Raw genomic sequence first — 137,290 nt, forward strand, 5'->3', positions numbered from 1 at the left:
TTAAAAAGAAATTGTTATTTTAGTTTCCTTCATTCTATTTCTCCAGCCACTAATAGTTTAATTTCTACACAGATTTCTAATGCCCTATTTTTATTTATATTTTAAATATATTTTTATTGATTTCAGAGAGGAAGGGAGAGGGGGGAGAGAGAGAGATAGAAACAATAATGACGAGAGACAGTCATTTATTGACTGTCTCTGCATACCCCACACTGGGGATGGAGATCACAACCCAGGCATGTGCCCTGACAGGGAATTGAACCATGACCTACTGGTTCATGAGTCAATGCTCAACCACAAAGCCACTCTGGCTGGGTCCTAATTCCCTGTTTTTAAAGAAGTGTATAGCGAATGTGGAACCAGACTCTTCGAAAATGCTTATTGTTGGAAATAACAGTTCAAGGGCAAGCCAGAAAATATCTTTCAATCGATACCTCACATGGACAGCAGGTACCATACATTTTTGTCCATCAGATTATATTGAATGAAGATAGGTATTTAATAGTTGCCAAATATGAAATATTTTAACTAAGACTGTTTCAATCCTGTACACATATAAAATTATATGTACGCATGTATAAATAGAAAATAGAGCTAGTAAGAATATTGGAAATCATTGGGACCAAAATCTTTCAGTTTATGTTATAGATAAGGGCATCAAATCTCAGAGAGGTCAAATGATAAGCTGATTGCTTCCAGGGCTCATCAGGTGCAATTCTCCTTCCATGAACTTCTGTCATCTCTCTTATTATCATAATGTGAAACCTGTAGCTAAAATAGTTTTTTTTTTCCCCTCCACAAGTCTGATATTGTTATGCCTAAGATAATTAAAACAATATTGCTTTAGGTTCTGAATGCTATGCAACACCTTATGTCCACACATAGTACTGTTACCTCACAGTTGTTAAAGTTATTCAAATATTTATCTATATTGAATTGGAGGCTCAGATTAAGCAAAGAAAACAAGTTACGTAACAGTCACAACAACAATATGTGATATGATTTGTATAAAGAAAACCATATGTATAAATTCATGGATAAAGTTCCGTAAGTGTATCAGCAGTTGAAGTTGTTAACCATGATACTATGAAAAGAGAGGGAGAAAGGAGCAGGTGAAATGTTTTCTAAGAAGGCTTTCACTTGATTCTGCAAGTTTTCCATAATATTTGAGTTTTTGCAACCAATGTGAATAACTTTTGAATTGATGAACACCTAAAAGGCAAGACTTTAAATTATAAAAGGGAACACCGTATTAACTATGAGAAAAAATATTATCTTTATAAAAGGTCTTTGAACTTAATTATGAAAAAAGAAACAAAGACATCCATTATTTTCCCACTGAAAATATAGTCTGTTAGCAATTAACCAGCATAATAATAAGAGCTCAAAATTCAGTCCTAATGCTAGTTCGGTATTAAGTTATGACCGACAAACAATGGACTTGTTTGATATGAATTAATAAAAAATTTTCATGAGCTACTTCCTACATCAATCAACTATTCACCATAGTGAGTGTCTTAAAGAGATGAAGACATCCAAGATTTAATGCTGCTCAAAGTTCAGGCTCAGAAGTTTAACCTCCACTAATACTTGGCCCATGATACTCTGGGAAGCTACTTCTAAGCAGCCTTCTATCAACTTCTTACGTACTAGTGTCTCTTTATGTACACTAATCCTTTGTCAGCTTTGCTTATTAAAATGTGATTATATTAGTGAATTTCTTCTATTTAAATTTAACTTCATGGTTTCTTCATCCCTAAAATTAGAACATAAAGTTTGGGGTGATGAAAACACAAAACAATATACAGATTATGAATTATAGAATTGCACCCCTGAAAGCTATAATTTTTTTAAAAAAATATGTTTTTGTTGATTTCTAAGAGAGGAAGGGAGAGGGAGAGAGAAATAGAAACATCACTGAGGGAGAATCATCAGTTGGCTACCTCCTGCGTGCCCCCTACTGTTAAAGAGCCCAGGCATGTGCCTTAACCGGGAATCAAACTGTGACTTCATGGTTCATGGGTCATCACTCAACCACAGGACCACACTGGCCAGGTGAAATGTATAAATTTTATTAATCAATGGCATCCCAATACATTCAATTAAAAAAAATTGCCAAAACCGGTTTGGCTCAGTGAATAGAGCATCAGTCTGAGGACCGAAAAGTCCCAGGTTCCATTCTGGTCAAGGGCATGTACTTTGGTTGTGGGCACATCCCCAGTAGGGGGTGTGCAAGAGGCAGCTGATTGATGATTCTCTCTCATCGATGTTTCTAACTCTCTATCCTTCTCTCTTCCTCTCTGTAAAAAATCAATAAAATATATTAAAAAATTAAAGAACATAAATTAATTTAACTATTTACAGGTTTTTTTTTGTGTGCTTTGTATGATTTTGATAATATTTCTTGAAGAGGAATATTTATTCACTCCCTTCCTGAACTCCTCACATTGCCATAAAGGAACTTTCTGACTTAGAACAGTGTCAGAAAAAAACACTTCTAGTCTCTCTGCTTGGCCAAATCTCTCTTGGATAAAGGAGTAGCTTATTTCATTGGGGAGCTTTGTGAGAATCTGGTGTTCTTCAGTGTCAGGTTTCTCTACTGGATGAGATGATTGATGCTGAATTCCTTGTCCATGAGTGGCCCTGCCCCTTGTCTATTGTTCTTTTCAGGAAGCAGCCATTTAATGATTCTCTCTCATCGTTGATGTTTCTCTCTCTCTCTCTCTCTCATCGTTGATGTTTCTCTCTCTCTCTCTCTCTCTCTCTCTCTCTCTCTCTCTCTCTCTCTCTCTCTCTCTCTCCTCTCTCTCTCCCTCTCCAAAATCAATAAAAATATATTTTTAAAAACACACATATGTCTTCTTTTGAGCACCCTCTGCCTCAGCAAATGATATGACCTTCTCTCTCTTATTTCCCTCCATCTTCACCACCACCACCTTCATCTGCTATTGTCTCATAGTTGTTCTACCTGCATGTTCTTGAGTCTCTGTTCAATGAGCTCACCAAGTTCTACTCATGCTTTCCATGCCACCGATGGCATTCTATGCTCTTTCCACAGAGACAAAACTCCTAGCATTTCCTGTAAAAGGGCTCAGCCAACTTTTTTCTTCTAAGAGGATAGATAATCAATATTATAGGCCTTGTGGGCCATCCAGTCTCTGTTGCAGCTTTTCAACACTGTTATTGTAATGAAAAAGCAGCCATAGACAACGTGTAAACAAACATGCAGCTGTTTTCCAATAAAACTTCATACTGATTATACTGATAATATTCTTTCCCACCATAGGGCATTCACGCTATCTTTCTCTGTGCCTGGCTATTTGCCTGGTTAGCTCTTAATCTTTCTTCACATCTTGGCTCAAAGCCACTTACTTAAGGAAGTCCTCTGTGCCCTTCCACCTTAGCCTAGTCTCCCATAGCCTCGCACAGCTTCCTCCAGAGCACCAGTAACTATGACAATTCTTATCTTGCGATGATTTGAGTAAAACTAGTTTCCTCTGCCTCTTAACTACTAAACTGTAGTAAGGCAAGTATCTTTCTTTGTTTCCAGTGCCCAGCATATAGCTGGCATGCAGTATATTTTTGTTGACTAACTGAATAAGTGAATGAGTGCCTAGGTGAATTATTCCCCTCCCACCACCCCACATCACATTTTGACCTGTGCCTGTTTTTTCAAGTCCTCTTGAGAAATAATATAATTGATAAATAAATCAATATATATAATTGATTTTTTTTTTTACAGAGAGGAAGGGAAAGAGATAGAGAGTTAGAAACATTGATGAGAAACATTGATCAGCTGCCTGCTGCACATCCCCACTGGGGATGTGCCCACAACTAAGATACGTGCCCTTGACTGGAATCAAACCCTTTCAGTCCACAGGTGGACGCTCTATCCACTGAGCTAAACCAGTTTCAGCTCAAGTCTTCTCTTTATAACTTGTTTCTAGCACTGTTGCTATCTGCCTCTTCCCATATCAATCTCCCTTTTTTGTGTGCATTTGGATGACTTCCGATAACTCCTAGCTTACCTCTCTGTCCTTTGTACATGTCTATCTTTTCTGGTAAGTGTTCCTCTAGCTTTCCTTTGGTCCCCAAATGCTTGTGTCACAGATTTATCAAATCTCTCCAGCTAAAAACCTCTGGGAACACACTATTGCTTTTATTGACTTGCTGCATTGAGGGAGACCCTGCACTCTGGGGAACTAGTAAAACGGCATGAAAAGGGATTTACAAGATTTGAACTTACGTTTGGCAATTAGAAAGTGTTCAAAGAAGCAGGGCTTTTGCTCTGGGTTGGTTGCTACTGTCAGGAAGTGAGGCGAATTCATTGATTGGGCACCTGAATAATTTTCTAGGAGGTAGGGAAGAATGGAGTCCAGCTATACTTATAATTGGTAAAAAAAAAAAAAAAAAAAAAAAAAAAAAAAGGCAGTGGTTACTCTTATGAGCCAGATTAAGGTGATATTTGTGTGTGTGTGTTTAATTGTTTGGGCAACATTCTTGTTTTTTTTTATCTGTTAAGACATACTGACAGAATATTATTCTTTTGTCTTGATCTAAAAGAGTCACAGGGCCTTGTCTGGTTTTGTCATTGCTTGAAATTGTGTATCTTGGATAGGAGAATACAATGGTACAAGTGAGAGTGACAGGCCCATTCCTAGCAGCACCAAGTCAGTTCCTGGCTTTCAGAAGCTGCTGTTCCTTTTCTCAGAGAGCATCCTCCCAGGGAAGAGCGGGTGCACACCAAGGGTGTCCACACACACAAAGGCTCTCTGTGCCCAGTTCCGTGTCTGGGAGTCTGTGTCCAGGCCGGCCAACCTTGGCCAGCATGTAATAGAATTTCAAGAGTGAATACTTGTATTTATCTTTCTTTTTTTTCATTTTGTCCTAGTTGAAAAGTCACATTAACTTATGAAGTCAGATAAATAAAATTCCTCACTTATTGAAAAATGCATGGCATTCTTTGGCCCGTGCTCACCATTATAATCACAGATAAGAATTGGAAAGCACAACAACCTTCAATAATGTCCCTCAAATACACCCTCTAAAAAAACATCTCTTGGGGAATTTTGCCAAAATTCTCTATAGGTTATCAACTGAGAAGACAAACAACTAAATTTTGGGAAAGAGCCAATCCACCAGCATTAATTATTGGCTGTAGCCATTGCCCCTGAGGATGACATGTGAAATGGATTTATGAGGAGAAGCCAAATGTAGTGTGCAGCCTGGGGGCTGTGATAAGGAAGTGTCTGCATCCTGTAGGCAGCATTTGAGGTTTCAGGTTAATTCAAGACGGTTTGGTAATACAGGGTTGCTTTTATGGATCATAAACACCCGATTCACCCCACTCACTTTGGGATCAGTGAAGCACAAGTTATGGAGGTTCTGGAAGTCTCTGTTCTGTACCTATTTCTGGAAGAAGAGTTTTTATTCTATCTGAGGCTATGCAAAGGCAGCGATTGGTCATCAGGCCAAAGCTGACCAGAGTGAAATGCTAAACCATTCATTGATTGGACATACAACTTCTTGGTTGGGGCAAATGGTGTTGAATTTGAAGTAATTTGGTAAATTTCAAGTATCACACACATATTATAAATATGTATTAATAGCATTATTTATAATTTGATTGTATAAAGTAACCTACAGTTACGTAAATATAGAATTTGTGTAATTATATGGAAGAGGGAATATTGGAAATGTCATATTGAGGGGGAAATGCTCAGAAATACAGAAATAAAAGAATTTAAAATGAGACCTAATAAATATCCCACATCCTGAGCCTTCATACAACTTTTAATTATTTTACCGAGCAGGTTGCTTATCCCAATCCCCAAAATATGTTCTGTCACTTTCTTTTTCTTCACAAACATACTGACCTTGAATTTGACAAAGAATATTAGAATCAGTGGGAAGGACTACTTGACTCACCTACAACAAGCAAATCTGCAGCTAGTAACATTTGACCTCACTTGGTGAGGACCCCTTGTATGCGTGGTTAATGCTTCTATTGTGCCATAGATTCTCTACTTCTCTATTTTCCTGGGGGATCTCTTTCTTAATCTCTCTCTCTCTCTCTCTCTCTCTCTCTCTCTCTCTCTCTCTCTCTCTCTCTCACACACACACACACACACACACACACACACACACACACTTCACAAGGTGACCATTTTTATCTCTCTTGGTTTCAGTTTGTCAGAAAGCTGGTCAGGGCACAGTGGGGACAGCTTGTCTCTGCCCCATAATGTCTGGAACACTCACAGCCTGGGGACTGAAATCACCTGCAGGTTTGTTCATGCACATTTCCAGAGGCTGATGATGGCTGCAATGGAGATAGAGCTGGGTCTCTCAACTGAAACACTTTATGTGGTTTCTCCATATAATCTGGGCTTCTTCACCACATGGTGACTGTATTCCAAAGGGAAGCATCCTGAGAGAGAGAGCCAACTGGAAGTTTTTGATGCCCTGGACTTGGAAGTCCCAAAGCATCACTTCTGCCATATTCCATCTGGTTGGGCAGTCACAGGTCCCCTCTCAGACTCAGCTGTATCACTCTGCTTCCTGTTGACTCTACAGAGTGTCTACCTCAAGGAAATAGTGTTGACAAAAGTTCATTATTTAAAAAAATATCAGTATTTCCTTAAACCTCAAATGTCTCTTACGAAACAGTTCAGATAGTAAAGTACAAATTAATTAAACACCCTAATATTGGGTTTCCTTTTTGAAAATATGTACAAGACCAGAAAAATGAAGACCTGAATTTAATAATTCTTTAATAATTCTTTTAAAGGAGCATTGCAGATCTGTATACTCTGTGCTATTCTAGCCCAGCCTATCACCCTGAAGAACATTACTGCTTATACCCAATCAGAGAATTAGCTTGATTAGACTCAAACTGAGAACTGTGTCTTGCCTGTAGTGGGCAGCAGGTAGGCTCTCACTTCAGTGACCTTTGGATCATTCCATAGAATCATAGTTCAGAAATCAGCCAAAGACTTGGACAGAGTTTATACACAGAACTGGGTGTTTTTTCCTCTGGCTTTTTTTTTTTTTTTTTTTTTTTAATTTCCTTCTCAATCTCCAAACCCTCTGGTTGTCTCCCATTGTTTCTCTAGGAAATAGGTGGATGTTTAATTCTCACATCGATGTGGTGTTTTTTTCTCTCTCTCTCTCCCTATCCCTTCCTCTCTCTATCTCTAAAAGAAAATCAGTTTAAAAAGCATATCTTCAGGTGAGGATTAAAAGATAAACACAAATTAGTTTATTTTCCAAATAATTAAAATATATAGTATTTTATATACATTATATACACTATATATAAAAATACTGCATAGAAGTATATGGTAATCATAAAGTATGAAAGAAAGGGGATATTAAAAAAAAACTGCCATGAGGGACAAAGAAGAACATTGTGATAAAAATGTTTAATAAGAGTTAAAAAGTGGAAGGAAATTAGCCATTGAATGCTAAGAATGCAGAGGATTTTTTCCCCTTTTCTTAAGTGTTTCTTGTGTTTCCATATTTTCTAAAACCAGTTAATATTACTTTTAAATCATTTAAAAGTGTTAACAAAATTCTACCAAAAAAATAAGAGAAATAATTTTTTACTGGAGAGCAGTAGCAATTTAAAACAGTAAACCTATGACCTGAAAACCATAATCCTTATTATTTTAAGATGAGTAGTTAGTTTAACATGAAATACCAGTAGTCAGTTCAGCACCACAATAAAATAAATAATGATCCCATAGTGCCTCCATTGAAATGTTTCTATAAAATTCAAAAACATTCCAAATTATATCTCCAGTTATGGTCCTATTTCTATAATTTGCCACAACAATAACAACAGAAACAGGCTATCAAACCTATGTAGTTAATGAAGTCACCCACCTTTATTATAACTAACTCAAATAACATAACGTATCAGCATAAGAAGTTACAGATATTCGAATAAGAAAGAATAATTAAAATGAGAGGGTACTGCTTTCTTAAACCCTAAAACCCAAAAGTATTTTCCACTTTAACTAAAAATGTTTGTTAGGTAACAGAGATTCCTTCCAGGGTCTAAACCGAACCACAATTTTCCAGGCCAACAATTATCACGCTCTGCATCTTTACTCAAGAACAGCTAGGAAAGGTGCATGCATTTGGGAGAAAAAAATAAAGCAATGCATAGATGTGAGTCTCGTTACCCATGCTTGGCTTCTCATTCTTGCCAGTCTTAAGTGAGAGAAGAGTCATTTTTCAGGTCAAATGATCTTTCAGGTCATTTATCTCCATTGGGAAATCAAGGCTTAGATGTCTTTAGCTCATAATCGGGGGAAACCCCAGTTCACAGTTTTGAATCATTTCCTTAAAATTCCAGAGCTTCCGGACTCATTACACAGAAAACAACAATTCTTTATCTTCAACAAAACTCCATTCCAAAGCAGTAGTTTTTTGGGGAAAAACAAACAAACAAAAATTCAGGTGGAACTGATGTTTGGGCAAACAATAAAGAGGTCATCTGAATTTAAATGGTACATTTCCAGGAGCAAGCACACAGGCAAGCTGTCTCCTCCTCTTCCTGCTCTTCTGTCTGATACCGTGATGTGGATGAGACTCCTGCCTCCCAATCAGTAGACTCTAGCCACGAGCTTCTGTCCTCTGAATAAGGGTAGGGGCTCCTAGCCTCTGCATATCGAGGCAATTCTCTCATTTCACAGTGAGTACTTTCGTAGGATGAAACAGGATACATGTCAGCTCCATGACTATATCTGATCTGGGCACCAGTGAGTTGAGGTATAAGGGTTTGCATTTCGAAGGAAAGGCAAAACAGTTGAAGACAATTTTATCCTTATTGGAGACTTTTTTGGGCTCCCTACAGCATCTTTCTGAAATAGCTGGTGCTGACTCACTTGCTTGTGGGGGGCACACTTATTGTGGCCAAAATTTTATGCCACTTGCTTGAGAGATCTTAGATTAGCAGCGTTGCTTGGCAACACAACACCACCTTTCCCCTGGACTTTTTCACTTTGACTTACCTACATTTAAAATTTAAACTTTCAGAAAGAGCACAGATGGGTTTAAGATTTAGCATTTAATATTTGCAAGGAAAAACACACCCACTCAATTCCAATTTATTCTCCTAGCACAAAACATTCTAAGTTTTTTTGTGCTAAGCAGTTCTATTTATATCTCTGTGAAACATCCTTGCCATTTCGTTCTGTCTCCATCCCAGTTGTTCTCAACACTACCCACACTAAAAAAAAAAAAATCTCTCCCTATATGCATTTTTAAAGGTGCAGTAATCCAAGTAAGTCTCGGCCTAACACCAGAGCAGCATTGACCCAAGAGAGAGAGAGAGGAAGAAAGAAAAAGATGGAAGAAGGGAAGAAAGGCAGAAGGAAAGGGCAGGAGGAGATTTGAATTGGACCTACCATTCAAGAAATTTCTTTGCTATATGTGATAAACCCTATTTTCAGGGACTTATATACAGACAAAGTATCATTAAGATTCGAACACAAGTAATGTGAACACTTCTCCACAATATAGCATATCAACAATTTTTATAAAGAATTTAAAAGGAAGATATTTATCACAGTACTAAATAGAAGTTATTTAAAACATCCAAAATGAGGGAATGATTTCTAATGTTATTACTACATGTGATAGAGGTACACTGATATCCCATGTGAACAATTGATGTTGTGAATTATTTAAAAGCAAGTAAAGATGCTAACAGTATATTATATTGTTATTTGTAAAAATAGGTTTTAAAAATTGCATGTAGAGCATGGTCCCATTTTTTTGCAAATATAAAAGTGTGTGTGTGTGTGTGTGTGTGTGTGTGTGTGTAATAAAGGCGATAGGAGGACCAACATTTTTCTTTAAAATGGTCACAGATTATGGGTGATTTTTATTTTATTCCTTTTCTAATTTTTTCAGTAAATACATACTACTTTTATTATAAAGAAAATAAGCCAATTCAAGTTGCTTTTATACATGTTGTTCTGTAGACTAAATTGACTCTCAATTTCATACTGTGCTGATTACTAGCCTATAGCATATTCACCTCCAAACCCATCACCCCATACTTACTTTGAGGTGCTGAGGTTGCTGATAGGCAAATACTTATTGTTTTGTCCAGCTGGATTACTGTTAGATTCTACCAATAGGGGCACCACAAAAGACTGACAGGCAAAAGCAGGGGGAAGGAGCATGCTCTTTCTTTCTATTTGTTTGGTTCTGTGGGTGCCATCATCCCAGCCATGGCTGCCATGCTGTGGGCAACAGCAGTTTGTTTTACTCGCTAGCTGTTTTCAGCACTCCCTTTAGAGTACCAGCATGAAGCAGGCAGCATCCTCTCCCAGCTACTACCCCCATTTACAGAGTTACCCTTAACATGGCCAAGTTTGAGTGGGGACCAGAGCCAGGGAATGCTCTGCAGCAAGTCCAGGCTGCAGGTCAAGGTGTTCTTCCCCTTGCATACCCCCAGCTGCAGAGCCTAAGATCCTCCGTGTCTCTGACAGTGCATGATGTGGTCTCCACAGGCTCCAATAGGAGGGTCACAGTGCAGACCTCTGGGGAGCAAACCTATATTCTCCGTGGGGAAATTACTGTCAATTGTCCACATGGCACTTGAGTAGCTTCTAAGCACAGGCAGAGAGCACGCTGACTGGATTCTGGGAGCACATAGTAATACTTCTATGTGCAAAAATAAAAGTCCATAAAAACTACAGCCACCATAAAAAGGCGGGTTTCTGAGGATTCAGATCCTTCAGAAACAAAAATTCAGGTAAGTTCATCAGACATCCACAAATGGCCCACCTTCAGACTGGATATCCTTATATGAGCTGTATTAGGTGATGACCCTATTACAATGTAGACTTCATGTTTATCTCCAGGTAAAACTAACAAAATTTGAGGGGTAACTAACATCACCCAGAGATGGATAACATGACTTTCTGGAGATGGACACACTATTGGGACTCTGTATCTCCCTTTTTCCAGAGAGAGAGGAAAGCAAAGAACTATTATACAACTGCATCAAAAGGTATGCTCTTCTAGACAAGAGCATACCTTTTGCTTTATGGGAATTCAAAAATATGTACAGATGTATATAGATGCGGAGGAGTCAAAGGGTAGACTATATTAGTTTATTAAATTCAAAAATATGTACAAGCCCTGACCAGGTAACTCAATTGGTTAGAGCACCATTCTGATATGCCAAAGTTGGGGTTTAATCCACAGTCAGGGCACTACAAGAATCAACTAATGAATAAGTAGAAGAACAAATTGAGATGTTTGTGCTTTCTCTCTCTCTCTCTCTCTCTCTCTCTCAAATTAATCATAATAAAATGAAGGAGGAGGAGGAGGAGGTAGTCTAAATACTAGCAATCCAATCACTTAAAAACAATTCAGTTGTATTTCTGTTTGGCATCTAAATCTTTAAAATAAATAGTATTTTTAAGATAAACAGTCTTTGTTTGTGATGTCCACAATAGAAAAATCTGTAGAGAGGCCAAAATTGAGTAGTGATTGCCAGGGACTGGGAGAGAGGGAATAGGAAGTGACTGCTAATGAATACAGGTTTTTCTTTTTGGAGTGATAAAAATCTTCTAATATTAGATAGTGATACAATTCTGTAATTCTACCAAAAACCACTGGATCACAACTTTAAAAGGATAGATTTTAAAATTTGCAAATTTCCTCTCAAGTAATCTATTCCAAAAATTGTAATTAAAACCAAATAATGAAATAAGGAGATACATGTCTTCATTAATTTCTACTATAGGAAAATGGTACTTTTATCTTTTTAAAAAAATATATTTTATTGAAAGAGGATGGGAGAGAGATAGAAAGCTATTGATAGAAATGTCCATGAGAGAGAAACATCGACCAACTGCCTCTTGCACACCCCCCACCAGGGATGTGCCCGCAACCAACCTACATGCCCTTGACCAGAATTGAACATGGGACCTTTCAGTCCGCAGACCTACCTCTGAGCCAAACCGGTTTCAGCTGGTTCTTTTATCTTTGTCAATCAACCTAAAATAAATCTAGAGAACGACCTTATATATTTTGTGAGTAAATCACTATTGTGTGTGTGTGTGTGTGTGTGTGTGTGTGTGTGTGTGTTCATTTTCCCAAAGAGGCTCTCACTCAAAGGAAGCACTTTAATTTTTCATGGTATTGCTATTTGTTGATTCCTGAGACCTTACAAAGTATTTGTGATTATGGAACAAAGAGAGAGAGAGAGAGAGAGAGAGAGAGAGAGAGAGAGAGAGAGAGAGAGAGAGAGAGAGAGAGAGAGAGAGAGAGAGAGAGAGAATGAATTGCTAATATTATGAACATGTTGCCCAACTTATGTAAATGAATTTAACAATGAGAACTTGTTACTTTCTAACTCTCATAGAGCTGGAAATGTGTGATCAATTAAATATTCATTACCAGTGATTAGCCATTAGAGAATCTACATATTGAAAAAATGTATAAAATACTTTTATGACTAGTTTCAATATGTAAAAAGTAAGAGGTGTGTAGTCTGTTTTAAAAATTAATTTCTACAAATCCAAACCTATATTGCTGAAACAAACAGTATGATATGTGTGAGGTATTCATTCTATTCATCTTTTTATTCATTAAATATCTTCAATTAAGAACCTATGATGCCCCAAGCATTGTGTGAGGTGCTGAAAATTCCAGGATGAACATTTTCCTAGATCTTTGATTTAATTGGAGTACTGGTCATTTAAACAAAGAACTGTGATAAAATTTGATGAAATGGCCACAGTAAGAGGACATAAAAAGGCATAAAAACCTTTCAGCTCATTATAATTTCCCATTTTCATTACCCGTTAATATAATAAAGTACAATGATATATTTAAATGCTTTGATATGTTTGTATGCCTTTAGTCAACAAATAAAAAAGGTATTTTAATCCTGTTTTTTATCTTAATAAAAGTAGCTTATAAAATGGAGAGATTACAATGAATTTCCTGCTAATTTATAAAGATTGGTGTTTTAAAATGGAAAATAATGTATAAAATCATATGTATATGTTTCATATGATCAAAGAATCAGATATATTTAATAACATATTATACTCATAAGTGTCAAGTTATGTTATTGTCCTATTAAAAATTGGGTTTTTTTTTTAATGTTCTGTGGAATTATTTTTCTTTTTCCTCACTCTTATTTCTTTCTTTCTTTGGGGTCAGAATTATATTGTTAGAGCAAATAAGGCCTTCCTTTTTTTAAGATATAATATCAACAATAACAAAAAGGGAAAGAAAGTCAGAAACACAACATTAGCAAAATGCATATTTGACCAAATCTGGGAGCTCAAGCCGAACAGCACTTGGTAAATACTCTTTGGAGACAGTACGGCTCAAAGGTTGTGTTTGCTGTTGTGCTTGAAGTTTGCTTTGCATGGGATCTAAGACACCAGATGACCAGTAATCTCACTTGCCCTTTCTTTTTCTGCTCTCTGTGGGCTCTGTATGCAGCTCGCTTCCCCTGCAACCCGCCTGCCCCTGGCCATCGCCCAGCTCACTTGTTCTTCTGAAGATGTCTGGGATGGTTAGGATTCAGCAGGTCACACCTTGGCCTGTCAGGACCTGGCGCCTCCCATGCCCAGCATTCGTTCATCGCTTCATTTCCCCTCTAAAGGGTCTAGTGACAAGTCTGCCCTGTCAGACACACATTTCAGTGAGCCCAAGGCAGCCAGCAGTTTCCCATCTGGTTACCTGTCACAGCTCCTTAGGGTCTGGGAGTCTGAGACACTCATGGTTCTCAACCTCAGCAAGGGCCTTGCCAAGGAGGGTGAACTGTGAGATAGGCAACATCACCCCAGGGCTTTTAGATTTAATCTGCACAAGGTCAGCATTTACAGGCATCTGGTCAGGCACAGATTCATGACAAATATCCTAACGTTTGGTTTAGTTTAATTTTAAATCAGCCATCATTTCTTAAAGCTATGCAAGTTGAAGAAAACTGTACCTAGTACTTATTTTTAAAATTTTAACTTATCACATACACACATTACTAGTGTTGATCTTCACAACCACCTTGCAAGATCAAATGAGGAAAGAGGTGACATCCAAGGCAGTCAACGGCAGTGAGGGAATGCGGCTGAGGTTGGGAGGGAGTATTGGGTGGGAGCTTTCTGTCTTGATGGAGGTCTCGGGGATGTTAACTGGGCGGCTGTAAGAGTTCGGATGAATCATATGTGGTTGTCTTTTCTTGCTTCTTTCATTTTCTTTCGTTCTTTCTGCTGTCTCTTCTTCTTCCTTCTCTGTCTTTCTTCTTCCTTCCTCCTTCCTTATTCCTTCTTTCCTTCCTTCCTTCCTTCTTTCCTTCCTTCTTTCTTTCTTTCTTTCTTTCTTTCTTTCTTTCTTTCTTTCTTTCTTTCTTTCTTTCTTTCTTTATCTACCCTGTAACTAACTCTTTTAGTGGCTGCAAAAACTAATAAGATATTGTTGTTATTCTCCATGGGCTACCTGAGTTATGGGAGAGGCATAAAATTAGGCAGATGCTACATAAAATTAATACAATGACAGAGAAAACAAAAATTAGTATAGCCAATCAGATGAGCTCAGAGGGTATCCAAGAGCTCTATGTTCAAAGGAGGGGATGCCTGACTTGAAGCGCAAAGTAGCAAGAATTTGTCAGGAAAACAAAAACACTGACGCATTTGCCTTTTTTATACTTCCATAAAACCCTATGAGGTTCTCACTCAGATTACTGCCCCTCCTCAGACATTTCATTCCAGGTTTGGTAGAAACGAAGCAAAGTCAATTAGCAAATAATGGGCAGAAATAGGTCAAAGCAAACTCATTCTGTCTGACTCATATTTAGTGCTGTTTTCATGACGCAATATTATTTCCTTAGAAGGAGCTAATTTTGTTTCCAAGGAAGTATTGATAATGGAGAGTTAAATTATAGAGTGAGATATATTTTATCTAATTATCAGCTGAAGAACAAAAATACATTTAAGAATTTTGTCTTAAATACTCCAATTTTCTAATTCCTCCCAAATAAGCAGACAAAAATTTCCATTTATATATAAATTAAGCTTATTATGTGGTAAATATTTTGTGATTATTTATGTGAAACACAAGCTACCATTCAAACTTTGCTAAATAAAACTAGAGTTCAATTCACAGTTAAATTCCATATTGAAGAAGCTGGGCATGTTTTTTATTTTATTTTTCAGGAATCATCAGAGAACTTAAAAACATACCTACTCCAAAACAGCCAAAGAGAATGATTTAATGTTATTTTATTGAATAATTAGAGAAAGTGAAACCGGTAAAAGAACAGGAGTTCATTTCTCTTGTAGACTTCCCTGGAAAAACAATGGAGGGATATTAAAAAAGATCACTTAGAAAAATTTCACAATGGAAAACCACAAGACTAGTAAAGCCAGCTCTGCCAAGACTCGCTGTGTGACTCTGAATACTTCTCTTTACAAAGGTGAGCCCTCTGTTTTCTTTTGTGTGATGGAGATAATGGTCACTATTGTATTCCAATTTACAAGGTTTCAGTGGATTAATTAAATGATATATGGGAAATAATCTTGAAACAAAAACACTACGCATAAGGTACTAAAGAGAAGAAAGCTTATATTTATTATAAAAACTTGAATACAGGGTGGGGCAAAAGTAGGCTTAGAGTTGTTTGTATGGAAAACAATGCAATAATTAATAAATAAGAATAAACTCTGTCTCATATACTCACCACTATGAACCTATTTTGTTGTTGTTGTTGTTGTGTTGTCAATCCTCACCCAAGGATTTTTTCCCATTGGTTTTTATAGAGAATGGAAGGAAGGGAGGAAAATAGAGAGGGAGACAGTTTATTAGTTGCCTTCTGCACATGCCCTGACTGGCTTCAGATTGAATCTGCAGCCCAAGTACATGCCCTTGGCCAGAAATTGAACCTGAGACCCTCCTGGGCAAAGGCCAACACTAATTATTGACCAACACTCGCCAGGGCTGTAGATTCACTGTGTATTTTGTTGTGTATTAATACGTCAGCATAGATAGTGCTCTATGTGGGTAGATAAGTTAACTCTAATCTACATACTAGAATGGATTATTAGCATTATTAAAAGTATTTTAATTAGGGTAAATAGATGGCATTTGAAAGACCCTAATCGGTATTGTATGACTTCCAACAACAATGACTTCTAATATGGCCATCTCCATCTGTGATAGATCAGAAGAAACATTGGACATACTTTTTCCCATTGTAAAGATGATATCAGAACCTGGTGAGCCTTCCCTGCCCCCACACGTGTCCTTCCAAGCAGTACCCTAGTCCTAGGACTCCTGTTCTTGCCAATAGCCTCTGGGCAAAATAGAGGACTCACCTAATTTCAACAAAATGCTCAGAACTGTTGCCAAAGGGGCCTCCAGAAGGATAGAGAGCTAGAATTTCACCAGACTTAAGGAACAGGTAGTCTGAATGTTTTTATACCTTCTTGGTAATCAATCTGTTTATGCTGGCCTGTGTCTGCGGCTAGCTTTTGATGTCACACACCACTTGGTGTGATGGAGAAGAGACCTAGGGCTCACTGCTACCTCTGTAGGCAAAGGGGAGAGGAAGACAGGGATTAGAAACCAACCAAAAAGAGCCTAATAAACATGAAAGAACAAATTGGAGTAAGACACTACACCACAACTCTCTTTTTGAGTGCTATTTGGGATATCAATCCAAATTTTTTCTTTCAAATGTAGCAAACATCTACTATAAACTGCAGACTTATTGAGGAAATCATTACTCGGTGAGCCACCATATGAGTTTCCCCAATCTAAAGATTTTAAACACTTCATTTCTTGAAAACATTGCTTCGTCTAAGGAACTAATGTGATTCCATCTTTTTTTAATAATGAGAGTCATACAGCCCACTTTATCTCCCTTTTCATTTTGGTTTCCAGAAAACTCTAAGCACTATATTTGATTAAATGTTGCCTGGTCTGCTCCATATAGCCTTTATTTTAGTTTTCTTTTTCTTTTTTTAAATATATTTTTTATTGATTTCAGAGAAAAAGAGAGAGGGAGAGACAGAAATATTAATGATGAGAGAGAACCATTGATCAGCTGCGTCTGGCATGCCCCTTACTGGGGATTGAGCCTACAACCTGTGCATGTGCCCTTGACCAGAATGAACCCAGGACCTTTCAGTCCACAGGCCTATGCTTTATCCAATAGGCCTAGGGCTAGTTTTCTTTTTTTAAATGACTTTGATTTTTAAATTTTAATCAAATTGTTCTATATTTTAATTTTTGATTGATATTTAGAAAAAGGAAGGGAGAGGGAGAGAGAGAGAAACATTGATGTGAGAGAGATACATTCATTGGCTGTCCCCCCTCCAGAACCTCCCATCCCTTGCACTCATCCAGACTGGGATTCAAACCCTCCACCTTCCAGTGTATGAGATGACTTTCCAATCGAGTTATACCAGCCAGGGTTGCTCTATATGTTATTATGATGAATTTTTATTTCACTTTTTTCCTATCTTAAATCCTTTACATAACAAAGATTAGAATTACAAACTCATATGAGTCACTTTATCATACAATGGAATTCAAACCATGTGACTGTTAGAGGAGAATCTGAAACACTAAGAAAGATCACCTTTCTTTACAGCCTGTTTTCTTTTGTAAAATTCTTTATTGTTGAAAGTATTACATATTTCTCCTTTTTCTCCCATTTACCTCTTTCAGCCTGCTCCCACCTTCCAGCACAGACCCTCACCCCCTATTGTCTGTGCCCATTGATTTTGCTTATATGCATGCATACAAATCTTTTCTTTGATCTCTTAATACCCTCCTCCCTTCCTTTCCTGCCTTCCCTCTGAGGTTTGAAAATCATTCCATCTACAGCCTATTTTCATAGTTAACAACAGAATGCAGAGAAATTAGTGAACAATAGGAGCAACACTTCTGTAAGAGTAAAACATTTAATATAAAAATAACATTGTAACGAGATGTAAATTATGGAAAAATAGAAAGTTTGCACATTATCAATAAGGAATTTCATTAATAAACATCCGTAATAAATGGTTTTCTCAAACAATATAATTAATATTAAAGTTCTCATGATATATTTTTCAAAATGGCTTTAATAATATGTTGTAACACTAAACTTTCAAAAGTATGCCAAGCAAGTTTTTCAATCAATAAATGTTTAAATTAATAAAGTATTTTCCTGTTTCCACCATTTCCACCCTTCCTATCCCCAAACAAATGATAAATGCAGAATCAGGGGCAAGAAAGGATTTAATGCCATTTTGAAAGGTGGTCTCTTATCCTTTAGGTGCTGAAATCCTTCCTTGCAGACAGTCAGGACATGCTTTCAAAGTGGTTAAAGCCATTGACTGGTTACTGCTAACTTCTACCATCTGTAGTGAGAGGCCCAATTTGTTCCTTTAACATCTATTTCCTTGTTCCCAACATCGTTGAAGTTTAAAATTAGGATTCATTTTTAAATCTTCATATTTTAGTACTTCTCATCTCTCTCATTAGTCTAATTTGAGTTAATTAGAATCTGTAGTTAGTTCTGAATCTTTGTTATAGTAGAACAATGAAAAAGAGGGGTGCAGATGCAATTATGTTGTTTTATTGTCTGGAGGAGACAGAAAGTCAGTGGGGCTCCCCTGATTAGGTTAATATCAACCTGACTTCAAAATGCTCCAATGATACAAGTAGCAATAGCAGTCATTGCATGTCCCAAATCCCATCCCTCTTTCCCTTGCCCTACCCTCTACAATCCAATTAATTCAAAGGTGATGGAAGAAGAGAAATGCTCTACATGTCAAAATGGCAATGTCCATTACATGACTTACAGACTGAGCAGTGTGTGTGAGAATTTATGATGTTGCTTTTAAAATAAATTCCCTTTTTGTCCTGTTTTATTAAAATTGCCCTCAAATCATGTAGATAGAATATGTGCCTGAATAATCTCATTTAATGATCACAATGATTTGATAAACATGCAAAGCAATAAACATGAAGTATTATGGATCATCACCTCCAATTCCTTCATAACGTGGAAGCTATGGTGTGATTTGATACTCCAAAAGGAAATTTGTTTCTGATGCCAGCTTTTGTTATGAAGGTAAAACATTGCATTCTTCAAATCTTTGTGGTTTATTATGCTAAGTGAAGTAAGTCAGTCAGAGAAAAACAAAGAGCATATGATTTCACTCATATGGGTTTAAGAAGTACAAATTGGAGGTTACAAAATAGTTACAGGGATATAAAGTACAGTATAGGAAATATAGTCAATAATATTATAATAAGTATATATGGTGCCAAGTGGATCCTTGAAATATTGGGGGAAACACTTTGTAAAGTACATGACTATCTAAACACTATGCTATACAACTGAAACTAATATGAAATAATATTAAATGTAAACTGTAATTGAAAAATAAAATTTAATTTTTTTTTTAAATCTATGTGGTGAAGGCCTGGCCTTAATTTCAATGAACAAACATGCTATTTATAAAAGCATCAAAAGAGAGGCATCATATTCCTTATAATTAATTATACATACCATTTACTGTATTCAAGGGAACTTTAAGCCAATTCAATAGTTAAAATTAGTAACAGGAATATAATCAATAGAGAGATTCATTACTGTTTAACAATAGAATTTTTTTTAAAAGACAACATACAAACAATATTCAATATGTAGAAAGATCTTAAAACTCACTCCTTTGGAAAATTATAGTTGAAAATCACTAGGAGTCATTAAAACATGAATAAATGTAAAACAAATGAAAAACAGATTTTAAGGTACTAAGATCAGGTGGTAAGAAACAAAATAAATGTCAGCTACTTAAGAAATCTACATTGAATAAGAAATGACTAATACTCTTCCAAAAGGGATATTAAGGAATTATCCTAAAAATATTCTCCTTAGAGCCCTCTAGATTTATAAAAGCATTAGCTAAGTTGATTTTTCTTATGTTTAAATAAAACATATAGCATGAAAACAGTTTTTACCACTAACTAAGAATTTATTTTAATTGATTGCAATGTAAAATTGTTTCACAAAGGTGTTCTAATTTACAGGAATATTTTCAAGGGAGAACTTTTTTTCATAGGCTTACTGAAATAAGTTGTATCGGACTAACAATTATAATAAATAAGTTAAATTTTGGTAAACTACATTGCCATTAAGGTTTTGGCTCTTTTAAAACATATACATGGAATAGCAAAACATGATTAAATATATTTTTTTTATTCTGGTTGAATTTTAGAAATCAGAAATATGGTTGAAATTATTTCTTCGCATTATAATCTGTTCTTAGTCTGTAAGTGTTATATTTTATTTGAGTTGCAGTGTTTATGTCTGTGAGGCTGCCTCATGAGTTACCAGAGCTATAATTTTGCAAGGGGAAAAATGTGGTAATTCTGTGTTTTATACCAATCCAAGGAGGAAATTCAACTTCATTCTTTTTGGGACTATAAAACAAGAACAATACCTGCTTTAATTATCTCCTAGCATTACTATGAAAATACTGATAGAATATATGTGAAAGTTGGGAGAATAATAAAACCTTTGGCAAATGTCAGATGATGGCAGTTTCTTCCTGCACATCACTTAGGAAGATCAATGCACTCTACCTATATAATTTGAACAGGAAACAGTTTTCTGAGAATGCACTTTGTAATATTGCAATGTTGTATTTTGATGCAAACATACAGAGCTAGTTGGCTCATGCTGTCTTTGTACCACTTAGTAAGGAGGCACCTTCTCCAGACAAAAGCAGGCCCTTGCCAGGGCAAAGGCTTGGTGAGTGGAGTACACACTGAGTTTTTTATTTAGGAGCCCTGGTGTTGTCAGCAACCTTTATAACTGTACACTGGGAGCCAGCAACATCCTTTAATTTTAAAACACGGATTTTCATTAAAAATTTTAACCTAATATGGGCTGTGAACACTAACAATGGAAATGGCCTTACAAGTAACAGGAAACTTATACCTCATGTGGTTAGATTAGTGGTGGTTATATAAAATAGATTTGCTTAAAATATACATGTAGTAATAATTGATCATAGACTTCATTAACTGCAAAAATTAAGTTTTAATTGCAATTTACTATGCAGAACAGTGTTGTCCCATAGAAAACCTAATGTGAGCTGTGTATGTAATTTTAATTTTTTCTAATAATCATATTAAAGATGTTAAAGCAGGTGAATTTTTAAAATTCCAGAAATGTAATTTATTTAACCCAGTATATCCAAAATATTAATAATCCAACATGTAAACAATATAAAAATCATTATTTTTCTATTTTTTCTTTTTTTTTATATTGTCTTTGAAATCCAGTGTATATCTTACACTTCAAACAAGTCTCAATTCAGTGGTTTAATTTTCCTCAGAAATACTTCATCTGTATTTAGATTTTATAAAATTTATAATTGATAAAGTTGTTCTCAGTATATTTAACATCTTTTAACACTAAAATTTAAAAACTAATTCTTCAGTCATGCTGGCCATATTTTAAGTGCTTGGTGGCCACATGTAACCAGTGTTGGGCAGCATGGTTATATCAAATAGCTACTATAAAATTTTTAAGCATGTGTTTATTAAACATCAGATGTGCTTTTGGATATTTTAAAGGTATGGTACTTGAATATGTAACCAACTTTTAAAAAGAATATTCAAATAAAGAAGTAAATTATTAATTAAATTTTTAAAAGGTAATATTTTTACAAAACACAAAGGTTTATAAAAAAGATTTTATAAAGTACTGCATGTCTACTATGTTAGAATTTTGGTTTCCTCTTCTTGTTTATAACTTTGTTGATTGTAATGTTTTCTCATAAAATGACTTTTATATCTGCAATAGGCACATTCATACATTTCTGTTTAAAAATGAAAAATTCAAATGTCATTGCCTCTATTAAAAATAAAAAGTATCCTGGTATATGTGTCTTCCAACTTGATTAGAAGGTGTATATTTTTACTTTCCAGGAAAGAAAGGGCAAACTTGGTTCATTTCATTGTTAGTAAGAGTGTCCTTTCAATATAGAGGAAGGATCTGGAGAAAACCAGCTTTATATATTTTTTTTTTAAGTTGCAACTTAGAAAATAAAATTATGAACAACATTCTAAATATTCACATTCAACTGCTTATTTTCCTAGTCCCTGGAATGATACAAGAATTGCAAAGCACTATAAAGCATTAAAAAAACAAACCACCAAACCTGAACAATTTTTGCTGCAAGTTTATTGCACTATTATTTTATATTCTTTGGATCTCATTTGGAGAATGATCACTTTTTGGAGATAAGCTTTATTATCTTGATGGGGAGAAATGGAACAAACTTGTTCTAGGCTCACAAATTGTTCTCCCTCTCGTTGAAAATTACAGAGCGCTCATGTAATTTTCTTCAGAGAAAGCAGATGCCTTGTTACATTCTTGCTCCTGAGGTCCCTTGAATAGAGAAGCATTGTAATATTTATTTCAGCAGTGTAATTCATGCCTCTATAAATATGTGGAACTATCTAGTAACTCCGTGAAGAGGCAATGAATTGCAGCAACAAAGGAGTGTTCTATTCAGAGAATGATGTGCCAATAAGAAAAGCATGCAGCCTCCTCCCTTTAAAAGAAAATAGCTTTTACAAGACAAATCCCATGACAGGAAGTTCGTTAATGCACCTGACAACTTTTCACTGGCATTTTATCGTGTGTAATTCTGCTTGTTATAAGTCATACATCAGTTAGGGTATATAAAAACATTCTGTTTCACATATTTTTATTTTATTTTAATGGCAATAGTTATAATGGGGTTTGGGTTTCAGAATATAAAAAGGAAGCTTCCTCCTGATTTTCTTCCCAAGTTTACGAGCTAACTAAATCTTTTGCATTTAGGTATTCCTACCGGAAAATGTTTTTCATCAATGTGTAATTCCACAGTTAACCATATAAATGTGAGTATTCATTCATCTGTATCACAAAGAACATCTCTATTCATGTTTGAATTTAAAAATATTCTGGTGAAAGCATAATAATTCTTCATAACTCTTTATTTAAAAAATACAGCCAACCTTGTTTTTTTCTGAACACAAAGCTGTTGAGAGTTTTCACTATGTATTGTAAGGAAATATCTTCATATTTGTACTAACAGGCTAACTGCAGATCAGCTTTGCCTCTTTACAACTGTGTGTAATATTGGAATTTGTAGCCCCCAGATATAGTACAGGCAAAGATGGATAGCTGGAGAATATATTGGACATTTCTGGTACATTCTTCACACTTCTGTAGACTCTGGGTTTTGGCCTGCACATGCTAGGCTCATCTCTTTGTCAGCAGAATAATGAAAGTGAGAATATTGGGAGCTGGATCCAATGTGTGCTTCTTCCTCCCCATTTTCCTGCTTCCATTCCTATGAATGCACACAACTCCCATGGTGTCAGCTAAAGGCCATAACACATGCTGCCATGATGCATGCCATTGTGACCCCTCTGCTTCCCTCCTAAGTAAAGAGAAGCAGATTGGGAGATGTGTGCATTGTATGGATTCTCTGAGCCTGAATTATACCACAAGCATTGGTAATGCCTAGAAACTTGGTAGGAAATGCAAGTTTTTGGGTCACGTCCTGACCTATTAAGTTAGAAACTCTGGGATTCCAGAGCAGCAATTTGTGCCAAACAAATCCTGCAGGTGATTCTGTAGTGAAAGGCAATACAGAATTGCTCAGTCATATTGTCAAAGGTAGAACCAGCCTTAAAAGTATGTGCCCTGCCTAACTCCCCGCTCAGACCCACTTGCCCAAGACTGGACATATCTGTGAACATCAGCTTCCATTTGCATCTGTATCTAAGACTATTTGAATAATTATTGAAACAGAACTTCTCCAAGACCTACTGCAATTAGGTCTTGGAGAAGTTCAAGACCTAATTGCACGGATTAATAATTAGCACGGATTTTCATATTTTAATAAGAAAGAAATTATAATAAGTAATGAATATTTTTAACTATTTTTGTTTTTATTTTTAAATAATTTTCTATTTTTCAGTTACAGTTGACATACAATATTATATTAGTTTTAGGTATACAACATATTGATTAGACATATGACTTACAAAGTGATCACCCTATTTATTAACTATTATTTGACTTGGAGATCATATTGGAAATAATGACTTTCTGATTGGACTCAATTTGTTTCTGTTTCTAACAACATGCTCTTACAAATGGGAAAACCTGAATGTCTAAAAGTACAGTTGACCTTTGAACAACACAAGTTTGAACTGCAGGTCCACTTAAATGTGTGGATTTTTTCCCCAGTAAATATGTAGTGGGCCCTCCGTGTCTGTGGATGCAGAGGGCCGGCCCACTGTACGCACCATTCTGCGCCATTTTTTAAAAAGGACTTGAGCATCTGTAGACTTTTGTATTTGTAGGGGTCCTGGCACCAATCCCTTGTGGATACTGAGGGAGGGATGTTGGACATTTTGGGGAAGGAAAACGTTACGTGCGAATTTCCTAACCCCCATGTTGTTCAAGGGTCAACTGTACTCAACAAAATCTTTGTGGAGTCTGCTTAGTGCTTCTATTTGAGAAGTAAACAATCTCTTGTAGAACAACATTGATGTGCTAAACCATGTATGGTATCATAAAATGTGTTTAGAGCGTACCAGTAAAATGATAATGAGTTCTCTTGACATTTTTAAGGCATGCTAATATTCTAATACTGTTTTGTTTTATGAACATATAAGCTTTTAAACATATAAATGAACTATGGGAACCATCATAATTGCTTTACTATCTTCACCAAGATTTATTCTGCATCCCTCTACTCATAGCTTCTTTCCAAATCCACTTCTGCTAATATCTATGTATTTACATTTTATATGTTTTACATTGTTAAATATTGTGGCTCATCATATCCTTCAGCATATTTAGAGATCTAACAAACTGCATAATTTGGGGGGAAATATGAACCATCATCCCTCTCAAAGTTAATATTTCACAAATCACCACAGTACAATAGTTTGGCATGAGTATAAAGTTTTTAAAGGGGGCTGGCATTGAAACCATTTGATTATAACATGCAGTTTTAAGTACCCTGTATGGTAATATATTTTTAAAATCACCGATTGTGGCCAGCACTGGTTTGGCTCAGTGGATAGAGCGTCAGCCTGCGGACTGAAAGGTCCTGGGTTCAATTCCGGTCAAGGGCATGTACCTTGGTTGCGGGCACATCCTCAGTAGGGGGTGTGCAAGAGGCAGCTGATCGATGATTCTCTCTCATCGATGTTTCTAACTCTCTATCCCTCTCTCTTCTTCTCTGTGAAAAATCAATAAAATATCTTAAAAAAAATAAAAAATAAAAAATAAAATAAAATCACAGATTGTGGAAAGAAGCAAGTTATCAAGGGCGGTTATGCTGACCAGACTCAATTTCCCTGCACCTCCGGTATCCCACTGTTTCTGGGGAAATTTTGTATGAAGTACAGTGAAATTGATCACCCCTTGGGGACCAGCACTACCAGACATAATCCAGGTAAAACACATTTGTATGAGGCAGCCAAGTCTATGGTTTAGGACACTGATAATGGGATTCCTTTTGGTCTATAAATTGGTGAGCACCACCAGAGGGATTATGTAAATAAGCAAGGGTATGAAATGTAATGCAGAGGGTGTAACTCTAGCTCAGGCTGCAAAGCAAGAAACAGCATGTACCTGGCAGCACACTGGACTGAAGCTGGGTGTCTAAAAATGGAAGCAGATGCTTTTTATAGACATGTTCTAAGAGGACCTATGCTACATAGTTATGTTAAACAATCTCCTTACACTCCCAGGGCTACTGTGGGAGATTCTAAATCATTCTGGAGTTTGCTGTCCACAGCTCTCTTATAACAACCTTTCGGCTTCTGAATTTAGTGTGCTCTGTTCTTCATAACAATTAAAAAAAAAAAACACAAAAAAAACCCAAAAAAACAAAAACATCACTTACGTACCTAGTACATAAATGGATTTTTTTCTATCATCCCCAAAGATTATGATAAATGTTTATTCATGTAATGAATAGTTATTTACTAAATACATCTACTTTAGGCCATGTGCTATATTAGTTTCTGATAATATAATGTTAGCAAGACACAGTCCCATTATAACTGAGTGGATGTGACAAATTCATGGACACCCTAATGTGGTTGGAAGGCAGTAAGTGCTGTGAGAGCCCTAACAGTCTTAAGGAGTCTGGGAAAGTTTCTTAGAATAAAGTCATAGTAAGGCTAAGAGCTGAGATAGTAATTAACCAAGAGAAAGGGGAAAGACAAGAAAAAACAAGAAAGAGAGAGAAAGAGACAGAGACAAAGAGAAAGGAGGGAGAGAGGGAAGGAGGGAGGGAGGCATGCAGGAAGACATGCAGGGAGACAGGGAGGAAGAGAGGGAGAGAGGGAGGGAGAACTTTATAGTTAGAGCATTTTAATATTCTAGTTTTCAGAAGCAATAGAGCAAGTTATAGTTATGGAAATAAAGTAATATGATGAAACTTAATGTTTGGGACAGGGAAGTGATAGGTGAGTCTGGGAAGTAAGTACAATCCACACCATGGAGCACATCTAACACCCTATACTAAGGACCTTGAAGTTTAGAATCCAGCAGCAAAGAGGAGCCATTGACCAGATTTTAGCGGTGCAGTGACAACCAGAAAGGTTTATCTGGCTCTGTGGAGAGAGGACTAGAAGGGCCAAGACTGACAAGACACTTCGGAATGACCAATATGAGATAGCCCTGTTGGTCTGTATTTATTTCTAGTTTCTTTCTAGAGAGGAAATATTTTGCATGCTCATTCATTCAACTGTGATGGGGATTTTTTCATCAAGTAATTGCCATAGAAACACAACTTAGAGAACTATCTCATAATTATATGGCAGCAAATTACTAAAGTCTTAAGGTCTAATCCCTGCCTTGAAAACAAACTAATGTCTTCAACGTTGAAAGCATTTACCTAATCATGAGTTTTTTCTAATATGTTGCAATCTTTGACCTATTCCAGTATTTTATTGCCATTATAAATTATTCCACGTCAGAGGGCCTGGAATACTGTAGATGCTCAATAAGTATCTGATGACATGTTAATTGAAACAATTCCCTCTTGCATCACGTAGTATCGTATGAGTATAGAAAAATAGAATTATTTTTCTAACAAGTTTTTGGTATATTACTTATTTCTAACTTTGCCTTAAGGCTAAAATAGCTCTGCTCTGAAAACTCAGTCATATCAGTACTACACTCTCTCCAAGTATTCAAGAGGAGTTGGGATGGGGGGGGGGGGGCACAGTGGAGGATTCCAGAGAGTAAGTCTTTTAAAGAATAACTTTTATCTTAACTATGAACTTTAGCATCAAACTAATTTAACCCCAATCATTATATAAGGGCAAAGCACTTTGGACAGGGCCTATCCCAATGGAGGAGAAAGTTCTTCAACATTGAGTGACAATTCCTTGTTATCACACATTACTACAATTATGGACTCAGTCCTCAAAATGCACGGTTATTAATGGGATGCCTACTTGCAAAAATATCTACAGCTTTACTTCCACATGTCAAACATGTAAAAATCAAGAGGCTGTCTGAACCTTGGCTTGGAAACCAAGTTTGCTGCAGGGAAAGTGGAAGGCTGCCTAACTCCAATGGCTTTTAGAAATACACGCTGATCATTGGTAACTGTATCTGCAACCTGGTGTGGAGATGAGGATCTATTGATCTATTCACATTCTATTCAACAGAGAAAACTTCAGTCAGTTATCCCTGAAACACCTGCACACAACATTTATTTTTTTTAAGATAGGAAAAACCCTCGTTAATGTTTAATTTACTTTCTTTAGAGATGCCATTTGAGTCAGATTGTTATCATTCATGGCAAATAAGAACCCTAATGAGCACCTTCGGAGTATAAAGTGCACGTGGAATCGCACATGGCATAGGTTGGAAGACAGGCCCCTTAGTGTCAGCATTGCTTCCCAGTTGGCAGCACAGAGGCCTTGAGAGCGCAACTGCCTCCACCTGCCCAGGCTCACTTTGCTTTTGGAGGGGCTGGAAAGGGGACCCTAGACTCCCATGTCAAATCAGGGCTCTCTTCACTCAATACATTAATTTATGTTAACATTTTCCAAAATTGAGTGGTTAATCGGTAGGGAGCCACTGAAGAAAAAAAGTCAGTGGCAAGAAATAACTTTAAATTTTGATCACCTGGTAGAGTCATTAATCTCTATGAGGGGCATTTTAGTTTATTAGCCTGCTTTTTTGCTTTTCACTGACAGCAAATAGCTAAATTTTCACAAATGCATGTAAATTCTATACCTGATTTTATATTTCCTAGTAGGTACATATATTCAAATGAACCTCTTTTTTTAGGAAAGTTTTGAGGATATTTATTTATTTTCTGCTAAAAGCTTTATTGTTTCTATTTGGTCCAATGTATGGGAGAGGGCCCCAGAGTAGGTAAAGGAATAGCTAGTAGTTCAGGTAAGAGCCAGACACAGGGGGATGCATAGGGGCCCTCAAAAGCCTCTGGACTCTACAGGCTCCTAGTCAGCTTGAGGGGGAACCTTTCCAAGAGATACCCGCCCAGCCCAGCCTGGGGGCCGCCACCTGCGGGGGTGAGCCAGGTGTGGCCCATCTTCTTGATGAGTTTCCCCTCCCCACCCCGGAAGTGGTTCTCCAGGAGCCATATAGCTGAGGGTCCGCAGGTAGAACCAGGGCCTGCAGCTGCCCTGGTGTTCTGAGTTCTGCTCACTCATCTTGTGGGGTTGGAGGAGGCTTCAGAGGCCACCACGCTGGGTTTGCACCTTTAAGAGAAGCTCAGCGCCCTCGCAATTCTCCACCAACTCGCCCCCCAGAGCCACATCTTCCTGACAGACATGGGAGCCCAGAGAGGTAGGTGCTGGGGCCGCAGATGCAAGTGGGCAGGCGGTTGACCGCACCCTCCACCGGGTGGAATAATTCTGACGGTTTTGGGAGCTCATTGCTGTTCGGCAATGAGGAGTTCAGGTAGAAAAACACGGCGTGCTGGCTGGTCCCGGAGGTGGTTCTGAAGGTGGTGACTGGATGAGACGCAGGAGAGTGGCTTGAGGCTGGGAGAAAGGGCGTTCCGGGGTCTGTTTAGTCCAAACACTGTTGAAGCAAGAGACGGAGACCGCCGAGTGCACTCAATAATTCTTAAATAATCATTGACTAGCTTTCACAGTCTGGTAACTATGATATATTAACCCAAGTTGCCTAGTCAGTCATTTCCTGACCCAGAGAAGATATCTAAATTAGAGATGAATTATTTTTTCTCTCAAAGCCTCTTTCTTTTAGTAGGTTGACTTGGTTCAGAACAGGCTCAGGGAATATAATTTATGGTTTACAGTCTCCAAAATCATAGGGAAAGGCTATCCCAATGGATCTTAGAATATCATACAGGAGTCTGGGGCAAAGATATACCGTCAAGTATAAGGCTATATCCTGCACTACATCACTAAGAAGTACATCGGAGTAAACAGCTGCAAAGAGCTTGTAATTCTGAACTTGGGAGGGAATTATAATGAGAATCTGCTACACGGAGTGCTTTTGTGGTTTAACTGCTGGACACAATGGGTCATATTCCAACCATGACCATGAGAATGAGATTTGGAAAGATACCCAGAAAGAGCACGCTGCTGATGACAGAGCCCTGTCAGTCCTCCCAAAAAATGTGTTCTTTATCTGCGTCATGCTGCTTCTCTTTCAAGATTCTACTATTAGGATAGTCTATCCCTGTGACAATTAATTCTCAGAGATAATTACTTTTGGCAACTTTCCTTTTTTTAAATTTATTTATTTGTTTATTTTATTTTATTTTTTTAAATATATTTTATTGATTTATTCACAGAGAGGAAGAGAGAGGGATAGAGTTAGAAACATCGATGAGAGAGAATCATCGATCAGTTGCCTCTTGCACACCCCCTACTGGGGATGTGCCCGCAACCAGGTACATGCCCTTGCCCGGAATCGAACCCGGGACCTTTCAGTCCGCAGGCCGACGCTCTATCCACTGAGCCAAACCGGTCCCGGCATGGCAACTTTCCTTTTAAGAAAATACTTGAACTAATGTATGATGTGGTATGTTTTTATATAATATTTAATGTAGTATACAGCATATCTCACATATCTTAGAAGCATAATTGAAAGCTTTTTCAAATAACATTGACCCTTACTACATATACTTATGTATTATATTCTACTATATTTTATCCTACTGCATTTTAATTTTTAAAATTCTGGCTTCAACACACTTATGTTTTAGTTTGATAGTTAATTTGATTATTTGATTTATTGTTTGAAAAATATTACTTTAAACCATAGTAAAAATATTTTTTTTCCAAAAGCCATGTTAAAATAATTTATAAGCCTGATTAATGATTTTGTGTTTTATAAGTACCAGAAAGCTGTAGAACAGTTTTAAGAAAAGAGACAGAGTAATCCTTTGGTATTTTATTTCCTACTCAATTAACATTTAAATTAAGGGTAAAAACAATAATTACACACATGCCATTTTAATTAACTTCTCAACTATGAATAGCTAGATGGAAATTATTGTTAAATCTGATTTAAAGATTTTTCCATACAAAAACTTCAAAGTATCCAAGATTAGCAAATCCTCCCACCTTTTGTAGCTTTATTAAAATATTGACTTCCATAGTGTGTAAGTTTAACATGAATAAAAGACTCTCCATTATTCATAAACATCTCCCTAAATGTATTTTAGCTATCACCAAGTAATGCTGGCAACAGCTGAAACAGGTTTACAAAATACTAAGGGACATAAGATAAAGATCTGAGCAGTAACATAGAACAGAAGTAGGGTTATTCAAAGCACACTTTCCCCCAAACTCCAGCACACACAATAACTCTCTCTGTGAGTAGCAAGCTTCGGTGGGAGATCAAAGAACTAACACTTGAGACCATATCAAGAAATCTAGTCATTAAGGAGCCAAAAATGTAGATCAGAATCTTCTTTCAGATTAATTTAGGATAGGGAGCGGAAGAAAATGGGCAAAATATCTTCCCAGTGAAGTAAAGAAGAAAAAAGTAAAAGAAAAGAAAGTAGTAATCAAAGTGAACCCTTAAAATATGGGCACTCAAATTTTGCACCTATTCTGGCTACCTGTAGACTGTCTCACCCCCCAACAGAATGCTGATTATTTGTCCCACATTCCAGAAAGTTATAAAACTGTAGAAATTTTAAAGTATTAACTGAGAAACAAGGAAGGCCTGAAAACTGCTCATTAATCCGCTTAATTATCACTGCAGGGGGATTGGTTTAAATGGCAAACCATTCTTGAGTTCCCACTTGGCGCAAATAATGGTATTCAGTATTTTTATAGAGTTTGTAATTCCTAATGAATTTATTTTTTACTACTCCTTTAGCTTGCAAAATAATATAGTAAAACAAAATGAAGTCTAAGGCACTTTCCAGCTTTAACACCTTACACATTCAAACCTTTTGAAAGGATACATTCACTTGGTTAATTTATATATTTATATGAAAAAAATATATATATATAAAAGAAAGATTTTGTCAGTAGAGAACACAAACTGTGGCATTTCTGATAGATGGGACTACAAGATAGGTCTCACAGAGCTCTGAATGCTACCATCATCTTGATGAATAATTTCATATGTTACATAAAAGTCAAATGGCATTTAACTCCATGTAAATTTGTGGACAAAAAAAAAAACACACATGTCTTTCATCTGGGTCAAATGCAGCTTTCCCTGATTTAATATACTTTGTGAGGGTTTGTCTTTTAATTTCTTGCACAGTGAGTCAGCATTATCTGGTGCTGGTCAGGAATATAAACTAATTTTTGCACTTGCTGTTATATAATCCATAAACATAAAATCTAGAGCTCTCTCTCTTCCCATAGCATTCTCATAACCTTGCACCTCAGGTAACCCCAAAGGTCCTTAAATATGGCCTTTTGCAATAGGGCATACACCTGTGTATACAGCTGAGGTTGTGTTTGTATCTGGTTGCTGTGGTGGTACCCACAAGAGCATTTTTGTGGTAGGTGTTGCTGTTTGCACCAAAACTCTAATGCAGGCTTGAATTATTAACATCAGAACCTAGTCAACATAAGCGCTTTTTATGAGAATACATTGTTTTGTAAGTGAATAGTGTCTCCTAGAATTCTCTGACTCTGTGCCCTGATCCGTAAGTGTATTGTGACCACTAGAATTCTCTGACTCTGTGCCTTTTTCTTAGTGGAGATAATCTGACTTTGGTAAGAACTTGAGGGGGAAGAGGGTAGTTTGAGAAAGAGAACACACAGAAAAAAGTTTCTGGATGTACTTAATCATAATACTTTAAGTCTTAAATATGGTCATTTTCTGTTTTCTAATAATCATTTTGTGTATATTTACAAGACGGAAACATGAAAGATTAGAATTGTATTTCAAACGTAGCCTTTTAATGACTAGGGTATTTAATACAATACCCTAGTTCTGTGCTCGGCAAACTGCGGCTCGTGAGCCACATGCGGCTCTTTGGCCCCTTGAATGTGGCTCTTCCACAAAATACCATGGTCTGGGCGAGTCTATTTTGAAAAAGTGGCGTGAGAAGTTTAAGTTTTAAAAATTTGGCTCTCAAAAGAAATTTCAATCGTTGTCCTGTTGATATTTGGCTCTGTTGACTAATGAGTTTGCTGACCACTGCTCTAGTTTATCTAAAATATGTGAGTCTTAAACCAACCTTTCACCCATAAGTAGCTAGAAATATAGAGTATTGGCTGAGAGCCAGGGGATCTACGTCCCTGAAGGAAATACTTTTAATATACTGCATTATTCAGGCCTATAATCTCTTGAATTGTTATATAACATTTCACTGCACTACTTGAAAATGCTTCCAAACCACACAATGTCTTCAGCTTTTAAACCACAGAATGTCTTTAGCATTGCAAATAAGTTACTGTGCCAACATATTTCTGCCACCTTGTTGAGCCACACTATTAGATGAGTTCCTTTAACACACATTATTTTTTAAGACTCTGGATTCACTTGGTTGGGAACATTATACTTTTAATAACCTTTTAACACAAAAACCCAGGCTCTTATTTCCTACCTCCATTCAGTGGATCAACATGAATTTGGTCATTTACTACGAGCTACAGGACAAGGTGTAGTGCAGAAAGTAAAGACAATTAAGAAATGGTTTCAATCCTCAAGCTGCACAAAGTCTAGGATAGGAAACAGACAACATAATGACAATTATGACACAAGCTGATTAAGAGTAGAAGCAAGGCCAGTGTTAAGTGCTATAGCAATTAGAGGGGTTAGCAACTGACTGGTGGGTCCTAGAAAGACTTGAAAAGGTAAAATTGAAACTGCGAATCAAAGGCAACAGTTAGACTGTTCAGAGAAAGGGAATTAAGACTTTCATGGTAGAGAGTACAACAGTATTATAAAAACTTAAAGAGTAAAGTATGTTAAGACTATTGATTATTTCTATGGCAATGATGTTTTCGAACCTGAACTATCCTAGGAAGTGGATGGAGATAATGGGAAGGCAGGATGAGACCATAGTCTGTTGTACCTATTGTCAAACTAGAGGTTTGAACTTCATTCCATGAGGAATTAGAAGTCATTGAAGGCTTTTGTTACGTTTTAGCAGGAAACTGCATACATGATTATATGTGTTTTTTTTTTTAAATCATCCTAATTGCCAAATGCTATTTCCTGTTGGCTCCACCACTCTTTGCTTTGCATATCTTCTTCCTTGTGATTCTGGAGAACCTAGCAAACAAAGATCTCTACCGCCCCACCATGCGGTAGGGCATTGGGAACAGGTTTGCTTATCAAACTGGTCCAAGAGTAGACCCGGACAGGAAGAGAGCTTACCATGGGCATTGTGGGTGTGATAGGTGGGTAACACACATACTAGGAAAGAAGAGCATCATGCTTTTGTTTTTCCTATGGGATTTTTGGCCAAAAGCCTCACATACTCCGGTGACCCCTGCCCAAATTTGTCACTATGTGGATAGAATCTGTCTGAAGAAAGCCAATGGTATTAAAGACTGAGCTGAGAGATGGCAAGAAACATAATCCTGGTAGCATTACTTAAATCCATATATCTAGATATGTTTGAAGCCAACTCTTTTCTTCAGTTCTTTGATTCAGTAAAATCATTTTGTTTGTTTTATTAGCATAGTTTGAATTGAGTTTCTGTGTTTGTAGTTGAAATGTTCCCACAAATATAAGGAGTAAAAGACATTATAGTGGAAGCAGAGAGATACACTAAGGGGAATTGAAATTATCTAGATGAGTGATAATAAGGGCCTGAACTAAGACAGTGCAACTAAGGAAGAGAGGATATATCCAAATGTATGAAGCCCAAATGAACAAGTGACTTATTAGATTTGTAAGAGATGAAGGGGAGAAAGAATTAAGAGTGAAAAATGATATCTATAAAACACTCTCCATAATAATATCTAGGCTAGTGAAAGGGTGCACTCTTAACAACAACAACAACAAAATGAATGAATGCATGAATGAAGCAGGATATGTTTCATCTCTCCTTGGGGTTCCATCCAAGAAAATCTTTATGGTTTATTGCACCCTGCTGAATAGCCAATGTAAAGAAATAGGCTGTGTGTGCTTCTCCTCCCTGCTAGTCTAGGAGTCGGATTCCAAACTTGATGTAATTACCTAACGTAGCACTTGGTGTTCCTTCATCTAAAAGCTGAGCACTGTCAGATGTGATATGCAGCTAAGCCGAGTGCCCACAAAAGGATGAGAATGACTCACTGTGCTCTGCTTCTGTGCCTACCACTGCTTTGAATGGGATAGAAACTTAAACCATCATCTTTGAAGCTGGTCTTTGCGGGTTGCTCCAAACAGAGCAGTAATTCAATCTCCAATTCCCAGAGGTATAAGTGATAGTGGCTTCAGAGAGACGATGCCACAACTGTGCCAGAATGCAGCTAAAAAAGGACACCACTGCCTCTATTCAAGAGTCCAAGATTAATCTTGTGATCTTTTTCCCCAATATAATGAAAAATAAGCTAAGCAGGAGTTTAAAGTATATGTCAGTTCTTAAAAAGAAGTCAGGTTATGCAGCATCTAGTATAAGTTCATAACTTATAAAGAGCCCACTGAAATCTGCATGTAAAACACCAAGACGTCAATAGAGAGAATAAGCAGGAGAACCACTCAGGCAGAGACATGCACAATAAGCAGACTCAAGAAAACTTTGGCTTTGTGGGCAATTAAATCATTGTTTATTAAAAGTAAGCCAAAGTATTGTTTGATTATTCAAAACTGGAGACAGGAAATGAAAATGTTACAGCGAAATCATCACTTTGGAATTGAGTATCACTATTAATTTTTTATTTTTTTATTTTTTCTTTTCCTTTTTTTCATTATGGAAATTGAAAAACCATAGAACATCCTTACTCTTACTCAATATTCTTGTTCCTAGTGTTATGTCCTGAGGCTGTTATTCAGCAAAAGAAAAAGTCTGTGCAGATAATGTTCATTAAAGCATTCTTTGTAATACCATCAGTACTGGGGAAAAGTTTAACTGACCGATAATAGGGAATGCATACATGAAAATGCTGCAAAACTATATATAGGCATGATCATTGCAAGTTATAAAATAGTGTGAAAATATGGAAAATAACTTTTAAAATAGAGAAGCAGTACAAAAATCACATTATGTGAACAAAAGTATATATTTGCACAAAGAGTTGATTTAAAGAAAGCAGAAACAATGTAATGCATGTATTGAACCTTAATTTATGAATGATATTAAAAGGACAAAAGAAGAGCTACTTAAAAAAGAAGAGCTACTTATATATATATATAAAAGCCTAAGCAACCAAATGGCCAATCAGCTGGTCAAATGGTCTTTATGACATGCACTGACCACCAGGGGACAGATGGGCTGAACGCGCAGGATCAGGATCCCCCTGTTTGGATTGGGCCTGTGGGGATTGGGCTGAAACCACCTATCTGGCATCCCTCGTGGTGTTCCGGTTTGCAAAAGGATGCAAGCCAGGCCAAGGGACTCTACCAGTGCATGAATACATGCACTGAGCCTCTAAGTTTACTATAAAAGAAAAGTGGTACAATTGGCCTCGTGAAAATAAGAAACTTCTGTTTACCAAAGACAACCTAAGAAGAGGAAAAATACAAGCCACTCATTGGGAGGGATATTTGAAATACACATAGATGACAAATGACTAGTATACAGGCTCAGCAAGCATTGAAAATTGGGTAAAAGTCATGAATATGCACTTTGTAAATGAAGAAATATAACAACCCATTAAAGTGAAAAGATTTGTAAACTCATTAATAATCAAGCATTAATATTAATTTTAAATTAAAACTGCACTGAGATATTTTATACTAGGGTTGCTATATGTGGCTGCATGAATCAGCTCCATGATGCAACATTGTTATGCACTTATGAGTGCCCCCTTCCCAAAGCTGTACGCATTGGCCCTGTTTCTCCTCCACCAAATTGGCAAAAATGTGAAACAATGAGGATTACTCACTGCTCACTGAAGTGTCAATTAGTTCAACCACTTGGAGAACATTTGATAATTAGCTAGGATGATTAACAACCGGTTTAGAATTTTAAAAATGAGTAAGTGTGTTGACTGGTGATGAACACAAAATTGAGCAAATATTCAAAATAAAAATGTGAAATGGCACTAATCAACATAAAATTTCCAGATGGACTTAGAAGCCTGACAGCAAAAGTAAAGAAAGCAGATCAAGACAAGATATAAAAACTGTCAGGATGGATGGGATTAAATTTCAGGATGGTGCAGGTAAAAGTGTAGCGGAAATAATTAGCCATGATATCTATGATAGTACATTGATGAAGACATGGGCCAGTAAACTACAATCTGTGTACCAAATCCCACCCACTACCCACTTTTAAAAATAAAGTTTTATTGAAACACAGTCACATCTATTCATTTATGTATAGTTTATGGTTGCTTTTGCTCTACAACAGTAAAGATGAATAGCTGTGACAGAGACCAAATGGCTGCTAAGCCTAAAATATTTACACTTTCACCCTTACACAAAGTTTGCTGATCTTTGAATCAAGACATTTGGAAAAGTAAAAAGTAAAAATAAAATAGAGTGATTGGTAAAATTTAAAAAAAATATATTTAATGGAATAATTAAAATATTCTTGATCACTCTCATGAAGAGAATTTGCAAAATTTATGCATACTAGTTGGAGCTAAACTAAAAGAAAACATGATCATGCCAGCAGGCTGCCAAACTGACAAGTTGTAACTAAATATAGCAGATTCTGATATCTAGTAAGCAGAATGGAAAATCTGGACCAGGAGACCAAATATTTCATGTGAAATGACAAATCCCTATGCCATATAGATATAGATATCATTAACTCAATTTAAAAGAATAAAAAAATAAATGGTGAGAGTTTGAGTTTTGCTACTAGAGTCTCTGGGCATGCTTTTATGACTCCTACAGTTATGACAATAATCTACAACAGTATCCATTCACAGACTTGGTATATTTGTCAGGGTAAGACATAACTACTGTAAATGATTTCCAGTAATCCAGTGGCCTAACGATAAAAGCAGTCCATGTCTCTCTCTAATAAAAGTCTCTATGAGTTCACCTTAAGTTTTCAGAGAAGTCCTACTCTGTGCCACACCAGCACAGCCAAGGGTTCCGGGAGCCTGAGTGGGGGCGACGAAGGATGGAGAAATGATAGGCAAAGAGAATAAGCTGGGTCTAGGTGGATCTTCTGTGCCTGGCTGGGGCCGCAGAACAGATCCAAACTGCAAATCTGGTGCTTTATTTATAGTCAGAGACAAACAAGGTAGTTTACAATGTTCTTGTAAGTTTTACTTGTTTTAGCAGCACTTGCTGCCCCTCCCCCAGCCCACTAGCTACCCAGGAAAGATCTAGAGAACAGCTACAAGATCAAGCTTAATTATGCTTAGAGGACTGTGCCCTCAAGCTGGGACTTCTATACTCCTTGAGGTCCTTCTGAGACCAGATTCCTTCTGTCATTACTATGACATCCCTTAGACACTGTCACTGTTTTCATGGATAGAACTGAATTTCCACCTCATCTAGCTTAATGCTGGTGGGAAAGGGAAAGAGAACATGGAGGAGGTATCCTTGATGTCTGAATTCCTGGGCTACCATGTGGCACAAATAACTTCTGGAATTGTTTGCATCAGCCTCAAGTCTATTATTATGGAAGATAAAGATAAGGGATTTTAGTAAACAAGTAGCAGTCTGTCTATCCCAAGGAGTAATAGTTTTCTATGAAGCAGAAAAACGCCAGCCCAATCCTTGCTAAACAGAGATGTAAAGGAGGACTCCAAATGCAGAAATGAGAGGATAACTGAAATGATTATTTACTTGAAAGAAAGGTTCATACATATTTTACATACTTTGCAGGGTTTCCTACCTTTAAAATGAATTATGAGAACTATACAAAGATCACCTCTCCCTTTTGCTAGAGGATAAGAAGAGGAAATGTAATGTTTTTTCAGTCACTGAAGCCTCTGTATATTTAGTTATTTGGATTATGAGAACAAAGTTGGCAGAATGGCAATGTGGACACAGGAAAAAAAAAAAAAAAAAAAAACCCTCAACCTAAGATAACAAAAATGGCAGTGCAAAGCTGCCACAAACTAAGAATACTGGCCATGTGACATGGTCAAGGTGTCATTGCCTCTCAAGGCAAATTATAAATATAAAGTTTCTTGGGAAGTACCCTTATATATTAACCAAAGAGCAACATCAGGTCTCTTGTCTTATTAACTAGGTTGACCACAGTTTCATGAATGAAAACGATGGTGCTAAAGACTTTCTCAATTCTTTGGACCAGGTGTGCTGGTTTGGAATCCTGGTCCTTAGCTATGAAATGAATATTTTATCTGTGCCAACCCAATTTGAACCATCACTCAGAAAATCTGGAAGCAATAAATTATCTATAATTTTATAAAACTTATAATAGAATCATCCATAATTATGTTTGTGAAAGGTATCCTTCAAGATTGCATTTGGTACAAAGCTGAGCAGAAAAGCAATTTTTTTTAAATTAAAAGTTGCTGGAAGGATAAACAAGGGCATATATAGATCTGGATTAAGAGATACCAACATAAAATTAACACCTTTCTGTTAGGAGTGGCAAGTCAAAGGAGGTAGAGACTAAATTGATTAGGAATGGTGGTTTAGGAAGACAGCAGGACTTTAAGAATATTAACATCACCAGACCTCAGTTTTCTCATCTTACAATGGTAAAAATAGGATTTCAATTTAAATTTATAATGCACTTAGAGTAGAATCAGTTCATTATTCCTATAAATTACTATCAGTTGTTTTTGTTAATATAATTTTTGAAAGTTTGATTTTGAATAATGAACAGGATTCCAATAGAGGAAAAAACTAGAGTGTAGAATTCCAGGTTGGTGGAATGGTATCTCCAGTGACTGGCTATTCAATGGTATGAATCCAGAATGCTACAGGATTCAGTGTGGATTCACTAAGCGAAATGACTCTCCAAAGCCAGATGCCTAAAGGGACTCTGAAGTAGCAATATTTTTAATCCTTGATCCTATATTTACAAAGAATAATTTTATTTATCCTATTTTATATATTTCCCATTTTATACTTTTGAGGGTGAACTCTACCAGTCTCTATATTTTTGCACTGGGCTGAAAGCATTTGTCTATGCACATGTCAATGACAACCCATAAAGGCAGGCATATAAAAAAATTTCTATAGTATCAGTCCTCACTCAAATGATAGTTGAAATAAAAATAGATGCATATAATGTTAATTTCCATTATAGTGGAGTAGTTGGATTAAATAGTGAGGAATGAATAATTATTGTAGATTCTAAGGAACAGAGTAGAATCTCTGTACATGGATGTTGCTTAAAAACCAATGAAACTATTTTTTGCATTAGTTGTGTGCTTTTATTTTGCAGTTTGAGAATTAAATTGAAAACCTAACTTCATATTTAGAAAAAAAAATGTTCTCATGGAAAATCAATAGTTAATGCACAATGAACTTTCCAATGCTCTTCTAGGACTTTTAGCTATTAAAGTCCATTTTTTCAAAAAACAATTTTTATTACCTTTAGATAAGGTAATAAGATTATACAGGGTGTGGCCAAAGTAAGTTTACAGTTGTGAGTAAGCAAAAACAGTTTATTCTTGTGTTATTGTTTGTTAATTATTTATTACTTTCCATACAACAACTGTAAACCTACTTTGGCCCCATCCTGCATGTTTTCATGGAATTCATGATCCACTTATTTAAGAAATCTGTTTTAGACAGGAATGTGGGGTAAATAAACATGCCATTGATTTTTCAAGTAGAAAAGTTATATTCTGGGAAAACCATCTCCCAACAGGTTAGAGGGCGATTTTGAAATGTGGGTCCAGGGCTAACCATGATGCTACTTATTGCCTGAGGGAAACTATTTCCTATGTTCACACACCATTTGTTTTTAAATGTTTCAACTCCACATTCTAACTCGCTGTTCCCGCGATTTAGAGAAAGCAATTCCTGATTCTCAGGATGTTGTACAAACCCTTTCCAAAACTAATCAGGGTGTCTTACAAAAGGTTTTGGATTAATACCTACCTCTGTTCTGTTCTTTGAAAGGTGGGAAGTGTGAGAGAAATTGCCCTTTATCTTTCAGAAAATAATCAAAAACAACTGGAAAAATATACAAAAGTTACCCTTCTACAATATTCTTGAAGTGTTATCCAATACATGCTAATTATTATTTATATTGTCACAATATCTAAGAAATGAGACTGAAACAATAGACTGAAATGAGACTGCAGCAAAATATTTTAAATGGCATGAAACTCACATTTCCCCAGGGTAACCATTCTTGGATCAGTTAGAAAGCAATAAAATCTACGTTTTTCAGGCTTTTCATATCTACAGGCCTTATCAAAAAATGATTCATTATTTTGGGTAGTACTTGCATTATCACATGTGGACAGGGAAGGATTCTATCCCTTTATTTTTTGAGTAATTTATTGAGGTGACATTTGCATTGCATAAAATTGACTATAAAGTGAACAGGTCAGTGGCATTTAGTCCATTCATAATATGGGGCAGCCATCACCCTATCTAATTTCAAAACATTTCCATCATTTCAAAGTAAAAACTCCTTACCCATTAGTCAATTTCTTTCCATTCTGCTCTCCCCAGGCACTGGAAACCAACCACCAATCTGCTTTATGTGTTATCTGCTTCCCCTTGCTTCATCCATTCCTTTTAGTAAGGGTTCTTAACTGGGCTCTTGCTCTCCATAGACACCTGAGAGCACCTCACCACGGCCATTTACAACTGAAGAAAGCTGATACTAGAGCCAAGGCCACAGTCTCCATTTTGGTGATCACTAAGCTGCCCATGGCAACCCTCTCAGGCATTGCTGTGGGCCCTCTATCTCTGCTGCCATGACTGATAGGGTGGAGTCCAAAAATGCCAGTGATAATGTATTTTCTGTGTACACTAATGCCTCTAACCCACTTTGGGGAGTATATTTATCTTTTCCCTTTTACATTTATCTATATCATGGGAGTAGCAGAGATAAATCAAGTACTCTTAGAATATCTGCATGCCTATGGAAGAATGACTTTTCATTAATTAATGACTTTTTCATTAATCAATTTCAGCCCACTGTCTCTATCATTACAATGAGAAACAGTACAGTGTCTGGGAGAGGGAGTAATGAATCAGAAGCAAATGTCAATGATGAAGGCAAGTTATTGTCAGATTAAAACCTCATCCCTGACAAGCAAAGCAGTATTATATATATGTTTACTTGTCTGTTATATCTTTACTTAGAGCGTTATTTCCAGTATATCTTAGTCCCTCCTTTAAAAGTACTCCGGAGGGCCAAAAGTCCTCCAGACACATCCAAAAACATACTATTGGATTGAATACTATTGGATTTTATCTTGAATTTACACTCAACTTCGGACTCTACATTCAAGTACAAAACTTAATATTTGAGCAATAACAAATTGATATGATTTTGTAATCTTAACATAAATTGACCAAGACTTTCTCTACAAGGGAAAAGCTGAAATAGCGCCAAAGCAAGGAAGATATTTCTACACACATACACCTCTATGCACATAAGTAACAATTTTTAAATTACTATAAAAGGGTAAAAGTATTTTCTGATATTGATTGCCATTTATAAGAAAAAACTTCTCAAGGATATGCAAACTAAAAATGAACAAACCATAAATATCTAGCAGTCTTATAAACTATTTGACTTTGAAAAAATGTGACTGCGCTTTTTTTTGGGAGAAATACTTCCATTTCACTCATTATAGCAGACTAAATCCTGTGGCAATCCTCCTCCTCAAAAACACAACTGAAAATATAAGATACAAGTATAACAAGTAGCTATCAAATGCATGCTTGGCCCATTAAGAAAGCAAGAGAAATCTCCAAGGAGTCAAAAGAACAGAGAATAAACTAGAAAGTGAGAGGTAAACAAACTATCTCTGGCCTTGAGAATTTGCAGCCTTGAGAGCCAAAGCTTTTAATAACCAAAGGAGGAGAGCAGTCAAGGTTGCCTGAAGGAGTAGGAACTGAGATCTGACGTTTGCAACGGTTTACACACCCACTGAAGAATGCAATAGACAAAGATCACTGGACAGCATAGCTCCTTAGTTTAGGCTGTATAAAAAAAATTTTTTTCTTGAGATTTCATAAATACAGGCTTATAATCTTTTCTGTGTCCCATCACTTGAAACTGTAGTCCTTCCCAAATGCTAATGAGAAGAAAATCAGAAAGATAACAATAAAATGATCCTTCCTCCCCTTTCAGTACAGAGGAGCAGATATCATTTCATGTCTTCAATTACGTTCTGATAAAGTAGTGAATTGAGAATATTAACAAAAACATCTCAATATGATTTTCCTTTCCAATATGCAGATTTTTATAAAAAAAATAACTCTGCTCTATTTCATAACACATTCTTGGAAGTATTATTGATACAAATGAGCCTTTTAAGACATTCTAATTTTTTAGATTGCTGCTGTCTATTGTGAAATGCAGCCTCAATGAACTTCTATGTGTTTTAACCAAGTAAATACTATTTGAGAGAGAGAGAGAGAGAGAGAGAGAGAGAGAGAGAGAGAGAGAGAGAGAAAGAGAGAGGAAGAGAGAGGAAGAGGAGGAGAGAGAAACAAAAACAAAAAACCAGAAGGCACCTGGCTGGAATTTTGAGATGATTTAATGAAGAGACTTTTTTTAGAGAGGGTACTGAAGAACCCAGAGCTTGCCTAGGTGAGGAGCAGTTACCACTCCCTAAAGCCTGAAGGGTCCAGGGAGTACCTGAGTTCTAGGAGCAAACACTGCAGTGAGAAACACTCAACAGGGCCTGCAGTTATCGAGGAAAGATGAGGCTGCCAAAACCCTGCCAGAATGCTATTTAGACATGAAAGAAGCCAGGGAGGAAGTATGCTGGTCTTTCTCTCTCTTACACTTCAACCTCCTATCAGCACCTCCCTCCCTTTCTTATTGGTTGAACCAAACCAGAAGCCTGAGAGCAAGAGAGCCCAGGTCATGAGGCAAAGAAATGAAATGGATCTGGGGTGGTGAGCAGAATATCCAGTAATAGGAGCACGCACACAAACATTTAAGTAAACATCTACCAACAGTGAAAATTGGGAGGAATGTAAATGGAGTTTATAGTGCTCTAAGGAATTTGGATCAGCTGAGAAAAAGCATAAAAGTACTAATTTTAGACTTATTTAAGTGGTAAAAACAAAACAAAACAACAACATATAATTTCTAGAATAACTATTAAAAAATAGTAAAGACAATATATAATTCCCAAGCTAAGAGAGAAAATAAAGAATTATTTTTTAACTTAATTAAAACTAATTCATACAACATACAAAGTTAAAATTTAGTTTAATTTTAGAATCTTAATCTAAAATTAATTTTAAAAGGCTAGAAAAGAAAAAAATGAACCAGTATAACAAATGAAGTATTTAATATGATGGTAGAATTTTTATACATAAATTGATTTTATACATGTCAATACATTATATGACATGTCAATAAAGTAAATAATCCACTTCAAAGACAAAATTTGTTAGGCAATAAATAAATAAAATCCAACTATGGGCCATTTAAAGACACATATGAAATACATACAAAAATTGAAAATAAGAAAATGGAAGAAGATATATTATGCGAATCTGAACCCAAAGAAGCTACTGGAGGTATAATTTATTAGACAAAAGACACTTTAAGGCAACAAACATATAAACAGGGTCAGTTTATAAAAATAAAAGCTCAATTCACTAGGAAAACATATCAAAGCTAAATTTGTAAGCACATAAAAATATAGCCATATTAATGCAGGCTACAACTACTTGGGAGTTGTTTTATTGACTACCAATAGAGAAATTTAAAGATACATATCAAAATAACCCATGAGTGAGGGAAAAATATCACAATGAAAATTAGAAAGTATTTTGAATGGAATATAAATGAAAATACTATATCCAAACTTGTAGTTGATGCTAAAGACATGCTTGGAGGGAAAGTTAGAGCTTTAAATGAAAGAAGAAAGAAAAGCAAATGATCTAAGTATCAAGAAGTTAGAAAAAGAGCAGGAGAATAAACTTAAAACAGAATGAAGAAAACACTAAGGTTCTTAAAACACAGAGGGACTAGGTTGTTAATTAAATTAAAACCAGCTGAACAAATAACAAAAAATAGGGTGGGTCTGTGATGTAGTGCAGTAGTCCTGAGAATTTGCAGATTTAATATCTTTCCAAATGATGTGGGCATAGCTCCAACTTGGAGTTCCTCTACTACTCAGCATTGGTTGGTTACACAATGAGGAAATGGAGCCAGAATTACATGCGTAGTTTTAAATGCATATCAATACCTGGGCTCAAATGACTCCTTATTAAATTAGAATCTGTTTTGATTTTAACTCCCTATGTGATTTCAATAGGCAGACAAGGCTAAAACCATTCTTTAGACCTTCTCATATTTAATAAGTAAAGTCTGGGGTTTTATGTAAATACTAGAGGCCTGATGCATGAAGATTCGTGCAAAAATGGGCCTTCCTTCCTCTGGCTGCCAGCACTGCCTTTGCTCTGGCTGGCACCACTGTTTTGCTACAGCCCAGAGCCACCTTTTCACCTTCCCATGCTGCCTTGAAGAACAGAGCAGTTGGGGCAGTGCAAAATGCCTGCGTCATAGCTATGGCAATGATACAAGCATCCTGCTCTGCCCCAAGGCACTCAGTGCCTGCATATGCAAGTTAACCCACCATCTTTGTTGGGTTAATTTGCATACTCCTGATTGGCTGGTAGGCATTGCGAAGGTACGGTCAATTTGCATGTTACACTTTTATTAGTGTAGATTTCTAATTTTTATAACACTGCATGGTACACATGAAATAAATATGTGGGCTTTCAAGTTTGCAAGCCCAGCTACATGACTAAGTGTGCCATTTAGCTTATGTACACAAGCAGCTGAAATGTAAAGTCAGGACCAGGAATATAAATTTGGATTGTGGCTACAGGTCAGGGTATGTACGTGTAACTTTAGAATATGGGAACAAATCCAAGCAAGCAATGCAAACCAAGTGTGATATTGTCCAAATAAAATAATTATTTTAAAAATGATTCACAAATGTCACTATCTATTGCAGTTAACTTTTGCAATGGATAAATACCCATTTACATAGCAACTGGAAGACTTTCAAGATGTCAAGTATCTGAGGAGTTTCATTCCAAGGTGCAGGTCAAAGTCTTTCCTTGACCTGAATGTGGTTGTTTAGATATTATTAATAAACTTGAAGAACATGCAGAATGAATGATGTGTGGTCAGACAGCATATATTTTTTGATGTCTCTGAACTTGTGGTTTTGTTGATTAGTGTATTTAGTTCTCATGGCTCTTGTAGCAAATTACCGCAAACGTAATGGTTTAAAAGCACATATTTATTTTCTCAGGTTTCTTTTTAAATTATTTTTTCAATGACAGTTACATTCAAATTATTTTGTATTATTTTCAGGTGTGCAGTATAGTAGTGAGGCAATCATATACTTTACAGAGTGTTCCCCTACCTGGCACCATGCATAGTTATCACAATATTATTGACTAGATGTATGATGTATTTTTCATCCCCATGACTGTTTTCTAACTACCCATCTTTATAGAGGAGTGAAGTCAGTTTCACTGGCTTGTATCAAAGAGATGGGCATGGCCTGCTCTCTGCAAAGAGTCTATGAGATAATCTATATCCTTGTATTTCCCAGCTTCTAAAGCTGCATTTTTTTTTGCATCCCCTAGCTCCTGGCACTGTCCTCTATGGTCAAAACTAGGGCCTTCTGAGGTCACATTTTCTCCTGCTTGTGTAGTCAAATCTCTCTTGCTTCTCTCTGATGAGGATGCTTAGGACTGCATTGAAGGCCCACCATAGTAATCTAGGATAATCTCTCACCTTAAACTCCTTAATTGAATCACAGATGCTAACTCTCCTTTGCTATATTAGGTAACATTCATAGGTTCTAGGGATCTTTGGGGGTCATTATTCAGCCTGGAGAAATGATATAAAATACAAGAGGCCCTGTCCATGCATTCATGCACCAGTGGGGTCCCTCAACCTGGCCTGTGGGAAACAGGCCAAAACCAGCTCTCCTGACATCCCCTGAGGGGTCCTGGATTGTGAGAGGGCAGTTTTCAGGTGACACACCCCAATATCAGGCTCCCTCCTCTTTGGTTCCAGGTGCATCACCCAAGAACCACAGCTGCCAGGTGACTACAGCTCAGCAGCTCCTGCATTGAGCTTCTGCACACATACACACACACACACACACACACACACACACACACCTGGTCAGGGCATATCATAGCTACTGGTTGTCGGCCAGTCAGTCAGCCATTCAACTGGTCACTTAGGCTTTTATATAGAGAGATAATTGAGGTTATCACATAAATTTTGATCATGAATAAATTCAGGATGCCAAAAATGACACTGAGGCAAAAAATTCAGCTATTTCACTTTCCAAATGCTAAAGCTGAGGTCAAAAACAAATTGCAGATTTTGGAATACAGTTTATTAGGATGACTCCATATAGTTTTATAAGCTACTTTAAAAAAATTAATTCACAGTATATCACAAAAGCTTACCAGGTACAGGTCCTTCCTTATTTGTTCACATGTTTTTTTTCCTAAATCATGACTTATCAATCATTTGGTATTTTCTATTTTGTAAATAACATTATATTAAAGATAATTTACACATATTTTATTGTTTCTTTTTTTAAAATATATTTTATTGATTTTACACAGAGAGGAATTGAGAGGGACAGAGAGTTAGAAATATCGATGAGAGAGAAACATCGACCAGCTGCCTCTTGCACACCCCCCACTGGGGATGTGCCTGCAACCAAGGTACATACCCTTGATTGGAATCGAACCCAGGACCTTTCAGTCCACCGGCCGACACTCTATCCACTGAGCCAAACCAGTCCCGGCAATTTTATTGTTTCTTTAAAATTAATTTCTAGGACTAGAATACCTGGACTAAGGATTTGAACTTTTTTCTTAATATATTTTGATATAATCTGCCAAGTGCTATTAAGCTCTGACCAACACTGTAGGATAAGGGCCATTTCTCTGAAATTTAATATATAGTGTGGTTGGGATGAAAAAGGTGCCCCTTTACTCACAAAAATGCTAAGTAATTACTACATAATAGTTTGCACTTGCTATTTACGTTTACTGGGTTGGGGAGTATGTTCTGTGAAACTTTCTTTACCTTCACCCATGATTTAACTCATTTACCAGATTAACTTGCATCTCTGAATTTTCTTTGTAGAAAATATCCTGACTGTATGATTTGTCAAGTTCAAAATCAGGGGAAAAGAATGTGTGGCATTAAAAGTTAGGATATAGATCATTTAGGGTGAGGAAGAAGGGATAGAGATGGGGAGGATACACAAAATGGGCTAATGGATGCTGGTATTGTTCTATTCTTTGATCAGAGTGATGATTATTTTTTTTGTTCATTTTATAACTATTTATTGAGATGTAAATAGTATTCCCAATATGGTATATTTGACTTTAAATTTTAAACAGCAAAAACAAACAAACAAAAAACAGTTCAACTCATACTTATGTCTTGGGTTTAGCTTAGAGCAGTTTCCTCTGCTTACCAACAGTCAAATGTCTTTGCTCCAAACCGTGGTCATTTACATAAACCTAGTACTTCAATGACATGGTTTTTATTTTTATTTTTTTAAAAATATATTTTATTGATTTTTTTTACAGAGAGGAAGGGAGAGATATAGAGATCTAGAAACGTCAATGAGAGAGAAACATCGACCAGCTGCCTCTTGCACACCCCCTACTGGGGATGTGCCCGCAACTCAGGTACATGCCCTTGACCGGAATCGAACCTGGGACCTTTCAGTCCGCAGATCAACACTCTACCACTGAGCCAAACTGGTTTCGGCCAATGACATGATTTTTAATTAAATGTTATTTAAATGTACAATAGATTTGTTAGGAGAAACAGTTATTTCTATAAAAGCTGAACTGCATAGTATGAAAACCCTTAATCTCGTCAAGTTGCTGTATAATCTGTGCATACAATTGTTAAAAAAAAATATGGGAAATATCATAAAGATTTCAAAGTAGTCTACATTCAGACTGTCTCAAAGATGCCTTTATTGTCTTCAGTTTCTCTCTCAACTTTGAGGAAAGAAGCACACTGTGAACACTATTTATGCAAGGTTATCTCAACCTCCTGCAGCAGACCCAGTTCCAAGAAATGGCTTTGGTCCATAAAGTTTAGCAAAATGTATTTAAACTAAAATTAATTACCTTATGGAGGCTTTAATCAACTCTTTCTTTTAGTGACTAATTAGTGTCCTATTTGTACCAAATAAGAGGGGCATTTGCCATATCTAAATAATGAAGACAAAGGGAAAACAAGGATAGGATATGTGAAAAGCAGAAGAATCAGTGGTGAGAAAATAGTGCTAATTGGGTAAGAATGGCAGATGAATAGAAATTAGCCCGCAGACACGTGGTCACATATTCAGATGCCGCCTTTCTCCTTCATTTGTAACACTAGCTTGCCAACCGAGCATATAATATCTCACCACACACAAGGTCCACATTTTCTAAATTAAAAGCAAAGAGTTAACCAACTGGCAGACTCACCCAGCCATGCTTACGGCAACATCGAAGAGTCCAGGAAGGGGGGGATATGACTGAGCAAAAGAGGTTTAGCTCCAACAAATTGATCCAGCATTTTGAAGATAGAACATGTGAAAAGAAGCTATTTTTATTTCACCATCCAATTATGTTTGTTAACAAATCTGAGTGGTTTTTATTGCAGTTACTCATATGGGTGGGAGCAGGTTGGGCTCCATTATCCTTTCAGTGACTGGGATATGAATGGAGTTCTGGAGAGATTCATTGTAAAATGAGACAGTGGTTTCAGCAGTGCTTGAAGCCATGGTCTATACTTATATGTATAATGACAGTTTTCACAAAGGACTGGAAGAAATCATATTCAAGAAAAAACTATGCTTCTACTTCCTAAGAAGGAAAGGAAGATAGAACATCCTTTGTCTATTACCCCTAGTATATTATAGTTCCAGCTCATCTCCACTGCGTGGCGCCCAATCAAAATTATATTGGCACTCAATCAGAACACACAACCCTAGGTCTAGTCCTGGGGTGTGCCTCCTTGGCCCCTGTCTTCTCCCCAAAGCCATTTTCCTTCTGAAAGAGAGGGAAGCGATCTGATAAAGACTTTTACCCATGCAACCATTCCCAGCAATATACTGTTCTTTCAAGACAAGTTCTAGGGGGCAGGACAAAGCTTACCTCAAAATTAGAGATCTCAGGCCCTGTGGTTTCTGGGCAGGAAAGATCTGCCCTTCAAGTAAGATTAAGGTTAAAGAGTTCCTGATACTCTTAATCACAATGCCTTCCCCACAAAAAGATACTTGGTAAATATTTGTTGAAATTAAATGGGCAGGTGTTGTAACCTGTTCCCAAAGCTGCACCTTTTACCTAGGTTTAGTAGTGTCTGGTATAAAAGGACCTGTTCTTATGTAATTATTCAATAAAATATGATCAAGGATGAGCATGTGAGTAGTGAGATGACATGCCAAGTGTGTTATAAAGCTTTGAGCTTTCACTGCCTGGACATCAAATAAACCAGTGTTTTAATCCACAAACAACTGTTATACTGAGAGCAGAAGAAAGCAGCAAAACACAGCTGTGTGGGCATGGCCAGAGCGCCAGTCCGCAAGTTATGTAACAGCTGTTGTGTAATTGTGCATTTAACTCAAAACACGTTTTTTAAAGAGAAAACAATTTAATTTTCCAAAAAAGAAAGAAAAAGAAATTGAGAGCAAGAGAGGGAGAAAGAAACAGAAGAAATGTTGAAATTACACAGAAGATTCTATCAGGTCTTCAGGCATGAGGCATGGGAGACAAGGACCTTGGGGACAGTTGCCTTAGAATCTGGGGGCTTGGACCATGTACCAGGTCTGGCCTGCCTCCCATTTTTGTAAATTGCATTGGAAAACAATTAATGTAATGAATCTACTGCCATTAATGTACCTATTATCTATAGTTTCCTTCGTGCAGACTCTGAGTAAGTTACATCAGAAACTATCTCGCTTCACCTAGAAAGCTAAATCTATCCGTTCCCAGAGAAAGTTTGCTGGCTCCTGTCTTAAATGAATAAAAGGCCAAGTTTAAGTGCCTGTGAGGGTGACTATTCACTTTGAGAACCAAAACAGCCAATTCTCTGGAAATGAAATTCTTGTCCTTACTACATCTGTGATCATAGGCAAGCTAGTTACCCTCTGTCTGTAAAATGGAAAAGCAAGTAAGGATGGAAAGAGAAAGCAAGGCTGCAGCACCTGGTTGGGAGAAACTAATCAATGAACCTATTTTCCCTACCAAATCCCATATTTGGGGAAGCTGGCAATGTTCACCGGGACACACACACACACACACACACACACACACACACACACACACTCCTGAATTCTTAGTAATCAGAATTGAGAGCATCCAAAGCTTTCTGTCTGTTCCTACCCTAACTTTTGCTAGAGCTTCAATACAATGAAATATTGTACTTTAAATGGGAGTAGTACAGTTTAAAAATGTGTCCTTTTTCAATGTTGCCAGCTTGAACTATTAATTTAATTTTAAGAAATTGAGTGACTTGAAAGCCCTGTCTATGTTTACTCCTTGTGCAATTGCCTGGATCAATGATTGATAAATACAGTCAGCTTCCAGAATCAGAAGTTACTTTCATTTTAAGTGTGTTTTAACAGACCGTCTGACTGCTGTGGTGACCTTGTATGACAGCGCACTCTGAGTTCCCTAAAAATCCTGCTGATTTTTCTGTTCCCATAGGTAAAACAAAGATAATTTAGAGCTCCTGAAATGACAGTGGGTCTACTTCCCCAGCAGTTAAAATACACTGGATTGGTATAATTTTTTTTTTTAAAGCTGACTTGGGATAGGGTCTACATAGAGGGCCTTTCTTCCCCCAAACAGCACCCTCTTTCCCTGACAGCATTGACCTGCAGACACCTGGCCAGGGCCCTCTCCTCACCAGCCTGTGCCGGTTTGGACGCTCAGTTCTCAGATCCTCTGATTCCAAGTCTGTCAGGGAACGGAAAGTTTCACAGGAGTATAAAAAAGCATGAGAAGCCAAAAAAATAATAACTGGCCTCAGTGGCCAGAACAGCTGCGCTGAGAACCCTTCCCACAGGTTTCGGCTTTGTAAATTAATTCATCTGCAAATAGTGCCCTTCTCCAGATGCAGCTGCAGGGCTGGAGCGCTGGTTTCTTAAGGATTTAACTTTAAAAAGTCAAGGGCTTCCTGCACTAGGTGTTACAAATAAGTAGTGTCATTTTCTTTCTTGCTCCATCCAATCGTCTCCCAGTATGCAAATAAACCTTAGCCCGTGCAGATAAAAAGGAACAAATAAAGCCAAGTGCTCTATCAGAACCAAATCGCTGAGCCTGTCACCTGTGTTTCAGGAGCTGAACCAGAAATGTCGTCCCCAGGCATGCCAGACTTACCTGTCCCACTCACCAATGTGAAGTTTGAATATACGAAGGTCAGTACCATTTATGTTTGCTGCTCTGCCCTGGGTTTCTTAAAAACCACATTTATTGAAAGCATAAAAGGTCAATTTAAGCAACTTGTGTAAAGAGCCCTTGGCAAATACAAAAATGAAAAGCTTGCAGAATGCAGTTCTGAGTTCAGTGTCTTGATCAAATGCTGAATTCCAAATCACATCGGGCCACTTTTCATATATGTGTTTCTTAAGAGGGTTTTTAAGGAAAGGCATTCTCTTCTGTGTGAAAGGTTCTTGTGTTAGGATACAGTGACTTTACTAAGCGGTTCTATGAACTTCAGCCTAGCCCTGCATGTAGGATAAGAGAACATATAGTTGCTAGAGAAACTGAAAGGAGACAAACAGTGGGAAATGTTTTTATAAAAACAAAACAAAAAGGAGAAACAGCCTGCTGAAGTAACATGATCTGTCTATATGGTTAATGAGTGTCGAAATGGAAGGACCTTCAATCTGAGTATTGAAGAAATTTAATAAAAGCTCCTCTTTCACAAACTTCTAGTGGACTTGCATTATTCAGCATATTTGGGGGAAGAAAGCATTCTTACTTATTTCTTCAGCAAAGTTTGTTGCCATCAGAACAGATGTGTAATTGTTAGCTGATAGATCCAGAGAGAAATGAGAGCAGGAGTCTGATCCAAAATTAAAAATCCACAGCTAGGGAGAAGAAGGAAATGGATCTTGTTTGAGTCAGTCAAGAAACTCAGCCTGTTTCACAGTTATATGCCAGCTCTCCTGTCAGAGCCTAGAACTCACAAACAAATAAAAGAGATAGAAAAACAATACCAGTCTAATCAAAATTATTTAAAGTTAGCTTGATGTTGTGATGGAGAAAGTAAGGGAAGAAAGGAAGTATTTCAACTCAAGCAGTCATTTTGCTTTCTGAATCAGCCAATGAAAAAGAAAAAAAAAAGAGCATTATAATTTAATGATAAAGTAAAACCTCACTATTATTTATATGTTTTATTTCCTTACTTGGAACCATGGGTGATTTTGTGAATCCTAAGGTCATTTTCATTTGTGCATGTACAAAAAATGAGGAAGTGGCTCAGCTGACCGGCTCTTTTCCTTAGGAACACGTCTACAGAGATCAGATTGTGCCTTTCACACGATTGACCAACAGCTATAAAGTGTATTAATGTATTATTTTCATAAAGTTTTATTAAAATGAGAAACTTTTTTTTTCACTTAATTTTATTCCAAATGGGAGCATTAAAATGTGATGAGTCCATACCTCCGACAATTTGCACTTGGCAAAAAGTATGCCCAGAAGATGACAAGACTTGAGACTCTAGCCTTCCCATCTTTTCTTACTCCAAGTCGGTTCATTCACAAGAAATTTCAATCCAAGGCATGCTGAAAAAAAAAATGAGTTTCATAAAGATCAGAATCACTGGCAATGTTTTAATGACCCCACTGCTAATGTTACAAAGAGTCTGTTTTAATTATGCTCATTGGGAAGATATTTGGTAGTCTGAATGTCTGAATGTCTCATTTTTAAAAGTTGAGCTTTGCAGAAGTTTGTAGCCTCCTTCTACATCTCTAGGAAGCTTTAATCTAAAATACCCTTTCTACTAAACAAAGCTTTGGTTAGTAGTTATTAATTAAGCATGTAAGATGCAGCATTAGAGGAGTGAGGTGGTCATTAAAATTTAACATGCAAACACAGATCTAGTAATTCTTTCACACTGAGAAGTTTTTAAGATGGAAATCTGTTCTCTTCAAAGTCATTGCACAAGAACACCCTTTAGGGAACATGACTGACCTAAGTGTTCAAAAGAAGGCAAGATTCCACGAGCAGGGCTTGCTCTTGCATCTAAAAACTTTGCTGTGTAAAAATACCCCAATGCAAGTCAGTGAATTTTGATTGCTCACACATCTCAATAAATCTGTTCTGCTCAGATAGCATTTTATTGTCTGATTTATTGGTTACAGCATTTTCACACTTGGGAGGACACCAGTTATGTATGTAATTAAATCTAAATGGGTGAGCTTTTTCAAAATGCCTTTGCATTTTCTTTTTTACTGTGCCCCACTGAAGAATTGTATTGGATTTGCACTTGCAAAAGGAGTTGGAAAAAATGAAGGTTATTAACTAAGTTTCCTGGTTACAAACCAAGTAAACAGGATTTTACAGTGTCTGAGAAAGTGCCTTCAATGGCCAGCCCCTAACATCTGCATTATTTTTCTCTTACTAAGTTAATGCCCTTCTTTATTATCACTAGAAGTATATTGGTCTCTGGGGCAAGGTGGAGGGAATAGACAGGCGGGGTTGGATAGCAAAAAATTATTACAAATACAGTAGAAATAGAACGACATACTCTCAAGCTTGAGGCTGCTTTTCCCCAAACAAAAGAAGTCATTGTTGCATATCTTTTTTATGACTTATTCTCTAGTACAGTCTGATTAGCTTTTTTGATGGGGTGGATAAATCCGAGCTCAGAGTTAAGAATAACTTTCTAAAGTGATACAAAGGTGTTTTAGAATTTAAAACCTCAAAAACATCATTATAAATCCACATAAACTCGGATCCCATCTCTATCCTCATTTATCCCCTTTCCAACTCTAAATGAATCATACATCTGCCAGCTCACCCGTTTTATTGAGCTTTAAAATGAAGACCTTCTTTGAAAGTTATGTGATCATGGGGCAAACTACATTACCTCTCACTGCCTCGGTTTCTTTGTATGTAAAATGGGAATAATAAAGGAACCACTTTCCTAAGGTGGATGAAAGCATTAAATGAGTTTAATGCACATAAACCACTTGTAATAAGACCTAACACATGGAAAGTGACTGATTAACATTAGCTACCCTTGTCCTATTAATTTTTCTGACTTTTTCCAGTTCCCTAGAATTTTATCCAGTCTTTCCTAGAGCTATTTCTCATTTCTCTTCTAGTCTTTTTAGTCTTTGTCACTCTTTCTTGCACAGTCATGCACCACCTGACAAGGATCTCGTTGGAGCAAAGTTCCAAGCATTTATCCAGGATTTCAGGAATCAAAACTAAATGCTGAATGCTAATAGCCTGAGCCCTCACACCACGTGACTTCTCTAGGATCGGTGTCCCTGCTTTGGGGCATGGAGGTGTTGGAATCCTGGTCTGTTCTTCACTTGCTCATCCCCGACTACTGAAGGGGGCATGACCATGAGTCTCTCCAGTTGCTGCTCAGCTGTTCCCAGAAGGAAGAGATAAATGTTTTTTCTTTACCAAAATACACCAAATAATTTTCTCAGTCCACCAGGGGGAAGGAATAAATGTTTTCTTTCTCAAAATATGCTAAATAATGTTGAGTCCATTTAAAGTTTTTGAAACTGGAGCTTTCATCCAAAAGATAAATTTTTAATAGAGAAAAGTTATGAATCATTGAATATTATGAAGCTAGGCACCATTATTTCCTTATAAATTCTTGTAACAAAGAAACTCAGGCACATACATGTTTAAATACCCGTCCTCTTCGCTCATTTCTCCCACTTTCCCTTTCCTTTATTTAACATCATTGAATGACCGCTTTGTGTTAAGTCTTATGGTACAAGAAGACTAATGTGATCTTACCTCATGGAGCTTATATTCTTGGAGGGGGTGTGGTGTGGTATGGGGACGAAAATAAGTGAATAATTGAATCACAAATTATAAATGTTAAAGAGAAGAAAACAAGAAGCTGAGAGAATGAGAGGAAAAGCTTCCTCTCGATGAGGTCTTCGAGAAGGTCTTTTAAAGGAAAGAACAGTTACCGGTAAGGTGAACCTGAGAGATGCAGAGGATAAGATGGCTCTGGAGGGTTGGGAGAAACAAAGATCTAGAGCTAACAGCACAGGCAAAGATCCCGTGAAGAGGAGCTTGGTCTGTTCAAAGAACGATCAAAAGGCTAATGTGGCAGAGTCAAGTGAGGAAAGGAGAGAACGGATGAGACGGGACAGAGCTGTGGCCCGATGGCCTGGTGGATTTTATTTAAGGGAAACCACTGGGGAGTGCTTAACACAGGACAGTACTTATGTTGAAGGCAAAGCTGGTTGTGCAGTGGCCCTGCTTTCATTTGGGAACTCCTTTTAACTTGCTTCTGACTGAAGCAATATTTGGTTTGCTTTCTGTTTGGAAGCAGTTGAACAAATAGCTGGATGGCTGCAAGGTGTAGTGGCTTAACAAGATAAACTCAGCTTCGATTTCCAGCTCTTCCACTTCTTTATCATATGACGTTGGCCAGGCTTCTAATCTCTTTGAGTTTCGGTTGGCCTGTCTGTACCTTGGGAATAATGATGACTGCCTTGGAAAGTGGCTGTGAGAATCAAGAGAGGTAATTTGTGCAAATTGACCAGCACTCATTAGCTACTTAGGCTCTTTTTAGCCCGCTTCTTTCTAAGATGATTCCTAGAATTCCAGAATTATTCCGTTCCCACTCTAAGGGGAATGAATACTTGAATTTCTAGGAGCAGTTCAAAGCTGCTTCTATCTGTTGATCTCATGTGAGGTTCATAATTCATCACTGGGAAGGAGCTAGAGAAGATGTTACTAGTCTCCCATTTTGAAGCCCAGGCACCAGCGCTCAGAGAGCTTAAGTGATTGCTAAAGGTCACACAGCTCTTAATGCGGCAGACAGAATAATAAGCTGAATTCCGAATCTTCTCATTTCAGATTCATTACGCCCCCACATGATTTTGTTTTTTCCCCCTGGACACTAAAAACAGTATTGTATCTCACTGGGTTGTCTCTAACCAGCACCTCCTTTATCCTGATTGAGAGAACTGAAACTTGGATGATAAGGGAGAGGGGTGACTTGAGCGGCACCCCTTCCCCCCCCCCCCCCCCCACTCAGGTGGACCAATAGAGAGAGGTTACTCTGGAGTAGTACTTCTTATATTTGAATGTGCCAGTGGGTCACTTAGGGATCTTGTTGAAGTGCAGATTGATTCCGTAGGCCTGAGATACATATGAGATTCTGCATTTCTAACAGACTTCCAGGCTTTGCTGTTGCTACTCAAGCTAGACCTGTTGACCTGCAGCAACAGTCTAAAAGTTCTGGGTGGACTTTATAGCTTCATCTACAGTGACCACCATCTAGTTCCTTATAGACCTGACTTCCTGTTTCTGCCAGAACCTCACTCACACTCAGGGCTGATATAGCACACACCGGCATGAGGAAATCTCTTGAAAATACAGGGGTCTTGATAAAATGATGACACAGTTGTTTCTAAATAGCAATTGTCTGGCTTGGGTGATGGTGGGGCTGGTTTGGGTTTTCATGATGCTATTATAATTGCAGCCAGATATATGACACATGTACCAGATGTCAGTGGCAACAGAGCTAAGTTCAAAAGAACATGAGTAATAATTGCTTTATAATTAAATATTTTCTTAAAAATCCACTTCTAATAAGCAAATTGGAAAAGAGCATGTGTGTATGCATGTGTGTGCGTGTGCATGTTTAAAGCTCCCACAAATAGAGGCATTGATTACATAGACTGAATTTTGCTATTTTAATTTTTTACATTACATGTCCACCTGGAACCTTTTTTGTAATGCTGGACTTGCTAAAGGAAATTTGTTTGCTGGGAACCTGCACAATTATCACAGACCTTGAAGCTTTGCCTGAACAAAGTACTCCTCCCCACCCCCAGGTCCCACTATCTTACTATTTGCAATACTCACCCAATACTTTCTTAGAAGTCAAAGGAATATAAATAACAAACAACTAACTTAGGCTCTACATTTTGCATTTTCCTTAGGAGGAGGAAGGCTTATATGTAAGTATGTATTATTGGGTTTTGATATTGCTAAATATTAAATATGTACAGAACTTTCTGGATTTTTGCCATTTATGGGACTTGGTGAGCATGTGGCTCAAAACAGAAATGCTTTTCTTTTCCCCTGCATTGAAAAGGCTGAAGAAGTTTTTCAAACAAGAAAATAAGAGTGCATACTTATGTCACTGAAGTCAGATTATAATATAAAACAGAAATCAAAGGAAATTTGTATTTCTCCTACTTCTGTTTTGGTCACTTTTCTTGTTTTGTTTTTCATTCCTTTAGCTGCAGTTAAATATTTTCCTACCATCTGTTATTTCCTCCTTAATTTCCTTTTAGATTTTTTTCCTCTCTGAGTCTCAACATTTTGCTTTGCTGCCTCAGGGTTTGGATTGAAAGTAGTTGCCAGAGATCTAGCTTTGAAGCTTTGATTCTTTTAAATAGTTAACATCCTCACCTGACTTTTGTTCAGTCTCTTTTATTATTCAACCTGCATCTCATTCTTTCTGTCCCCCTCTCCCAAAGTTTTGTGTTTTGTGATTTTTGGAGGGTTGGTGCCTAAAGCTGACAAAAGGTATACACATTTACCAAACCCATTTGCAACAACTCCACATTGTGATTGGGGCTCTCAGGTTTGGATATTTTCCCAGGTGACATAAAAAGGAGAATCGCATCACCTTTCTCACCCTTGTTATTTCTTAAAAGAAATACTTTGGGTATTTAATATGTGATCTGTTAAATCTCTCTGCCACCAAGAAAGCACTGACTTCCCTTATAGTATCTAGAGCCACTGGTTTGGTCCCAGCCCCTCACTATCAGAGAAGCTATGACTTGCAGAGCTAGGTGGGAAAAGTGAAGGGGTTAAGCAAAAAATAAAAAAATAAAAATCATAGACCTTGATAAAAGCATGGTGATTATCAACGGGAAAGGAGGTAGGAGAGGGTAAAGGGGAGATAAATGGTGACAGAAGGAGACTTGACTTGGGTGGTGAACATAAGTACAATGTACAGATGATATATTATAGAATTGAACATCTAAAACCTATATGATTTTATTAATGTCAACCCAATAAATTCAATCAGAAGAAACAGAGATACTATAAATATAGGACATCCGAATATCTGTTGGAGGGAGTCAAGAGCTCTCTCCCCTTAAAGCTAATATGTTCCAAAATCTTATCTCAACATATAAGGCTAATGGGTTTTGTTTTGCCTATTAGTCAAATTTAGTTTGATCAAAGGCAGAAATATTTTGGGGAAAGGACTTATTAATTTGGAATGGTAGTTTTATATCAAATACATTAAGACAATAACTTTTACTTGGAAAATATTTTTAAGTATGATTTGGACACTAAAATTCATCCAGAAAACAGCCACTTTTGAAAATCTAATGTCATATGATACATCCCCTAAAATCTGACATAAAAAATGTAAGAGTAAAATCAATTTTTAAATCACCTCGACATTGTCATTGATTCTTTCCCCATATAAGAAGCACTTGAAGTACAAATGCATAGACATAATTTCCAATCAATATTGTGAACTTTCAGTTGAGGTTTCAAAAAATCTATATACATTATTCACATATGTCCTGATTCCAAAATTAATAATTAGAACATGGTTTCTATAATGGTTAAATAGAACTCAAGAATATTTTTCTTTTACTTTTACAGCATAATTCCATTTCCTCTGAACTAAAGGCAAATAACAAATGGAAAATGAACAAAGGGAGAGAAACGATAGTTCAGTTCAACAGGCCTAAATAGGTGTCATAATCATTAAAATAAATATTTGTTAGCCTACATTTTTCCATATACAGTACTTTTCCCTTATCCATGGTTTTGCTTTTTGCAATTTCAGTTACCCTCTGTCAACCACATCCAAAAATATTCAATGGAAAATTCCAGAAATAAACAATTTATAAGTTTCAAATTCCATACCATTCTGAGTCCTTTGTCCCAACCCAATCCCAAAACAATCCCTTTGTCCAATGTCTCCACACTGTATACACCCCTCATCCATTAATATATGCTCACACACCTGTTAGTCACTTAGGAGCCCCACTGGGTTATAAGATTGACTGTTACAGTGTCACAGTGCTCGTATTCAAGTTACCCTTATTCTACTTAATAACTCCACATTCACATATATTTTATTACAGTATGTTGATATCATTATTCTATTAGTTGTTGTTGTTGATCTCTTACTATGCTTAACATAAAAAAAACTTTATCATGATTATGTATATATAGAAAAGAACATAGTATATATAGGGTTTGGTACTCTCCACAGTTTTAAGTTTCCACTGGAGGTCTTAAAAATTATCCCCTGCAGACAAAGTAGGAGTACTATAACTATTTTATAAAACCACAGGAAAGGGGATTATTTAAAAAAAATATATTTGGTCTCACAATTAGATGGAAGCAAATGTCAAATGTAAAGCCAATAAAATTACCCCCTTCTCCCCAAATCATTAAGGTAGATCCTACCAATTAATTCTCCACAGCTCAGAGGAAAGAAAAGGATGGTGCATTCTTGATCTTTATTGTAACCAGATCATGCCATTATGTGTGCTGAGTTCTGTTGTTATGCTGAAAGGCCCCTGTTTGGGGAAGAATGTATTTAATTCATAATTTTCAGACTATAGCGCTATGTCGTGGTACTCTAAAACCTCATGTCCTCAAGCCTGGAATGTTAAAATGATTTCAACTAATGGACTCTGGTTGTTCTACTTTAAATCCACTTGGGGACAGTTTTCCTAGAAACCCTTATTTGATCCTGTCACCCCTTTATTATATCCAGAATAGAGTCCAAATTCTCATGTTGGAGATCAGGATCCACCACAAACTGGTCTCATTTTCATTGTCAGAACTTATCTCTGACTTGTTTCCACTGGAGCTGTCTGTTCCAGGCTAATCTCCTCCCTGCCACAAATATCTCAACAGCATTCCCTCCCTCTGCTCATTGTTTTTCTTTTTCCACCAATCCAATCCTATCCCTCAAGGATGCATTCTTCTAGCCCACATCCCTCACTTCCCAGAATTCCGCTCTGCAATTTATTAACTCAAGCACTGCTTTGGTGATTTTATTGCACAACCTTCATTTCTTTACCAGCTGATTTTTATATAAATGCACTCTCTTCATAAATCATGAGCCCCTTGAGAGCAGGGGTCATGTCTCACTCATCTCTTATTTTCCCCTCATACCTTCCAACTAATGAGGCAACTGTTTACTCAATACTTAACAAATACTTTTCTGAAGAAGAAAAAATGGTGACCATTTGGATTATGTGAATATAAACACAAATTCAAACAAAAGTTGAGTTCACAGTGTCCTCCTATGTAAAAGGTTAAAACTGAATAATGCAGGGCAGTTGCCGGTAATTTGGGGTCATCTTTGTCTGGTTTCATTAGCTGCCTGAGGCTGCTAGATAAACTTGTTCTTATTTTAGGTTAATTCTCATTTATAAAACATTCACTGACTTTCATTTGAACTGGGATTTTCAGATACAGCTTAGATACAATAAGTAAAATAAGCTTTACTACATCAAGAGATATATTATTGAGAACTTAAAACTTTAAGTTATCACATACCTAATGGGAATCAAGTAAGAGCTACAAAGTTTCATCTGTAAACCAATATCTGGAGATATCTTTTTTTAAAGGGAGAGTGCATTTTAAAAATATTTTTATTGATGTCAGAGAGAAAGGGAGAGGGAGCGAGAGAAACATCAATGATGAGAGAGAATCATTGGTCAGCTGTCTCCTGCATGCCCCCTGTTGGGGATAGAGCCACAACCCAGGCATATGCCTTGATCAGGAATCCAATCATGATACTCAACTACTGAGTGACATTGGCCGAGATGGAGATATCCCTTTTTTTTTTTTTTTTAATATGTACTTTTATTGATTTCAGATAGGAAGGGAGAGGGAGAGAGAGAAACATCAGTGATGAGAGAGAATCATTGATTGGCTGCCTCCTGCACACCCCCTACTTGGGATCGAGCCCACAACCCTGGCATGTGCCTTTGACCAGAATAGAACCTAAGACCCTTCAGTCCACAGGCTGACGCTCTATCTACTGAGCCAAACCGGCTAGGGCTGGAGATATTTTTTTTTTTTAAAAGAAAGGTACAGAGAATTTATTCAGGTAACAATTTGCAATCTGGGAAAGAGAGCCCTTGGTATGAACCAAGAAAATGTTCCAAAATAGAGAGGATGGGACAGGGTTTATAAAGACAAAAGTGGCAAGGAGCTGGTGATCAAAGAGATGGGTTGCAGGTGGAATAAGATCATAAACTTCCATCATATGCTTTCTGATTGGTGGGGGCAACTGGGCTTTCAGTGACTCAGTGATCTAGCAAGTGAAGTTGTGAGATGAGAACAATGGTAAATATATGATTAAGCATTTATCAAGTGCTAGTTTTGGCCCAGGCCTATAGAAAAGGGAGCTCTTTGATCACACAATTACAGTACAGGGAGTATTATTTAACAGTGAAGCCAGGACTACAATTTATCAAAGAACACAATCAGTAGAGGCATGGGGGTTGGAGGGAGTCCTGGGTTGGCGGCTGGGATCTGACTGCAGGCAGTTTCAGAGCCCAAAGGGCCAGGTTATACTCTGTGAGTAGCTTAAGAGCTCAAGCTGCAAAACATCTACATTTGGTCACAAGAGATGATATTAAAGTTTTTATAAGTATTCACACCACAGGCCTAACAAAATATAATTAATTCTATAGCTCATTTTTATTCGGGTTTTCTTTTTGGGAAATTTTATAGTGGAAGGATGGAATTCTGGGTATGTCTCTGACAGGGTGAGACTTGTGCTCTCTTAGTTTAAAAGCTATAAAGTCTAAAGAGGTCATATTATCTTTAGGGTAGAAGTAAGAAGAATTAAAAATCTAAGGATGGATCTGATGCAAATTTTGCAGACTGTCTAAAAAATCTAGGCAAGTACCATGATGTCTTTAGTTTTTTGTTTGGAATTAGGTGAGCTGATAGGTAGATTCTAACTTTAATACAAAGCAGGACATAAGTAATTTAATAGGATACTATTACACTATGTTAGAGGGAAAAGGTTAAATCCAAGTGGAGCTACTAGTAAAATCTTCATGAGTTGATGACATTTTAAGGTATGAGTACAAGAAAAGAGTAAAACTCCATCTGAGAAATAGCATGCATAAAAGGTGTGTGAAGCTGAAGGGCATGGTACCTGAGACAGCAGAATGAGGCTGAAACAAAGGTAAACTGTGGAAATAATAGGACAAATTTATGAGTTCATAAACCACCTTATTATCATGCTAAGGAATTTGTGAATAAGAACCACCTAAATGATCTGAGGAGGGAACAATATCTGAATTAGGCTGGTTTAGGAAGATTATAATAACAGGGTGAAATTTAAATTAAATTTCAGTTAGGCAGAAGTGGGGGAGGGGCAGGGAGAACAGGTAAGTTTCTTTACAAAAACAACCAAAAGGATGACTAGGAATTGTGTTTCTCATTAGCAGGAGAGAAGTGTGTGTGTGTGTGTGTGTGTGTGTGTGTGTGTGTGTGTGTGTGAGAGAGAGAGAGAGAGAGAGAGAGAGAGAGAGAGAGAGAGAGGGAGAGGGAGAGGGAGGGAGGGGAGGAGACAGGCAGAGTGACAGGCAGAGAGACAGAGAGATAGAGAATGTACTTGAGCACATTTTAGAGCTTAAATTTGAGTTAAGAGCAGTATAAAGCTAGAGATGACTGTGAGTTGAATTTGGGATACTTTGATTAAGGTCTTTCCCAGCCATCCCTTGGAGGAAAAGTACAAAGATAAGGGCTAGAGATGCATAAAAGAAAATAAAATTTGAGAGTAATTACAGGATTCTATAAAATATGTGTTTGATAGCTAGAATGCTGAATCATTCTAAAAGACGTTGGGCAAGTCAATATTTTAATCTACATTTATTTTGCGTCAAGTTGAAATAAGATGCCAATGTCTTTTTTTCTTAATGAAGGATAATAAGAATTTCATGGTCCTCATCTGTATTCCATATCCCTACCAGAGAAACGAGAATTTTCTCAATACATCTATCTTTCCTGTACCTCCAGATATGTCTTTGCACATCTAGTCTGTTCATCTGGACTGCTTTTAATCCCTATCCCCTTTATGAATTCATGCTTATATAATTTTCTTGTCAATTCCAGGGCTAGCACCACAATTCTTTTGAACTCCTTCAAACACACAGATTGATGCTGTTTTGCCATATGAATAATTATATTGATGTCAAGGGGCAAATAAAAAGTTTTCTCCTTTCCCTTGTTTATTTATTGTACATGGGTGCACAAATATCATAGTGCACCCATGTACGGACTATTATAGGTCTCAGTAATGTGTAGTTATTGGCTTGTAGGTTCTTTAATTCAGTTTTAAATTATTTATCCAAGAATACTGAGGTTAAGCCCAGCTGGTATGCTCAGTGGTTGAGCATTGACCTATGAACCAGGAGGCCATGGTTGGATTCTGGTCAGGGCACACGTGGGTTGTGGGCTTAGTCCTCTCAGTGGAGCATACAGGAGGCAGTTCATCAGTGATTCTCTGTCATCATTGATATTTCTGTCCCTCTCCCTTCTCGGAAATCAATAAAAATATATTTAATTTTTTAAAATTAAATTTGCTCCATATTTAAATGCCTGTTTGTCTATTTTCTCTTCTTTCCCTGCAGATCTTCATAAACAATGAATGGCATAATTCAGTGAGTGGCAAGAAATTTCCTGTCTTTAATCCTGCAACGGAGGAGAAACTCTGTGAGGTAGAAGAAGGAGACCGGGTAAGTTTCTTAGAACTAGTTTCATTTGATGCCAGATTTTATTTATTTATTTATTTTTTTGCTTGTTTCTCACCATCATGAGCCACAAACACCATTTCAAGTTCAAGTAGACATGTCATGAAAATATGGTTTCTGGGGCCGTCTCTGGGAAGGTCCTCTTCAGTCATGTTTACACATGATGATGTAATAGCAGAATATAAAGGTTGAATAAATTACTCAAGGGGGACATTGTTCATAAATGATGAAATCAGCATTCACATGCTGTCCTTTGATCCCAGACCTTGTGACTGGCAAGGCTACTGCCTTACCTTGTAATTATTACAAATAATTACACAGGGTAAATTAAATAGCCCGGGGAGTGCAGAGAGTAAAAGCCTTCAGATTTTTTATATATATATACCTTAAAATGTGTATATGTTCACAGCCTAATATAAAATGATTTTCTGAGATTTATTTTGTATATAGTAAAAAAATGAGATAAAATGAAGAAGCATAAGAAGAAGAAAAAAAGAAAAATGATTTTCTGGCCTTGCATTTGCCAGATGTGGTCAGGATTTCAATCTCATGTGAGATATAAAACGGTAAAAATGTTTTGTTGCTGCATGAAAAGACCACTGAGAGATGCAGTCAGCAAAACCCCAGGATAACGGCATTCGTGACATGTTCCTGTGGAGTGTTCATTCTGTCATTTCCTTCTTCCCAATCAATGAGCTCACTAATTCCATGGCATTAAGTCTTGCAGACCTACTCCAAGGTAGACATAGACCCCGGGGGGGGGGGGGGGGGGTTTCCCCTGTGTTTAGGAAGGGCCCTGGGTTCAGGTTGCAGGATCCGCAGTACAAGTTAAGACCCACGCCTTTAGGGTCATAAAGTGCAGAGTTTAGTCAAAGGGGTCAACAGCTTAAGAAGAGGAAGCAGAATAGAATGGAGAGGCATGTCAACTGCTTTCAGAGTTCACGTTCTCTATGTGCTGGAGTTATCCATGCGTAAATTCTTCAAGGGCTTTTCACTGTCTCTGGGGCGGGGGAGGAATGGTGGTGGAAACAAACCCTTGTTTCTGGCTTCCATCCCACCCCCCCTCAAACACCCCCTTAACCTAAGAGTTTCAACTTCATCATGTTCAGTACCACCCCTGACATTACATGCTGTTTGCTGCCTCTGTGTCACAGTGCAGTGCAGTCCTCGGGATCTAGTTTACACCATCTTCTGTAGCAAGAAGTTCCACTTTCATATTTACCTTGTTTGAACTTCTATTCTTTTTTGGGGGGGTAAAATGGAGAGATCGCTGTCCTGAGCACTGGTTTTTCTGACCATTTCTCAGGTGATGCCGATGTTGCTGGTTGGGGTCCGGGTGGGGGGAACGCACTTTAAGAACCTGATCTAAGGTATTAAACAACACGTTGTGTCTCCTCTCAAGTGTTTGCATTTAATAAGGTGCATGGACATTGACAGGTAAGACAATTGATGATTGGGAACTTCTGTGATAATTGCTTTGCCCCTCTAAGAAATGTCATAAGAACAAACTCAGGCACAGACATTCTGATGACGCTTGGTGACATATTCTAATAGACCCAGAAGTCTGTGTCTTGTGAGCCATTCCCAGAAATCAGAAAAAAAAAAAGAAATTATTATTTGCATTCAACAAAGAATAGTTTTTATCAGAGACTTCCAAAGATGTGCACAAAACCGCATTACCTCAAATGTCTGCCTCGTGGCTTGAGTGGCTCTGTCAACACTGGGGAGGTGATAAAAGTAATAAAAGTCTAGGTGAGGGCACAGCTGAGCCCTTGTCAGCTGCCTACTCTTTCTCTCTAGAGGTACAAATGCCACTCAGGAGGGAGACGGCAGAGCTGTTTGCAGGTTGCAAGTAACAAAAGAAAAAATCTTGATGCTTTAGCAGGGCCAGGACATTTCGCTTTGCTACTTACTGGGGTTTAGTTTCACCAGGAAAACAGATCTGAGCCTGGAGGGCCAGGGGAGATCTCATCAGGCAATCTGAGGTCTTCTTGGCATTCCTGGTGGAATCTCCTCTCTTCCCCAAGTGCAGTGAGGGTGAGCTGGTGATCATACCTTAAGCTTCCGAAATATTTGTCATTTACTGACAACTACTCCTACTCAGAGGAGAGCAGAAAAGTGCAGATCAAGGACACTCGTTCGCCTCCAGCAAAGCTTCAAATCGGGCCATAATGCTGTTCACGTTGGCTGGCTACTTGGCACTCAAGTTAAATTGTTTATGATATAAAATGTCACAGTTGGCAACTGTTCGCTTAACATCCAGCACACTTGTCATCGCATTCTCTTTTAGAATGAGCTACTAACATTTGTTATTAAGTAATTACTGCCGTTTTCACAATTTTGGTGATACAAAAAAAGGTATGGAAACTCCTAACATTGCTGAGCCAAAGGTAGAACTTTGCCAAATTACTGGAACTGGCTCTTCAGATAATGAGCCAAGAAGGTTTAAGGATTTAATTGATGAGTAGGATGGGATTACCAATGGACTGTACACTGCCTCTCAGTGGTTTTATAAAGAAAGGAGGAGGGGCAAGAACAAATGGAGGTTACAAAGCAAAGCACAGATGTGGGTGGGAACTGTTTTCTTTTCCCTTCAGTGGCTCTTTTAGGTTACATTGACTAATACTGGAAACTGCGTTTAATACTAAAGCGTGACGTGACCAATAATTGCTGGGGATAAAAGTAAATATCCATTAACGTAAGTGCTATGACAGGTGTAAAAGTGAAACTGATCGGGTAACTCTTTTCTCCAAATCTGAATGAATTCAGTATAGAAATGCACAGTCTGAGAGACTCGTTCTTCTGTAACTCTGTTTACAAGGCATTTGGTATTTCATCATCATTTGCATTATGTTTACACATTGAGCTCGGGTCCCTTACCTCTGAAAAGGAACATTTTAAATCCTGTGCAGTAAAAATGGTAGCAAATTTGACTTTCCTGTACCAAATTCTGTTCTGCTTAATTAAACAATTATGACCTTGGAAAATGATAGCCCTAGAATAAAAATACAAGCAATGCTTCTCCTGGCATTTAAAAAAATGAATACTTTTATATCTCAGTTTCATTTACTGTAAAAGTTTTGTTATATAATTAAACCAATTAAGATATGATTTATCATTTACATGTCAATATAAGTAAATTATTTATATAAGGAGCATCTTTATAAAAATCAATGTAACAGAGTGAGTTTATAAAATAAATAACAGATTATTAAGTATTAACTGCTGATTGTAGGCATGGAACAGTAAGGAATGTGTTATAGCTTATAATAGAGAGAAATATATATATTCACTGCAAAAAAAGATCATTATCAGCATAGCCTTGCAGAGCTATAAAACTGGATTTAGGAGTTAGAGATAGGATCAAATTTTGTAGGATGGATTTCATGCTGTGTTTCCTGTCTTGTAAAACAGAGTCTATGATGCTTAACTATGGCAATAATTGTGAGCTAATAACGCATTTAGCATTAGTGCCTAGAGCCCAGTAGGCTCTTAACCAGTTAACTGCCACACATACCAAAATGGAAACCATTCCCATTTCTTCCATATGTGCTGGGTTATTTACGAATTTAGTTACCAGAATTATCTTTACAAACCCAGAGATGTCACTAACAAGTCTGATTTTAAAATCAGGCAACCAGATTGATATGCGAGGTTTTGCGGCTATAGAGGTGCATGATATGTGGGGAAGGTCCACTTGTGTCTATAGATGCTTATGGCATCCAGTGGGTTAACTATCAAGCTGGATTAGTCTGGCAAGGGTTTAGGTAGATTGTGATATTTCAGCTGGGTCTTAAAGAATATACGGGACTTTGAAAGTAAAAGGGGTATGTTGGTAGAATGTTCTAGGCAAGAATTGCAAAAGCAAAGGTGAAGAGTTGGGCCAGATAGAATTAAAAAAAAAAAAAAAAGGAAACGGAGGTTTGAGGACGTGAGGTGGGGCCCAAAATATTGGGTTTGGCCTTAGGATTGTAGGCAAAAGGGGCAGTTGCAAATATGTGAAAGGGAAGGTGATAAGATAAAAATATTTGCAGAAGATTAGCCTGGTAAAAACTGGCCAGGCCGAATGGGGAGAGAAAAGGATGAATGGATTTGTGAAGGCTAACAACAGTATGAGATAATAATGGCCTAAAATAATACAGAGCGGTGAAAACTGAAAGGAAGGATTAAAATGTACTACAACTGCTGAGAGTTCTCTTAAGGTTGTTTTGACTGCTACAACTGCAATAGCAACTGCTACCATTTAATGATCTGTTAGAGTGTTAACCTTTTCAATCTTCAAAACTCTGTGAGGTAACATTCCTATTTCAAAGATAAGAAACTAAAGCTTAGAAAAGTCACATCACAATACCTTTACTTCAGAATACTTTTTACATTTTGCAATATATTGCAGTGCTTATTTTGTTGTACAATTTCTTCTAGTCTGTTGGAATTTTCAAAACAGCAATCTCTTTACATCAGTATTTTATTATTAACAGCCTGATAATAATAATGCTACAGAATAGAGAATTTAGTAGATCTTTATATGGTTGGAAGGATGGATGGATGGATGACTCAAAGCTTGCATAGCTAATATATGAGGAACCAGTGTTCACATGTATGGGTTGTTTTGTTTCAATGCTATATGTTAACTGCCGTTATTTCATTTCTGTTCCCACAAGATAAAATATAAGATGTGAGAGAAGTAGAGCATGATTCAAAGAACATCCTTATTTATAGCAGCATTCTCGAGGGATGTATTTTCCTTATGGCAGAGTTACTTGTCTTAAAGCAAGATTTTTCCATGTCCCTCTGAAAGGCCAGAATGTCTACAATAAACCATATTTGGCTAAGGCTGATGGCAGAACACTGAGCAGGAGGGTCAAAATGAAAGCTGTGTCACAGAAACCTGTTTAAACATATCACAGCATATATTTTATAAGCTGTGGTATCCACATATCATGCTGGCAATTTCAGGTTCTTGTGGTTTCCTTTTTTATTTTTTAAACAGTGCCCTCCAAATATAACTTGAAAAGGTTAGAGTCTATGGCTTAAAACAATGTCCAGATATAAGCAATCATTGTGATGAACTGAATACCTAAAATATGACAGTATATATGTTTTTCAAGAAGGGAAAGTAGTCATGCATATATTTTATTATATATACTCATCATTCTCTCAGGTTAGACATAGTGAGATATACAACTGTATGATGTATGATAGTGAAAGAATGTTTGCTTGTACTCTGTAAATATCATCTTAATCAGACCAGATTACACTTCTGAAATTTCCCTCTCACCCCAAATCATTTTGGAATGGCAATAAATACTGCAAAAATAGTTCATTGGTTTTTATTTTAATTTGCAGGCTTATAAGTTTTAGGTTTCTTAATTGAACATAACCTAAGGCAGGAGATATTAATTTGAAGTCCATGTCTCTCAAGGGGGTAATGTCATCTTTGAATGAGGTTTAATTTAATTGTGGGAAACTTTAAAAAATGTAGTATAGGGCCGTGGCCAGGTTTGAGTTGGGGAAAGCTTCATCCCTATACACGAAGGTTATGGGTTCAATTCTCATTCAATCATCAACCAATAAATGCATAAATAGGTGAAACAACAAATCGATTATTTCTCTCTCTAAAATTAATAATTTTTAATGTAGAATAATTTCCCCCCCTCAGAGTCTCAAAAAATTGTCTTCTGCAAAAGATGCTACCTGTGGGCCAGAGACATAGCTATGATTGTGGCCAGACCTGTATACAAAAAAAAAAAAAAAAAGGAAAAAGCAATCTATGTTTTTGCAACTGGTTTGATGGAGAAAAGAAAAGAAAAACACACATGAAATAATAATGGCAAAGGAGGAGACTTTTTTAATTTGTATATTCTGGTAGAAGCTCAGAAGAGGTATGAAGCAGAATCTGTAGGGAATGGAGTGATCGTGGAAAAATGTGTAACGAGGTGGACTAGGAAGGAACAGGAATATTAAACCCAGGTCAGAAAAAAGAATGAGAATGAAGGCAATGTGGGTGAAGGCAAGGAGGCTAGACTGAGTGTGGCATTACTTATTTGACTTTTACTTGAAGTAATGCAATTTTTTTGTTTGTTTGTTTTCAAAAAGAAAGGAAGAAAGAAGGGGGGACGGGGAAGAGCGAGAGGAAGAGAAAGAGAAAGAAAGAAAAGAAATTGACTATTTACCTACTTAGGGATTCAAAAGCATCTTTTTGTACCCAGGTGGGAAATGAGCAGTTGTCACATGCAGACCCTCTCTGTGCCATTTTTACTACCTGTATGCCTGTATGCCTTTTTGCTGCTGCAAAAAGGATTGATCAATATGTTTATAAAGTTTCCTCTTCAACAAGAAAAGAAAGTTCTTATTCACCCTTTTATACAGGGTTGGGGAATGTCTGTCCCGGGGGTTTATAAGGCCCTCAAAATCATTTGGTCTGGCCCTGCCAAGCAAGGCCTTGGAGGTGAGTTAATGAAATGTTTGACCAAATATAGCAGGATAAATTTTAAGTTGATAATTTTGTATGGCCTGCAAATGAAGTTATAAATATGCAAATGGCCCTTGGCAGAAAAAAGGTTCTCTACCTCTGGTTTAATAGGGTTCTTCCTGAGAGAATGCACAGACCGTAGCGTCCCGGAGATTAAAGAGGATAATCACCATGTTAGATCTTGAGCTTTTCCTGGAGCTCTGGGTAACCAAGTCACCAAAGCACTGTAAAGACATTGTGAAGAGCCAAGGCTCCACAGTCAGACAGCCTCCGTGTAAAACTCAGTTTGGCCACTTTCAACTATTCACCTTGGACAACTCTCTCTTTGCTTCAGTTTCTTCATCTGTAAAATGGGAAACATATTTGTTTCATAAAATTATTGAGAATGAAATAAGTTAATATGTGTGAGGTAATTAGAAACTTCCTTGACATAGGGCAAGTACTCAAATGAGATCTTAAAATACTATATTTTTGCCCTACAAAATCAAGCATGAACTACGTGTGGGGAACTAGTCATTTTAAAGATCAGGCAGCAGGTGTAATCCCAATGTACAGTAGTTGTGTTGATACAATGTGATAGACTTTGAGCTGATGAAGACACTCTGGGGCTGCTTGTGAGGCACCTTAGTCTGTTTTATAGGCTTACGAGAGGCCCAGTGCATGGATTCATGCACCAATGGGGTCCTTGGCCTGGCACCCCCTCACAATCCGGGACCCCTTGGGGGATGTTGGACTGCCAGTTTTGGCCTGATACCCACCAGCCAGGCTAAGGAGCCCCACCTGTGCATGAATCCGAGCACTGGGCCTCTAGTATGCATATGAGATCTTTGGTTAATCTCTTCCTGCCCTCCCCACTCCCCACTTCCCTCTGAGATTCATCAGTCTGTTCCATGTTTTCATATTTGTGTGTTGAGTATCTGCCCCCTGGTGGTCAGTGAGCATCATAGCTACCAGTCGAACAATTGCTTAGGCAAATATATATATATATATATATATAGATTGCCACCAGATTTGCTAATATATTTAACCTACTGAATTGAATTAACTTTGACTTGCAGGAGGATGTTAACAAAGCAGTGAAGGCTGCACGACAGGCCTTTCAGATTGGCTCTCCCTGGCGTACTATGGATGCTTCGGACAGGGGACGACTTCTGTACAAGTTGGCAGATTTAATTGAAAGAGATCGTCTGCTGCTGGCAGTGAGTACAAGCCAAACCAGGCAGCTAGTGAGACCCCTAGAAAGCATTCATTGTTTGGATTGCAAGTTGTTTTGATTTTGGTGATCACTACATGCTCTCCGCAAAGAAATCAAAGAGACTTTATCTACCAGCTCTCATATAGGAACATTATCATTGAGTTTGTTTTTAAATAGAAATCTGTATTCCAGTTCTGGATGATGTTAACTTCTACTTCAAGAGTAGATTCTACAGTCTAAACTTTGGCAAGCCCCGAGTTAAAGCAAATTAAACAAATTTCTTTCCTTCACTATGGAATTTCTGAGTGATTAACAAGGTACCATGTATCCTGGAAAAATATATGAATTTCTCTAACTTATTTGACCACTGACCTCTTTAAGTAGAAAATCGTATAGAGTTTTTTAAAGGTGCCTAAAATATTTCTAAATCTTATTTTTTCTTAATCTAGCCCTCCAAGACACTTAATAAATGCCCCCCTTTTCCTTTCTTGAAATGAGTGTGCTTACAATGGTCTTGATTACATTACGTGTTTTATACAGGTGAAAAGGTGAGGAATAAAGAAAAAAATCCAATTATTCATGTGTTTATAAAAATTATTTTATGTATACTACTTTTTAAAAAAACATTTTAACAGTTAGATGAGTAAGCACATAAAATGGATAGGGCAATTACTTCCTCATTTTCTTCTCAATTGGGTGTTACAGTGAAGCCAATTTAACACAAACCAATACAAGATCAGGTTCCAGAGTAAATATTTATTACTTTTAGATTCTTAACTAACAGTAACAAAGAGGCCTACATTTGTTTAAAAAGTCAACATTAGCAATCCTAGTTCCTCAAAACACAATTTATTACTCAAAGATTCAAAATATATAAAACTATGCAATTAGAAGGGTTTAAAATAAAACTACGTTAACCAAAACGTCCTGTAGGAGGAAAGAATTTGCCAAAATTGGCTTCTTTGAATTATCTGATATGTGGATTACAGAGAGTTGAATGTTTTCCTCATCATAAGATCCTCAGGGGGGAAATAGAATAGGCATACAAAAGGCATGTGTAATTGAATTTTGAGATGGTGTGCAATATAAGGCAAAGACAAATTATACATGAGGAAAAGATTTAATAGCTTATCATCTGTATTTTCCTGCCCCAGAGAGCATTAAATTCCAAAGGAAGGGAGGAAAAGAGGAGAGCGGTCACCTGAAAATGCTAGGACACTAGACTAAAAAATGTTGAACTTTACAGCCTGACCATTAAAACAATAATTATGAGCCTGGCCAGTGTGATTGAGTGGTTGAACGTGGACTCATGAACCAGGAGGTCATGGTTCAATTCTCAGTCAGGGCACATGCCCAGATTGTGGCTCAATCCCCAATGTGGGCCATGCACGAGGTAGTCGATCGATTATTCTCTCTCATCATTGATGTTTCTACCTGGCTCTCCCTCCCTCTCTCTGAAAATCCACAAAAACATATATATTTAAAAAAAAAAAGAATTATGACAATAACGGCAAAACTGGGAGTTTCACAATTTAAAATTCTGCTAAAGAAACTCATAGATGAAAGATCCAGGGGCCTCTTCACTTTGTGTGAATTAATTGCTTCTATGCAGATGGAATGCAAAAATTAAAAGTAAATATTGAAGCATCACTAATAGCCACTGACACAAAATTTGTCAGCCACATTTGTATTGTACAGTGAAATCTTGTTGGAACTCTGAACTGTCTAAGGAGACTGGTTGTGTGTATCAAATTATGACACTTCCTAGAAAGTTGGTGAGTTAGAGGACATTCAGAATGGGACAGAAGGAGCCCTAGGGTTTAGAAACCAGAATCTTATTAACCTTTCTATCTAGATCTTGCTCTGTGACCTTAAGCAAATCAAAGCAAGTCATCTTACCTCCTTTTTCAGTCTCCTTTTAAAGGAGGTTACTAGTAAACAAGATGACTTCTATTTCCAGAATGTATTAGGGCATCATTATTCAAAATATTAACTATATATATTTAATCTAAAAATTTACGGAAGTTTAGATTTGAGGTTTGATCCTTTTTTTTTCTTCCCCAGACAATGGAAGCAATGAATGGTGGGAAACTATTTTCCAACGCATATCTGATGGATTTAGGAGGCTGCATAAAGACATTGCGCTACTGTGCAGGGTGGGCTGACAAGATCCAGGGCCGCACAATACCTATTGGTAAGTAGCTCTGAGGAGATGACTGTAGAGCTGAATAATTGCAAACACCCTCTTTAAAGATGTGAACCAAATAAGGCAAAATTATCAGTCTTCCCGACTTTGAGACAATGCAGTTCTGAACCTGGAAGTTCGGCTACAATTCATCATGTGGCTTTTAAAATTGTTTCAGCATAATCCGTGCAGGAGATAACACTATAGATATTCTAGAAAATATTAAAATGGAAACATTATTGTGCTTGAATTACTGACTTAAGGCAATTTTCTTTCTAAGGGTCCAAACTTTTCAAAGAGGGCCACTGAAATTATTTATGTAGGTTTTATTCCTGGAGGCTCTTAGACCCTTTCTAAATTGTAATTATTTAAGACACTTTGCATGTCACGTGTGAGTCACTTTCGATCATCTGTGGCTGGTCTCAGCTTAGTTATATCAGGTTAATTAAACAAACCAGTTCACACATGGACTGTTTTTATAGCCTGATTTGAGAATTGGTGTGAGTGAAGAGTGTGTGTGTTAGTGTTTACTAAAATACTATGCACATGATGGGATAGGAATATTTAAAAAGCATCATTTTGGAAGACATGATGGGTAGAAGTTGATTCATATAAACTTACTGACTATAGAAATACTGCACCCTCCAGGGCTGGCCCTAATGAGCGTTTCCAATGTAATTAGAGTGTCCAGCAGGTTAGAAGTGAGAGCCAGGAAGTTAAAAGGGGAGAATGAAAGCCTGGTGATACCAAGAAATGTGGCTATTTTAGAAACTCTTACTTAATCCTTTGACAAAATGGGCAAAGTCAGTTAAAGTGCCAATAGCTTTTGATAAGGAGCCTTCTTGCTATGATAGCCAGGAAGTTTTTGTGGGAACTGGGCCAGAGAATACACCGCACAATGTAACCTCAGGACAGCCACTTCAAACTCTGAGGCATATGTCCAAATGGAAAAGTCCAAAGCAGTCAAGTCCAAATGGAAAAGAAATGTATGTTGGACCTTTCTTTTCATGGATTAAGAGTTTGCTTTTATTGTTTGGTAGGAAAAAACAAATTAGGACATGCTAGTAGGAAAGATTTATTGCTCTTGAGATTTTTTTAATTCTGCTTTTCAATTTTATTGTTTAAATTATATTACTTAAAAATGTTTCCATCGTTTTATTTTTTTATTTTTTTTAAATATATTTTATTGATTTACAGAGAGGAAGGGAGAGAGATAGAGAGCTAGAAACGTCGATGAGAGAGAAACATAGACCAGCTGCCTCTTGCACACGCCCCACCGGGGATGTGCCCGCAACCAGTGTACACGCCCTTGACCGGAATCGAACCCAGGACCTTTCAGTCCGCAGACCAACGCTCTACCGCTGAGCCAAACCGGTTTCGGCTGTTTCCATCATTTTAGAGCAGGCGTCCTCAAACTTTTTAAAGTGGGGGCCAGATCACGGTCCCTCAGAGAGCTGGAGTGCCGGACTATATGAACTACTAATTCCTACTGTAACACCTCGGCTGCGCTCACTGCCCAAAAAACCTGGCGGGCCGGATCAGACTCCTCTGCGGGCCACAGTTTGAAGACGCCTGTTTTAGAGCTTAGAGCTTCCAGAAACATAACTTTAATAGTTCTTTCACACACTTTTTACTTCTTTTTTATGAAAGAAAGGAAACTTGGAGAAAAGGGATGCTTTAGAAAACAGCCTTCCTGCATGGTGAGAGAGAGAATTAAGTGTCTTTCAGATATTTTCCAATTTTGCATTTTGGCTTTGGCCTAATTTGGTTTTATGGTTTCTCTCATTTCAAATTGCTATGTAAGACTCAAATGTGGAATCTAATGTACAAAATAAACTGCTGGAAAAATAGATTCTAAGACATAGAAGCATAGAACAGACTGTAGAACCTCAGAGGGAAGGCAGTGGTGAGAAGAGACCAAAGAACGTGTATGCATGTATGCATAACCCATGGACACAGATAATAGGGGTGTGAAAGCCTGGGGTGGGGGATGGGGGCAGGCTAGTATGGGTCAATGGGGTGGGGGGAGACATATGTAATGCTTTCAGTAATAAATATTTAGTTTAAATATGCTATTTGATAGCTCGAATTTTTATTTTGCAAATAGTTAGAGATATCTTCTTATTTTATTATTGCTGTCTATACCTTCTCCCGCATCCGCCCCAAATTAACATTTCATGAATATCAGTCACATTATATGTAAATGATAATGTGTTTTATTTCCTAGATGGAGACTTTTTTACTTACACAAGACATGAGCCTATTGGTGTGTGTGGCCAAATCATTCCTGTAAGTTGGTCTATTTAATTTTCGATCTTAAACAGAAAACGAGTTCTAATTGTATTTCATTTGGTAATGAGGCTTTCTCCAGCACAAATGGATGGTTAGATGTTTGCCAAATATATGACAAATGTAGTAACTGTTGAACTTGTGTCTCTTTGTGACTAAATTCCTTGGAAATGTATTACACAATCTAGAAATCTGTCTATATCCTGCATATCTCTTGAGTGTGTTTCAGTATTACAACATCAACAAACTTGACCTTTTACTCAATGGTGTTTTGTGTGTGTTTTTTAATGCCATATTATATACTCTTTGAGGCTCTTTGTTTTTAAAAAGCAGCATTATATACTCTTTTCAAGTCCTGAGTGAATTTTTTAAGTTAAAATGGAAGAAACTATCAGAACACTGTATGGAATATAGCCTCCCTTTACATAAGAAGCTTTGATACTTCAAATTCCTGATAGAGAAGCTAGTATTTTAAAGCAGAATTATGAAGATTTTTCTTTTGAGCCCCACAAATAGGAAACTATCTAGATTGCATTTTAACATCATATTTTAAAAGGTCAAATAAAACATGATAAAATGCCCCAGAGTTCCTAAAGGAGGAAGTAGCAATGACTTATCTTCTGCTTCAGTGAGATTGAAATGTATATAATGTATACATATCAACGTTTTGAGTGAAATTTCTTCTTAGTTCAAAAATTCCAATAAAACAACACAATCTCTAATACAACTAATAGCTAATAATTACTGCCTGCCTATGAGGAACCAGTCACTGTGTTAAGTACTTGGCCCACTTTCTCCATCCATCTCCAGGACAACTTTCCGAGATAGAGAAGATGCGTATTAGCATGCATAAATGACATGACGAATTCATGCTAAGAGAGCATGCAACTCGTCTGAATTCACATGGCCCATTGGTGGTTGAACTAAGATGTGAACCAAGCTCTCGGCATTTCAGACCCTAAACTGCTTTTGTCTTGAAAAAGATATTTGTCTTAGAAATAAATGCTACTAATTAATGTTATTGGGTAAATAGTTATAATAGATTATCTGCATACAGACAGAGGAATAACCACATTTTTAAACACTTACATAAAACTTATAATATGTTTAGAAGTAATGCTTGATTTCCAAACCATGCAGTGGTGTTTTTTGGGTTTTTTTTTTTTTTTTTTTTTCATGGTAGAAAAAGCTCAGGATAACATCACTTGATATGTTGTGGTCCCCTCGTGCTCCTCTTCTCAGTCCAGTTTCTTCCGATCTCCTTAGCACTTATGAGTTGCTTTTAGCAAATAATTTAGTTGGAATACTCCTGACGATTAAACAAACCTACTACAGTTATTATTTAACATCTACAGGAAGTGTATAATGTAGAAGTCAGATTAGTGAGTGTGGCTTTCAGCGATTCAATGACTCTATTGTTTCCTATTGCCTTCTAGTGGAATTTCCCGTTGGTAATGTTGATTTGGAAAATAGGGCCTGCCCTCAGCTGCGGGAACACGGTGGTTGTCAAACCGGCAGAGCAAACTCCTCTCACTGCTCTTCACGTGGCATCTTTAATAAAAGAGGTAAGTCTCCTAAATCAAAATATGCACAAGACTCAGGAGTCCTGCCTTCCAATAGGAAGACCTCATTTGCTGCTACTGTAAACTGCATTGCTTGCCAAGGGCTCCTGTCCAGTGCAGACACATTTAGCATGGCCGCTGGCTGGGCGCTCCGCGGGCAATCAACCAAAATGAACCTCTGCCCACAGGGAGACAGGGCGCCAGACTCAGAGGCTTCATGTCAAGCAGTCGCCTCACTTTTTTGTTTCTTGATTCCAACTCTCATAAATGCAAATTCATAGTAAAATTGATACAATTTTCACTAAAATGTTGAAATTCATGTTGGTTTATACCTGCCATTAATGGTCTGGAGTTTCTGCAAATTGTCTAAATAGCTCATCCTCAGGTTGGAGGCCTCTGTGCCAATACGCTTACTCATCATGTTGAGCCACATTATTTTTAAACACATCTGCTCACTAGGGGATCTGTTGACATTCTCTTTTCTATTGTGGCTTCCTCTACATGTACGTTCTTGGACACTAGAAACATAAATTTAGGAATACTGAACCCATATTTTAAAAAGACTCTTCACTTCAAATTATAAAAAGTGAAAAGAGAAAGCAGATGGAGGGTTGAAGAACTCAGTGAAAATAAGGGGAAGGGATTAAGAAATACAGCTTAGTAATTGAAAAAACAGTCTCAGGGATGTACAGCACAGGGTAGGGAATATAGTCAATAATATTACAATAATTGTATGGTGCCCTGGGTACTTGAAATATTGGGAGGGCCACTTTGTAATGTATATGATTACCCAGCCATTATGCCGTGTACTTGAAACTAATACAAAAATAATACTGAATGTAAACTGTAATTGAAAAAATAAAATTTAAAGAAATGAGGCATTGTGATATAAATAATATGGAATTTTAATGTGCCCATGTCAGTTGCAACACTGTTTTCTACCTGGTAATTATTTAACTAGGAATAAAATCAATCTGTGTACCTTAATCGTGAATGTTTGATAGTTCTTATCTAACATTGTACTGATCACATAATGCCCATGGGAATTTGTACCCCACTTGTTATGCCCTGAACAATCAACAGGTAGAAACTAAAATGTGGGATTCTTTTTAGCTCCTTCTTTTTGCTTTCCTTCTATGTGAGTAATTGGCCAGACACTTCTATACAGACTATCCTTTTGATTTACTATTATGTCATTTGAGACAGCCATCACTAGAGCAATGATCTATAAAAGTCAAGCATGGACTTCTCCTGAGAAGAAGTGTTCCCTCAACAATGCAACCAACCACTGGGGTTATTTTAGTGGGAACAAATGAAATAATAATAGTAATAATAATAATAATAGTGAAATCACTTAAGTGAATCTTGTTTGATATGGAAGCTCATAAAGTCAACACAGAGTGGCAGCTCCAATCCCATGTTATTCTCGTTTCTGTCGTAACTGTTTCACTTTGCACCTTGCAGGCAGGGTTTCCTCCTGGCGTGGTGAACATTGTCCCCGGGTACGGGCCGACTGCAGGGGCTGCCATTTCTTCCCACATGGATGTGGACAAAGTGGCCTTCACTGGCTCTACGGAGGTAACATCGTTCCCTTAGGCCAGTCGTTAAGGAGGTCTGCATCTCCAGCTGTCAGAAGTGTGTTTCATGTAACTGTTTTTAAGCCGACATTTCCTTAAAACAAAAGTTCTTTTTCAAATGATTTGTTCCTTATTCGAACCTTCAAGCATGTTTATAGATCATAAGCAGATGTGGCTGAGAGGAAACGAAATACCTATTACCAACTCATCAGGACTGGAGTGAGCTGTTTTCAGTGGGCTCATTCCTTTCCCTGATGAGAAATAGGACCAGTTAGGCCTTGGCATATGGTTAGGCCCAGTGTATGATAGAAAATATAAATCAGGCTACAGTGATTTGTATGAAAAAATGTAATGTTGCCCTGTAGATTATAAAACTTACACAGCAGAGCCTCCCCCTGAGCTCCTTATTTGGGGCTCGCTCTCCCATGAACATTCTGAAAGGCCAGCAGCTCAGCCTCCCTGGATGCTGTTGCTGGCCCAGCCTAACTTTCCTGCCTCTCCGGCTGCAGGTGGGCCTTCTAGAGGGTTAAAGAACAGGGCCCCAGCCCCAGCCATATAAATGTAAAATGCTAAATAAGCCTGCCTTCATGAGAGCAGGCTAAGCCTCCTCTTTTGTAACGCTCCATTTCAGGTTGGCAAAATGATCAAAGAAGCTGCGGGGAAAAGCAATCTGAAGAGGGTGACCCTGGAGCTTGGCGGAAAGAGCCCTTGCATTGTGTTTGCTGACGCAGACAGTGAGTAGAAGCCCCTTGTTCACTTTTCACTCCGTCCTTTCTGGTGTCCGGCAATGTCACCCAGTGACCTTGAAATTTACAAAGGGGGCTTGCTTCTAACGTCAAAGTGTAAGGCCCTAATCAGAGTCCAGAATTAACTCTTGAAAAATCTCTTAGCTTGTCCTAATGTGATAATGCTAGATTAAGTCTAACAGAGACACTCTTTCTTTCTGGTTTGCAATAGTTTACTATTCTCCCAGTTGAACTCTAGATGCACTAATGGTTTGACATTTCGGAGCCCTAAGATGTTTTTTTGTTTTTTTTTAATTCCATACCTTTAAATATTAGCATCATATTAAGAAGAGTGAGATACCCTGAGACATATTGGACTAAGGCCAACCACCACATTTATTCAGATTCTACTACTTGTTGCTGTCATTTCAAAATCAGGAAGGATTAGAAAGGTTAATTTGTCACCTGGCTGATAAGAAGTGGAGTATATTGAATCAATATTTGGCTACATGGCTCATGATTTTTCTGTAATACCAGATCGCCTTTAAGAAAGGTGTATAAAAATGCATCATCTTTAGAAAATATTTCTTCTTTAACATGCATGTCTTCGTTGCAGTGGACAACGCTGTGGAATTTGCACACCGTGGGCTGTTCTACCACCAGGGCCAATGCTGTATAGCCGCATCCCGGCTTTTTGTGGAAGAATCAATTTACGATGAGTTTGTTCGGAGGAGTGTCGAGCGGGCTAAAAAGTATGTTCTTGGGAATCCTCTGACCCCAGGAGTCAATCAAGGCCCTCAGGTGAGTGTGTAATGAAGGAACAGCCTTTTCAGGGGACGAAATAAAGTGTCCTCTTTAGGCCTAGTTTTTATTGAAAAGCATTACCTCCCAGATATGTATCTTCCGAGGTGACAGTATTATAACAGTAGGATTTAAAAACCAATCTAACTCCCAAAAGTTTTACATCTAAGAGTTTAACAGTCATGTTGGGGATTAAAGGTGTGAGGGAAAATAACAATTGACATAAACTTCTTGTTTTCTTCCATCTGCACACCTCTTGATTTCTATGTACAGTTTCCTGTCCACTTGAACTGTCTTAAACAAGTATATCACTTGGTTCTTCCTCAGAATCAATCCTTTGTCTCTGTTTCCATCCCACAGAGAGAGACACCCAGCACATTTCTAAATTCTCTCCAATGCTTTCAGTTGCTCTAATGGTGACACCAGTGTCCTAAAAGGTCTTGAGTTCTTGGGTTTGTAGCAAACTTCTCACCTTTGTAGTTAAAAGCCAATCACTCCTCTAGAGCAGCGTTTTTCAACCGCTGTTCCGCGGCACACTAGTGTGCCGCGAGATGTTGCCTGGTGTGCCGTAGGTGCAGACAGGACAAGAATTTTATAATTTTTCACTATTTTGTTTACTTAATATTTCATAATAAAGTAATTATAAAATACTTTCTTTGTGTTTATTCGATTCCTATTCAAGAGAATTACTTTATATATAGTCAATATAGGCACAGAGTTAAATTTTTTAACATTTTCTAATGGTGGTGTGCCTCATGATTTTTTTCATGAAACAAGTGTGCCTTTGCCCAAAAAAGGTTGAAAAACACTGCTTTAGAGTTCCCCTTTTCTTCTGTCTTCCTAGAACCAGTACCAATAAGAGTGTCTTTCTTTAACTTTCTCTTATTCACAGGTGACATTTTCCCTCTTCCTTGCCCAGTTCGTTCTTGATTATCTGTTACAATAATCCTGGAACTTTGGGGTGTTTCTACTGTCACCTAGTGGGTAGAAGCCAGAGATGTTTCTTAACATCTTACAATGCACAGGAGAGACTCACATCAAAGACTTTTCTGGCCCAAATGTCAGTAGGGCCACTGTTAAAAAATCCTGCTGTAGAGACTACATATTAAGCTCAGAGGCTCTATTCTTTCACAATATTCATATATGCTGTTCCACACTGTTGATTTGGGGGGGAAAACACTGTTATTGACTTACTCACTAAGCCAAAGATAAATTTGATTAACCCCAACTTATCAGCAAAACCCTGGGACAGGTACCTGGAAATGCCAAAAGAAACAGATTATGCTATCCAACCTCATAAAGTTTATAGCTGAGATATGTTAAAAGGTTGTCTTGTAGTTTCCTGCTCATGCAAGATATCCTAGTAAGAAAATCTTAGGAGTTAGGCAGTGCCAAATATTCAGACATAAAAGCTCAAAAATAACTGTCAAGGTAATAAGTAGCTTAGTATTATCCCTTTATACTCTGTGTTTATTTTGGAGTCACATTTTGCTATAACATAGTGCTGGTTGTCTGACCACATTGTCAGTAACAATACATTAAAATATAAATTCCTGTATTTTTAGAAATGAATGACCATATTCGTTTTCTCACAAATAATTCTTTAGCCTTTATATGCCAGTGCATAAGCAGGGATTGCTTTGTCACCAAAAATACATCATGAGATTAAAGAAATAATTTTTGGAGGCATAGTCAGATTAATGTATTAGAATAGGCCAGAGACGTTTTGTACGGAAGTGCAAGGATCTTGGACTATTTATTAACAGGATATCTTCACCAGGCAGAGCTACCTAACTTCACCCCTTAGCCTGGTTGTATTTAAATTACCATATATAATTACCATATTATAATATTTAAATATTATACAGTAATTTAAATATTACCTCTCATTAAACCAATACTACAGCTTCATTTATCTGATGGAAATGAAGAAACATTTTGTGCCAAGGCTGGTTTGGCTCAGTGGATAGAGCGTCGGCCTGTGGACTGAAGGGTACTGGGTTCGATTCCAGTCAAGGGCATGTACCTTGGTTGAGGGCAAATCCCCAATGGGGGATGTGCAGGAGGCAACTGATCAATGTTCTCTCATGTTCTCTCATTGTTGTTTCTGGCTCTCTATGTCTCTCAGTAAAAAAATCAATAAAATGTATATTTAAAAAAAAAGAAAAAGAAACATTTTGTTTTTGGAATATTCAATTAAATATTGTGCATTGAGGAACATTGAGCAACATTGTACAGAATGTTGTGCCAATCTTAGAAAAACAGTTTCCACTTTCACATAGCATTTAATCTAATTGGCTATGGTTGCTGTGTTGTGTGCAGTTAGAACTTTATAAAGCCTTTTATTGGGCTTGGAAGATAGGGAAGATTTCAGAATCCAAGAAGAAAATAAAAAAGAACATTTTTTTAAGTAGTGAGAAAAGACAAGTTAGTCTGGTAACTCATCTTATCTCCTTGATCTCTGAAGATATCCCTTTAAAACTGCACCTCAGCCACACCTGAGACAAAACAGTCTTCCCCAGTGGTTTGGAGTCACCCAACCCTTCAGTGTCCCAACATAGGCATGGAGGCAACAGGTGGCACCAATTCTGGTGCACGAAGGGGAGGGATGTGCTCTTAGTGTTCCCAGACAAAACTCTGCACTCATTTTTCGATTTATTCATTCAAGTTCTGTGATTTTGTTACATGTTTAGATGTGGCCAGTTTTATGAAGTGGGATGACAACCGCTAGACATTAAAACCAGACTTACATTGACCCCAGGGGACCTGAAGTGGGAAGGATGTCCAGGCTGTGGTCAGCACAGACCCAGCCATGAGGGATGACCAGGAATGAGGAGAACCAGACAGAGGTCCAGGAATCTTCCTAAAGTCCCATAGCATCTTCTTTCCAGATGCTCTAATTCAACCCAGTACCAAAGTTCCTTTGGTACTGGGTTGAATTTCCTACTATCTTTTTATTTCAGTCAGGACTATAGTTTCCAGTGTGCTTGATTATTAACAGGCATTTCTTCCAGGATGAAAAAAAATGAGTCATGTGCTTGCAGTGCCAATAGGCTTTTCCCATACAACTGTTAAAAAAAAAATACTAAATACAAATCTCTATCTTCAAGGTACATGGAAATATCATCAAAAAGGTCTTCAAAAGTCAGATGAAAGTAAACTATACTCAAAGAATGAATCTGAGCCTCCGTCTGCTGTGTTGATTATCTGACTTAACAATAGCATTCTGAAGCCCCCTGTAACAGGCCACACACAATGTGTTTTCTTTACAAGCTAAGTTTCTTTTCCTTTTCATGCGGTATTTTTCAAACAGATTGATAAAGAACAATATGAGAAAATCCTGGACCTCATCGAGAGTGGGAAGAAAGAAGGGGCCAAGCTGGAATGTGGTGGAGGCTCCTGGGGGAATAAAGGCTACTTTATCCAGCCCACGGTGTTCTCTAATGTTACGGATGAGATGCGCATTGCCAAAGAGGAGGTAAATGGTTTCATTCTGCTCGCTTACCTCTGTTGCCACATTCTGTCTGCGTGTGGGTACACAGGGTCCCTTAAATTCTCTTTGAACATCTTTCTCAGTATATGTTACTTTTTATTTCTGTTCTTGATAAAGGTTTAAAGTTGTGATCGAGACTAAATTAAAAATAGTAAGGAATTCATTTGGGCAGGCCAACAATATCCAGCCAAATACAGATCAGAAGGCCGAACAATTTCTAGGTGCTCCCTTCACAGACCTAAAGTAATAGAAAACTGTCTCTTTTATGTTGCTTTTCTGCTTTTGGAAAGAAACTTTTGAAAATAATTGAAAAGGATAAAATTACATGCAGTTTTTTTATGTAAGCTTTTTATTTTGAGGTAATTGTAGATTTAGTTGCTGTAGTAAGGAGAAATACAGGAAAATCCATGTACTCTTTACCCAGTTTCCTTCAATGGTAACATCTTGCAAAACAATAGTATCACAGCAAGTATGTTGACATTGAAACAGTCAAGACACAGAACCACATTTCATCACCACATGACACTTTCATGCTTCCATTTAATAGCCTAATCCATGCCCCTTCTACCCAACCTTGGCCTTCCCTTAATCACAAATCTATTCCCTAGTGCTATAATTTTGTCATTACAAGAATGTTAAACAAGTGAAATCATACTTCATGTAACATTTTGAGATTCACTTTTTTTCATTCAACACAATTCTTTCTCTATAGATTCATCTAGGTTGTTGCATGTAAGAACAGTCTTTCCTTTTCATTGCGGAATAGTAGTCCATAGTATGATGTGCCACAGTTAAACCATTCACCCACTGAAGAACTTTGGGGTTGTTTCCAGTCTGGGACTTATAAGGATAATGTTGCTATAAACATTGGTGTATAGGTTTTTGTGTGAACTAAGTCTTCATTTCTCTGGTATATTATAAATGCCCAAAAGGACAATAGCTGAGTCAGATGATAAATGCAGTTAGGACAATAGCTGAGTCAGATGATAAATGCAGTTTATTTAAGAAATTCCCAAACTGTTTTTCCAGAGTGGCTGATAGATTTCACATGCCCATTAGCCATATATGAGTGGTCCAATTTCTCTGTGTGTGTTTTTTTTTTAAATATTCTGTTCATTCAATAAATGTTTATTTCAAGTTTATGAAATGACAGAATCTAAGTAGGTTATTTTCTTTCCCAAAATGTTATCAAATTAGGGGGAAAGTGCAGAACCATTTCCGATCTGGAAACAGAAAAAAACAAAAAAAAGCAAATGCATATGGATAATCAAACGACTTATTTTCTCCACATTAGTTCAGCCTTCCACTGAATTAAAACTTGCATTTGCTGACTTCAAATATTTGTCTTATTAGATCTGTCATTGTTGCTTATCTTGGTTAACAGAAAATAGAACTAGAAAAATTAAAAAACAACATCAAGCATGTATTGTGTTCCTACAATATTCATGGTAAATAGCTTGTGTGTTACTTCAGAGTAGGAGCCTGCCTAGGCCATGGTGCCCAGTGATGAGCATCGACCTACTATGAATCAGGAGGTCACGGTTCAATTCCCAGTCAGGACATGTGCCCAGTTGTGGACTAGATCCCTAATCCTGTAGGAGGCAGCCAATCAGTGATTCGCTCTCATCATTGATGTTTCTACCTCTCCCTCTCTGAAATCAACATATATATAAAAGTAGGAGCCTGGGGCCATATGCTGTGTTCAATTAAAATTATGTAAGCTATTAACACATCTATTACAATAGCTGGTTCACAGACCAATATCATTAGATTTATAACCTTCGGGTTTATACTCAGCCTCTACTGAAATGGTAGCTTTCCCCTCCTATACTTAGAGCAATAATAAACATTGTAAAACTATCCTTTCTAATTTTTGTCTTCTCTAATTGACATTTCTGAGAAAGTTCTGGTAACAGAGGAGCCCTCTTTACTTTTAATATATGTGTTATGGAATAATAATATAGGAGTTTACTTTTTAAGAGAAGCCTCAGTTGTTTTTCTCCTACCATGAGGTAAGACACAGAATGAGTTGTGTTTGGGCTACACTAACTAGAGAGTTCAGCAAAAGTGAAAATGTTCAGGCTAGAACGAGCGAATTGTGAATTTGTTTCCTGTGCTGTGATTATAATCATTGTCAATGAATTCATGCTTTGATTAGTATGAGGTGGATAAGGATTTAAGCTTTGGCAGTAATGAATCATTCTGTTTGGTATGTGATTGAGTAAGATTGGTATGAGATTGAGTAAGATTTGGCTGAAGTGTAGAATCTGAACAAAAATTCATGTTGTTTCACCTAACTTGATTATGAAAATATCTTAAGACCAATATAATAGTTGGTATTTCAATTGATGGTAAACTGATACTTAAAACATTACTACCAATCAATGCCTATTCATTTATCTAGTAGAATAAACATTGCTTTTTTGGGTTTGTTGTTTATGTTTATGTAATTACTTGGAAGATGAAGAAAACCAGAGAAAAATTTTAAAACATTCCTAAATGGAAAAGCAACTCTGTAGTTTATGATTTCAAGCATAATCATTAAGTTCTTGGAAGATTAATGCCAATTCTAGAAAATGAATAATGTCTTATTTGTATCCCATCTTGTTCCAAAGAGATCTTAACACATTTTAACCTAGTATTTCAGCAGCTACCATTTTGATTCTTACACATGATGAGAAACAAAATCTTAATTTAGGATGATTTATAAGGCAAAAAATTATAGTATTATTTAAAATACTTGTTTTAACCTGTTACTTTGATATTTCATTCATTTCTTGTGTGTAGATATTTGGACCAGTGCAGCAAATCATGAAGTTCAAATCTTTAGATGATGTGATCAAGAGAGCAAACAATACTTTCTATGGCTTATCAGCAGGAATCTTCACCAAAGACCTTGATAAAGCCATAACAGTCTCCTCTGCTCTGCAGGCCGGGACAGTGTGGTAAGTCAAACCCATTTTCAATGATAACTATATTAACAGATTACTTTTAACCTTTTCATTTGGAATCACATGGCCTGCACTTTTAACCTTTTCATTTGGAATCACATGGCCTGCTGGAAACAGTTGTTACCAAAAACAAAACAAAACAACACATACACACCCTCTACTATTTTGGAAGGATATTTTAACTCCTTCCAGCCTCCTGAAATTGCTTGCTCCAAGTATGTATGCTAGGTACTGCATTGCATTCCTTATATTCATTATCTTGTTTTACATTACAGCTGCTTTTGTAAGTTAAATTTACCAGTGAAAAACATGAAAGTTTAGCAAGACTAAATAGATGATCAAGATCACACAATAAATGATAACTGAAATTCAGACCCATTTCAATCTCTACAGCAGTGGTTCTCTACCTTGGTTGTACATTAGAGTGATCTGAGGAACATTTAGCCTACAGACACTGAGTTGTGGTGAGGACTGTGTGCATTAAACCTACCAATTATATCCCTCTCTGTGATTGAGCCTGGGCATAGCTCTTTTATTTAAAGGACTACTTTTCAAAGTTTTCACATGATTCTCGTGTATAACCAGGATAGAGAACCACTGCTCAAAAGCCTGATTCTTTCTATAATGGCTAGTGACTAATGTAGAATTATCCCAGGATACATTTATTAATAAGATTCATCATTGCTATTGTAAGTTATCTCCATTTACTAAAGACTTACTATGTATCAAACACCATATAAAGTACAATTCTATACATTCTCTTACACCTTGAAACTACCCTAGTAAGTGTAACCATGTCATTTTTTACAGAGTGGAAAACATGCTTAGAGAAGCTAGATAACTTTCTCACTACTACTCAGTTCCTGAGGGGCAAAACCAGAGTTTGTGGACATAGCAGCTCCCATTATCACAAGGAATTTTAAAAAAGAATCAATTGGCAAGGCTGATCATTTTGAACTTATATTTTCTCTAACTCAGTATTCCTCAATTCTGTTTATAGCGCAAACATCGTTTCATTTCCAATGCTTAAAAAACAAACAAACAAAACAAAAAAAACTAAGTTTCAGGTTTTTGAAATCACACAATATTATATGCCTGTCTGATTGGGAAGCTTATTATGACATCATTCTACAGTGGCGTGGGACTCCCCAGTCAGAAATTCCATTACTATTAAAACAGAGGTAACTAAATTCTTATTATTGTATATCTTAAAAACACAACAATGTTCTGGCATTGTCCCAGAAACAGTCACTGCTTGGTGTTTTCCAGATAATTACGGAATTCCAGAGTTAGGGGGATTTCACCCATAATTTAAAATTAATGACTCAATTTTGCAGTTGAAAGAATAATTAAACAAAGCTGAGACAAGTTGTCTTTTGAAAATGTAAGTTTAGCCGGGACCGGTTTGGCTCAATGGATAGAGCGTCTGCTTGGGGACTGAAAAGTCCAGGGTTTGATTCCGGTCAAGGGCATGTACCTTGGTTGCGGGCATATCCTCAGTGGGGGTGTGCAAGAGGCATCGATCATCAATATTTCTAACTCTCTCTCTCTCCCCCTTCCTCTCTGTATAAAATCAATAAAATATATTAAAAATATATATGAAAATGTATAAAATCAATAAAATATATTAAAAATATATATGAAAATGTAAGTTTATTTAGAGAACTATCTTCCAGGGAGAGAGGCTGGATGAGAACTCCGTGGTCCACCGAAAATATGAACTCTGAAAAATGGATAGCAAATGCTGTAACTGAGAAAATGTCATATAATATTATATCAGGATCAATTAATAACCAAGCTCTTCCAAGCATAATACAATTTATCTAGAAATCACACTATTGTTTACCTATCATAATGGCATAAAGAGAAGAAAGCGTTTTAAAAGAATGTTGTTCCTCCTTTAATATTGTTTTTCTCTTATGTTTAATGAGAGTCATGTTTACTGTTGGCTTTGACCGCCAGGAAATTCAAAGCTAAACAATTTGCTCATGTCCTGCATAACTATATTCCATTTTCTTAATCTTTTATAGTAATTTTTCCTTTAGTTCTAATCACTCATGTTTTTGTAATTATGTTTGTTCAGAAACATGGCAAGGAGTAAACAGTTAATAAAATCCAACTCCTGCCAAAGCCTCAGTTTAAGCAGTTATTGAACCAATTAATGAAAAAAGTGAACTGAGTAACATGATACATAGTCTCATTGCAAAAGAAAATTGTAGCCTGTTAAGCACATAATTCAAGAGAATTATAAAGCTTATTGAGTTTCAGCAGTAACCCAGCCAACAAACTCCAGTCTCTAGCAAGCCTTTGTCCTATGGCATACAAGCTATTCTATCTTTTATAATTCAAACTACAACTTTTAAGGAATATATGTCCTAACCAAATAGCTATTCACATGATGAGTTGTATCCTGGTATTTTGTTTCTAGGCTGTATATACATATACTAGTGATTTTCAAACAGTGTGCCACAAAAAAATTTTTAAAATATGCAATACCTAACTATTTAGTCTGGGGCACTTACCTCTTTTCCCTTAGATTGTAAAAAAAAAACAAAACACAATAACAACAACCATCCATTGTGAGTGAATTATACCTATTTGTTTTGGTGTGCCATAGGATTTTAATAATTTATGCCATGAGATAAAAATTGCTGATTTATACTTATTGCAATGAATATGTTATATTGAAATTAATGGAATTCTTAACTCACTGAATTTCTAAAATTCCAGATTTAGGAGTTATTTTGTTGGTTCAATATGATCTATAATATACTTTTTTCTTTCTTTCCAGGGTGAATTGCTACAGCATGGTGTCTGCCCAGTGTCCTTTTGGTGGATTCAAGATGTCTGGAAATGGACGAGAACTGTAAGGATAACCTTCTATTAAGATATTTATTATATAAAAATAGTTGTTACTCCCAGGGAATTAATCCATAGACTACTACTTAAATTCAAACTTGACTCTGTTTTTTCCTGGTGATTCATACTGCCAAATAACTTTTTAATGCTGAGTTTACCCATTAAATACAAAAAGGTAATGGCAGAAGGGAAATATATCTTAGTAAACTCCCACTATTCATAGTGGGAGTTTACTAACTTTGGTTATTGAAAACATTCCCAGAAAGAAGCTGGAAACTACAACTTGGTGATTGTAAGAAGTGTGCAAATATAAGAATACTGTAATTATTTGAAAATACTCTTAAGTAGATTCGGTGCCTTTATCTAAAAAAAATTTTCCGCCCAGTGGTTGAAAGTCAACCCATATACCAAGAGGTCACAGGTTCGAATCCTGGTCAGGATATGTGCCTGGATGAAACATCCATCGATGTTTCTCTCTCTCCCTCTAAAAATGTGCCTTTTAATTTTTTTTTAATATTGAACTATTATTGATGTAGACTCCAAAATTTTAAATTACCTGAATGAGTTTTTCTTGGTACTAAAATCTAAACTGAAAAGAAAATTTTACTAAGGATTTTGTTCTTTTCTTAATCCTCACCCAAGGCATAAGGATATTTTACCCATTGGATTTTGTGGGGGATTTTTGTGATAGAGACATATTGGTTGGTTGCCTCCCACACTCACCATATGTAAGGCCAGGAATCAAACCAGTGACCCTCCAATGTGCGGGCTGATACACTCTAACCATTTAGCAACACCAGCAAAGGAAAACATGTTTTATAGTCATGATTAAACTGAGAATATACATAAAAATGCATTTAGAAACCTTCAATTGCTTTTTAAATATACACTTTTGTTCAAGCAATTTAACCACTTCATTTCTTTTAAAAAATTTATTGCTAAATATAAAAATTTTTAAAGTCTTAAAGAAAAAGGACATCATATACAAACCTTATGGAATCAAATATAGTAAAGCTGCCCATTTTATAATAACAAGTAAAAGTGAGTCTCAGTGTCTATAGGTCATGAATGCATGTACTTTGTCATTTAAATAAGTCAGCAACATTACAAAGAACCAACTGTCTTTGGAGAGCTGGTGAAAGAAGGAAATGATAACATTATTCACCTCCTTCTCAATATACATTAATTAAGTACTTGTATGTATATAAGGTCCAGGGAGTCCCAGAAACATGATACCATGTCCCATCCTTCATGTAATTGTGGTGGCAGGAGGAATGTGTAACAAGATATATAGTGCAAAATAGTCCACACATGCTATGAGATGTTGTATTAGATTGGGAGTCCATACCTAATGGAGGTAAAGCAGTTAAAGTGCAGAGCACATTATTATTGAAGGACAGCATTTGTGGTGGGAGAAAGTAGAAGGTCTATGAGCTTCTTTACATGTTTAAGATTCTATGGTTGTAACTAGTAGAAATCCAGTAAAACTAAATGATAGAATAAGAGATCTCAGAAAAGATAGGAGTTGATCTAGGGCAGTGGTCGGCAAACTGAGGCTCGCAAGCCACCTGCAGCTCTTTGGCCCCTTGACTTCCACAAAATACCACGTGCAAGCCCGCACGTACAGTGTGTTTGAAACTTCATGGCCCATGCACAGAAGTTGGTATTCTGCTCTCAAAAGAAATTTCAATCGTTATACTGTTGATATTTGGCTCTGTTAACTAATGAGTTTGCCGACCACCGATCTAGGGGATAAAACAAGTATAGGAACTCCGTAAGTGGTGAAGAGGCGGTTCCGAACAGAATGTTATATGTGGCATGTTGAGGGGCTAGTATTGGTTGACTGGTGGGAGGAGTTGGGAAATATGAGTCCTAAGTTTTGAATTCAACAGAATTTGATTCCATCTTATTAGTGGGGCAGTGAAAAGCCATGGACAACTTTAGAATGTTGTTGAGGAGGCAGAGAGTGGCAAAAGATCAACCCATAAAAAAGTGCATGGCGCCGGGACCGGTTTGGCTCAATGGATAGAGCGTCGGCTTGGGGACTGAGGGGACCCAGGTTCGATTCCGGTCAAGGGCATGTACCTTGGTTGCGGGCATGTCCCCAGTGGGGGGTGTGCAAGAGGCAACTGATCGATGACTCTCTCTCATCGATGTTTCTAGCTCTCTATCTCTCTCCCTTCCTCTCTGTACAAAATCAATAAAATATATTTAAAAAAAAAAAAAAAAAAAGTGCATGGCATAGTAAAGGAAACATAATTGTAGATTAACCAACTTTCATTTGAATTGACTCCACTGTTTGCCAGCCTGCTCCACGTTGTACAAGTTTTGAGCCTATGTTTTCTCCCGTTTAATATGGAGATGTTAACATTCCTGTTAAGATGCGTGAGAGAGTAAAATGACCTACTGCCCTACCGCATGTTCATGCACTAGCATTGACAGTCTCACAAAGTGGGGACTCAGCAAATGCAGCCTGCCTTTCCGACCTCTTTAGTTTTGCCAAAAGACTCTCTAATAATGGATATTATAATTACTTTGTACAAAAAGCTGTAACAAAGGTTATTCTGAAGGACATGCCAATTTTGTTTAATACAATTTGGTCAAGGCATAAGGAATTTGAGAAAGAAAGATGATAAACAGGAACCAACCCTCAGTAATTTCTTGAAAATCTGGAATGTTGGCATAATACTGTTCTTCCTTAAAATACAAACAAAAAAGTTTTATGGTAAATATATTACTTTGAAAATTATAGCTGAGGATGCTACCACTAATGTCCCCCTGAAACCAAATTTGGCAACCTTAATAAACAAGCCATTTTCTACAAGATGATCAAAGGAATTATTGAAGCAATCACTTCAAACAACTTCTAAGAGTTCAATTATAATTTATCCTCAATGATTGAAAGGCAGAATTCATCAAGTGGGAACAGAGTCCTTAATGACCTAAAACTAGTGGCATGTAGACCCCAATGTGGTGGTGACACTGAGTGCCCGAACCTTCATTGGACTTCAGATCATGGTGTTGGCACTGGAATTCATTAAATGACAGAAATTCCCCTTTTGTAATTGCATTCATTGATACTTGTTAAGCTAAGTTGAGACTTAACTGCCATTTCAAATTCCATTGGTTCTGAGCACCTCACAAAAAATGTCTTTCCTCCTGTTCTTTTTGGAAAAGGGGAGCATGAAAATTTTATAAACTACTGAGCTTAGAGAGAGAGCTCACATGAATTTTGTTTTGATTATATTTGCTAAGTCAGCTCAGCAAACATTTCCTCCTTACTTGATTCGTTTCTGGCTCATTTCTGGGTCCAAAGTGGAAAACATACGCAGCTTGTGACTATAGTATAGGTCCCGGGAGAGAAACATGGGGATCACCTGAAAGTCCATTGGAAATGCAGAATCTCAGGCCTCTCTCCAGACCTACTGACACAGACCAGCATTCAGTCAATACCAGGTTATTGGTATATTGAAGCTTTCAGAAGCACAGAACTAGTCACCCACAGACGAGTAAGATAATAAAGAGTTGTTTTGTGTTATATATAGACATTGTATATGCATAGATATTAAGGAGCAGGAGTTACTTCAACCTGAGTATGACAATGATCACAATACTGTCCTGACAATTTCAAGTGTCCTGTAACTCAAAATACAATGGAAAGTCTATTGGCAAAAATCATGGATTAATTTCTCTAACTTTGTGTGATAAAATGCTATCCTTTAATGGGTTTCAGACAACTGAGGCTAAACCCTTTAATTACTTTGAAGAGCATGCTCACTGAAGCTTTTAGAAGGCATTTTCTGAAGCCTAATGGCCCAAGAAAATAATCAGTGTAAGAGGATTAGGTTACCCAGGAGAAAAAGATGCCTTCTACAAACCTGCCTACATTGCTAGAAGGGAGGGGTAGAAAAGGATCAAGATCTTTTTCCTCTGTACGCCTACATGTGCATTATGATATGATTCTAAGAGTACTTGTAGGTGCATGTAATTGAATGCTCTGATCAAAACAATACAGAGAATAATGTAGCCTAATCTTTTTAGCCATCTATTTAGTCATCTATTTAACAAAGAACAAATCATAGTCAGTTTTGAAAACTGGTAGAAGGTCTTGATAAACCTGATAACATACCAGGTCCCAATTGATTGACTCAGGTTAATTCCTGATCATTTGGGTTGTACTTAAGAGTTTTAAAAAAGTGGGAGGGACTTGATGACTAGAAAAACCCAGCAACCACAAAAAGTCTAAATGGCCTGAAATTTGTTTTTATAAATTTCCCCTTTGTGAAAACAAAATAGATAAAAAAGAAAGAAAACTATCTAACAATAGGTCAGATATTTTTTATTTTATTCTATTAATAATTAAGATATTAAAACTGCAGCCAGAAAATACTTCGTTTCAAGCCCTCTCAATAGGACATGTTAGAATGACGATGGAATCATGATCATTTTTAATCCCTCATCTGGGCCAATCACATGTGGTGAATAACTAAGATAAGATATACTTGAATTTAGAAATCTACTTGAATTTAGAAATCTTTCTATACTGTTCAAATGGATTATACAGGCTGAGGCAAAAGTAGGTTTACAGTTGTGAGTACACGAAAGTTTATTCTAGTATTTCTTCATTATTTTCCATACAAACTGTAAACCCACTTTTATCCCACCCTGTATATTACTATTTCTCCTCTTGTACCGTGTCTTACTTATTTTAACCTAACCTAGAATTTGTTGTGTGTGGTGAGCTCTTTTATGGATAAGTAGAACAATGTCAAAAATTGACAATTTCTGTGAAAATCAACTGAGTATACATGCTCATTGGAAATGCAATAAAAAATAATTGTTTGAAAGTTTCCCCACAAGGAGATTTATGTAAGACCACATATCTTATGGTTGGCTAGCTGCTATTTGAAATGCTCTGTACACAGAAAATATCTTCCATTGTTCCTAGCCAGATAAGCAGGAACCAAATCATAGACTATGTTACGTTTTATAGTGCTGTGCTAAATTCTGTGGGTTTTCCCCCCACTCTTTCTAGGGGAGAATATGGTCTCCATGAATACACAGAGGTGAAGACAGTCACAATGAAAATTTCTCAGAAGAACTCATAAACCACATGGAAAGAGAGAAGAATCCTCAATGGCTAAGCATCTCATGCTGTCACTAATATATTATGGTGGGTTTTAAATACAAAAATGTTGTTTTCTTGACTTTTTTTTTTAAAAAAAATACTAATCATATTAGCCTTGATATGACATAGAATACTTACTACGTGTAGCTTATCCTGAATCATTTGCCTCTGACATGTGACCTCCAAGTCCTATCTGTAATGAAAAGAGTGGATTTAGATGTAAGATATCTCTAGGTCCCCATCATAGTCATGTGCTTTCCTTTGTAGCTACTTGTCCAGGATAATCATTGTATAGAAGAGGACCAGTTGTCACTTAAGATTCCTCCCATTAACAGCTCCTTGAAGTACTTAATGTGCCTGTTAACTGTAGGGTAGAGGTATTCTGTTTTCCCAGTAGTTGTGAAGTTCTTAGATTTTGTTGAAATTTTTCCAACAATGTCATGTCTTCTTCTCAAATTAAGTAATCCCTGAAATACTTAGCTGTAATCTAATCACAGAGCTTAATAAAAACAATCTTGCATGATTCTGGTTAAGTTTGATTTTTTTTTTTTTAAAGTTGAAGTCTTGGCTATGGTGAATTATTCTCCCTGTCACTCTAAATCAGTGTAAATTTGAGCATAAAGATTCATTTAAAAATAAAAGTCTAGTCTACTTAATCTCAAATGGATAAAGAAACATTTTCCAGAGGAATTGTTGAAATTAATAGCAAACATTTGCAATAGAATAGATAGTCCCAATCCTTCAGCAAGCATTTATTGAGTTCCTACAAAGTTATGCGATTAAAACATAAAATTATGTTAGGTGTTATAGAAAACAGGTGAATAGTGCAGTGTTTTTCAACCTTTTTTGGGCAAAGGCACACTTGTTTCATGAAAAAAATCACGAGGCACACCACCATTAGAAAATGTTAAAAAATTTAACTCTGTGCCTATATTGACTATATATAAAGTAATTCTCTTGAATAGGAATCAAATAAACACAAAGAAAGTATTTTATAATTACTTTATTATGAAATATTAAGTAAACAAAATAGTGAAAAATTATAAAATTCTTGTCTTGTCTGCACCTACGGCACACCAGGCAACATCTCTGTGCCGCGGAACAGCGGTTGAAAAACGCTGGAATAGTGGATGGTCCATGATTTCAATTTAGTGGAGAACAAAAATACCATAAAAAAGGAAGGGGGAGAGGGTAAGAGGGGGGAGGGAGGAAGAGGAAAAAGAAAAAAATGAATTGAGCTTACAATGGCAATGAGGATTCTAAGAGCCATAAGAGTGCTGTAATGTGCCCAATGGGTAGCGATGACCTCCAACTGCAGGTATTGAGAATGGCCTCATGAAGAAAATTTGGATATGAACCTTAATTGATATGAATTGAAAAGGGGAGAGAGAGGTCCCACAACATAGTCTCTCAAGACAGGTTCCATTGGAAAAAAAATTTTGAAAAATTCTATAAATGTGTAATATTTTCCCCTCTTAGAGTTTCAGATTGAATATTGGCATATTCCAGATTCTGACAACCCCTAAAAAAAAAAATACATTTCCCCCCAAAATTTTCCCCCCAAAATTTATTTAACCAGAAAACTTGCCTTCACTCTACCCTCATTTAACACCAATTAACACTAAGAAAACCATGCTGGAAGATGTTGTGCTTTGCAACAAGTGTGTGTGTTCTAAGGAGATATCTGGGGACCAAGGAGGAGCAGCAGAAATAACATCCTCTGTATAAAATTAACTGGACCATACTTACATATTTATTCTCTCATATAAAGAGCTTCTGCATATGCTCCCATGTAAGAAATAAAATAAGTTAATTTTTGGTATATTACTGTGCATATTCTAAAATATTCTTAGCTCCACAGCTTAAAACAAGCCTAGTAATCTTTAGGATAACATTATGTAAATAATTAAGCTTATCATTTTAACATTAAAAGGTACTAAAGGGACACTATTATTTGGACATTGTGATAGCTGCCTCAGTAGAGTGCACCAATGTGTGAATGAATAAAATTCATTAGCTTCTAGTCCTAAAGTAATTTCAACTCCAAATACAAAATTTCTCAAAATTGTGTGGACCCTTAAGATTTTCAGTCTTGACTATCTTGTAAATTTTGGGACATAATCACCATTTTGAAAACTGGAGGAATCAGTATTAGGGAAACCTGAATGATCTTTGGACATTGAGAGGGGAAAATATCCAAATACAGAGGATGGTTGTGTTTTCTGAAAACCAGACAGTGTCTACATTTTTAAAAGATCTGTTTAAAACCATGCATAAATTAATAGGCAGACAAGTTAATCTTGTAATGGCGTCACACCAGAACACTTTTTTAAAATGTATAACAAAGAGGGCTGAACATAGAACAAGACAAAAGCCAGAAGCAAGTTTAAATATTTGAAAAGTTAAGCTTCACTGTATAAATAAGACATTACAGGATTAAACAGAAAATATCTGTTTTATATTGGCTCGTTCTGAGCCTGCAGACATTATTTGTATTCTTTTTTTCCCCAATTTATAAAGCCACACTAGCAATAATTCTTAACACCTTAAAAAAGATAAAAGGTATTTTATTAGTTCATGTGCTAAGAAAATACAAAAATAAATATTATCCTCAATATCCACATGGGGTAAAAAGTATTTTTTATTTTTATTTTCAGGAATATCAGACTATCACAGAACTTGGAGTAATTGTTTTTTAAGAGGCAATCAGCCCAGCTGTGTGGCTCAATGGTTGAGTGACAACCCATGAACCAACAGGTCAGGGCACATGTCCAGGTTGCAGGCTTAGTTCCCAGAGGGGGTGATGCAGAAAATCAGTCGATCAATTATTCTCTCATCATTGATGTTTCTCTCCCTTCCTTTCTTTTCCTCTCTCTGAAATAAAAAAATGTATTTTTAAAAAAAGAGGATATATCAAGACTTAGACATGGATTCTTAAATGTCCAATGTCCTTTCTTCCCATTCTATGTTTTAGGATACATGCTTCTAGATTTATTTTTAAATAGCCAAGGAGAATTAGGACATCAAAGAAATACAAAGGATTGCAAGAAAATATTATGAACAACTATATGCCCACAAATTGAACAATCTGGACAAAATGAACAAATTTCTAGAAACATCTTTAAAAACTGAATCAGGAAGAATGAGAAAATCTGAGTAGACAGATTACAATTAATGAAATTGAAGCAGTAATGGGGGAAAAAAATTCCTAATGAACAAAAGACCTAGATCACATGGCTCACAGGAGAATTTTACCAAAAATTCAAAGAACTAACACCTATCCTTCTAAAATTACTCAAAAAAATTCAAGAGGGAAGACTCCCAAGATCATTTTATGAGGTTAGCATTTATCCTAATCCAAAGCCATATAAAGACACTATGAAGAAAGAACATTTAGGCCAATATCTCTGATGAATATAGATGCTAAAATCCTCAATATAATATTACCAAACCAGATCCAGAAATATATTAAAAAGATCAGAAAACATGATCAAGTGGAATTTATTCTGGGGATGCAAGGTTGGTACAATATTTGCAATCAACAAATGTGATATAGCACATGGTCGAAGTAAAGAATAAAAAGTAATATGAGCATTATCAATAGATACAGAAAAAGTATTTGATAAAATCCAGTACCCATTTATGATAAAAATTCTTAGCAAAGTGGGAATAGAGGGAACATACTCAATATAATAAATGCCATATATGATAAACCCACAGCCAACATCAGACTCAATAGACAAAAACTACAAGTGTTTCCCTTAAGATCAGGAACAAGAGAGATTTCCTCTTTTACCACTCTTCAACATGGTACTGGAAGTCCTAACCACAGGAATCAGGCATGAAGTAAAAAGCATCCAAATTGGAGAAGTAAAATTGTCATTGTTTGCAGATGACATGATACTAAAGATTCCACCACAAAAAACTTCTAGAACTGATAAATGAATTTGGCAATGCAGCAGCAGTATACAAAATTAACACCCAGGAATCGATGACATTTCTTTAAACTAGGGGTGTCGAACTCAATCAGAGAAGGGGCCAAAATCTAAAATCCAGCCTAAATCGCAAGCCGAATGGTTTACTGAACAGTCATAAACTGTCATTGTGATGGAAACGCAGCGGAGTGCAGTGATGACAGCGCGGTGCGGGCCACATTGCAAGGCCTGGCGGGACGGATTTGGCCCACGGGCCTTGTGTTTGACACGTGTGCTTTAAACCAATAATGATCCGAAAAGGAAACTAAGAAAACAATCCCATTTACAATCACATCAAAAAAATAAAATACCATCCTGGCTGTCGTTGTTCAGTGATTAGAGCATCGGCCCACACATCAAAGGGTCATGGGTTTGATTTTTGGTCAAAGGCACATACCAGGGTTGTGGGTTCAATCCCTGGCCCTCGTCAGGGTGCATGCCCCAGTCAGGCAACCAATCGCTGTGATTTTTAAAAAATATATTTTATTGTTTTTTTTATAGGGAGGAAGGGAGAGGAATAGACAGTTAGAAACATCAATGAGAGAGGAACATCGATCAGCTGCCTCCTGCACACCCCCCACTGCGGATGTGCCTGCAACCAAGGTACATGCCCTTGACCAGAATCGAACCCAGGACCCTTCAGTCCCCAGGCTGATGCTCTATCCATTGAGCCAAACCGGTTTCGGCCGATGTCATTCTTACATTAATATTTCCCTATCTATATATCTACCTATCCCCATCCCTCCCTCTTTTATAGTCTCTCTGAAAAGCAGTGGTGGGTGGGAGGGGGGAGGCAACAGCCTCAAGTGAAGATTAACAATAACAATCCTCAAATAAATAAAATAAATAAAATAAAATAAAATAAAATAAAATAAAATAAAATGCCAAGGAATTAAATTTAACCAGGGATACAAAAGACCTGTACTCAGAAAATTATAAGACACTGAAGAAAGAAATTGAAGAAGATGCAAATACATATATGGAAGCATATACTGTGTTTATGAATAGGAAAAATTAACATCATTTAAATGTCCATACTACCCAAAGCACTCTATAGAATCAATGCAATTCCTATCAATATACCAATGGCACATTTCACAGAACTAGAATATTCAAAATATTTATATAAAACCACAAAAGACCCAAATAGCCACAGCAATCTTAAGAAACAACAAAGTTGGAGAAATCACACTGATTTCAAATTATACTACAAGGCCACAGTAATCAAAACAGCATGGTACAAGCCTAAAAACACTCAGCTCAATGGAACAAAATGGAGAGACCAGAAATAAACCAACAACTTTATGGTCAATATTTGACGAAGGAAGCAAGAGCCTCCATGTTACTCTTGTGCTATTCGGGAATGGGGTAAAGATAGTTGATTCAATAAATGGTGTTGGGAATGTTGGACAGATATGTCCAAAAAAATGAAACCAGATGGTAGACTCGACACCATAAAAATCCTAGAAGAAAACCTAGGCAGTAAAATATCAATCTTTCTAGTAGTGCTACTTCTTCTGATATATCTTCTCCAGCAAGAGAAACAAGAGAAAAAAATATGTAAACAAATGGGACCACATTAAAGTAAAAGGTTTTTGCAGAGCAAATGAAACCATCAACAAAATGAAACAACACACTCAATGGGAGAATATATTCCCCAATGATACAGCTGATAAGGTGTTAATATCCAAAATTAAGAACTGTGTACAGATGATGCATTATTGAATTGTGCACCTTAAGTTGGTCGGAAGGTTGTGGGTTATTGTTAAGCTGAACTGTGCACCTTAAATCTATAAAATTTTATTAACCAATGTCACCCCAATAAATTCAATAAAAATAATTTTTTTCAAAAATTAAGGAGAAATGGATATGATAGCAAATTCTGTGCACACCAAAATTCAGGGACTGCCAGAAGGGCATGGAAGCTTACCCTTGTGATATGTAGGACTATGCTATTCAGGAATGTCACCCTGAATGAAGGCACAAATGTGGGCAATTACTAGCTCCCTCATCACTCTGACATTTGGTAGAGATGGAATTTATCTCTCTCTGAAGACAAAGCAACAGAATTCTTGGTGGAGACTTAAGAATGCTCAAATCATGTCTCTAAACTGGCCCTTAAATTCCAATAGTTGTTTATCCTAGGGAAAAATAGCCACACCCATAAACATTAGGATAATTCCAAAATCTCTGGAAAGTCAACTTCATTGCCCAGTAAAATATCTATGCCAAAGTTATACTAACGTTTTCTGCACATGTACTTTAGTGCCAAGTGGTGATTAGTTTCATAAGCATTTAGTGTTTTTTTTTTAAGAAATGAACATCTGAGGTTTTTAGAAATATTCAGAGAAATCATGCTATTCTATGAACATAGTGCTATCCTGAATTGATTCCTAGAGAATTTTAGGATTTCAGTTTGTTGGCTTTTTGTCAAGTCTATGTTTAAATGTTCCTCGAGACTAGAAAAATAAGCTAAATATGAAAATACAGTTTATTTAGTTTGTTTACTGAGTTTTAAAAACTTTTTATTTTAAAATAATTTCAAAAATTTGGAGCTGCTCTAGCAATGCAAAGAATACTCCCTTATATCTTTTATTCACTAATTTCTAACAATTCCCCCTATTGACTTTATCTCTCCCATTCTTTATATTGATTTTTTTTTTTCTTGAGACAAACTTTTGAGAATAACTGTTGGACTTCATGAAGCTTTACCCCAAAACATTTCTATGTCTCTTTCTAGAAACAAGATAATATTTTCACAAAACAACAGTATGATTATCTAATTGAAGAACCTTAATATTGACCAAATACTGATATCTAATACACAATTCACATATACTTTTCTTCAATTGTCCCACTAATGTTCTTTACGCCATTTCCCCCATCATCTGAAACTTAATCTAGGATCATGCATTGCATTTACTTATCGTGGCTTTCTTTGTCTTGCTAATCTTTTATAATGGCATTATAACCCATGAACACACTTAATATTTAGTCAGGTTGGTTAGTACTGCCTTGGACTGGAGAGACTTAGGGAACACAAAACTTACAGAGTTACCAAGTTAACAGAGAAAATGGTGTTGAATGATTTTACAGAATACTTCATTTTAAGATTTGATTATTAATTACCATCTGCCAGGATAAACAGTCAAGGCTGTTTAATATGCTGAAAAGTATGTTTTCTCTCTTGGACAATTTTGAAGAAAAGCTCTATGTTTCCTTGAGGATGTTAGTGCTTATTCCATCTATTATTATAATATTGCCTTTTTTTAATTTTACTTCCTAGATTATTTCTTTAAATATCCTTCCCTAAAACTGGTGCCTACATTCTGATGATGTCTGGGAAGGCACCTTAATTTTAATTACTTACAAATCCCTTTAGCCACATGGACACATTTTAAATGACTTTCCTTTCAAAGTACAATTGTAATAGGAAGACCTTGGCCTTTGGAGTGAAAGAGATGCTAAATTAGGTTTCCACCTTTCGCTGATATTAGGTCAACTACTACACCTTTCTCTTTTAGCAGAATGGTGGCTATTGATATTTGGGAAGCAATATAACGCTCTTCAAAATCACACGGGCCCCTAGGACCCAGTAATCTGGTTTCAAATTCCTGCTCTGCACTCACTGGCCCTGGGATTTGAGCCAACATATACAACTTCCTAAATTCCATTTTCTTTATTTGTAAAAAGGAATTAATAAATATGTATTTTCCTAACGGGGTTAATCTATTAAGTGAAATAGTCTTTATAACATGTTTAGTAGAATTCCTAAGATAAAACAAGTGCCTAATATACAATAATACATGTTAATAATCTAGGGATGAGTGTCTTGTCATTAATAACAATATCCACAAAAAAATGGTAAAGCTTCTTTAGATTCCAAAGAGAATATCTTTCTCATAACATTGTATCTTCTGTGTGTTCTTTTCCTCATTCTTTCGGTGCCCAGCTGTTAGGTTAATCTCAGTTAGGACTTCATAACAGTGACTTGTCCAACCCTCCTTCCATCATTAAAAAAATAATAATTTCCTTCAGTAAAGACTGAAATTTACCTTCAAACAAAGAACAGGCCAGAGAAGAACAAGAGCAAAAAAAAAAAAAAACTTCACTTAGCTCTGAGGTTAGAAACTTAAATACATTTAATACCAAAGTGGAGTTACTTCTAATTAGATGAACTCAACTGCCACTCACCACCGAGTTGCCAATCATGGTGATTCCTCTTTAAGTTAATAGTCAGGGACAGCGGAACCAAGTGAACAACAAACAGAAAAGGCTGGTCTCCAATGCGGCACAGGAGCCCACAATGACATGGGTCACTCGGTGACGGATTCAGACCCGGCCCACATGCACTCAATGGGGAGGATTAGGGAACTTAAAAGCACATGGCTTAGCCTTTGTGCTCAGTGTTCAGTCATTCCACACTCGTGCAACCACAGAATGTCAGAGCCAGTGTTCTTCTGGCCCAATGACTTCCTTTCGGTGGCATGAAGAAATCAAGACACTTGAAAGGCCGCTAAATTAGCACTGGCAGAGTTGTGCTAATGCCTCCCGTGTCCTGACTGCTACTTTGGTGTCACTGTTTGTGACCCGGTGGCACTATTGATGTTTGATCGAGATTTCATGAAATATGTAACATCCACTGTTGTAGTTTATTGCATTTTTTTCTTTTATCTAAAGAAAGGGAAATTATATAGCGGCCACTATTACATTTGGTTGTGTATTTTTTAAATTGGAATTTGTTCATTTTTATCTAAAAAAGAAAAGGCTTTTAAGTGGTAGGTTTTTTTTTTCTCTTTAATAAGCCTTCAAATAATATAAATTAGTTACAATCAGTTCCAAAGTAGAGTGTCATAATTTAGCCATAAAAATTAAAACTCACTATATTTATGTAACAGTTATCAGAAGTCTACTGTGTACAAAACACCAGGAACTACCAAAGAGATTAAGTCCTTTGTTCTGCGCCTTACAGAGGTTATTTGCTTCACATAAAAAATGAAAGATCTTACTTTCACACTGTTTAAATCTAATAGAAGAGATGAGAAATATACCCAAAATTAGGAAATAAAAGATAGAATATACAGAGTATGAGGAAGATTGACAGTAGCAAAATCTAGAGCTGTTTGGAGGGAGGAAAGTGGTTGCTCCCCGGAGTGGCTTTCATGGAGGGGGAAGCATTGGACTGACACAGAGTAGGATCTGAGCAAGTGCAGATGAAGCAGGAAGGATGTTCTGGCCTGGAAATGAGGAATAAAACTGTGAACGCCCTAGGTGTATATAGTCAACAGTGAAGATCTGGCTTTTTTAAGAGATAAAGCTAAGCAGGCAGTTTGGAGTGAGATCATGGAAATCTTGAATCCCAAGCTGAGCCATAAACACTTAATTGCAGGACTGGCTGAAAAAAGGTACAGGGATAAAGAACAAAACAACAACAATTCATAGACAAACAATGTATGGTGAAAGGGGGAGATGGGAGAGGGTAAAGGGGCATCAGTGGTGTTGGAAGAACACTTGACTTGAGGTGGTGAACACAGTACAATGCACAGATGATGTGTCATAAAATTGGATGCCTTAAACTTATATCATTTTATTCACCAATATCATCCCAATAAACTCAATTTGAAAAGAACAAATAGACATCTTTAAATGAATGGTTCACTCAGATTCACTGAGGTTCAGTTTTTTCAATTAGATTCTTACTTTTTAAGTAAGTCAAGGTTCACATGTAATTGTAAGAAATAATAGAAAGAGGTCCTATTTGCACTTTACCCAGTCCCCAGTGCTAACATCTTGTAAAACTCTCATACAACAGCACAACCAGAAGGTCAAGGTCATTACAGCCAAGATACAGAACATTCCACTATCACCTAGATCTCTCCTGTTGCTCTTTTGTTATCACATCCTGTCCCTCCTCATCCTTAATCTCTGACAATCTCTACTCCATTTCTACAGTTTTGCCTTTTCAGGAATCATACAATATGTAACCTTTTGGGATTGACTTCTTTCTCACTCAGCAGACTTCTCTGGAGAGTCACTAAAGTTGCGCTGTGTGTACCAAATCCTAATACATGTACAATAAAATACATGATTGCATTTTACTGTTTGTAATGGGAACTGTCTTGACAGGTCCTAAGACAGATAGCTTTAGAGATAGTGGGTTGTTTTTGTTTTTTCTCTTTAGAAACATCTGAATGGAGTTAAACTGCCTTATTGTGCCCCAGCCAAGTCTGAGTATAAAAAGGCCATGAAAAGGTGGCTGAGCAGGAGGAGGGGCTGTTGGCAGAAACATCCAATGTTTCATTTCCCTTCTATTGAAAGTGTAACTGAATCTCCTTGAAGTTCTAAATTAGATTTGCGAAAATAAAAGGGACAAATCTTTCAGTATCCGTGTTAGAAATGCAACAAAGCCTTGAAAAATCCAGTGCAGGGCCCCCTAGGAGAGAGGATGCCTCTTAGACAAATGGGTCAGGAGGTTTTCAACTGCATGTGTCTTCTTCATCCGTCTCCATTCATGAATCCTTCCCAGAAAGCCTGAGGCGGAAATCATGGGACTTGGTCCCCAGGACCTTTTGACATACTAGTCCTGACTTCCCTCCAACAGAAAGGCCCTCTCCAGTTCCTCCCTCATCCAGAAATTAGGTTGACCCACATAAACCTCGCTCTTTCTCCTCCACCTGCTGAATCTAAGACCACCATTGCACACAGCAGCACGCCAAACCCTCTCTGCCAAGGGAAAGCCCGGTGCACAGAACCCCACGAACACCATGCAACAGCAGCAGCCTCACCCTTGCTGGACACTGAGTTCCCCAGGCACTACTCCAGGTCCAATTACCGCCTTACCTCACTTCCTCCCCTCAGCACCCAGATGAGACCATTACTGATTCCCTCTTCTTGTGGGTGAGGAAACAGACTCAGGAATTTTAAACTGCTAATAAGTAGCCATGAAGAGTCAAAGCCTGGAAATCTAACTAACCCCCCCACCCCACCCCCCAGTTCTTAACTAATAAACCCTATTAACTGGGCATTAGGCTCAGTCAAGCAATCACAAGCCACAGAACATTATTAGCGAAACATTTTTTTTTTTTGCATTAAGATTACTTCAAAAGTCATTGAGGCTTTTCAGATTTCAAATAAATATTAAAAAGAAAAATAACATATAAGTACAGACCACTCAGCAAGGGCTGTTATGCTCTTACTGTAAAGTGACCAGACATCCTGCTTTTTGTTAACAAAACCAGGATTGTCCCGCCAAAAGCGGGACGTCTGGTCACCTAATCTTTCTGATTTCTGGAAAAAAGGTCCCCAAGCCAGTGTTCTTGGTGGCAGGTACCCCCCTGAAGACACAGTTGTTGGTTCTTTCATGTCTCCTTGGGGCCCATTGTCATAAAAGGGCATGTAAGCAGAGCCATCATCTCCTGCCCATTGGCCCCACCAGCCAAATATGTACCCGCATACCCCCCCGTCCAGTAATATTCAAAACAATGGTCTCCGCAAATCTAGTGTCCAAAATCTTACTCGGCCAAGAGAAGTGATTATGGTACTTCTATAACTTGTCAAGACCTTTCAGCTAATCTCAGCTGATTTTCAAAGATTAAGAAAAAAAAAAAAAAAACATTAGAGTTCATCTCCAGCAATAAGGGGAATGTCAAGGTAAATCAAGTCTTAAGGAAAATAGTAGAGAAGGAAATACTTAGATTTAAGATTTTTTTTTATAGTTAAATTGTGGCTAAGGGAAAATTCAGGGCAAGATTAGGATAAATGAGGAATGAAAGCACAGGGTGGTTGCCAGCCTGGATGCTGAGGTGGGAGGAAGAACTGAATGGTATTGTAGTGTTAAGGGTGGCAAAGCTTCTTTATGACTTAAGTCCATGGTCACCTTCACCCAGAAGCCTCCCTCCCAGAAGTCTCTTCCACACTGCTAGTCAGTTGCCTGTCCTATAAATCCCAGAGCACACTCAATCTCTCACTTAGAAGTCATTGTTCCCAACGTTAACCCTGTTTACTTGCTTGTTCACACATTAGACTGAGACACGACAAGCTGAGGTTTGATGCTGTGCTTTTCCATTCCTAGATCCAGTAGAAACCTCAGTGCTTCTGAGGAGTTCAGAAACAAAACTTGTAGGATAGCCAAAACTGGTTTGGTTCAATGGATAGAGTGTCGGCCTGCAGACAGAAGGGTCCCGGGTTCGATTCCAGTCAAGGGCATGTACACTGTTTGGGACACATCCCTGGTAGCGGGTGTGCAGGAGGCAGCTGGTCAATGTTTCTCTCTCATCGATGTTTCTAGCTATTTCTCTATCCCTCTCCCTTCCTCTCTGTAAAAAATCAAATATATATATATATATATATATATATAAATATATTTTTTTTTTTAAAACTTCTAGGATAAATTTGCACTGACACCCTGTTCTTTTGCAAGCTCTGGTTAGGCTTCCAAAGAATACATTTTACATGCAAAACATGTACGTTGCATTGCCCATGACTCTAGGTTTTGCCATTTGCTCTTCCCAGTCCTCTTACCTCTGAGGGTGATGGGCAGGGTTTGGACCTGTGGTCAGGGAATGGGGGCTAAGAGAAAACCAGACCTGCACATCCTTGCACAGGCCACAGGTGGAGAAGAGTAAGCTCTGCAAATCAGAAGTGCACCCTCTTACAGGAAATACCGTGGAGATTTTGTCTGCGAGAGCTGACGTTAGCATCACACAGGCTTGCTTGAAGAGCCGGCACCTCACTCGATGTGAATAACTGTGCCACTTTGCATAGACTAACCATTCTAGGTTTCACTCCATCTCATCAGTGAAATGGATACATAACACAAACCTCAGAGGGTGGTGAAAATTAGTCCACGTCGTTAACGAACTTAGCATTGTCTTCTGCACATTGTCTGCAAGTCATGAGAGTCCACAGTGAAATCATTAGCTGCTCCATCAGTCATGACAGTGAACATTTTTGCTGCCCTTCACATGGCACTTTCACACACATCATTGTATTTGATTCCTGAAACATCTCCTGAGGTGAGCTTGGAAGGCACCGATATACCCCTGGATATATAAGAAACCGTAACTTCTAAGCGATCCTTGTTCGGGATCACACAGGTAAAACGTGATGGCACAAAGATTATGCTGAAATCTTTTGATTTTATCCCTTGGGCTCCTAGAAAGGCCCCCCAACCTTAGTCATTGTTCTTCCTCTCACACTTAAAGTCAGAGCCCGTCCGAGAAGCAACCCTGGCAAAGATCTCCAGTTCCCTGTGGGGGAAAGGAAGGAAAGAAGGAAGGTGGTTCCTACACTCTGAGGCAGGGTGACTTGCCCAAGAGTCTCAAAAGAGAGCTGCATGGGGCGAGTTCTGCATGGGAAGTGGGTGCACATAAGGGGTACAGGTCTCCAGGCTGCTAACATAAGGAACCCATACCTTCCCTCCAAAAGAGCTGTTCCGTTTTCCCTTCAAATTTTGCCTGGACTCTTACAAGTTCCCTTACCATTTTAACACTATGCAGAGCATGGGGGAGGGAGGCTGAGGGAGACTGTAAGAATGGAAGGAACAAGCAAGAGAGTGCCATCTGGACACCCTAGAGTGCTCTCTGTGTGGGGCCTGAGAATTTGATCACCAGTCCCTTTGAATCCAAAAGATGGACAAAAGCTCTGAAAGAATGTCTGAATGGTAATGGAGGTGGGACACCAAGGAAATGTCCAGGTCTTTCATCCAAACAAGGATTGGAAGCAAAATGATCGTTATTAAAGAGCCAGAAGCCCTTCCCCAGGCCAGATTGACAACAATGAGCATTCTGAAATGTAAAGGCTCCAGTCCTTGCAAATCCCAGACCTTTGTGAAGAACTGAAACTGAGAGGTCTGTCGTCGTTTCTCTTGGGGCAGAAAGGGCTGGGGTACATGAAAATGTTTAGCAGCAGCCTGCCCTTGGGATAATTGCATGTTCTGAGCAGCATCAAACAAAAAGGCAGCCTCGACTTTATTGGCATGCGGTGCTATTAGGTTGTCAGGAATCCTGTGATCTCAAACTGCAAGAATAGGCAGAAAATGTACAGAGGATATTGAAAGATTGCAGGATATTCTCTCCATGGTTGCACTCTCACTTTTTTTCCCCTCCATCATTTTGAGTCACATTCTGAAGGGGAAAAACTAGGTGGGATTTTTCCCATAAGACAGTTGGTGTAATTTAAAGAAAAAAGGTAATTTTGCTGGGCTTATAAAAGTCTCATCCCAACTCCTGGTTTATAAGGGTTTTTTTTGTTTGTTTGTTTGTTTTGTTTTTTAAGACCAAAGAACTGTAGGTAGCTATGCCATGATTATGCCCAGCAGTTAAAAGGAAGCACTGACATTGCATTTCTGTAAGTTGTCCACAGTTCAATGAACTTTCCAGGGCTTTTTTCGGTTGGGCCAGATTGTTTGCCACAGATTTGAGAAGAAAGTCAGAATAAAATGGCTGCAAAGTCAAACTCCTCCTTCTAGACACAGAAAATCTCTTTCTAAAACCTGCCATGAGGTTTTAATTCGAGAGGGATATAGCATACATTTTAATCCCAGACCTGTTATTCTGTAGATAAAGACACTGAGGCTGTGCCCTAGCCAGTTTGGCTCAGTGGATATAGTGTGTTGGCCTGCAGACTGGAGGGTCTCAGGTTTGATTCCAGTCAAGGGCATGTACTTTGGTTGCTGGCATATCCCCAGTGGGAGTTGTGAAGGAAGCAACTGATGGATGTTTCTGACTCTCTATCCCTCTCCCTTCCTCTCTGAAAAAAAAAAAAATCAATGAAATATATTACAAAAAAAAGAGACGGAGGTTTCAAGGGATTAAACAGGATGGTTGTTATCACACAGCAGGTTTTGTGGCAGCTTCTTGTCCATAATCCAAGATTGCTCATTTGTAGACTCAACGTGTCCCAGTATCATGATACCTATAACTTTTCTAAACAAAAGCTATTTGCATCTTCAGGTCGGAAGTAACTTGAGAGTTTCTGGTACACATGTTGCTGGTGGTGGTTTTGCTAGCTCAGCATGGGCCGGGGAACCAGTTTTTCTCCACTGCCCTCCACATGGTTTGGGGAAGTTGGAACCCAAGCACTTCCTCTAACTTCTGGGATGGGTATTAAATCTGGCCAATCAGAGTCCTTTCTTATCTTCTGGGTTTGAGGACTGTGGTGTCAAGTTAAGCACATGGCCCCAGCAAAGCCAATCAGAGCACCGCCTGGGATAATGGCTGGGATTATAGAGAATTATTACTAATACACTTGGCATATGGGATAAATGAGACTTAGAGGACCTACTTGGTTGGGAGCTTTATTTTTACCTCACACAGTCTCCTTTTGTGGGAAAATTTTTTCTGATCCTTCATGAAAACTCTAATAGACTGATGAACCTTTTTCACTCTCAGGGAATAAAAAGTTCTTTACATTTGCCGAAACCGGTTTGGCTCAGTGGTAGAGCGTCGGTCTGCGGACTGAAAGGTCCCAGGTTCGATTCTCATCAAGGGCATGTACGTTGGTTGCGGGCACATCCCCAGTAGGGGGTATGCAAGAGGCAGCTGGTCGATGTTTCTCTCTCATCGACGTTTCTAGCTTTCTATCTCTCTCTCTCTTCCTCTCTGTAAAAACTCAATAAAATAATTAAAAAAAATAATACTTTGGGATACATTTAAAAAAAAAAGTTCTTTACATTTATTTTTATTTTTTGTTAATCCTCACCTAGGGACATTTTCCTATTGATTTTTTAGAGAGAGTGGAAGGGAGAGGGAGAGAGAAAGATTAGAGAGAGAGAAACATGGATCTGGGGTGGTGATCAAGCTTGCAATAGAAGTACTCGGCTTCTGTGTATTTTTTAAGAGTAATTCAGCATTTAGAAGGTCAAGGCCCATTTTTTAGCAAAAGGCCCACCTTTCCTCAAAAGTGCAACTGCTTGCCATATCCTCACTAGAGCCACGGAGATCAAACACTTAGACTGGAAAACAGTGAGAACATGGTTTTTTTTCCTCCGTGTTCCTCTTTTTCCCCAAATTATACCGTTCTCTCCTCCCTTCACAACTTGGTAAACAGTTTCCTTACCCTAAAGCTCAAGTCTGAGCTGGGGGTCCGGAGAGGTGAAAGGGCGTGAAGAGGGAGCTTGGTGTGGGAAGTCCTTGCTTGCCTGGTCCTGCCGTGTTCTGGCTTTGTGCTCTCTGCTCCTGACTCTCTCCTGTGGCCATTTGTTCAGGGGTCTTTGGAGACCTCCCACGATGGGATTCTTATACTATCCAAGCCTTCAACCAGATGAATATTTTTTTCATTAAAGCCTAGAACCTTATTCTTACCACAGCCATAAAATGTCTGCAATTCAATCTTTCTTTCTGAGAAAATCTAAGCGAGCTGCTACCCTGACATAAGTATTGTTCACACACAATCTGTTGCAGGCTGACCTGTGCCCCCTCCAACCCAATTTATGTGTTGAGGTCCCAGCACCCAGTACCTCATACTGTGACAATATTTGGATCCAGGGCCTTTAAAGAGGTAAGTTAAAATGAGATCACTACGGATGAGGGTGGATCAATATAACCTGTGTCCTTAAGAGATGATAAGACAGAGACCCATGGAGGAAAGGGTCCTTGAAGGATATGGCACAAAGGCAACCATCTGCGAGCCAAGGAGAGAGGCCTCAAAAAAAAATAAAAATAAATAAAAAAGCAAACCTGTTGACATCTTGATCCTGGATCTCAGCCTCCAGAACCATGAGAAAGGAAATTTTGTTATTTGCTCAGCCCAAGGGAAATACTTAAGCATCACTCTCACTGTCAAAGTTGGGGAGTGCCAACATTGCAGCAATTCTCCTTCACTCTACTTCTAAGGAAGCTAGTAATTTCCTGTCATGCTCTAGATTTCTGAGGAGAGAGTCCACTGCAGGGGAAACTGATTACAGAAGGCACAGAGGAAGCTTTAGGAGTAATGTCTTTAAAGCTCCCCCACTCGAACCTTCTCACAAAGTTTTCTCCAAGGAAATCTTTCTCCCAATTCCTTACTATCACACAAGCCAACCCTTTTGAAAACGGCAAGAGATTTCCATCACTGTACAATTTATTTTTGGTTAACTCTTCGCAAATTCCACATATGGTTTTAGCGCCTCTTTTGTAATGCAATAGATATTGAACCTCAGCCCAAACTATTATTTATCTAGAAATAAAATTATGTCCTCCCTGGCAAAAGCTTAGGTAGCATTAAAGTCAGCTTTCCAAGAAAAGTATAACTGGTAGGTGGAAAATATATTTCTGCTCTTGGTGTCAGCCATACCTGAGCAGGCTTTACATTGGGACATTTCAGTTAAGTAAGCTAACTTCAGAGCCAGCATTCTCATTGCTTGCTTCCTCATTTCCAAGGTTACAATGAAAATAAAAATGAATCTCTTTGTAAGGGGCTTATTGTCAAGTGCTGTGTTATTGGTTGGTTCCAATTTCATTATTTTTGTCATAAAACTGGAGGTAGTTGCAATCGTGGCTGAAGAGCTGGGTGTGGTGATGTGAGCTTAGAGTCCTCATTACTCAGAAGATTGGGCAGAAATTCCTTAGAACTCGTGAGTTTCTCTGGGTGTGCAGTTTTGACTAAGGAGGAAATGAATGGAGACTGAGGCGGTCTGAAGTTGGGCAAATGACCAGAGCCAACAGTCTATGAGCTTTGACCATTGCAGTCTCCTAGGAGATTAAGTTTTTAAATCCTTGCATTTCATAATAATGCAATTATTTCATAATAAAGTAATGTGAATACTTTCACTGAAATATTTTCTATCTAAACTTGACTCTCTTGTTTCTATAGTCCATTATGCCAAATGAAATTCTCAATAAAATTTTTGCTTGGGAATCACTATATTCAGGTAGAAGTACATTTATTTATATGGACAGGTTTGCATACAACTTCATGAGGTTTGATCTAATAACTTAAGAAACTCCTTTTTATGTGATTAGAGGGTAGAATGGAGAATTGTGCGCGAGTGCGTGCACACACACGAAAGGTTTAAAGCTCTGCACAAAGATTCTGATTTAGTTCGTCTAGAAATCACTTCAGTAATATTTATAGAGCAGAAACATATAATGACACTCAGAGTATTTATGTTCTCATAAAGTCATGATTTTGTTGTCTTATTTTTCCCACCAATTAAATGATGGGCTATAGCTAAATTCTAAGTATCCAACAATTCTGTGATTCTTGTCATCTAATTTCAGCACTCTAGGAAAGTATTTCACATTTAAGCCAATCATATATAATAAAAGACTAATATGCAAATTGACCAAATGGCAGAAAGACCAGTCACTATGACATGCTCTGACCACCAGAGGGCAGGCGCTCAATGCAGAAGCAGCTCCCTGGTGGTCAGGGTGCTCCCACAGAAGGAGCACCACTCAGCCAGAAGCTGGGGTCATAGGCTGACAAACATAGTGGCAGTTGTGGGAGCCTCTCGCACATTCGCAGCAGCACTAAGGATGTCTGACTGCCAGCTTAGGCCCTCTACCCACGGGGAGCAGGCCTAAGCCATCAGTCGGACATCCCCAAAGGCTCCCAGACTGCAAGAGGATGCAGGCCAGGCTGAGGGACCTCCCCTGAGTGCATGAGTTTTTTGCAGTGGGCCTCTAGTATTATTAAATATTACTTTACCAGAGATTTAAAAAATAGTTTCCTTATTTACATAAATAAATGTATATTTATTTTTTTAATTCTTAAGTCTAGTCAATTTTATACTTATAAATAAATCAAGAGACCAATTCCCCCAAAATGGTATTTTTGTCTATAATATTTCAAAGCAATGGGTCTTTTTATTGTAAGTCTCTCACATTGTCTAGGTTATAAACTTTTTATATTTAGGAAACATTTGTTTATGCTTCTATTTTTAAATAAACCTTCTATGTCAAAAATAAAAACCTTTTAATAGTTTGGACTGAACTGGCTTTCATAATACTAAGTGATATCCTACACAAGGCAGGATGAGTTTTTGCATTCTTTTATCCTTTAAACTCTAAGAAGTATATATTTTTATTAAGTGCTTATTATGTGATAGGAACTATGAAAAACCTTTTATTCTTACCACAACTTTACAGATGATAAAACAGATTTATTGGTGTTATATAAAGTCACAGGCTGTGGCTAAGCCTGGACTCAAATTCAGGTCAATCTCTGAAAGATAACCTTATTCTGACTTATTTTTTGCATCTCCTTTTCTTCTCTTATGGCTTTCCCTAATCATTCTGAATTAGTCAGGATAGGCCATATTGTGCTGCAATAACAGATAAAACTTCAAGTCTCAGTGAATTTGCACAATGGAGGCTTATATACTCTCACATAAAGTCCATGTGGGCACTGAATTCTTCCTACATCTTTTATCTATGCCATCTGGAATGCATGGCCTTCAACATAGCCACCTCAAGGAAAGAGATAGATGGAACAGGCCCACTGGCTTTGCCCTGCCTCAGCCCAGAAGTGATACATTACACATGTAATCTGGCTTACAGAACCTTCAAAAAGTGTATTGGCTTTTCATAATCCTTGCCATCATCACATGAAAATGCATTATATTTCAAAGCCAGATAAAAGGTGTACATTTTTCTAAATATTAAATAAGCTCAGCCACTTTTTCTGTGCATTGTTTCCCAATCCTCTCACTACTCTAAACAGGCACGACCCACAACATACTGATGGAATTCTTATGAAAGGGGCTAGAGGAGGAAAGCTTTGGGTGACTGTAACATGGAGTTTATCAGGTGTTCATTTCTTCTTGTTGTTGGCACCTCTGATATATGGAACAAGCAATTAACCCCAGAGACATCTGTTCGCTTCTGCCACCTCACTGACAAATATAACATCTATATTTGTGAGCAATCGCTCCCGTGTCCAGCATCTACACATCAAAATAACAAGATTCTATAAATCCTCCAAAGCAATTGAGGAAAAAGTGAAGTATCTATAACTATCTAAAAGGCATTAATCAGAAAAAGATATTGTAAAAAGCGCAAAGGTAAAAGAAATATAGAAGCTATAATGGCCCTATCCTTCAGTACAAAAATACAGGATGTTGAAAAATTGTCTTACTAGCATCTTAGTGAAAGAGGAGGGTAAACTGCTACTCTAAAAATTGCTTTCCTATTAATGGGGGGAAGGGGGGAGGAAGGCCAGTGTAATACTTTCAACAATAAAGATTTTTAAAAATTGTCTGCACATGTTTATCATATGAATCATGACAATTCAATTGGGATATATATCCCCTCTAAATTTTTGTTATTGTTTTTGCCTTTTCTACCCAATAAATAACAGCTGTATTTGCTGAGCTATAAGTATGACACTAGGCTGTGTGTGTGTGCGTGTGTGTGTGTGTGTGTGTGTGTGTGTGTATTCTGCAGAATTTCTTATCATCCTGGTAACATCACAAGAGAATAAAGAATCTTCATTATGTGGTGCAAGACACTGAAGTGCAGAAGGGTAAATTATCTTTTCAAGGTCACAAATGTATTGAGTTGTAAAGCTGGCATTCTCAAACCTTTCATGGGATGACTTCAACGGAAGTCCCCTCATCAGGTTAAAAAAGGGGTGCACAGACCTCCTCCCAAACCTCTTAAAGTATTCCAAGAAGACTCTACTCTGTCTATACCAGCCAACATGTGGTAGAAAAGAGCAAAGTGAATGGAGAGAACCCATAGAACCAGATAGTAGAATGGTAGGTTCCAGAGACTAGGGGATAGGGCAAATAGAAAGATGGGAGTCAAACTTCTAGTTATAAGGTAAATAAGTTCTAGATCTATCATGTATTATAGTCAATGTGACTATCCTGTCTAATAAAGGGGATATGCTAATTGACCACCATGCCCTCACAAAGATAATAGCACCCACGGCCAATAAGGAGGGAATGTGCTAATTGACTGTCATGCCCTCAAAAATGGCTGTGCTCACAGCCACAAGATGGAAGCCCCCAGTCCCCTCAGCCCTACTGGGGCAGCAGGCATGCAGCACAGCTGGGCCCACCCCAAGGTGAGTCTGGCCACTCTATGCACCTGCCTCCAGAATCCCCCAGTCCCCTTAGTTAACCAGCCACCCAGGGCTGGCCTAAGGTGCAGGTAACCAGGGCTGACCAAGGCTTGCGCTGCTGGCAGTGGCAGTAGCAGTAGCAGAAGTGTGATGGGGGTGTTGCCTCCTGCCCTTGAGGGCTCCCTGACTGTGAGAGGGGGCAGGCTAGGCTGAGGGACCCCCCCACTCCAGTGGATGAATTTTCATGCACAAGGTCTCTAGTAGCTAATAATACTGTATTGTGTACTTGAAATCTGCTAGGAGAGTATACCTTCAGTGTTCTTACCACAGCAAAAGAAAAAAGGTAATTAGGTGAGATGATGAATGTGTATACATATATCAGACCATCTCATTATATACCTTAAATATATACAATTCTCTTTATCAATTACACCTCAATGAAGCTGAAGAAAAACTAATGAGGGGACAAGAAGATTGGGGCTTTTCTCTCCTCTCATCACAGCCCTGAATAAGAAGCCAGCCAGGATGAGGCAATATAGTCCCTCTGTCCTTACATGCTTTTACTCCACCACACCATTCATTCATTTCTTCATTCATGAGTTTGTTTACTTGTTCATTTGTTAACTCAACATTTTTTCTCTCTTATTGTGTACCCCACTTCTGAATGCTCTGTCTAACCCCTCCTTATTCAAACCTCCACACCCAGAGGGACTCCTGAGCTCAAAAGAATCTTCCTGCCCAGCCCTCTGAGTAATGAGGACTCAGACCCACACACCACGCCCAGCTCCCAGTTACTGTGACCACTGGCAGTTTTATGACAAGACAGTAGCACAAAACCAGCTGGCAATAAAATGCTTGGGAAGATTCTCCTCATCAAGAGAATGGTTTTAATTCAATGGAGACTTTGCAGATGGGAATGTAGGATTGAAAACCTAAAGCCTATAAAGCCAGGCAGCCCTGAGTTCCCATCGTGGCTCCACCAGTTCACATGGTAAGACCTTGATCGAGTTAAGTCTAAAGCTGTCCCTTGCAAATAGAAGGATAAAAATGATGCCCAACCCATGGTTAAGAAGATTAAACGGAGTCATATAAAACACTTTTGCACACATGACAATGCACATGCCGGTCACCATTCAAGGTGATGAGGACACAGAAAGAAAGAATATTGAGAAATCCCATGCTCTTACCCAGTATATGTTCTAATGGGGGCAGGGGGAGGTGCAGATATAATAAAGAAATGGACAAAAGTAACTATAAGTATTTGAAGGACATTTTGAGTTTTCTCTTGAGGGGACATGGGGTAAGGAACATGGAGTGGCTACTGACATACCTGTTCCGGGTGTGGGCTGTTCCTAACAGGTCTCCCCAAAATGAACAGTCGTGTTGTGAAGAATGAGAAATTCATAAAATTGGCATGTGGATCAATTTTTCCTTGCTCTCTTTTTTCCTATATGCATACTATCCAAAATCTCTGAACGTATATGACTGAGCCATTTTGTTTAAGGAATTGCTGATCAAGCCCATTGTTTCATCCAAATGAGATAGCCTGCAGAACCCAGAGCACTTTCGTAAAGGAAAGGGCTTGAGGCTTCATAGTCATAGCGCCTGATTCCCATTCTTAGAGTCAGAAGTCTTACCTGGGGAACACACCTGAGCTAGGATGTTTGTAGGATCATCAGCCTTTTAAGTAACAGACAGTATGGTGATTACCAGAGGGGAAGAGGAATAGGGGAGGCAGGGGAGGATAAAGGGGGGATCAATGATGACAGAAGGAGATTTGACTTTGGTTAGTAAACATACAACACAATACACAGATTATGTATTATATAATTGTACATCTGAAACCTATATAATTTTATTAACCAATGTCACCCCAATCAATATATTTGATTTTTTAAAAAGACAAAAAAAAACAAAACAAAAAAATTCACCAGCAAATTCCAAAAATAACCTCTAGAGGGCAATTTCCCTCCTTTGATATAGTCGTTAGCAGTTTTTTCAGAACACTTAATACAACTATTGTATAATTATATGCAATACTAAATAGCATCACAGTGATACTTTAGAATCTTCATGAAGTGTAAATTCTTTGCAAATAAAATTTTAGTAATGTGTTGAAAGACACAAAAATAACAAAATAATATCTTCCTAGACTGTTTATTCTTTCTGAAACAAGTGAAACTGCGTCACAGAACAGATATCTTGCCCAAAGATAAGAGGGAGAAGGGGAGAGAGGGAGAGGGGGAGAGGGGAAGGAAGAGGTTTTACAGAAACCTTTAAAAACTTTTTCTCACTTTTTAAATCGATTTAATTTTGTCTTTCTTAAGCTTCATATAAATGGAGTCATTCAGTGTGTACATCTTTTCTTTTTGGGTGGGCTTCTTTGGATTAATATGTTTTTGAGATTAATTCCTATTGTGTGTAACAGTAAATTATTATTATTGACTAGGATTAGACTATGGATGTAACTCAATTATCCATCTACTTGTTGGGCACTGAGTTATTTCCAGTTATGGAATATTATAAAGCTGCCATAAACATTAATAGAAAAAAGAAATCAGTATTCAGAGTTTAAAGATATAGTTGGCAGCAGTTTCCAAGGATTCCTTATCTCCCTCCCCTGCCCCCACCCCTTTGCTGGCTCCTATGAGGCATCCTACACAAAGAAAATGCCTCTGATTATCCTCCCTCGCTCTCTTCTCCCATCTGGATGCCCTGTCAGAGGTGTTCACCCTTCAAGAACTCATTAGCAAGTGCTGAGGCCCCAGGAGCCACTGCCACTTCCCCACATGGTCTGTCTGGTTCAATTCTCCACAGCCCTTCTGAGGCAGCCCTGTGCCCAGACAGCTGCTTTCTGCTTATGCCTGCATCCCCACCAGTCCTCATTGCTGTGGCCCCCACACCAATAACTTGCTTACTGTGAGCTCTCTGTGTCGTGCATGGGTGCCAGCTTGTGCACACTGACCTGCATGACCCTCCTGATGAAGAGGGGGGGGGGAAGAGGGGGGCTGTGAGGTAGGGCCAGGTACCAATGGGCCAGCTTTGGCGAGGCCCTCCTGCTTCCTCCAGCTCCTACTAGAATCTCTCTAGTATCTTTACACGGTGTGTTTCAGAAATAGGGTTTTAGTTGAAAAGGGACCATAGAAAAGGCTGAATACTTCTGGCCTGGACTGGTTCCTACTTTGCCCCCTTAACCAAGCTTCAGGGTGGTCTGACTCCATGCATGACAGGATCCATTGCTCAAAGTGGAGCCCTGACTGGCTTCACCCCACCTTTCTTTACTCAACTGATGATGATTAGGAACATATTCTGTGCAGCTGAATCTGATAAGCACGAGAGAACATTTCCAAAGACAATAATATAGATCTGCCCTCTTGTGTGAACATCTTAATGCTAGTTCCAGAGCCTGACTTCTAGGTCCCCTAAGGTTCCTTTAAAAATATCTCCCAAAAGGGTCTATCACTGTCGTGCCTGCCTTGGCATCCCAGTTCCCCGAGTTATGCTTCCTATTTTAGAAGTTGAAAAATCTTTAGCATCACTAAAATCAATTGGGTGGCATCATTTAGTAAACTTAACACTAAACAGGTGTTTCTTACATCCACAATAGATTACAATGTTGTTAATTTTTCATGTCTTGCAACAATAGGTCCCATAGAAGAGATAATAAATTGTGTCTCATACCACACCAAATAAGGGGAAAAAAGGGGGAAGAAAGGAAGGAAGGGAGGAAGAAAGGGAGGGAGGGGAAAAAAGAAAGAGAAAGGAGAGGGAGAGGGAGGGAGGGAGGGAGGGAGAGAGAGAGAGAGAGAGAGAGAGAGAGAGAGAGAGAGAGAGAGAGAGAGAGAGAGGGAGAGAGAGAGATAGGAGAGGAAGGAGAAGGGAGAAGGAAGGAAGGAAGGAAGGAAGGAAGGAAGGAAGGAAGGAAGGAAGGAAGGAAGAAAGAAAGAAAGAAAGAAAGAAAGAAAGAAAGAAAGAAAGAAAGAAAGAAAAGCTAAGAAGAAAAGATTTTATCCTAAGAATCCCAAAATACCAATCAGAAAGAATATATGCATCCCTATGTTCACAGCAGTTACTTATAATAGCTCAGATTTGGAAAAAGTCCAGCAGATGAGTGGATAAAAAAGCTGTGGTGCATTTACACAAAGGAATACTATGCAGTTGTAAAAGCAAAGGTTCTATTACCCTTTGAGACAGCATGGAGAGACCTGGAGATAATTATGCAAAGTGAGATAAGTCAGAGAAAGACAAATATCACATGATCTCCCTTATATGTGGAATCTAATGATCACAATAAACTGATAAATAAAATATAGAACCAGGGGCCTGGAAACATGGAACAGACTGATAAATCTCAGAGGGAAGAGGGAGAGATAAACCTAAAAACTTATATGCACACTAGAAGCCTGATGCATGATATTTCTGCAAGGAGCTCAACCCTTCACCCAGAAGGTCATCTGAAAGGATGTTCAGCTGCCATAAGTTTGACATATATTTTTCAATGTTTGGGGAGCTTCAGTGATGCATTAAAAAGAAGGGGGCCAGGGCCAGGAGGTGACAGTAATTATCACAACTTATTTCTCCTTGTCACAAGTCCTAAAAAAGAAACAAGTCATTCTGAGATAATTCAACACTTTGAAGAATGGCCCAGAACACAAGTAAAAGGCCTCAGTGCTTTTTTCCTTTGGTGTAGCTGCAAGAGCAGGTGTGTCTAGCTGTTTCTTTTGAAGAGAGCTTTACATTCATCTCAGTCTTTTGGAATGTGTGAAAAAGATATTACAATGTCTCTCTTTGGTTTCCTAATCCTGTTTGGTTTCTTTCCTGCTCCTCTTAGGGAGTATGAAGGGTTGTGATGGACAAGTGAAAAGGACTAGACAGAACTATTTCTCGAGTATTTTGCCACTGAAATAGAAATCTATAATAATAGTTACAAAGATGGCAGCATAAACACCTAAACTGCTGCCTTGCACAATAATTTCAAAACTACAACTAAAAGACAGAACAGACATCATCCAGAACCACAGGAAAGCTGGCTTAGAGGAAATTCTACAACTAGAAAAAAGCTCACGGAAAATCAGAGGAGCTGCAAAGGACTGGGGTACGAAGACGTGTACGCAGAGAGGAAGGGCGGCTGAGTGCCCGGCTAGCTTTCTCTGGCAGGAGAGGGAAGGAAGCCCCTGACTGCACTGAACCCCAGTTCCAGGTGAAACCCCGTGAACCCAGGCTCATATGGGGGGAGTCTGGACTGTCAGGTAGAGAGAAAGGCACACGGAGACTCGGAGACTCAGGGAAACCACGGCGGGCAGGGGTCTGGAGGCAAGCGTGCGCAGAGAAGACTGACTGCTGAGGTTTCCACTAGCTCTCTCTAGCTGAAGGGAAGCTCCTGACTGCACTGAACCCAATTCCAACTGTACTGAACCCCAGTTCCAGATGAGCCTGAGGGAATCTGGACTGTTAAGTGGAACCTCAGGGGAGCCTCAGAAGGCAGAGGTTTGGAGGTGCACTGGCAAGGGCAGAGCTAACGAGAAGCCCAGTTTGTCTACTCAGTCCTGAGACTCCTCCCCATTCAAGCTGAGCACAAAGGCTTTTGCAATTTGTAAGTGTGGTCCTATAAGGCTGTCTCCAGCATAGGTCTCCCAGCATAAACACAGTTGATACACATAGCAAATTGGCCTGGAAGTCAATTCCTCTCAGTGATACCAAAAACAATCAAGACTACACTACAAGGCTGTACACACAGACCACAAAGGGGTACACCAATAGTGTTCACCTCAGGTGACTGGGAGGCCAACCCACTGGGCCATATAGGACACCTAGCACACAAAGCTGCCCTACCAACTCAGGGAAGCAGAAGGAGACAAAGTAACAGATCACAAAGGAAAGAAATGTAGAAAAACAAATGACTGGATATAGAATTCAAAACCATGGTTATAAGGTTTTTCAAGAATTTCCTAGAAAAGGATGATAATTTTAGCCAGACCCATGAGGATATGAAAAAGGACCAACTAGAAATTAAACATACACTGACTGAAATAAAATATATATTATACAGAGATCCAACAGCAGACTAGAGGAATGCAAAAATCAAGTCAAAGATTTGAAATACAAAGAAGCAAAAAAAAAAAAAACAACACTCAACCAGAAAAGCAAAAAGCAAAAAGAATCCAAAAAGTTGAAGATAGTGTAAGAAACCTTTGGGACAACTTCAAGTGTACCAACATCAGAATTATGGGGGTGCCAGAAGAAGAGAGAGAGCAAGATACTGAAAACCTATTTGAAGAAATAATGACTGAAGACTTCCCCCACCTGGTGAAAGAAATAGACTTAAAAGTCCAGGAAGTGCACAAAACCCCAAACAAAAGGAATCCAGAGAGGATCAAACCAAGACCCATCATAATTAAATGCCAAGAGCAAAAGACAAAGAGAATATTAAAAGCAGCAAGAGAAAAACAGTTAATTACCTACAAAGGAGTACCCATATGATTTTCAGCTGATTTCTCAACAGAAACTATGCAGGCCAGACAGGACTGGCAAAAAATATTCAAAGTGATGAATACAAGAACCTACAACCAAGATTATTCCACCCAGCAAAGTTATTCAGATTGGAAGGTCAGATAAAGAGCTTCACAGATAAGAAAAAACTAAAGAAGTTCATCATCACCAAACCAGTATTATATGAAATGCTGAAAGGTATTCTTTAAGAAGAGGAAGAAGAAAAAAGATAGAAATTATGGACAGCAAATACTTATCTATCAACAAGTGAACCTAAAAATCAAGTAAATTAAAAATCTGAGGAACAGAATAAACTGGTGAATATAATAGAATCAGGGACATAGAAAGGGAGTGGATTGATAATTCTCAGGGGGAAAGGGATATGGGGGTGCAGGAAGAGACTGGACAAAAATTGTATACCTATGGATGAGGACCTATGGGGGGAGGTAAGGGCAGAGAGTGGGATGGGAAACGAGTGGTGGGAACCGGGTGGAGGGGAGCTATGGGGGGAAAAGGGAGAAACTATTGTAATAATCTGAATAATATAGATTTATTAAATTAAAAAAATAATAGTTACTAGTTATTACATTCTGCTAAGCACATCATGGTTTCATTTAACGCAGCATCATTCAAGGACATTATTATCTCCACTTGAGAGATGAGGATGTGGGGATTGGAATTTGCCCAAAGTCATAGAATGTCCTGGTTGCTAGGAACCATTGTCCTTAACTAGCTAGTTCACATGACAATTTTACAAAATCTCAGCATGACTACTATATTTTTGTAACTTGTCCAAGTCACGAGCTAAGAGGTGAAACTTAGGCCATTCTAACTCCAAAATATGTGCTCTGACTCCTGCACTACAAACGTTCCCCTGCCTTGTCAGAAAATGGTCCCGAGTTTTATTAACTCAAAATATATGGTCACCAGGCCTAAGCTTTTACTATGGATTTTCTGAAAAGCATTTTGAAAACATTCTTCAACAAGCATTTGCCAAGGCTTCCCCTGGGCCGGACCTGGGGCTGGACCCTGCAGGCACAGCCCTGGTGGAGGTGACTGTGGAAGTGCCCCTATGGAGCACACGGTCAAGGAGACTTGGGGGTGGGGCGACAAAAGTTGCCTCTTAGTCTTATACAACACACACTCAGAAACTCAGAGGCCCACTAACCCCTGCAGCAGAGTTTCTCAGTTTTGGTACTATGGACATTTGGTGCTGCTTAAGTCTTTGTTGCAGGGGCTGCGCTGTGCATTATGGGATGTTCGCCAGCATCTCAGAATTCTGCCCATTCAATGCCCATATCCCTCTCCTTCCCCAGTTTGACAGCCAAAATTGCCTCCAGAACTGCCAGAGGTCCCCTGGGGATGGGAGGCCAGGGTGGCCCCCAGTTGAACATCACTGCCCTAGATGTACAATGTGGTAGTGATAAACACAGAAACAAATAAAACTTCAGGGTGCTAATTATGCTATCTGACTTTTAAATAAGGACTTACTATGTGCCAAGTACTTTAAAAATCTAGTCTCATTTCATGTCTTTTGAAACTTTTTTCAAATTATAGTTCTCATCATAGCCTTATGATATGTAAACATTGTGATGATGCTCATTTTAGAGGCTGCACTAAGACACAAAAAGTTGAAGTAAGTCATTGACCCAAAGCCACACAGCAGTGACTGGCAGAGCTGGGATTGGAGCCCTGGCCCATCCTACTGTCAATGCCCTGAGACATGAAAGGCATTTTAAAAGACTCCTTTTCTTTATATGTCGCAGACCAAAGATAGACGGTCTACATAAGAACGTGAATACTTATAACTTCATGTTCAGTGTAATCCTTCATATTTCACCCTCCCAGGGTCTCATTAATTTATTGGATGATTCAGTTATGGGAGTCTTGCCCATCTACCTAGAGAAAACAAATTTTAATTTGGAACAACAGAGTTAAGTTTCTTATCTTGGTGTATATCTTTTGGCAGTCCAATCGCTAACTGGGCGGAGGCCAAAATAACCTCTAAAGATAATAAAATGCTATTGGCTGAGAAACAAACAAACATCCACTTATTTTCGATTGAAGTTGACTTAACAACAGGCAACAAAGCAGACCTGGAAGCCTCCTCCCCATCGCATAGATCAACACCTGTGAGGGAGCCTCCAGGTTACAGAAAGTTGCCATTTGATTTGCCAACCTATCATCCAGGCAAGCCCATGTACATTAGTTACATTTCCCAGGGCTTCTCAGCAAATTCTAAGGGGAACTGTTTGCAGTCATGATTTTTAAACAGTCCGTTTGGCAGGCTTAGATCGTGAGGAAAGAATAGTAATCGTTTTTCATTCTTTTAGGCCAGTAGACTATTAGGATTTGCTCCATGTTATCCAATCTCTTTTTGGATCTATGATGTGTTAGTACAGCGTTTTTCAACCGCTGTTCCGTGGCACACTAGTGTGCCGCGAGATGTTGCCTGGTGTGCCGTAGGTGCAGACAAGACAAGAATTTTATAATTTTTCACTATTTTGTTTACTTAATATTTCATAATAAAGTAATTATAAAATACTTTCTTTGTGTTTATTTGATTCCTATTCAAGAGAATTACTTTATATATAGTCAATATAGGCACAGAGTTAAATTTTTTAACATTTTCTAATGGTGGTGTGCCTCGTGATTTTTTTCATGAAACAAGTGTGCCTTTGCCCAAAAAAGGTTGAAAAACACTGTGTTAGTACATTATTCAAAATCCAGTACAGTACGTGCAGGATCATTGATATAGGAATCGTAATTGCCTCTGAAGCTTTATTAAGTCCATGGATTTCATGATGAATTATTGTCTGTGAAATTAGGAACAGGGGGAGAGGAGAGGGAGCCACCAGGAACATCCTGTTTCTGGGTGGCCAAATTGTTAGTTCCCAATCAGCTGCTACCGAGAAGGGCAGGGAGGATCAGGACTGCATGTCAGACCTCTAACAGTCATGTATGTGTATGCCCTGGACAGAGCAAGTCAGATGGCGTCTTGGAACTCTGATGACTGGATTTACAAAGAAAAACCATTTGTAGGCTGGACATTGTTTGTATGCCTGGCCCAAGTTTGCTTTTGTGTTATTTCAGTGGAGAGGTGGAGAGAAAGAGAACCAGATCTGCGAGTTCCGTGGTGGGCAAACTGCGGCTAGCGAGTTACATGCGGCTCTTTGGCCCCTTGAGTGTGACTCTTTCACAAAATACTAAGGCCTGGGCGAGTCTGTTTTGAAGAAGTGGCGTTAGAAGGAATTTAAATTTTAAAAACATGACTCTCAAAAGAAATTTCAATCGTTGTACTGTTGATATTTGGCTCTGTTGACTAATGAGTTTGCCGACCACTGAACTAGTTAATTTAATACAATAACCCTTCTCCAAGAAGCAAGGAGATGGGCCAACTTAAAGAGCAAGGCAAGTCATTTTCACACACTTTTAAATCCCATTAGGAACAGGTATCAGCAAATATTGTGCTGATAATAAATTTATGGTTTCTACCTTCAACACTACATAGAGCGGTTATAAAATAGCCAGTCTGAGCAGAATAGAACTATATTTTATGGAACTGCACAATGAAGGAATTCTACTAATTCTGATAGGATTTCCCCATCCCCCATGTTTACCACACATGAAAATAAGCCCAGTGCTCCTGTATACAAAGGAAACGATTAAATTCTTCCTCGTTCAAAGCCTTTATCATTGAGCAAACTTCCTGATCCACTCTCATCTGGCTGACTCCTACTCATCTTTTTTAGGTTAACACTTAAATGCCACTTAAAAAAAATTTTAAGTGCCTTAACCTCCTAATTGTAATTAAATTCCCAGGTTACACTTTCTTCAAAGTTGCACATTTTATGCATAGCCTGTATAGCAATGTATAATTCTATGCGTATATTTATATATTGAAAGCTAGTCTTACCACTGGATGCCTTATCTACCCCTGTATCTCAGGGCCCCAGCGCCTAGTAGAGACTTGTGCATATTTCATGAATGAATGATGAATAAATGAGAAGCAGAAATGAGAGTGACTCTGTGTCCCCCTAAGAGAAGCCGAGAGCAGCCCCTGCTTCTGGTAAGTCCTGGCTGCATTTTGTTTCTCTTCCAAAAATGCCTGTAATACTCCTTCTTGTATGTTTATAGTAAAATGCTTTTTTCTTGAGCCAGCTGGAGTAAGTCTCTATTCCTTGCAGCAGGAGTGTCCTATGTCATAGCCAGAGAACAGAACACCGACACAACAGTCACAGCTAATTATAATAAGGCCACATGCTGGCAGGAAACATCAGGGGAAAGAAGTTCCTTTACCCTGTCTCCTTTCCCTTTGCTTCATCCCATCTGAAATGGAAACCCTCAACCAAATTTACTTCCTAAATTTAACCCTTTAATAAACGGGCCTCTGACGCCACCTGGTGGACATATTGAAACCTGTAGCAATAAACCAACCCAAAGGAGAATCAAAAGGCACGGATCAGTGATTCCCACTGTGGGGCACACGCCCCACGGCGGAGGGGAGAAATTTGACTTTTAAGGGGGGCAATTTGAGAATGAGTTATTAACAGTGAATTTTTTGCATTTCTTATGGTTCTAGGGGCCCTCATACACAGCATATAAATATATATTCTGACATTCATGCATTTCAGTTCTCTATTATGTTTTGAACTTTTATTTGCTATTCTTTTCCTTATCACTTTATATTATTATTTTTTTAAAGCAATTTCTTGGTGATTTCTTCCTCTGTACTTCAACTGTGCTTTCGTTCTCTTATTTTTCTCTGTCATGGATGCCATGTTCTTTGGAAGCTTGTTTAGACCAAGTGAATGGCTTTTTAGGCTTTCTCCACGTGCATAGGAGCTCACTTTTTTAATACCGGTAATAAGAATGATATGTCACGTGGGGGGGGCAATCAGGATTTTAGAGGTGCTTAGGTGAGGCATGGCCAAAGAAAGGTTGGGAACTACTGCAAGAGACCTATATTATTTCTCGAAAAGACACATTAAGTCCACATTGCCAGTTATAAAAAACAGTTACGGGATGTAAAGTGCGCATAGGGGTTGTAGTCAATAATAATGTAATAACTTTATATGGTGGCAGGTGGGTATGGTGTCAGACTTATTGGGGCGACCACTTCATAAGGATAAAAATGTCTACTATGCTATATACCTGAAGTTAATATAATATTCTATGTCATAATAGCTAAAATAAATTTTAAAAGGTGCAGAATGTTATGTTCCAAAGCAAATTTTTTAAAAAATTAAATACACATCCCCCAAAAGCCAAAGAGATGTCCCTCCGCGACTTACCCACTCAGAGGCCCAGGAGTAGGCTGGAACGACCCTTTGCCGGTGGCTCTCTGCTTCCACTCCTCCGTCTGTGTTCTGCCGCGCATTTATACAGTCCAGGCACCTGATATTCCATTTTCTCAGTGGCTTGGCAGCAGGCTTCTGGTTAGCTCCCACAGCGGGAAGTACCGGCAGAGGTTTGGGAGGCAAAAGTTGGAAGACGGCGGCTGCTTCCCGGTCCGGATCCTCTTGTCGTTTTTTCAGCATCCGGTAGCCAGCGTTCCAGCAACACCTTTTAGCACTCCCGCACCCACAGCTGAGTCCTATCATCTGCTGGGTAGCAGTCCGAGGCAGTACCAGCACCCGTTATAGATGGTGCTTCCTGAGTGGTTTCAGGACTTGCCCAGAAAGGCCCCTTCTCCATACTCTGGGCCAGTGGTTGGCAAACTCATTAGTCAACAGAGCCAAATATCAACAGTACAACGATTGAAATTTCTTTTGAGAGCCACATTTTTTTTTTTTAACTTAAACTTCGTCTAACGCCAGTTCTTCAAAATAGACTTGCCCAGGCCGTGGTATTTTGTGGAAGAGCCACACTCAAGGGGCCAAAGAGCCGCATGTGGCTTTCTAACTGCAGTTTGCCCACCACTGCCCTGGGCCAACCATGTCAAACTCAAAGGCTAACATGGGTCAAATAAATGAGGCATGCTTGAGGGCTAGTGACCCTCATCACCTGCATTTATTCCTTCAATTAGAGGAGTTGTTGTTCCCAGCAGCTACTTAGCACAGAGCTACCTGGGTGTAACCAATTCCCTGTATTAACTTCCCCTGTGTGAAAAACCTGGTAGTTTTTTATTGACTTCTGTCTGTCTCAAATCCTGAATACCCTGAATTTCAAGTTCAGAAAATGAAGGAAACTGACCCAGTGAATAAAAAGTTAACCTTTTTTTTTTTTTTTTTTTTTTTTTTTTTAGAAAACCATAGAAGAAAATAGAAGTGATTTTTTTAAACTTTAGAAGTGAGAAATTATAATAAAAGACTGACATGTTTGCTTGCATAGACATTTAAATTATTTTTTAATATGATTTTGTTGATTTCAGAGAAAAGAGAGGTAGAAACATCAATGATGAAAGGGAATCATTGGCTGCCTCCTGCACTGCCCCTATTGGGAATCAAGCCCTGACCGAAAAATCAAAACATGAGCTCCTCGTTCATGGGTCCATGTTCAATCACTGAGCCACACCAATCAGGCTAAATGCTTTAAAATTTTTCAATTCAAAGAAAAAACACAATTGTAAAAGGAAATTTCAAGTTAGAAAAATATTGTAGTCATTATCTTAGTTTAAGCATTTATCAATTGCTTTATGGCAAGATTCTACAAACTGCTCTCTCTACTGTACTAAACCTCTTTCTAAACCATTCTGTACATTGTTGTCAAAGTTATATTTAAAAGAAAATTAAGTGCTATCACCTCCTTCTTTGAACTACTGGTCAACAACGGGATTTTTAAATGTTTAACTTCAGAATCAAGCAAAGAAATGCATATTAAAGCAATAATATGTCTCTGTTAAGTCTTCCTCTCCTAGATATAGCTTAAAATTGTCTTCAAGGAAAACTTTCCACAATCTTTTGATTGCCTAGTTATAGCAATTTTTAAAACAATATGCTAAATAAGTAAAACATAGAATAAAAAATAATAGAGAAATTCAAGGAAACCAAGAGTTGGTTGTTCTTTGAAAAGATTAAAAATCGACAAACTTTTAGCTAGACTGATAAAGAAAATAAGAGACAAGACTCATCTAAAACCACAAGTGAAAGAGGGAACATTATTAATGATTTTAAAAAGTAAAAAGAATTATAAGAGTACTATGAAAAGTTGTATGCAAACAAATTGGATAACCTAGATGAAATGAACATATTTCTAGAAACATACCACCTACTGACACAAAATCATAAAAGAATAAAAATCAAATAGACCTATAAGTAGTAAAAATTATGAATCTGTAATCAAAAAGCTCCCAACAAATAAAAGCCTAGAACCAGGTGGCTTTACTGACAAGTTCTACAAAGCATTTAAAGAAAAATTACCATCAATCTTTCTAAAACTCTTCCAAAAAATTGAACAGGAGAAAGCCCTTCTAAACTCATTCTATGAGGCCAGCATTACCCTAGCATTAGACAATTACAAGAAAAGAAAATTACAGATTAATACCCATGATGAATTGATGCAAAAATCCTCAAGAAAAATACTAGCAGACTGAATTCAACAGGATGATAAATACATTACATAGCATAACCAACTGGGATTTATTTCTGGGATCCCAGAATAGTTCCACATACTGAAATAAGTCAATGTAATATACCATGTTATTTGCATAAGGACAAAGGCCACATGATCATCTCAATTGATTCAGAAGAGCGTTTAACAAAATTCAATCCACTTTTACATTAAAAAAAAAAAAATCAACAAGCTGGGGATAGAAGAAAACCATTTCAATACAATAAATACCACACATGAAAAACCCACAGCAACAGGATTTCATCAATGGCAAAAGATGGAAAATTTTCCCCTAAGATCAATCAAAAACAAAAATGTGCACTTTCAGTAAGTTCTATTCAAGTGCAATATTGGAAGATCTTGTCAGAGCACACTGACAAAAGTATGTATTATTAATTGGGGGTGGAAGAAGAATTTCTCAACACACTAATCTCTTCCTATACCAATACCACCATAGATATTGAATTACCGGAAGCCTAGCAGGCCTGTGACTTCGGCTACATTTGGCTTTTAATATAGACATACCTTTTACCTTTTATATTTTCACATTTTACCTGTCATTTCATTGTTATATATTTGAAGCAGATTGGACATTGCAGTCATAATTATCTAGTGTCATCTGGAATGAAAATCTGTGACTGGGCTTTTAAAATTGAGCTGGAGCCCAGCTGGTATGGCTCAGTGGCTGAGCCTGGACTTATGAACCAGGTCACGGGTTCCATTCCTAGCCAGGACACATGCCTGGGTTTCGGGCCCAGTCTCCAGTGTGAGGCATACAGGAGGCAGCCAATCAATGATTCTCTCTCATCATTGGTGTTTCCATCTCTCTGTCCTCTCCCTTCTTCTCTGAAATCAATAATAATATATAAATTAAATTAATTAAATAAAACTGAGCTGGAAATATATATTTTAAAATGTATCTATATCTCCTACTTAATCACAAACTCTTTTGGGCTTCATTCTTCCTTGTATACCTAGGCCCTGACACATAGTAAAGTGTTCAATAAATATTTTTGAAGACATTACTGAAAGGGTAACATTTTTGTGAATCCTGTAAATGCTGCAAAGGGAGGGCAGAAAACTGCTCATATATTATTGATAGGAAAGTAAATTGGTGCGCCTCTTTGGAACCCTAGTTAGCAACGTCTTATAAACATGTTCATAAGCTTTGCACTTATAGGAATCTGGCCTTCAGTAATAATGAAAAAAAAAAGCAAAGCAAAACAAAATAGTTGGAAACAAACTGCATGTCTACCCACAGGGAATTGTAAAATATATTACAGTTCAGTCATTAGGTGAAAAATTAACTCTCCATTAAAAATACATTTTGAATAAGGGTTAGCATTATGAAAAATTTCTGATGGCATAGCCTATGTTAAAGGTAGCATTCAGAAAAATTATGACCATATTATGGTCATAATATGAAACATATGGATTAAAAACTGGGAAGAAAATAGCACCAAAACTGTAACAGTGTTAGTTTCTTCTCAAATTATGTAAAGCATGGTTTTGTAGATTGCTTTGCTTCCGGTCTTTACATTTGCATCAGAATTAGATGCATTTTCTAAGATTTTATTTCCTTCAACTACCTATTTAGTTGCAGGAACCTAACAGGGGATATATTGTGGAAAATGTAATCTGGGAACAAATTCTACTTTCAGGTTTTAGCTCACAGCAAGCATGAATTTCAGGGACCCTCTTACTTTTAATATATAAAATGTTTTACAAGTTTCATACGCATGCCTAATGTAAGTAAATATTGCAACAGCCTTTGGAAAAAATGAGAAGGGAGAGGAAAAAAAAACAGTAAGTTGAAATTACAATAAAATAACGACTCAAGGAGACTTAAAGACATTAAAACATTAGTAAACATGCCAGCCAATGACCACCCCCCACACGAGAGGGAGGCCATCCTGGACCTTCCAGCTAAGCCCAGCCACCAGTCTTTGAAATTGTGGCTACATGGAAGTCATGTAGTGGTTTCTCTCAAAAAAGAAAACTTGCAATGCTCCATAAGGGGAAATGGTTTCTCTATGACCTGATTATGGAGAGCATTTGGCACAAGCTCAACAATCTAGAAAACCTAATATTCACTCTGACTGCATTTCTTCTCGGAAAGGGATAGTGGAGAATACACCTTTTCCAGATACTGTACCTAATTTTATCCAGGATCCCTGTTAGTCTGAATCGATAGTGGTCATTGAACGTTATTGTGCATAAATAAACCTAGGAAGTTTGTTTAAAATATTGATTTTAGGGCTCCACTCAGCAGAAATTAAGATTGAAAAAAATAAAGGGGTAGCATTTAGAAATTTGCATATTTAATGAGCATTTATGACTACCCTTCCCATTCCTACTAGTCAATCTGATGAAGATGATACATGTGGCCTGTTTATTGAGAAATAGTCTCTTAAACGCTTCTCGGAATAGTCTCATGCTATACATTGGTCCAAAAAATGCTCCCAATTTTGAGGCCTTCCTTAAAGTTGAATGAACCTGAGAATTCCTGGAATTTCTGATTCTTTACTCTTTAATTCAAAAGATGGATATCTATTGGACATTTGGAAACTCCATAATAATCTAAATGCACACATGGTGAAAGCCAGGGGGCAAATGGGCACATGGGAACAAGCCAAGAGGTCACTCTTGTGCCCCTGACCCGCCACACGCAGCAGTGCCCGAGGAGGTGGTGGGCTGCCACCTGGTGACGGCAGGAGGCATGAGCACTTAGGTCTGAGATGGGACAAGGGCAGAAGAACATGAGAGGACCACAGCCAGACCCCTTCCAGACTTTGTCTTCAGTTTCCTTGAAAACTATAAAGATATTTGAGCTACTAACTTCTTTATTCTGATTATTCATCATTTATCTATTCTGATTATTCATCATTTCACTTGATTTCAATTGGCTAGCAAAAAAATATTAGTATAGTGGTCTCTTGTTTTCAAAGACGGAAGCATGCCATAACCAGAGAAGTGTCCGGCACATAGTAGGTATTCAATAAACATATGTTAAATTAATGGATGATGCAATTTGCAGAAGAACAGAGTTTGCTTTTGTTTGGGACTGCCCACTTTCCATAAGTCAAAATTATGCAAACCCAATCACATTTACCATTAAGAAAATGTTATAATTGAAGATTAGATTTGCTATCACAACCTTGATATACAAACTTTGATAAAATAGCTATATGCTAATTTTTTATTTAAACCAATCAGAGAGCAAAGAATCAGCTTTAATAAGGCACTTTTTTTTTTTTTTACTGGAATATTGTGCAAATTATCTTAGCATAATAGAAGACTAGGAGATATTCATCAGATATTAGAAAAACAGATCAAGGTTAAGTTTTGTATTCTCATTGTAAGTTTACCTGCTCATCTGTATATAAAATTGGATATATACTATACTGCATATAAAATTGGAATTCAGTTATTCAAAATCTGTGTATTTTGTGTGTTTTGTATAATTACTTATCTGAGTATTTTCCAGGGTCAGAAATATATATCAAAGTCAAGATATATAATATGTTATCATTACTACCGTAGTCACCAATTTTTAACTTTCACCAATTTTTAACAATTTAGCTAGGCATTTTAAAGATAATTGAAAGTAAAATATTAATAATTTAGCTAGGCATTTTAAAGATAATTGAAAGTAAAATATTAATAACTTAGCTAGACACTTTAAAGATAATTGAAAGTAAAATATTAACAATTTAGCTAGGCTTTTTAAAAATATATTTCATTGATTTTTTTACAGAGAGAAAGGGAGAGGGATAGAGAGTTAGAAACATCAATCAGCTGCCTCCTGCACACCCCCTACTGGGAATGTGCCGGCAACCAAGGTACATGCCCTGACTGGAATCAAAAACCTGGGACCCTTTAGTCCACAGGCCAATGCTCTATCCACTGAGCCGAACCTGATAAGGCTAGGCTTTTTCTTTCTTTCTTTTTCTTTCTTTCTTTCTTTCTTTCTTTCTTTCTTTCTTTCTTTCTTTCTTTCTTTTTTTAAGCCATCTTAAGCCAGTCCAGGGTGACTCAGTGCTTAAGTGTCAACCTATGAACCAGGAGATCACAGTTCAATTCCCAGGTCAGAGCACATGCCTGGGTTGCAGACCTGATCCCCAGGAGGGAATATACGAAGGCAGCTGATCAATGATTCCCTCTCATCATTGATGTTTCTATCTCTCTCTCTCCCTCTCCCTTCCTCTCTCTGAAATGAATAAAAAACATTTTTAAAGCCATCTTGAAAACTGAGCTATGTCGCAGTTTGAATCCCAGGAATGTCATTTCAACAAGCTTCATCCATATGGAAATGTCTGCTGCGAGAACTCCTAGCACACAAGGAGCTGCACAGGCCAGAGCCTGCGTGGAGCGCTTCCTAGACTTCTCCTCAGCCAGCCCTCACCAGGCTTTAGGGAGGTACTGTTCCTCTCCAGGCTTTACAGGGGAGGACACTGAGTCTACAAGACAGTCTGCTCTTCCCCAGGTCAGAAGTGAACACATAGCAACCCTGGAATGCTATGTGGACCTTGGACTCCGGATCCCATGCTCTTCTCCATGGATCCACATGGGACAGCCTGGAGCTGATGGGACAGCCTGGAGCTGCCACAGGGACATGTCTGGGCCTCTGGCCTTCAAGAGCTCAAACTCTACAGGGGAAAGAGGCGCATGAATAAATAGCTGAGAGATGATGATGAGCAGGCGGAGGAGGAAGAGGAAGGAAATGGGAAGGGGAAGGGAAAGTCACAATGCTAAGATAAAGCCATGAAGCCTATGCTGCACCATCAGGCATAACCTCACAGAGGAGACTACCCGGCCCCCAGGCCCTTTTCCTTGCAGGTGCAGCTTCTCTCCTTCATGACATTATCTGCAAGACAGGAGCTCCCTGGCACCACCTCAAGGCCCGCTGTGAGGAGCAGCAGTGGAGCCAAGTGAGGTACTCAGAGCCTGTGTTAGGATAATTATGACGAGGGATGAGTAGGTTATTAAAAGGGACTGAAAAGATCAGAAAGTCTTCTTGATAGATTTAGGTTCCAGCTGAGCTAGAAAGAAGAGTTGTTATTTGAAAACAAACAAACAAACAAACAAACCAACAAAAACAAAAAATCTAGAGTCTAGATGGAGCCAACAAAGCGTTTTTCAAACAGCAGGAGCAACTAGGAAATGAAACAACAAACAGAACACATCCCAGTTCAGGGTGTGATGTGTGGGCTGATGGATTAAGAAAGAGGTACACAGAGATTCCAAGGGAAGTAGAGAAAATAAAGATGGAAACTGAAGTGAGACCTAGGTCCTAAGCTGGAAAGGCATCTTTAGATACCTCTGGTCATAGGGACTAACCATTGCTTTTCTGTTACCTAAGTGAAAAGGCGTTTCTTGTCTCATAATTCTATTTTTCTTTCTATTTTAAATTTAAAATTTGAATTCTAAGCCTATAATACTCCAAATGACTCCAACCTATATGTTTTTGTTTCTCTACCTCTGCCTGGAACACTTATCATGGTAAAAAAAAAAAAAAAATCAAATTCAATTACTTATGTGCATAACACAAACACAAAATATAATTACATAAAAATCAGACTGGTAGGCTGTTATGCTGAAATTTAGGGCATTTGCTGTCTGGTTTACAGTTAGTGAAACAATTAACAAAATCAACCTTGTAGGCAATCTCAGCAGGAAGAGATAACCTAAAATGTCATAGGATAATGGTTTCAATTGTTGCATGAATTAACTTCATGAAAAACTTTAGAAAAAAGTTTGAGCGCCCCCTTGTGGTAATAAATTTTCGGATAGGAACTGGAATCCAAATTCTTTGTGTTTGAGTGACCCAGGAGAGAATTTCCCCCCGCACCCCCCCCCGCACCCCCCCAGACAATAAGACCAGGAAAGTCCTGAAAAAATGTTTTCAGAATGTGCAAAAGAGGGCTGTTTATTTAAGAACATTGAATATCAGAAATATCAGAGTGACCCTTGGACAGCATCCTGCTGACAGATGGAGTGTGTGTGTGTGTGTGTGTGTGTGTTAATGTGTGCTAATTACTAACATTTAAAATATTCTAGTACATGGTGTAAAAATGCAGGTTTCCAGTTTCTCTTTAAATATCGGAAGATCTGGGAGCACTGGATCTGCAATAATTAGCTAGAATTGAGTAGCTCACACTCCAGGACAGTTCTCATTTCACCACATTTCCACTAGACCACTTCACTTACTGTGTTACTCTCTTGGTTGCTTTGGCTTCTTGGTTCATGATCCCTGATAAAGGAAGAAGTACGTAGTAAAAAAAAAACTCCAATGTTGAAAGAGCACAAATGTTTG

At 37.8% G+C, this 137,290-nt stretch overlaps 1 protein-coding gene across 1 annotated transcript; it reads left to right on the forward strand.

Annotated features, from left to right (window-relative positions):
• The first annotated feature begins 52,010 nt into the window (after positions 1-52,010).
• Positions 52,011-96,497, forward strand: ALDH1A1 (aldehyde dehydrogenase 1 family member A1). The gene is made up of 13 exons (XM_036433795.2): positions 52,011-52,167; positions 64,618-64,722; positions 72,268-72,408; positions 74,469-74,598; positions 76,817-76,878; positions 78,315-78,443; positions 79,905-80,018; positions 80,649-80,751; positions 81,359-81,543; positions 84,857-85,021; positions 87,824-87,981; positions 90,779-90,853; positions 95,882-96,497. Exons 1-13 carry the CDS (start codon positions 52,102-52,104, stop codon positions 95,952-95,954), a joined length of 1,506 nt encoding a protein of 501 aa, XP_036289688.1. The 5' UTR covers positions 52,011-52,101; the 3' UTR covers positions 95,955-96,497.
• Positions 96,498-137,290: the final 40,793 nt, after the last annotated feature.

This window comes from Pipistrellus kuhlii, unplaced genomic scaffold, assembly GCF_014108245.1.
Source record: "Pipistrellus kuhlii isolate mPipKuh1 unplaced genomic scaffold, mPipKuh1.p scaffold_m20_p_12, whole genome shotgun sequence".
In the NCBI taxonomy this organism is placed as follows: Eukaryota; Metazoa; Chordata; class Mammalia; order Chiroptera; family Vespertilionidae; genus Pipistrellus; species Pipistrellus kuhlii.

Excerpts from the sequence above, each read along its gene's own strand:
- ALDH1A1 (XM_036433795.2), top strand. The coding sequence starts at position 52,102 with ATGTCGTCCCCAGGCATGCCAGACTTACCTGTCCCACTCACCAATGTG. Across the intron at positions 78,444-79,904 it reads TGGCATCTTTAATAAAAGAG|GCAGGGTTTCCTCCTGGCGT; the intron begins GTAAGTCTCCTA and ends TGCACCTTGCAG. Across the intron at positions 90,854-95,881 it reads TCTGGAAATGGACGAGAACT|GGGAGAATATGGTCTCCATG; the intron begins GTAAGGATAACC and ends CACTCTTTCTAG.